The sequence below is a fragment of the Tasmannia lanceolata genome, unplaced genomic scaffold (genome assembly GCF_043159265.1).
Source record: "Tasmannia lanceolata isolate RefF3 unplaced genomic scaffold, GAP_Taslan_0.1 ptg000005l, whole genome shotgun sequence".
NCBI classification, from domain to species: Eukaryota; Viridiplantae; Streptophyta; class Magnoliopsida; order Canellales; family Winteraceae; genus Tasmannia; species Tasmannia lanceolata.
The window spans coordinates 13,452,523-13,594,330 of NW_027518682.1; the positions used below are offsets into that span (position 1 = coordinate 13,452,523).

Here is a 141,808-nt window from a genome sequence, read left to right on the forward strand (position 1 = left end):
TTACCTTTGCCAAATATGCACAAGGTCTCTTTTTCCTTGTTAGTATTTTCTCTATCCTACCTCTGTGTCTAAGAGACTTACCTAGTCTCATTTTCTTGCTAAACCTCCTCTTTGTGTATCATTTGGTTTTGGGAGAACACCCTACTCGGCTTGGCTTCATACCCCTATCCTATATGGGTATCTGGTTGCACATTTGTTGCACCCTAGGGCTAGGTAGCTGTCCGGCCCGGCTGGGTGTTTTACCTTTGCCAAATATGCACAAGGTCTCTTTTTCCTTGTTAGTATTTTCTCTATCCTACCTCTGTGTCTAAGAGACTTACCTAGTCTCATTTTCTTGCTAAACCTCCTCTTTGTGTATCATTTGGTTTTGGGAGAACACCCTACTCGGCTTGGCTTCATACCCCTATCCTATATGGGTATCTGGTTGCACATTTGTTGCACCCTAGGGCTAGGTAGCTGTCCGGCCCGGCTGGGTGTTTTACCTTTGCCAAATATGCACAAGGTCTCTTTTTCCTTGTTAGTATTTTCTCTATCCTACCTCTGTGTCTAAGAGACTTACCTAGTCTCATTTTTTTGCTAAACCTCCTCTTTGTGTATCATTTGGTTTTGGGAGAACACCCTACTCGGCTTGGCTTCATACCCCTATCCTATATGGGTATCTGGTTGCACATTTGTTGCACCCTAGGGCTAGGTAGCTGTCCGGCCCGGCTGGATGTTTTACCTTTGCTAAATATGCACAAGGTCTTCCCTTATTACTTGTGAGTTTTATCTCAGCTTGATAGTCTCACTAGCACCCTTCTTTATCTCTTTTTCTTTTAGGAGACAGGCTTTGTCTCATTAGCACCTCCTTCTTAAGAATCCTATTTTCAGAGTCAGTCTTTAGCCTAGGAGTCTGTCCTTAGCTAGAGAGTCTGTTTTTCTTTCAGGAGTCAGTCCTATCATCATAGGGGTTAGGATTTTATCCAACCTCTCATCAAATCTTGTGTTTTTTCTATCCGCTCTTGTAAGGTATAGGATGCTGTCCAACCCTTGCAGAGTTGTTATTCTGTTCATTTTCCCTCCGCAAAGCATAGGATGCTGTCCAACCTTTGCGGGATATCAGGAGTCTGTCTTCCCCTTATGATGATAGGATTTGTCTCCCTTGAGTCAAAAACACTTAAAAACAACAAAAACATCTGAAAAACCAAAAATCTCAAAAATCTTGAGTCATTAGGAGTAGTTAGGAAATCTGTTTCGAACTACATTGGCTTGATCCTCTTCCACGAGGTACGTAGTGCAGCTTGAGATTTCTTATCTCAGGTCCAGCCAAACCTTTGTAAATAAATCATTTACCCATTTTAAGAAAAAATACCAAAAATCTTTAAAACCTTGTTTTTCAACAAGATCTTCCTCTAGAGTTAGGAGTTTGTCCTAGATAAAGAGTTTTAGAGTTTTGAGTTTGTCTTTGATGTGTTGTGTGGTTTGTTTGTGTTTGTGTTAGAGTTAGGAGTTTGTCCTAGAGTTATAGGAGCGCCTCCGTCTAGTCAGTTGGCGATTCATATCGCCGACTGATGATTAAGTCTTGGATACGCTAGTGATCCCATTGTTTCCCTTAGGGCGTACGGCCTAGCTACACTTAGATTATAGGAATCACCTGCATTAGCTTAGGACTAACCTGCATTTAGTTAGGGCATATAGGGTGTCCTAAAATCTACAATCCATTGGAATTTAAATAATCACACAAGAAGCTTTAAGAACTAGTCCGGTCTTTTAGATCGAGTCTAGGATAGAGGTCTAGATGTCTTAGGCATCATAGCTTAGAATAGGTGCGAAGAACTACGTTGCCTTGATTCTCGTGGAGGCGGGGATACGTAGGCTTCTTTAGATGAACATCAGATCATCTAAAGACTCGGGCCTAGGTATAGATTAGAGTTTTAGGGTTGTATGGTATCGAGTCATTTTCTATGTTTTGCAGTGTTTTCTTACTTTATTGCGCAGACCTTATACTTTTTGGTGTGTCATGCATGTGTTTGTTCATCAGAACTTAGACACCCATTAGGCATGTCACTTATAACCTAGCTATGCTTAGGTGACACATGTTTCTTTTATTTTATCTTGTGTGCCTTTGATTTCATCTCCGAGACATGCATGATTAGATAGACGTCTTCTCGGAGATATTCATTCCCATTCCATATGATTTTCGCCCAAAGCTCTTCAAAATTATTAAGTAAATGGCATAAGAGACCAGGTGTTTGCACTTGGGCGGATGAGGTGCTCTTTAGACCTTCCGAATTCGTAACCAGGCACGAACCTTATTTTATATCTCTGGTTATCCGTTGCAACAGAGCATAGTATGGGGATCCAGGGCCCATTTGCCTTTTCCTTGGATGGCGACTCTTCTTTGTTTAAGGTACGCCTCGAATCTGGGCTAGTCCCCGAATCGAGAGGTATCTCACCTTTTATATCGCCACTCATGCTGTGAGAGGCACTTCTTTCGAGAGTTCCTTGGTAGAGCTCTCCATTCACGTGGATGATCCTGAGACTTAGTGTGGGGCCCGTTCCCCGCCTCTCTCTCGGATCGGGGTCCACAGTTACAGACTCTTCGGGTGGTTGAGACTCTTTCGAGTATAAAGGTTTCTGTGTGTGTTTGAAGCTCTCTGAGTGTTACAGACTCTTTGAGTGATCGATTTGATATTCTTCGAGTAATTGATTTACATTTGCATGGATAATGATTTACATTCTCTGAAGTAATTTCATTGTGCTCGTTTTCTTAAAAGCTCTGTTTTAAAAGAGTATGTTTGTGTTTTGTGTTTGCTTACTTTAATAAAGTTCTTGCGTGTGGATTTAGATAATCGAGTCATGAGTATTAGAGAGAGGCCATCTCATTGAGATGTACCAATTGCAGAGTTAAGGGTCAGAGAGAGGCTATCTCACCAGTGCTCGCAGTCTTTGAGTTTTGTTGAAAGTCATTGTACTGTTTTATCCTTGTGAACATCATTTAAAAAAAAAAATTGCTTTGTTTTCATATCGGGTCGGCCAAAACGAGTTGTCTTGTCAGCTTTGCCATTCGTGTGACAAGCACACTCTGCCAAAGAGGGGCATCTGTAGACACCCCATTTTGACCGTACCCTAATCCCTCCCTGTTTGAGCAACCACATCAAATCATTAAATTAGAACCCCAAATTCTACCTTAGAGCAGGTTAGGGTCCCACCAGGGTCCCTGTTAAATTTCGTCAGGATCCGAGCACGTTTACCTAGCGAACGAGCTAAGGCAGTGTCGTGGTGCAAGTTCAGGGGGTGAAATACGTCATTTTCCTTGTGAAGGAGGGCATTCTTGGCAATTTTATATTGCTCCCTTCGCAAGCAATCGTTATTGGCCATTAGATCAGATCAGAGGGTTAGGAATCATGTATAGCTGAATAAATTTTCGCCCTGTTTTCTCCTTTGGCCACCCCTGCTAACAAAAAATGAATAGTCGCAAATATACCAAAGGGGCTGTCTCGGAAGAAAAGAGGGGTGTAAATTTTTGGTATTTTTTTCATCTACAAAAACCCAAGCGAGTTAGGGCTTCAGGGGATCGGCATTTTCGGAGGAAATTGACAGAAAAGAGAAAGAGAGGAAGGGAGAGGAGAAGCAGAGGAAGAGGGAAGGATTCCTAGCTTCATTACCTCCAGCCATCAGCCGAGCCATCCACCTTCTTCTCCTTCTTCTTCTTCTTCACTTCATCTCCTCAATCTACATGGCCACCACCATCTCCAAGTCAAAACCCTTTCTTTCAAAACCAACCCACCAAACCCACCTCCATTAATTTCGGTGGCCTTGCCGGAATCCGACCGTTCCCTCTACAGAACCCATTATTACCCATTATCCCACCATCAAACCTCCCACCAAAATCAATCTCCATTAAACCCTTCTCCATTTCCACCATTTCTAACCCAAAACCCCCAATCGGGATCCGGAAAACCCACCGGAATCCAACCGGACACCATTAAATCCGGCCATCTCCATCAACCCCCTCTCTCAGCCACCTCTTATCTCCACGCTAAACCCATTTTCTTAACCTTCATTTCTAACCCCCAAACCCACTTCGTTCCTACCCCCATCTCTACCACCATCTCCAACCCTTCCCCTGTTTTATTCAAAACCCACCTCAAACCCATCAGCCACCACATCTATTTCTTTTGTCTCCGTTGCCGCTGCATCTTCCGGCAATTCGCTATTTGCCGGAATCCGGCAATTCGACGTTGATCTTGGTAACTCTCATCTCGGTCCTTCCAATCGCCATTTTGCTCACTAATGTAAGCATTTCTTCCAACCAAAGGATCATCGGATTGGACATTCCTTGCAAATCTCGATAATCCCTCCTAATCAAGGTAATCTTATGTTACTTGTTTTCACAGTAATTTGGCGTTGATCTTACTGTCTCAATAACGACATGCAATCTCTTTGCTTTTACTATCGATACAGCAATGTTAGTGTTGATACCAAATCTGTTTGTCTTATTTTCATCTTGATTAGCACTATCCAGTTTTGATAATACCTTCAAATTAGGTTATACCACTCTCTTTTGATATCTTCATAACCTGGTAAATGGCAATAAATTTGTTGGTAATCTGTTGTCTTATCGTTGGTACTTCCCCGAAATCGATGAGAGCATGAGAATCTCTGAGTATTAAATCAGCTTGGCTGTTAGGGAGGGGCCCCTTTTTATATGTAGTGTTTTCTTTTGATTATGAAGTATTCGCATGATTAGGGATTGTCATGTCTTGTCGTGGTTTGAGGAAATATCCTGGTGGAAGCAACTGAATTTTACTTGGAAATTACTCTGTCTTATCAGTTCACCATAGTGCAGGTTCTGTTAATTTTTTTTGTGTTGGTCACTGAATTTGCTCAAATTTTAAAGTTTACACCGGTCTATCTTTGGCGCATAGATTTTAGCCTATGCAACTTCTTAACAGATTTGGGCTCCTTTTATGTTCAGCATTTTGTCAGAACTTCCATTTATGTTATTTTGGTCTGTCAAGAAAATTCATATCTATTTAGTGACGTTACTAACTATCGTGCAACAGTGTTAGCATCGCTCTTTGAGTTCGCACTGGTGCGAATGATTTTATTTTCACTAGTGTTAGTGTAAGATGATCGTACCTTCACTAGTTATGATATGCTTCCTCATTATGCAAGTTATGTCATGCCATCCCTTTTGTTATTCAATTCAGCCCCCGATTTGGTCCCAAGTTTCAGCACATTTCAGCCCATAGATATGCCCCTTGTGTTACACAAAATCTGCCCCTTGTCTCGCACTAAATCATTCCCTGTTTTGGCACAAGATTTAGTCCAAGTTGATGCCCCCTGTTATGCACTAAAATTTTTACAAATTGGGAATATTATTGAATATATTGAGAATCTAATGCTCTTCTTATCTTAAGCATTTGAGTTAGGTTTTGAAGACGGTAATGAATGGATTGTTCAGGTGAGACTATCTTGAGGCTTATCATACTTGTATTTATTTAAATAAATTGTTTAAGTGGAGAAGGAAATCAGATGACTACTCTATTCGATGTTATCGACATGAGTACTGTCTGATTTCAAGGCGGTTTGTAGAAATATTATATGTGTATTGAAATCAGATGATTACTTTGGCATCATCTGATTTCGTTGGAGTCCCCGTATTGGGGTTTGTGGTTGGCTTTGAAGTGTTTAATATCATTTTTTTTTTTTACTTCATTAGGCTACCCAGCGGCTGGTCTGGGCTAATTAATGTTGTTTACCATTTTATGATTGATATTCTTACAGATTGTGCACTCTTTAGTTGTAAATCATAATTTGCGGATATTTGTTTTGTTTTTATAATAATTGATTGGAAATTTGAGATTATCTGGTATCCTTTTTCCTCTCTCTTTGGATAGACTAGCACAGTCTTTTAGATTTTTTATTAGATTTCTTTAGACACTATAACCTGTACTAGGAGACATACTCTGTCTCGTTAGGCAATCCTCCTTTGGAGGCAAGCCTCTTTTTTTAGTTTAACCTCAGGGAGGTTGCTTTGATTTTGATAAATGGTGTACCTATAGGAGGCATGCCTTGCCTCATTTAGAGAGCCTTTGAATCATTCGTTTGTGTGGTGATGTTATCGGGGGAGTCTTTGACTCATTTAATCTTTATTGATGTTATTAGGGAGTCACCTGTCTTGGCTTTGTAAGTAATTAGCCTTTAGAAGGCCTGCTTGGCCTTATTTGTAGAATCCTCCCAATTAGTTGTCTTAGCCTTGCTTACCCCTTTCAAGGGCAATGATAAGGTTACTTGGAGTCCATCTTTGTGTGTGTTTGGGAGACCCGCCCGGTCTCATTCTCTCGTTAGTCCTCTTTGTGCGCCGTTTGGTTTTGGGAGAACACCCTACTCGGCTTGGCTTCATACCCCTACCCTTATGGGTATTGGGTTGCACATTTGTTGCACCCTAGGGCTAGGTAGCTGTCCGGCCCGGCTGGGTGTTTTACCTCTGCCAAATGTTCAAATTCGTGTTTCCTTTTCTTTTAGAGTGTCTTTGACTCATTTATCTTTTAGTTGGTGTTTTTGGAGTCTTTGACTCGTGTTTCTTTCTCTTTTAGAGAGTCTTTGACTCGTCTATCCTTTAGTTGGTATTAGTGGAGTCTTTGACTCGTGTTTCCATTTCTTTTAGAGAGTCTTTGACTCATTTATCTTTTAGTTGGTGTTTTTGGAGTCTTTGACTCGTGTTTCTTTCTCTTTTAGAGAGTCTTTGACTCGTCTATCCTTTAGTTGGTATTAGTGGAGTCTTTGACTCGTGTTTCCATTTCTTTTAGAGAGTCTTTGACTCATTTATCTTTTAGTTGGTGTTTTTGGAGTCTTTGACTCGTGTTTCTTTCTCTTTTAGAGAGTCTTTGACTCGTCTATCCTTTAGTTGGTATTAGTGGAGTCTTTGACTCGTGTTTCCATTTCTTTTAGAGAGTCTTTGACTCATTTATTCTTTAGTTGGTGTTTTTTCGAGTCTTTGACTCGTGTTTCCATTTCTTTAAGAGAGTCTTTGGCTCATTTGTTTTTGTGATGTTGTTATCAGTGGAGTCTTTGACTTGTGTTGTTGTCAGTGGAGTCTTTGACTCGTGTTTCCATCTCTTTTGAAGAGTCTTTGACTCTTGTATCCCTCAGTTGCTCTTTTTGAAGAGTCTTTGACTCTTATATCCCTCAGTTGCTCTTTTTGAAGAGTCTTTGACTCTTATATCCCTCAGTTGCTCTCTTTGAAGAGTCTTTGACTCTTGTATCCCTCATTTGCTCTCTTTTGAGAGTCTTTGACTCTTGTATCCCTCAGTTGCTCTTTTTGGAGAGTCTTTAACTCTTTTATCCTTCAGTTGCTTTTATTAGAGAGTCTTTGACTCATTTATTCGTCAGTTACTGCTATTAGAGAGTCTTGGACTCATTTGCTCTTATAATGGTATTATTAGAGCCTAGTTTCCCATTTTAGCTCTAGGGTTCGTCCCTAGGTTGTTGTTTTGTATATTCCCTCCGGTCTTTGACCAAAAGGGTGAAAACATCAAAAATTTTAAAAAAATCTAAAGTGTTGAGTTTATAGCGTATTAGGAAAGTTCGTTTCGAACTACGTTGGCTTGATCCTCTTTTATGAGGTACGTAGTGCAGCTCGGGATTTACATCCCAAGTCCAGCCAAACTTTGTAAATAAAAAAATGCTTTAACCCTTCAACTTTAAAACCTTGTTTTTAACAAAAATCTTCCTCTAGAGTTAGGAGTTTGTCCTAGATAGAGAGTTTTAGAGTTAGGAGTTCGTCTTTGATTTGTTGTGTGCTTGTTTGTGTTTGTTTTAGAGTTAGGGGTTTGTCCTAGCTAGGAGTGCCTCCGTCCGGTTAGTTGGCGATTCACATCGCCGACTGATGACTAGGTCTTGGATACGTTAGCAATCCTATTGTTTTCCTTAGGGCATACAGCCTAGTTACACATAGGTTGTAGGAACCACCTGCATTAGCTTAGGGCTAACTTGCATTTAGTTAGGGCATATAGGGTGTCCTAAAATCTACAATTCACTGGAATTTAAATAATCGTTCAAGAAGCTTTAATAACTAGTCCGGTCTTTTAGATCGAGTCTAAGATAGAGGTCTAGGTGTCTTAGGCATCCTAGCTTAGAATAGATGCGAAGAACTACGTTGCCTTGATTCTCGTGGAGGCGGGGATACGTAGGCTTCTTTGGATGAACATCAGACCATCCGAGGACTCGGGCCAAATCGTTTAAAGTCTTAGGATTTGTTGTGTTGTTATATTGTGTATTTTGTTGTGTCTTCTTACTTTCTTGTGCAGACCCTATACCTTTAGCTGTAGCATGCATGCGTTCGTCCACCAGAACTTAGACACCTGTTAGGCATGTCACTCATAACCTAGTTGTCATTAGGTGACATTTATTTCGATTCTTTTGTGTGTGCTTATTTTCATCTCCGAGACATGCATGATTAGATAGACGTTTTCTCGGAGATGTGTGTTCCCATTTCATATGATTTTTGCCCAAAACTCTTCGAGGTTAATAATAAATGGCATAAGAGACCAAGTGTTCGCACTCGGGCGAATTGGGGGCGCTCTTCGGACCTTCTCCATTCGTCATCAGGCACGGACCTTCTATATCTCTGGTTATCCATTGCAAACAGAGCATTTGTTTTGGTTCCATGGCGTGTCCATGGATGGCGACTCTGAGTTATATTTTCAGATATATCTTGGTTTCGAGCTCTGGCTCCGGATCAGGATGTATCTTTCTTTTTATGTCGCCACTCATGCTATGCTGTGAGAGTGGCATCCGTTTCGAGAGTTCCCTGGCAGAGCTCTCCTTCACATTGTGGAGATCTTAGAGGATCGCAGGAGGGACCTCGCGTCCCTCGCCGCACTCGTCCTCGGATCGGGTTCCACAGTCACGTTTGAAACACTATAAATCTACAACTTTTAAAGCAATTAAAGTTTTAGTTCTAGCTCTAGCTATTAAAATTTGATTACACGCGAGTTATTATTTTATAATTATTGCTTAATTGTATAATTGTACTTACTCTATTCCACTACAAGAAACTCTACATTCACCGACGACCGACAAAAATACCGTCGCTGTTATAGACTAATTTCCGATGTTTATTTAATAAACATTAGTGCATCTAAATTTCGATCGTTCCCGCAATTAGAATTCGCAATATTAATCAGCGGTGTTTATGAAACGTTGGTAAATGTAAACATCACTGACGTTTATTTTTATGCACATCGGAAAACGTATGAGACCCAAAAACGAGCGTCGTTGTATACAAGACCCAAAAACGAAAATGAAAAAAAAGATCCCGCCCGAAAAATCATGAAAATATCCATCGGCGTTTTTTAAATGTCGGTGAATACATCATATAAAAGCCATGCCCCCTACCCCCTCCTTAGCGCGAAGCTATTTTCTTTGCCTCTTCCCTCGTCGAAACCCTAGCCCCAAGCGAGAGGTCTGCTATTGCGACTCTAACGCTAATATTCAGCGACTTCATCGCCGGCAACTCCATCACTTAATCCGATTAGGGTATGTCTCTCATAAGATTTTCACTTCTCTTCTCTCAACTAGGGTTTGTTTTTTTCCATTTCAACAACAGATTATTGTATTTTTTTAATTTGATTCGATTAGGGTTTTGGTTTATTTTTTAATTTTAGTTTATTTTCCTTTTTATCTTGCAGATCCTTCTACATAAATCTCTAGTGTTTTTCTTTGTGTTTTTCTCTTTCTACGGTTAGTTTTCTCCATCTCTTGACCAAATAATAATATTTCTCTTGCTATTATCTTGTTTTCGTTTGCTATAATATCTGTTTTGAATTCATTTTGGTCTTGGTTTATTTCTCTTGCTTTGCTATAATCCCTGTTTTGTTGAATCTTGGTCTTTTTGTTTTTTTTTTCTTCTTTTTTTTTTTTTTTTTGCAATTAGCTGTGGAATCTTTTACCTAATCTCTAAATGTCTGAGAGGGAATTTCTTCAAGGGTGGCCTCTGCTCCTTTTATGTGGATGTGGTGGTAGACATGAAAAGCTCAATAATTTACCGTCCTAACATCTGGTTGTATATCCTCATCATGTTATTGCACATGCATCATTTGAAAGTACTTATAGTCATGTCCTAAGTGCATATAATTTTAAACTAAACAACAATGTTTCAAACAAATTGTACATGGAAATAAATTTGGAGCATGTACACCAATATTTCCCATACTTTTTTCATTTTCTTGTGAATATATAAATCCAGCACATCTATTTGATGACATATAGTTGTAGCTTACCAAACTAAAAGAATATTGACACAACAAGAAAAACATCCTTCACCGACATTCAACTAGCTACGTTCAAGAAGAGTGCCACTAATATTATACATACACCGACGTTTGTTAAGTTAGACGTTGGTAATAAGTGGATGGGATTCACCCACGGTCATGAGCGTGGCAGATTAAAATAACCAGCAACGTTATTTTGGGACCGTGGGTGATACATATATGGGTCAAAAGACTTGAAATGTGAAAAACATCCACTTCCCGCTACCCTTTTCTGCTTCCCGCCTCTCTCTCTCTCTCTCTCTCCTCTCTCTTTTTTCTTTGATTTACTAATGTAGATCTCCCTTTTTTATATTACAGGTCATATCTTTATCATTCAGTCATGGCAAAGAGGAAGAATATCCCCACCTCCCCATGACTCACAGCCACCCTCTATGAGGAGACATATACACCCCCCCGCCCAGAGGATAGAGCCTCACGCACCTTGCATGGCAGTTGAGACGCTCCCATCTTACATGGAAGATGAGACACTCCCACCTTCAGAGTGGCAAGAGCCGATCACACATTCAGAGATACAGGAGACGAGCCCACATTTAGATGCACACGAGCTTATCCCACCTTCACAGGATCTCCATATGTCTTCCCATTTCATCCCCTCCTCATCGAAGAGGACTCGAGGGGCCACACATTGCAAAGATACATGGGGTTCTAAAGAGAAAAAAATTGTGGAATTTAATGAGCTTGGGCAGCCCGAGTGTCCAAAAGCTTGCAAATTGGCGAATTTCCTCGGGTCTATAGCGAGAATGGGTGATAAATTGCCGCTTACTTATCTTGACTAGAGGAAGATGCCGAAGCAAAATAAAGATGACGCATGGGATATTGTTATGGTATATTGAAATGACAGACATTTGTCTTTGTTTCTTCATCATCAAATTGCCAATTATATTATATTCCGGTCTTTTTTTTTACATGTAATGTAGGAAAAATGGGCTTTTGGTGATAGCCATAAGGGTTGGGTTATTGAAGACATTGGAAGGAAGTGGCGGGAATGGAGGTGTACCCTGAAGACAGACTATTTTGACGAGGATCTTCCGCCGCCACTAGATAGAATTACTGAGTTGCACTACCGATTTCTGTGTGACCACTGGAGTACACGAGCATCAAATGTAAGATTGAATGTTAAATAAATTTTGGGTTCTTCTACGTACAAAAGAATGAAATTGAATATTTTTTGGAAGTCATGATTTAGGACCTCTGCATTCAAAACAAAGCGAACTGCGCCTTGCAAATGATAAAACACACCGGTGGGACAAAAAGCAACGCAGTGTATTGGAAAGAGGAGGTAATTTCAATAATGACTTTAATTGATTTACTTGTCAGCTCTTCGATACTTACAAACAATGATATTTTTCTACGAGGACAGACCGTAAAGAATGGTAGGTCTCAAAGCCGTGGAGATATCTTCATACGTACCCACCAAAAGAAAGACAAAACGCCTTATGATGATACCTGCGAAGCTATTATAGTAAGTTTTGTAACATTCGTAGTTAATCTACTATATTACTCTTGATATTACAATTTATATAAAATTTGATTATTTCACCTTCTCTTTATTGCAGGCACAAATAAAGGACATCCAGACTCATCCTCTTCACAGAAGCAGTTAATAGGTGTGTATACAGGTTCTATTAATAAAATTTGTGGATGTAGTTACTTGTACTTGTCAACAGGTTATGCATAAGGTAATGGTTGTGTATCCAAACAAGTTGTGGATGTGGATATATTTATGTGGTTGTTTGTATTCAAATGTAAACAGATGTACACCAGATTAACACATGTGTTGTAGTGTAAATGTACCGAAATTTAGGGAGAATTAAACAATCAGTGATTTTTATTTTATTTTTATAAAAACCAAGATTCACCGATGGTCATGTGAACGTCGCTGTATAGTGACGGACTCACATTTAGCGACGGTTATGACCATCGGTAATATTAACGACGGTTACTAAACCGTCGGAGATTCAAACCATAAATCCACCCTTATGGTTCTATCACCGACGGTCGTGGCCGTCGGTAATTATACCGACGGTCAATAAAACATCGGTGAATGGATGATCTACACCGACGCTTTATAAAGTGTCGGTGTAGTTGCCATTTCCGGCATTAGGAAAAAACAATTTGCGACGTTAATAAACGTCGGTAGAAATATATACACCGACGTTTGTTAGAGAGCGTCGGTAAATACCTTTAGGCACGGTTGAATTGGCAACAGTCCATGAAACCGTCGCTGCATCATATACCAACATTTTTTGGTATATACACCGACGGTCACGACCGTCGGTGAAATTCATTTTTCTTGTAGTGTTCTTATATTTATCATGTTTAAAAGAAGGTAAAGGTCTCTCTCTAATCTATTCTTATATTATCAGGTTTAAAAGAAGGTAAAGGTCTCTCTCTCTCTCTCAATTCCCCACTAAATAAGGGGAAAGTACAGACATCTACATCATTCGTTTGCAGTCCATGTGAGAGAAAATATCCTCCATAAGCTGGAACAATTAGCCTTAGAAATATTTAGAGTTGTATTTTACCCAAATCAGCTCATGTCAAGTTGTCAACACACCTTAGTACCTTACACCAAGCTTTTAAATTTCGGTTTCGGAATGCGTCTCGGTCCTCACCGAAACCGAAATTTGACCAAATCCGTTAAACGGCTATTTTTCTCCTAAATTATTTCGATTGAAATTTCTGAAATTTCAGTAATTTCGGTTGAAATTTCGGGATAATATGAAATCATGGTTTAAAATTTCGGTTTCGGTACCGGTTTCGGACCCCGCCGAAATCAAAATTTCAAATTTTCGGCCGAAATCCAGCGAAACCAATAAAATACTATTTTATTTTATATAAAATTACGGAAATTTCGGTAATTTAGGTCGAAATTTCAGTAAAATATTAATTTAATTTAAAAAAACAGATTTTTGAGTGAAATTTCGGCTGAAATAAAATACCATTTCGGGTATCGCTGATTTCGGTGTAGGTCTCCACCAAAATTTTGGATTTTAGTCGAAATTTAAAACCATGTATGAAATCCCTTAAATTTGGTACCGAAATTTCAGGAAAACGAAAACTCTACCGAAATTTACGTTTCAACTTTCCCCAATTTCGATTTCGTTATCGACCGAAACTCAATCGGAGGCTTGAAGAAGCGCACCACCCCCCCTTCCCACGCCCCACGCGAAAAGCTTGAAGAAGCCTCTCTCTCTCTCTCTCTCTCTCTCTCTCTCTACTGATATTTGCACTACCATGTCTTCATAATAACATAAACACCCTCACCTAGTCTTTTATTTTTTAACCAGTTGTCAAAGACTATTACAATTGCCAAAGAGCTGTCAGCAGCCAATTGAAAAGGAAAAGACCAGGTGCGTTTATGTCATTATCAAAGCTGCTGTGCAAATATCATCTGTCTACAGACAGAGAGAGAGAGAGAGACAGATACAATGACAGAGAGAGATTTTATATGGCATGTGGCCGTAATATTACAGTATTTTTCAAAAAGGATTTTACAGCTTACTTCATTTTATATGGCGTGTGGCCGTAATATTACAGTATTTTTCAAAAAGGATTTTACAGCTTACTTCATTGGATGATCCAAACCATTCCTTTGTTGGGCCAAAACATAAATAGGTTGTGCCCCGAAAAATCATTTCCATAGCCTGATCCTAACCCTCCGATCTACAGAGGGCTATAGATCGGAGGGTTAGGATCACCCCATAGAAATGATTTTTTGGGGCACAACCTATTTTTGTTGTGGCCCAACAAATGAACGTTTTTTTATCATCCTATCAAGTATCAACTATGAAGTGTGTTGTACTATATTGGTCTATATGGCCAAACCATATATATATATATATGAGAAAACGGTTCCTACACATATGTGTAGATAAGTTATCTACACACTAGCTTAAAATACAGTGGGGGCCACATTATTTGGGTGATCCAAACCATTCATTTTTAAGGCCCTTACATAGATAGAGTGTCCACAAAAAACATATCCATAGGATCATCCTAACCATTCGAACTATGGAGGCAAAAAATGGACTAATTTGTGAAGGTCTAAAGACATCCATTTTACCTCCACAAATCGTAGGGTTGGGATGATCCTATGGATCTGATTTTTTGTAGACACCCTATCTATGTGAGGGCCTTTAAAATGGATGGCTTGGATCACCCAAACAATGTGGGCCCCCACTGTATTTTAAGCTAGTGTGTAGAGAACTCTCTACACATATGTGTAGGAACCGTTTTTTCTCTCTCTCTCTCTCTCTCTCTCTCTCTCTCTATATATATATATATATATATATATATATATATAGCTGTATTTATTTGGTCGAGTTAAGTACTTATCTGGTTCGTCGACCAGAAATACAATAGGCCCACATTGTGTGGGTGATCCAAACCATTCATTTGATGGGCCCTGACATAGATAGGTGCTGTCCAAAAAAAATCATCTCCATAAGATCATCCTAACCCCTTGATTTGTGGAGGCGCAAAATGGACAGATTTAATAGCCGCCTATTTTGCACCTCAGCAAATCAAGGGTTAAGATGATCTTATGGAGGCGATTTTTTTAGCACACCCTATCTATGTCATGGCCCATGAAGTGAATGGTCTGCATCACCCAAACACTTTTCTTATATATAGGGCGATGATAAATCCGCACCGCTTATAGGATATTTCGCACCACTTTAAACGTGAATTATGTGGCGGACTTTAACACTTTTTGACATTTAAACGGGTGCGAATTATTCTACAGAGGGTGTGAATTTATCATCACGACACACACATATTTATGTAAAAGTTAGGACCGTTGTTTTGCGAAGAATATGTGGGCGCTGATGCATAAAGAAGGTCGAAGAAGTAAAATCCCAACACTTCACATGATCTTTTTAATTAGTTAAATACCTTGATCTGTCAGCTTGCTGTATATAGCTAGTGGGTAAATCCTAAACAAAGTTCATATTTCCGCTTGAGACCATGTGGATATAGAATTTTTAATTTTCAACTAATGATAGAACGTTCATGGATGTATACTGCTATTTCCATGAAAAAACACACACACAATTTCATTGGAAGTTGGATCGATCTTGGTGGAAAGAGACGACAAGAAAGTGGTTACAGAGATAGCCATGTGCAGGTAGAACAACCTTTCATTTTCTTTAACCTCAGGCTCAGGAGGAGCCACGATTCTCCTTGTATTAAGTATATGGTTCTCCTTTGTACTATGCCAAGGAATAATATAAGCATCCAAAGTTACAAGTTGGACCACTTTGAGGCCCAAAATTCCAAAAATCTCCCCAGAACTATGCATTGTTACTAAAATAAAAGGCAATGGTCCACATTCAATGGACTAGTTTCCATTAAATCAGATAATCCGTTGGAACTGATTTTTTGTCACAAGACCCATTCTTAGTGGGGCCCTTATAGATCAATGGCTCTGATAGTCAAAAGAGTGGTCCCCACCTGTACCGTTTCCAATGAGAATGTGCCATGTGTGCAAAAAAAATCACCATTATAGTAATTTTCCTAAACCAAAGCTGCATCACTTGTAAACTGATGGCAACAGCACATTTGTTGGGTTTTATGCTCGGTTGTAAAAGCGAGTTTCAATTCCCTAGCATTACTCTTATTTAAATAGTAAGTCAGCAATGTTTAAGCCGACAAAGTTTTAAAGCAATGCGCAATGCTTATTACGCCATGTAAGCAAACTGAAATCTTACTCTAAAGGGCTGTTTGGATACACGGATTTTAGAATCCAGATTTTTAGTTTGAAAACAGTGTAAAAGAGGGTTCATGATCTGGTTGCTGCATGCCGTCCTTGCAGCGTTTCTTGGATTTTAAGTCGTAAGAAAACCAGGTTTTAGAAATCTCTCCTGCATCCTGAGATTTCTAAAATCTGATAAAATTGGAGGATCTGCTACTCTCTTGCTGTCGGAAAGAAGGTCGAGAAGTAAAAAAACGAGTCAAAACGATGGCTGGTCTGCTTCTTCTCTCGTCTCTTACCTACAATTTTGAAGAAATCCTGGATTCTAAAATCCGTGGATCCAAACGGCCCCTAAATGTAGGAATTCCATGATATTTTAATAAAAATGATACTCATCAAGTTGAAAAATAGGGTAATATGAGTAAATATGGTGCCTAGGGTTGTTGAGTAAAAAGGATAAAATGTAGCTGGGGAGTACCAACATAGGTAGGGATGTGAATGGACCATGAGATGTCCAATCGGATCCAAAGGATTCTGACAATAATAGACAGGAATTGGACAGAACGTTAATGAATACTTACTCAACAGCACGTTAATTAATAAAAGTGAATGAGCCTCTAGCTCAATGATCAAGTCCTTGGTCTTTCAACCCTGATGTCAAAGGGTTAGATCCTAGCTTACCTAAAAAAAACACCCTTAGGCCACGTTTGGATACCTCATGTTTTTGTATTTGGATTTGGATTTTAGTTTTGCATACAAAATACATCAATCATTATCATGCTCATGTTGTACGAGAGAGACGGAGAGAGGGACGGACGGACGGACATCTCGCTGTTGCTGCAGGAGCAAGGTCGAGGAGGAGCGAGGGTGAAGGTAATTGCCACAAATATTGATTTCCAAATAATGTCTTGCAGAACAGATTTGAAAATCATATTTTTTTTTTCAGTGTTGCAGCTGATTTGGAAATCTAAGAATCTGATCTAGTTTCAAATTTCAACTGCAAATGTAAGAAATCCAAATCTAAATCTTGTGGGTATCCAAACGTATCCGTAATGAATAAAGGTCACATATTTTATTGAGAGCTGCTAGGAAGACATGCCTAATGATCTAGAAATGAATAAAGGTCGCATATTTTACTCAGAGCTGGTAGGAGGACATGCCCAGTGAGCTAGAAATGAATAAAAGTCACATATTTTACTGAGAGCTGCTAGGAAGACATGCCTTATGAGATAGAAATGAATAAAGGTCGCATATCTTATTGAGAGCTGCTAGGAAGACATGCCTAATTAATGAGCTAGATATGAATAAAGGTCACATATTTTATTGGGAGCTGCTAGGAAGACATGCCTTATGAGGGGAATTCCTTACATCCCTCTATTATGCTTGCCTACCTAACAAAGCATTAATAGCCATTTTTATATGACAGAAACATCCTTATATCTTTGTTAAAATGACAAATATAACCCACTGAAGCACGAGATAATATTAGAAGGGCTGTTTTCTAGGCAATCCAGATACAGGTGTCTTCATATTACGTTCAACGTGCAGTATTTCACGGTGCCGGTCCTGACAGCTTATCATTTTTAATACATGAAGAACGATAAACTAAAGGGCTTACAGAAAACCAGTTACAATGGGCCTGGTCCATCTAAACAAAGTTCATCTATCGAGACTAAAATTAAAGAAACAATAAATGCACTTTGTCAAGAAGACCATAGAGATGGTTTTTTGCACATCTCAGAAGAATGATAAACTGAAGGGCGTCAGTGCTAAATCCAGCTACAAGTGCGTCCCTATTGGACCATCTCATCAAAGTTCATTTATAATGGCACAACCTACCTATGACGTGGACTAACAAATGAATGAATTATTACATCCAACTAAGTGGGCCCCACTATATTTTTTTTCGTGGCCATGAATTTCGGTGGAAATAAATACAAACTATTCCAAACATAGTGTTTTTTTAAAATCTAAGAACCATATTTAGTATAAATTTTAGACTTATATATGCCGGCAAAGATTAGCCTTATGAATGTTATATAATTTTCATGTTACTAGGAGAGTGATAAATCAACTCCCATATATCTTAAATCGACTCCCCATGTGTCTGTCTCTCTCCTCTGGGTTAGAGAGAGAGAGACAGAGGTGAGAGACAGACACATGGGGAGTCGATTTATCACTGCCCTAATTTTATTGGAATTAGAAATTGCAGTTACTGAGGTAGTAGATGAATTTCTCATCCGATTTAGATTATAAAAATTAAGTGTTTTTTTTTACAAATTTTCACATGTATTAATATTATTTAAATTTTAATTGTACATCTAAACAGAAACAAACTCCATATTTCGCGCTAATCAAGATGTGTGTATCGTGGGTCCTCACTATACAAAGGAACAAAAGTAAAAATAAGTAAGATGGTGATTGCTTAGTATAAGATAAATTATTTAAGGACTGATACAGATTTAAAAAGAGGGAAAAAAATACATAGACTAACACCACAAGCAAAGGAAAAGATAAAAAAAAATAAAGATGTAAAAAGAAAAGAGTAATTTACAAAGCCCAGAGCACGTGCTCTAAATAGAGTCAAGTTTCTGACATAGGCTGATGCGTTTAACGCCCGACTTTTCCTTTGGTTTTTAGCGCACGCGTTATCCGTGGATATTTTGTGTGGCGCCGGGCGCGGTAAGAGAAATAAAAAGCAGGGGGGTGTAAATAGTAAACACAAGGGGCAAATAATCAAGTATAAAATGAGGACCCCCCTTTGTGCAAAATTATTGTATCTCGATATGGAAGGAGAAGTTGCTTCTTTTTGTTGGTGGATACACCCTCTTCAGACATACTTCTTCTACTTCTTCCTCTTCTTCACTCTGATCTTCTCCTTATTCTCCTTCTTGCTCTTTTTACTTAGGCTTAAGCCATGGTGCAATTGTGATGTGTGCCATGGTTATCTAACTTCCAAATGGTCTCACCAATTTGACAATTTATGTGATTGGTATACCCACTTGCTCCGGCAATCGGCGACCGGAACAATTCACGTCCACATACTCGGAAACACGATCACGACAAACCCCGAGAACGTAGAGTACATGCTCAAGACGAAATTCGACAACTACCCGAAAGGGAAACCTTTCTCCGCGATCCTCGGAGATCTTCTCGGCCACGGTATCTTCAACGTGGATGGCGAATCATGGAGGTTTCAAAGAAAGATGGCGAGTCTCGAGCTCGGTAGCCTCTCCGTCCGCTCTTACGCCTTCCAAATTGTCACTAGTGAAATCCACAATAGGCTTTTGCCTCTCCTCGCTTCGGTCTCCGGCCCTAGTGCTGGAGTTTTGGACTTGCAAGATGTTTTCCGGCGATTCGCTTTTGACAACATATGTAAGATCTCATTTGGGTTGGACCCTGGTTGCCTCAAGCTCTCTCTACCCATGTCGGAATTCGCGATGGCCTTTGATCTTGCTGCGCAATTATCGGCTAAGCGGGGGACTACATCCTCGCCGTTGATTTGGAAGATCAAAAGGCTGTTGAATTTTGGGTCTGAGAAAAGGCTTAAAAAGGCAATCAAATTGGTGAACGTTTTGGCTGAGGAGGTGATAAGAGAAAGGAGAAAGATGGGAGTTTTAGGTCACCATGACCTTCTCTCTAGGTTTATGGATACGGTCAACGATGACACATATTTGAGGGATATTGTGATCAGCTTCCTATTGGCTGGGCGTGATACTGTTGCATCTGCTTTGACCAGCTTCTTTTGGCTACTGGCCAAACACCCAGGTGTGGAGGCCAAGATTCTCCAAGAAATAACACTAGCCATGGAAAGAGAAGAACTCTTTTTTAGCTTTGAGCAACTTAGAGGAATGCACTATTTACATGCAGCTATGTATGAGAGCATGAGATTGTATCCCCCTGTGCAATTCGACTCCAAATTCGCTCTAGAAGACGATGTTCTTCCCGATGGAACGTTTATCGCGAAGGGAACTAGGGTTACGTATCATCCCTACGCAATGGGGAGGATGGAGAATATTTGGGGGAAGGATTGTCTTGAATTCAAGCCAGAGAGGTGGTTGAAGGTCGACGGAATCTTCTCGCCGGAGAGCCCATTTAAGTACCCGGTCTTCCAAGGCGGCCTCAGAGTTTGTCTTGGAAAGGAGATGGCTCTCATGGAGGTGAAATGCGTTGTGGTCTCATTGCTTCGTAGTTTTAAAGTCGATGTGCTCGACGTGGATCACATCCCAAAATTCGCTCCTGGTCTCACCGCAACCCTAAACGGAGGTCTTCCCGTTAGGGTTTCTGAGAGGACATAGAAAGTTGCCCGAAATTTGCTCCTGTTTTGAAGTAGGACGGTATCCTTGTTTTGGGTCCCACTAGAATTAGAAGAGAGAGAGAGAGGTCTCTCTACTTCTTCCTAGGCGAGACGGTGATCTGCCTTTCCGCACGCTTCCACTGCATCATGTTTGCTAGTTTTTTCTTGTCATATAAAAGTATATATGATGAATGCTAAGAAGATAGTGGGGTTCATAGCAAACATGGTGTGGCATGTTAAACCAATGGGCTCACGTGGGATTGTCATTGGATCCACCAAACATGTCTAATATTTATTCCACTAGGGTTTTATCTTCTATTGTACATAGAAGTTATTAAGACTGTTTTTGTTGTTCTACTACCATGTATAGCAAAGTACTTCACCAGCTTTTTCAATCATGAAAGAGATGAATTCTTGTTTTCCTTCTCTTGCCAGTGTGTGGTTGAGGGAGTGCAAATTGCAAAAGTAAGTTGAAATACTTAAGTAGGCACTAAGCTTTGTGTACTTGCAATGGGATTATCAGGACTGTGATCAATCAATACACATAAATACTTCCCTCTATGAAAAGATCCATTGTCGTTTTAGGAACTTGGAGTCGAGGCAACAAATATTAATCAATTTTCACCATATCAGAGTGTCTAATTTTATATCAGGCTATTGATGTTGGCACTACCATGTTTTGATTATTGCACTAATTCATCTTGTATTTTATTATTTAAACATCTATCAAAGTTTGTTACAATTCCCATAAACTATCGGAAGCTAGTTTATAAGGAAAAGACTTGCTGAGCCTGTGCAATTATTAAAACATGGTAGTGCCAATATCAGTAGCCTTATTTTATTATAGTTTTTTTTACATGTAGGTTGTTGTTTTTACTGTGGCATATTTCGCAGGGAATTGGCAGACTTTGTTCCCTTTTTCTCTTTTTTGACTTCAAACAGGGAAAAACAATCATAGAACACAAGAACATTATCGGGTTTTCCACCTTGTGTGACTACATAAAGGCGATCCAATAGCTTCTATGCCCTGCTTGTTTTGGATTTTGAGAACCTACTGTGAGCCCAAAACTGATTATTGGACTTAAATTTACATTTACTTTAGAGTCCAAGACCAGTCGTTGGCTATGCTAGGCGGATAAAGCCAAGAGTCCCAGGATCCAAAACAAACACTCGAATATTACCAAGTACAAGACACACGTACGCTCTAGAAGCAAGCTAATGTAGGCTGCCAAACCCTAATTATAGAATAGGCTGCCAAAATGCCAACCCTAATGTATCATAGGAATGTACATTTAATACAATTAGAGACATAAACATAACATTTTCACTCTTATGTCGTGGTTCTACATCTATATATGTGCATTATGTGATAATCTTCTACGTGTATTCCTAATTTACCCCCAGCACACTTTATCAGGATAGACCCTTCAGACCGCCAATGTGATTGTATGGGGCGGGGTAGAGAAATGGGGTCAAACATAAAATTTTCTTTGTTATGTTAAATATTTTTGTGTTCTAAATATGCATATACATGTTTTAATCTTCTAGGAATAGTCACAAATTCTTAATTTTTCTTTGTAGTCTTTGAAGGTTGAACACTAGATTGATAGGGTTGATTTCATTTAGAGATCGACTAGATGATATTGTCTTGATGGCCAACAATATTCTGATAACACCGATGAGGGTGTGATCAATGGCGATAGGGCCAGACTTGTGATGGCCAACAATATTCAATGACAAACCAATTTTTGAACACTTGGTGGTGGGCCCATGCCACATACCATTGTTTTCCTAAATATGGGCAATTCTCAATCTCTTTTTTCAATAAAACATAATATGAATACTAAAGATAAAAGAAAATGAAAAGATAATTGCTACTATATATATATCTCAGTCAATAGCATTGTGTTGAACTATAAATGATTAAATAACACCAACTCTAACAACTTAAATACTTAATTAAGCTTTTTGAGTACGGCTTCAAACCTAAAAAGAGGCTAATGGGTGCACATCATACCTAACACTGAGGTGAGTAAAGGGTAGCTAGTAGTTCCTTTATCATGGGGTTTTTTGTTCTATGGTTGGAGAGACATCTGTATCTGGGTGCTCTCAAAACTCCTAATTATTACTTTTCTAGGTTTAGTCCCCTACTTCAACATGTGAACCATCCACCCATTTTTCGCACTTTCTATAAATCACATTAACTCTAAACAAGAGGTCTATCTCTTCATGGAAGGATGACAAGTATGACAGTGTGCTTATGGGGTTTCATGTTTAGCCCCATTGAGCACTACAAATCTTGATGTTGCTTGTGCGGAAAAATATCTCCATATGGGTTTTCTCATAACTTCCTTAGAAATTGATCAATACCTAATTGTCAGTCAAGACAGCAATGCCATTTAACAAGTGAGGTAGTGCTCTTCTCTCATTTCTCATCTCTTTAGCTCTTGTTTTTTTTGTTGTGGGCCATCCCCATGTAGGCCCCACCCACTCACGCAACTCTCCAAAAATAGAGAGTCGGTGAAGTGGGTCTTTCAACAAGTGAAAAAGGAAAATAACAAGGAGAGAGAGAGAGAGAGGGAGAAAAAGAGAAGAGACTAAAAGGGTTTCTCTTTGGTGCTCATCTAGCGTTTGCTTTGAGGTGTAAATTCTAAAGGGTTTTTTTTTTTTTTGAAGCCTAATCTCCATTGAAGCTTGAAGTCTTTGCAAAGGGGCAAAAAGAAGAGAGAAGAAGGAGCCAAAACCTAGGGTTTTGGAGTGGTTCTTGGAGAAGAAGAAGAAGATCTCTCACGCTTGGTCTTTGAGGTGGAAAAGCGTTCTCTTGCAAGGGTTTCATGAGGTAACCCGTATTTCCTCCAAGATTTGATTGTTAATCTTCTATTCTTGTGTATTCCTCAAGTTTTTGGGAAAACTTGAGAAGAAAGACTTTGTATTTCTCTTTTCATAGTGGATTTCTTTCGGAGTTTGTCCCGTTGTTTCTTCCCTTCACACCGGAGGGTTTTCCACGTTAAAATCGTGTGTTCTTGATTTGTGTGGTGAATTGCTATTTTCTGTGCTTTTTGGTTTCTTATTCTTGGCTAGTTTCTTGGAGATTTTATATGGTGTAAGGGCTTACAACAATACGGTAGGGGTACCGCCCTTGATATTTGATCCAACAACAGCTCACTTTTTGAGCTTTTTGAGGAGCTGTTGTTGGATCAAATGTCAAGGGTGGTACTTCCACTGTACAAAGGACTTATTCTTGTAAGCCCTTACACCATATAATTTATCAATTTCTTGATTCACAGATAGAAGGGGGAAATTTATCCGCCGCGGTTTATCCGTGTTTCCCAGCAAATTGGACTCAGAGCATTGGTTGTTGGTTACTATTTATCTGTGAATCAAAGGTGGAAGCAAGTACCTCATCAAGGATGATTAGCCTAAACGGAGGAAATTGGTTAATCTGGAAAGCCAAGATGGAAGATATGTTATATTCAAAAGACATCTATTTGCCGATTGAGGGTATAGAGAAGAAGCCAGAATCCGTAAAACCTGATGATTGGAAGAAGTTGGATAGGAAACCTATCGCTTGTATCCGACAATGGTTGGATGATGTTGTATTCCACCATGTGGCGACAAAAACTAGTGTAAGTTCCTTGTGGAAAAAGTTGCATGATTTATATGAGCGAAAGACGGCTGGTAATAAGGCGTTCTTGATCAGAAAGCTTGTGAAGTTGAAGTTTAGTGAGAATGAGTTAGTTGCAGAGCACCTGAATGAGATGTAAAGCATCGTGAATCAGCTTGCGGCTATCAAGATGGTGCTAGATGATGAGCTCCAAGCACTGTTATTGCTAAGCTCATTACCTGATAGTTGGGAGACTCTTATCGTTTCCCTTAGCAACTCGGCGCCGGATGGTATTGTCACCATGAGCCAAGTTACAAGCAGTTTGTTGAATGAAGAAGTAAGAAGAAAATCTTCAGATTCCTCCCACTCCCAGGCATTAGTCATTGAAGAACGGGGGAGATCAAATAACTGAAAAAATTACAGCTGAAGTAAATTAAGAGAAAGATCCAAGTCAAGAAGTGGAATAGTTTGTTTTCATTGCAGGATGCCTGGACATATAAAGAAGGATTGTAGAATATACAAAAGTGAGCAAAAGAAAGAAAAAAATGGACAAGGAAGTAGAGAAATTCAAGAAACCATCACAGTGGCATCGAGTGAAGTTGTGATCTTCTCGATATGTAGTGAAGATTGTGTTAGCATAACGTCTGATTGGTCGAATTGGGTAGTTGACTCAGGAGCCTCCTTCTATGCCACTCACACAGAGATTTCTTTACCACGTACAAGTCGGGCGACTTTGGTTCGGTAAAGATGGGAAATGATGGCGTATCAAAAATTGGTGGCATTGGTGATGTTGGCATTACCACCAATGTTGGTTGCAAGTTGGTACTTAAAGATGTGAGATATGTTCCTGATCTCAGATTGAATATCATCTCAACGGGAAAACTTGATGATGAAGGGTATGTATCACAGTTTAGCAATAGACTGTGGAAGTTGAGAAAAGGCTCTCTTATTGTGGCAAGAGGCAAGAAGTGTTGCTCCCTCTATAAGACAGAAGGTCTGCTAGCTAAGGGCAAGATAAATGGCCTTGAAGAATCTCAACCAGATTTATGGCATCGGCGACTTGGGCACTTAAGTGAGAAAGGTTTGGAGATTTTGGTGAAGAACAATTCCCTTCCAAAACTCAAAGGTTCGTCCTTAACCCCTTGTGATCATTGTTTAGTTGGAAAACAACACAAGGTTTCTTTCTCGCATTCTAAAGCTAACCAGAAAACTATCATCCTTGATTTAATTTATTCTTATGTATGTGGCCCTATGACTGTAAAAACTCTTGGTGGTGCATTTTATTTTATTTTTTATTGATGATGCATCCAGAAACGTTTGGTGCTATGCTATGAAGAGCAAAGATGAAGTGTTTGAAATCTTTCAGAGATTTCATGTTATGGATGAGAGGCAAACGTCCAAAGCATTGAAATGCCTCCACTCAGATAATGGCGAAGAGTACATCTCAAGAAAGTTCAAGGATTATTGTGCGAAGCATGGCATTAGACATGAGAAAATCGTCCCTTATACGTCATAGCACAATGATGTTGCAGAAAGAATGAATCGCACAATAGTGGAAAGAATTAGAAGCATGCTTTCATTGGCAAAGTTACCAAAAGAATTTTGGGGTGAAGCTATCTGCACAGCATGCTACCTGATAAATAGATCTCCTTCATCACCATTAGAAGGAGAGGTACCAGAAAAACTATGGACAGGCAAAGATGTGTCCTGCTCACACTTACGAGTGTTAAGATGCAGGGCCTTTATGCATGTACCTAAGAAAAATTGAAGCAAGCTCAATGACAAAGCAACCCAGTGTGTATTTTTGGGTTATGGTGATAATGAATTTGGGTACAGGTTATGGGATCCCAAGGCCAAGAAGTTGCATAGAAGTCGCGATGTGGTTTTTCGCGAAGATCAGACGATTTCTGATTTTGGTAAGGAAGAAACACCAAAAGAGGCCATAGTTGAGCTTCCAAAAGCTCAAGCCCCCTTACCTACATTTGATGATGATGAGCAACAAGCTGAAGATGATGAAGATCAGGCTTTGGGTAGTGAGGCCCCTCAAATAGATGAAGATGTGCATGAGGATGTGCATGGTGATATTGAGTAGGGGGAGCCGCCCTCTCAAGAAGAGCCATCTATGTTGAAAAGATCTGAAAGGGAAAGAAATGCCTCAACGAGATATCTATCATCAGAGTATGTGACTCTCACAGAAGAGGAACTAGAAAGTTTTAAAGAAGCTATGACACATGAGCATAAGAAACAGTAGCAAAAGACTATGCAACAAGAGCTCAATTTCTTGCATAAGAACAAGACCTATGAGTTAGTTGAATTGCCAAATGGTCGAAAAACTTTAAAGAACAAGACCTATCAGAATACCACCTCTTTCCAGACCCCCAAATTCTATTCCCACTGTGGCAGAATCAGAATACCACTTCTTGCAAGAACCCCCCCCCCCCCCCCCCCTTTCTTCTCTTCTAATTCTGGCCCGTGTCAATTCCACCCCCTTGATTTTCTTCTTCTTCTTCTTCGAACCAAACGAGGGTGTAATCAGGCAGAATTGCAATCTGATCCTAACTCCAATGCTTGAATCCGGCAATCCAAATGCACCCTTATATCTTCCTTTACTAAGGTATTAATACTAAATTGTGCTTCTTAATCAACATAATCGGGCATTGCTCTCTTTCTCTTTATCATACTTGCAACGGATCTCTTTAACTTTGTCTATGAAGAGATATTCTAGCCTAGGTAAGACAGATTGATCATAAGCACATGGTCTGGTCGTGGACGTGGGTCTTGAAGACTAGTTGCAGAGGCATGGACCACAACCTCCCCATATGTTTCAGCTCTAAGAAAGTCGCCATGAAGTAGTTGAGTCCAGCTACTTCACTTATTAAAGTTGTTATTTTTGTATTCTCCTTCAAGTTCAATACATCTCATTGGAAGCTTTCAATGTATTAAATGATCTTTTAAATGCCTTCTCAAACTTTGGTTAGGCTTAATTAATGCTATTGGTAAAATTGGGGAGATGCGAAAGGGGTACCATCTCAACCCTTATATGGCTATAAATTGATAAGAAAAGATGTATCCACCCCTTTTTAACATTTCTTGCAACTTAAGGAGAAGGCCTCTAGTTTGCTATGATCATTTAAATAGATCTAATAAAATTGGTGGTCTCTCTCTCTCTCTCTCTCTCTCTCTCTCTCTCTCTCTCTCATGTTAGAAGAAGTCCAACAGATCAAGATAGGACCCACACTCTAATCTATAAAATCTGATGAAGTCATTTATGCCAACCAAAATATCCGCTGACAAAGATACGCGTACAACTAAAACCAAATCTTTAGTCTTGAAGACATCCAAACTTGTTCCAGTGATCGTGGGGCCCATCCAACAGGGGAATCAAGGGATATCAAAGGACTGATGGAAGCCCCCAAATACAATCAAGGGCTAGATGATACTAAATAAATTGACACTGCTTAATGGGAAAACAATCAAGAGGGTCAAGAGAAGAAATTCACACCCATACATGCATGTAATATTAAAACATTTTAACCACGTTTGGAAAGGAATTTCCTTCTCACCCAGTAAGTAGCTTGCAAGAGATGCTGCATGAAATTCTGCTTCTTCCTAGGAACTAATCTAGTGGTTTCAAAAGAGAAGGAAAAAAATAGTAACAGAATAGGAGGGTGGCATAGGGCATAGCCAACACACTACTGAAACTAAGCCCTATGCATCCCATGAAAGGTCTAAGGATTAAATTGCCTTAGATTGGACTCAGAAGCCTCTCTACATATCTAAAACAATTTGCTCAGTTGGGAATCATTTGGCCCATTCCTAACAAACCCTTCTGGTAGACGTTGGATTTTTTGACATTTTAATGGTACTCTAATTATTGTCACATAAATGTGTCTGGTACGGCTCATGCTGATCCATGTAGCTCTATTGTGGTTGGTGTTATAACTCTATACTCTGCAGTGGCCTATCAGATCCACGATCCCAATCTCCAAGTACATATGTCATTTACGCTTCACCAAAACCAAAATCGGGTACACAATTAAAAAATAATATTTTATGTAATACCAAATTTCGGCCGAAATTTCAGTAATTTCGATTGCAATTTCAGGAAAATGGCTATATGATTAACAAAAATGAGTTTTTTGGGTTGAATTTCTGGAAATTTCAGACCGAATTATTAAAACACGAAATTTCGGCCGAAATCCAGTACCGTTTCGGTATTGGCAGGTTCAGTTTCGATGCTGACCGAAATCCAAAATTGTGGTCCGAAATTTAAAACCATGGTTCGATTGGCTTCGGCTTCGCTATTGTCTACATGACATGTGTTGCATCAAGTTCGAGCCTTACCGCTCGAAGCGGTCCAAGCAAAATAAAACTTCATCATTGGGAAGATGATCACAAATTCTAAGAAGAAAGTCACCTTTGCACTCCTCACAAACGACACTTATTGGGGTTCCACTTCTGCCTGGCTCATCTAAGTGATTGGATTTTGTTAATCCAAACGTCAACCACAAGGCTGGCCAAATGGCGTCGAGAACACCTTAATCAAATGATCTTAAGCCCTTGATTCATCAAACCCCATTTCGGTTTTGCTGGGAGGCTAAATGTTGATTTTTTCTACTTCTTTTTCTTGATCACGGGATGTCTATTTATCAACTACCGACAATTAATTATGCCATTGATCGGACAATCTGGTTCTTGGTGAGACATTTAGAACATGAGCAAAATGTGTCCAAGGCCCATCTATTTGTGTTGGGCTAGGACCTTGCTGATATTTATACTAAGAGGAAGACAAGGAGCATATCACTCTTGGATCAATGCTTAATTAGTGGTCAGCTTTTGGGTCCCACGTATGTGCCATCGAGACCGTTAATCTTGTAGACTGTCATGGGGATACCCACGTGTAAGATAAAGGAATACAAAAATCAAGAACCATAAACGAGACTTGATGGATCAAGAGGGTTATGTTCATTTGGTCAAGGTGTTCTTAATTACATTTGGCCGAAAATCAGATTTATGGTCCAATGGATTCTATCATCCAAATGCGGTGCAATAGGGGTCCACGGGTCTTAGAAAGGAGCGTAATAGCATCTGTCCATTATAATCTTTGATAAATGGTATAGTGGTCCCCTTTTTCTTACCCGGGCCACCCCCCTCGACTGTATTTGCCTGTCCGTTGTATCTTTGGGAAATGATGTCAGGCCATTGGGACACACCGGAGAATCACACCTAAACAAACCATAATTGGGGAACAAAACTTGGCTCAGGTCGGGGTCTAAGGAACTTTCCTTAGACCCCCTATAATAGCAAAGAGTGTGGGGGTGTGGCAATATCAATTCCATGCTTACTTCTTATTTTCAGAAGTAATTGATATTTCCACACCCCTTGCTATTAGACTATTAGCAATCCTCAGACCCCGACCTGAGCCAAGTTTCCTTCATAATTGAGCATGCCTGTTATCTGTGTAGAAATACAAATACACTTCACAACCATGCAGCAAAAAAAAATACAACCAAAAATATGTTTATTTCCAACCAAGTTTGAGCCGTAGGAGTTGCAAGGCTGTTTACAATAGCAGATCACCAGACATTCCCAAGCTACTTAGGAGTAAAATTCTGAAAATATCCCAAGGTCCTAATTTTAATTTAACCCATATCACATAACCATATGAGAGATAAAAAAAAGAAACAAACATTAGCAAAACTGGCACAAGGAATCAGAAACAAAATGGGACAAAAATCCAGAGCAGCTTACCATAAGCTTGGATGTAGAAGCCTATGGTGAGATGGTCAAAACCACATGCATATTTGCAAATATACCTGAATAAAAGAATGTAGAAGAAATAAGCTGGTCAAATCATGTAAGCAAATTAAATTAAAAATTTATGTCTGCCTTACCCATCAATAGCTAACCAAGTCAAATTTGATAACAATAGAGAAATAATAAAACTATTTCGGTATTCTTCACCCATTAGTTCAATATTTAAAGGGAAATGATATTTTCCCAGAGAAAAACGTTAAAGGGGTGAATTTATCCTCAAGCAGTTAACCATTCTCACAGAAACCGTTAAAAGGGGGATTTTATCCGTTTAGGCGGAGGGATTAATTCTTCCTATTTTGTTATTCGCTCTGGACGAACACAAAGCACAGAGTTTGTACCACTAAAAAGCGTAGACATCAGCTTAAATGGCCTCGACCTCAACCCTTCATACAACCACTCCTAACAAACAAGAACATCACATAAATAAAATTTAATTTACTTAAGTAACATAATTTACTGTCAAACTCCATTGATTGCCAGCTGTTAATGAAAGAATTATCTTAATTGACCTTCACCTTCTCTGTTTTAGAGCAGTTGGAAGAGGATGTTAAGACGTAGAAATCATAAGTTTTTCATGCATTTTTCTGTTAAGTCTAAAAAATTGGACCAATAAGAGATTTTATCGGACGTGACCGGGCACAGGTGATTCCGATCCACAGTGGATCATTCCGATCCAAAGTGGATCCATTTGCACCGTTAGGGAACGTTTGGATACGTGGATTTTAGAGTCTTGGATTTCCTCAAAATCCTGGATGGGGGACGAGAGAAGGAGATCGTCCATCGTTTTCTGATTCCTCGCTCTTCTTTCCATTGAGCAAGAGAGTAGCAGATCATCCCGTGTTTCCAGGTTTTAGTAATCTCGGAATGGGGGAGAGATTTCTAAAAGTGGATTTTTTTACTTCAAATCCAGGGTTTTTAAAATCAAGAATTTTACACTGCTTTCAAACTAAAACCTGGATTCTAAAATCTACATATCTAAACAGCCCCTAAGGAAAGAGGGGCATCTGAGGTAATTGAGGGACGTGAATTGTCCAAGGGTGTGGCAGAAGTAGTATCTCATAATCTTGGGGATGACTGACATTTCCTCCCAAATAAATCCATATTGGCATTTCTCAATTGATCAGAAGATTAGAATCATTCACATCTACTGTATTTTTACTATGGCCAACCTTGGTTGATCTAAATTGTCCATTTTATTGCTTTAGATCTCCTATGGCAAAAAAAAAATCACAAATCCCCCTCCCCTCCCACCCCATCCTAACATCCACCATTGTACACTTTTGTCATTGCAACAATGCTCCAAACACGGTATATTCAAGCAGCCACCTCATGAATAAGACAAAATAAGTTTCCCATATCTGGCTGCTCTCTCATGCAACAGCTAGCCCGCGAAATGCCTTCTGTGATGGTCCCTAGCAGATCCCATATTTATTTATTTATTTTTCTAGGTAAGTAGCTTTGAGCCCACATACACAACCAACCCAACTTAAAGTTTTGCCATGTCAATCATTGATTCCCACGAGTCGTTAGCCGAGTTTTGAAACACTATTTCCGCCTCTTTTAGGCCACTGATTTTGGCATTAACATGTTTTGATAATTGCACTAACTCATCTTGTCCTGCATCGTTTAAATAGCTGTAAAATGTTATTACATTTCCCAAAAAGCTCTAAGCCATCTAAAAAAGAAAACACAAGCCAAAGTTTGTGCAATTATTAAAACATGGTAGTGCCAATATCAGGACCCCTCATTTAATTGTCTTTTTCAGAAAAGAAAAATAAAGGAGGGTGGGAATACCACTTTCCTTTCTTTGTCACTGAAGTTACAAACCACGGTAGCGACACCCCAGCTTGCTAGTTGCTACGTAGCCTTCCCATCTACTCACTTAAACCTAGAACATCTCTCCCTCCCATCTGCACCCAAAAGGCAATCTAAACCGTTGATCAAGCAGAAACCGCAAGCGATTTATTCCCATGTTTGGTTGGGACTGAAAAAGAACGAACCTCTTCTTGCCTTGCAAACCAAGTGAGCGTCCACAAGAAAGCCAACTCCCAACCACCTCTCTCTCTCTCTCTCTCTCTCTCTCTCTCTCTCTCTCTCTCTCTCTCTTGTTTGTTGCTTATTTATTTACAGTGTTAGCCAAGAATTCATAAGCAAGAAAGCAGACATATCTCTCATTTTGCAGTTGCATTCATTTTGTTCTGTTTTTACTGAGACGAGTGAGTGAACAATGGAGGAGACTAAGAGATGGGTGGTGGCGATTTTTGTGTTATTTTCTGTAACAATTTTGTGGAATGTTGATGCGAAGGATAAGTTGAAGATATGTGATAAGGGTTGGGAATGCAAAGGAGTCTATTGCTGTAACCAAACCATATCTGATCTGTTCCAGGTTGATAATTTTGAGCAGTTATTTGCAAAGCGCAATGTTCCCGTTGCTCACGCGGTTGGATTCTGGGATTATCACTCTTTCATCAATGCGGCCGCACAGTTTGAGCCCGTTGGATTTGGAACGACCGGCGGGAAACATATGCAGATGAAGGAGGTTGCTGCATTCCTGGCCCATGTTGGAAGCAAGACCTCTTGTAAGCAAAACCAATATCATTTTCTCATCTCTTACCTTGTTTTTTTTCCTATATTTGAATATTATGTAGGATATAATGATATGAGGGTTTTTAAATTATACTTACTTGCCCCCACTTTTATTTCTTTTGGATTTGTTTATTCTTTCTCTTTTCGGACTTTACTGTTACTAACCCAAATCGGTTGGGAACGTGATTGATCTTCTTACAGGGAAAATTAGCTTCTCAATTTCGATGGAAGGGTTTGTTGAAGTATAAATGATTAAATAACACCAACTTTAACAGCTTAAGCTTTTGGAGTAATTAATTGTTTCTCATAGCTATTATCTCATGGCAGGTCGTGGTTTCAAAACCTAACAACTCCTTGATATTAAAAATCCAACTCAAAAGAGGGGTCACATGTGCCACGGGTATGGCTAACCCATAAAAAGAAGGGGCCACATGTAAGGGATGTTAAAGTATAAATGATTAAGTAGAACCAACTCTAAGAACTTAAACACCAACTCTTACCCATACCAAACAACTAGAGAAATCTTCACAAACTGCAGATGTCTAAACTAATTTATTAGTTCATCCCTAAGTGCGACCCATCTAGGCATATAAATTTTTTTTAAGCGAAATCAATTGAATTGGGTTCTGCATTTTCCCCTATTTCAAGCTTATATGTTGGCCTGGACATCTTTCTTCTTCTTATACTTTAATTTTTGGGTATGGTTATTATTTCTATTTTGCGAATTGTCTTGTACTACATTTTCACCAATTCAAGCTTCTTTCCTATCCTTGTTATGGGTTTGATTATTAGATCTAGGTTCTACATTTTGACCTATTTCAAGCTTCTCCCCTGCCCTAATTATCTTCTTTTTTTTCCTCCTTCCTCTTAACTTTTATGTTTGGGTTTGATTATTAGTTCTGTTTTGCGAGTTGCCTTCTTTGAGATTAATTGAATTGGGTTCTATATTTTCCTCCATTTCATGCTTCTCTCTTGTCCTCGTAATCTTCTTCTTTTAAATTTAGTTTTTGGGTTTCTTCATATCAGGCGATAGAGTGAATGCACAGAAAGAAAAAGTAACCAATGATTAAAAAAATCGTTCATCTAGATGCTTCTCGGTGCTATTGGATTTTCTGGTTTACGGGCTATTTGAAACAAGAAGCAAAACTGTCCAAACAGATCAAAAATACTAAAAGCAGCAATCTAACATTAGCAATTGAATAGAAGTGGTAAGAATGAAGAGAAAGAACTATTTCAAAACAGAAACAAATGTTCTTCATTCTTATCACTTCTATTCAGTTGCTAATGTTATGTAATTGCTTCTAGTATTTTTGATCCGTTTTGGCCAGTTTTGCTTCTCCTTTCTTCAGCTTTCCAAGCGGAGTCGTGTTGACATGCATTTCCAATTCTTGCTGTTAATCTTATGAAGATTCCAAAAACTGATCGATATATTTGCCATGTTCACCGTAGATGCCTGTGGAGTATTGTTATGATGTGCTGATTTTGACTGTAGTCATCCTTGAGTTCCACATCTCCAATTTTCGCCCAAAAAAAAAAGCAAAAAAAGGGTGTCATTAGGGTCAAGTTTGGGCAATGGACATGTAAAGCACTTGCATTTTGGGTGCATTTTTTTTTTGCGCGAAGTGCAAACTACAAGCTAAAAAGGGATTTCTAGATTGCAAGTTAGATACAAATTGCATCCGAAATGTAATTGGTCTGCACACCCAAACTGACCATTATACATTGATTGGTCATTGCCATGTATAGAATTTGTTCTGCTGCATATCTAGAGTATAAAGTTGTTCCATAGTTATATAAACTTGTTGGCTCTTAGATGATTTTGAACTCTTTCAGGTGGGTACGGTGTTGCAACCGGTGGTCCTCTTGCATGGGGGCTCTGCTATAACCATGAATTGAGCCCGAGCCATTCCTACTGCGATTCAACAAACTACCTCTACCCATGCACCCCTGGAGTCGAGTACTATGGTCGGGGTGCTATTCCCGTGTACTGGTATGCTGATAGCATCTATTTCTGACTTGTAAATTTATAATCACTCATTTTTTTGTCTCACAATTGGTTTAGAAGATTTGAAAAGGTTCCATGCTCTGCCGTTTAGAAGGAGGGCCCCTAAATGCGTGTATTGATGTGTTTTTTATCCAGGAACTACAACTACGGAGCTATTGGTGATGGACTGAAATTAGATTTGTTAAGCCATCCAGAGCATCTAGAACAGAACGCAACATTAGCTTTCCAAGCGGCTATGTATAGCTGGATGACTCCTATGAAGAAGAAACAACCTTCGGCCCACAGCGTGTTTGTGGGAAACTGGAAGCCCACGAAAAATGATACCTTGGCTAAAAGAGTGCCAGGTTTTGGGAGTACTATGAACGTTCTTTACGGGGATCAGGTGTGTGGCAAGGGAGACGATGATTCAATGAACAACATGATCTCACACTACCTTTATTACCTTGATTTAATGGGAGTTGGCCGAGAAAGTGCTGGATCTCATGAATTCCTGACTTGTGCAGAACAGGAAGCTTTCAACCCTTCCTCTTCATCTTCTACTTCATAAGCTAAGTTGGAGTACTCTCTCATCGTTACCAAGGAAATGGCAAGCAATAAAGAGTTATGTTGTTTATGTCTCTGGTATCAAAGTTTTCAGTTTGGTATGCTTAAAAGAGAATCAAATGCAAATTTGGAGATGTCTCTGCTCATAAACTGCTACGACAGTTCCGCTTCCTACTTCTCTTGATATCTTTTGTAATTACTCTTGTTTGTATTGATTGCTTGTATGTTCTGGAGATCTGTGTATGATATAAATACGATTTTTGTACCCTGTTTTTGGTCATGAGAGAAGAAATGCAATTTCACTTCCAACATTGTGAACATAAAAATTGTAGTGGCAGTTTATTTTCTGGGTTTTTGTTTCCTGCAAAAAAACAATCTCCAATTTCGTTTCATTAGTAGTGGTATAAGAGCATTGGCGGTCAGATTGTTTTCGAGTCTTTATGCAACAGTGTTTTCTCTGCGAACAAGCATTTCGAGAAGGTTTTGCTGAAGCTATCCTTCATATGGGTAATGAATTTTCATTTAGAAGCAATCTGACTATTGTTTGAATGTACTGTTAGAATTTTCTGTATATCTCACGGTTGTAAATTGTTAGATCATACTTTGGCTTCACCTCAGATTCTGTTCTTGATGAGAGTAATGATTTTGGAGCATTGAGATGGAACCAGTTCTTTCATATAATTTATAGGATTTAGGAAAAAGCGTACCGTGCTGCCGAGGAGTTCAGAAAGCCTAGGCCTGAGGGGCTTTTCAAGCTGTATTGTGGCATGACTCCCTTTGGACATCCCTTAAAATCCAAAAAAGGATGAGGGTTCAGATCCAACAGTTTGGTAAGTCCAAGTTGAAGAGAACTTTAACAAGATTACACACGTGATAGCTGATCAGACACAAGGAGCAATCTAATTTGATCATAGTGATAATAACTGAATCCTTATGATGTTTCTTAAACCTACCTTGTGCATATTCTCAGTGATGTGTGCTCGAAGTGTGTGATGTGAAGATTTTAACTAATGCAATAGATTAAACCAAAGATATGGCTCTTATGATTATGGAAATCTTAACCACAACAAGATCAGCAAAACATTAGAGACAGCAAACTGAACACACCCACAAACCATGTAACAATGAGATCAATCCACATAACCACTCATGTGAATGAAAACAGTGTAAAGCAGGTATGGTATGAGCATTTCATTCCACATGAGGAAGACAACAGAAGATTTTCAAGCAACTACTCATGATTTATTGGGAATTCAAGAACAGCTAGAGCATATGCAACTGATCAAAGTAGGAGTTTACTACATGTCATCACTAAACTCATATCCAAATCAAAAGAAAATTCAGGAGTAATGATATCAGAATTGCCATGGATACCAAAACAGAATTTCAAAACTTGCTGACAGCAGATATCATGTAAACTTTAACAAAACTAAAATCTAGTGCATGATATCATCCAAAGCTAAAATACAACTAAGAGAGCAAAAATTCAGTACGTGGTATATTCAGAACATGTTAACAGCCGCTCACATGTAAACTGACAACATCAGAAATCTGTGTTGTGAATTTGTGATGTTATCAAAACCAGCATACTGGCTAGAAGAGCAGAGGCTCAAGGTATGCCATCAACATGCACAAATAGACTAACAAAAAATGAACTAGGAATGGCGTAGTGAGATGAAACACCTTTAGATCAGAGATATGGAGCGTCAAGTAGAAGTGAAGAGACATGAAGAGAGTCACAAAGGCAAGCAATCTATGAGATGGACTCTGTATGCAAATCATAGAGATGAAGTTCGGATCATGCCAATGACAATAAGTTAAAAATCATGCCATCAAAAATATAATTTTGGGATTCCACTATCACTAAACCACAGGCATCTAACCAAATCAGGAATTTAAAACCTGCCAAGAACAAAATGAGAAACAAAGTAATCGAAATAGAAATCTCAAGTATTGAGTTACTCAGGAATTCATTATATGCATATGTCAAAAGCAACATACTTCCTTCAAGGATAATGATTCATTCATTGTCTCTTCTCCCAAAGTGCACTTGTAATCTTCTCTTATTTAATTTGTGATATCTTTTTCCAAAATTTTAGTTTTTACTCGTTGATTTATATATTTTTCATTAACTGATTATATCCATGCTTAATTATCTTTGATTTTTAAACTGTCTTTGATATAATTATCTATCCTGTTGTTTTCTGATGTATATGTTCCTTTATTTCTCTATTATTTTAGTTGTCCTAAATCACATCACTTGTTCTCCATTCTTATATCCTATATCTGTATATGTTGTTGCCCTTCAGAAATTCACTTAAATCCTCATGTCCATCTACCGATCGTACATCATCATAAATTTGATTAAATTTACCTTTTTTCAAAAGGTAACATAATTTTATTCCCAAAGAATAAGCAAGTCCATACAATGGCGGAGACAAGAGGTCCCCATTAGCCCAGATTACTTCTTGATAATACCACCACACCTAAAAACAGGACAAAGCAATGAGGTCAGGTCTCAGCCATAGTCGTAAACAAGAATGCTAGTTTTGGTCAAATCCACCCCAGCCTTCGCCAATTCGTCAGCTCTAGAGTTAGCTGATCTCCGTCTGTGATAAATCTGAGGGTGGATAAAACTGACTAGATCTCGAATCACATCCAGGATGTTAAATTTACCTTTTTTTTGCATTCAATAAATTATATACGCCAATATTTTAAATAATTTAAAGCTTATATCTTCTTGCTTTCACCTTGAAACCATCTCCATGGGCATTATTAGCATTACTCTTAGATTCATACAACAAGAGAAAGAACAGCTTTCTATTCAGCATAAGCAAACCACAACAATTCATTTTTATCCTTCTGGGCTGTTCTCACATCACCCACCAAATCAAAAGCCTTATTAAGATACACCACAGAATCTGTAATTCAAGCAGGAACAGGAAGGAACTATAGAATATCTGAAATCTCACAGAACTATATTCATTCTACACATCAATATCTCTCTACTTCTTGCAAACGATGCCTCGCCCGTCGATGCCGCTCCCACACTCCAAACTGGCATATTCTGTCACCTTGGCTAGTGCATGTCCTCCTTGGCCAAAGCGAGCAATGGCACAATCAGTAGAAAACAGATTCAAAGCTGCGAATTTTCGTTCACCACCCATAACTGGCATCGGGGCTGAAATTTTCACCTTACTAGTGTAGCCCTCCCTGCATGTCTGACCCAACGCACCATGCAAGTCCCCCGTTAGCGAGTAAAACTTAAACCCAAGCTCCAAATGTGCAAGGCAATCGTCCTCTGTGACACCATAGCCATGCACCTGAGATTCTTCCTCAGTGATAGGCACCACAGCACTGGTGATCTTGAATCTCCCATCTACTTCGACTACGACCCCATTTGTGTCACGTGATCGAGTGATGGTTAAATTTGGTTCTACACTCGATTGCCACTTGGCGCCTTCAACTAGTGGAAGAAAGATGGGCTCTCCGTCAGAGGCAACAGAAAGACGGTCTATGGAGTTGTCCCATGTTGCCATGTTTTGGGCACCAATGAAGAGTTTGTGGTCGTCAAAGAGGACCCCAATGGATTGGACCCAGGTGAAGTCTCGCTTCATGGCGGGGTTTCGCTTGCCGATGAAGTGGGCATTAATGTGGAGGTCGGAGTCAGAGAGGAGACAGAAATCCATGTTCTTACGGCCGTGGAAGTAAAAGGTTACGCCATCGCCGCCAATGAAGCAAGGGTCCTGGCAAACTGCACCCGGTTTGTCGCATGCTGCAAGCACACGCCCACATGAATTACTCCAAAAAGCTTAAACTGTTAGTGTTATTTAATCATTTATATTCCAACACTCCCCCTCACATGTGGCCCCTCTTTTTTGGGTTGGCCGTACACGTGGATTTTTAATATCAAGGGGTTGTTGGGTTTTGAACCGAGGACATGCCGTGAGGCAATAGCTCTATACCATGTGAAACAGTCCATTACTCCAAAAGCTTAACTTTGACTCCAATAATTAGTTTTGGACTCAAAAGTCAATTCCAAAGCCCATGTTTGTTTTGGATTTTAAGAATCGATTTTGAGTCTAAAACTGATTATTGGACTCAAAATCTAAAAAAAAATTCTCAGAATCCAAAACAGGCTTAAGGGAATTTCCAAGCTACCAGTTTTTGGGAATACCTTGCCTATGAGGTTAGATGGTTAAAATGATTTTGAGTGCTCTCCACAAAGGATTTTCTATCTTTAGTTAGTGACCTGATGGAGGGGAGTTTGGAAGTAGAAAGTGACTCTTCAAATACATTATTGTGGGCTAAAGAGATTCACGTCGGTCCGTGAAGACTCCCCAATCTATTGGAGATAAAAGATCTTTGTGTATATGGTTCTATTTCCTTTTCCCTTGTACCTAGAAGTGCCAGTGATTTGGTTGACCTTCTAGCGGATTTTTTATATTCGGCAATCTTTACCCTAGAAGTGCACTTGTAATCCATTCTTCTTGTGTTAATAAATTGTTACCTTGATCAAAAATAAAATGATTTTTGAGTGGCCAAAGTATACACACGCACACACATTATGTTAGCAACACTTACTGCAGTATAGGACTTGCAGGTTTCGCAGTCGACCTCGCAGTAGCCGGGACAGTTTTTGGGCCAATAAAGCTCCAAATTGTAGCAATGCTTGTATTCCTTCTCCTTGTACTTGGCTGTACTGTATTGTATTTAGGCGCACCCTCTACCATGACCATCAAAAGGAGAGCGCTTACAACAATACCCACCATGGTTCCACCCATTTTCAATCCCTGGCTCAGATGGGTAATCACTAGTTTTAGCTTCTTTTTGGTGTGTAGGGTAGTTATCCCTCTCCCCAATTTATCAGGGTGGTGGAGTGAGTTTGAGATACTGAGAATCACAACAAAAAAAACTAGGCTACGCAACGTTCCTGCGCATCGCATTAAAATACACTAAAAGCAGGGGGTGTGGCAATATCAATTTCATGGCCTGATATTTTTCACACCCCATTTTTTATATTTACACACCCCCTGTTTCCTCTTTATGTGGAAGAGTTGTATTGCAAAAGCCTATGCTCACGGAGGCTTCAATTAGTTGGCATTGCTTTCTTATAAAGTTGCCTCTTTGCGTGTATCAAGGAATGTTGGGTTCAAGTTGGGCATGTGAAAATTATGTCCCAAATTCTGCTCCGTCCGATTCGATTGGTAGTGGAAGCAGTGGGACTCATACTACTTTCACTAGCCTCATGGGTAGAGGACAAGTTTGTTTTTGACCCATATTTACAGCCCTGCCAAACACAGGATAAGACGCCTATCTGGGGATGAAACCAAACCCGGATGTCTTATCCTCGTACAAATAGGCCCACGAGATTCAAAATATAAAAATCGTTGTACAGCTATTTGGGCCAGTATTGCTTTGGATTTGGTTCATCCCAGACAGGCATGTCTCCAGGCCTGATCTTCAGATCCGTTTCGTAAACAGGGCACTTGGATCGGTGGGCTTAAGTCCAGACCAACAATTCTTATTGGATGTAAGTCCAGTTATGCAGATTGGGCCTGTGCTGGGCTAGGGCTGAATCAGAAGCCCATTTTGACAAGAAAATGGGCTTTGATAGATTCCAACAAGACAAGCTTATTTGAAGAGAAGTCACAATTAAGGTTTCCAACACTATGACTAATACAGTAACAAAGATACAGGCTGTGATAGTGCTTAAATGCAGGCCCATTTAGAGAACAGGTTTGCCTAATGTTGGAATGTGTAAATCAAAATCGACGTGACTTGGTAAATGAAGTGTACTTATGGTGTTTTAGGATGCTTATGTTGTATTGAAAAGTGAGGAATCTTTGCATGTTTTATATGTCTTTTATGTTATACCCAAAGTTTTAAAACTCCATCGCGTCATCGTGGACTCCCCCAAGTCGACTCCCTTTTCCCTTGGCCCCATTCCACGTTTTTCCTACAGAGTCAATAAAACTCCTTTGACTCTCCCAAGCTATGACCGTGTTAACCGAGTACTCACCCGCGTCAACTGCTTCTTAGCCGCGTCCACGCCGAGTCGACAAGGATTTTTCTTGGCCACATTTTGACCCACAACCGCATTTTTAAATACTTGTTATACTAGATTCTCCTGGTCAGTTTGGTTGCGGGCATTTGGATATTCCCGGGAATATGTCTGGAATTTTGAAATGCCGAACCCCGTTTGGTTGCCATTTGCATTTCATTGGCATGTTTGACCACCGGGTTTGTCGGGTGTTTGTCTGCCCACGTGGACGCCCAACCAAAGCCAAATGGCAATCCACATATTGGAGTTTTTTTGCTGGAATATCAAGATCCCTAGCATGTAGAAATGACGGAGATGTGCTACTCATCTTCCCGAGAGTTTTTTCTACACATGTTCCGAACAAATTCCGGCAACCAAACGTCCAAAGTGGATCATATGCCACCCAAATGCCAGACCAGAGCCTTGTAACCAAACAACCCTTGGACGAAGTTCCGGACATCTCCCCCTTGACTGCCGGGCTTTGGAAATGCTGTTTGACTTCTTGTCTTCTCCCATCACACCCAAGCTCCCGCAAGAGAGTGGGATTTCTATGAAGTTGCTTGTGTTACATAAAGGCATAGATCTACAACCACATGTTTAATGTGGTTTGCTATTTTATGAGTGGTTTGTACATTGTATGTTTGACGATGGGGAAAATTTTCTATGATTTTTTTCCTTTGAAGTTGTCAATATGTTTGGCTATAGTGAAGTTGTCTTTAAGTTATCTTCAAGTAAACTTTTCAAAGCGTTGTTTGATTTTTCTTGTAAAGGGTGAGTAGAATGCTAGAAAAGTAAAAGACCTTACAATTTTTAGTAGTTTGGTGAAGCCCTGGATTTTATCACAAAAAAATCCTCTTTTTCAAGTGTTTTGTGGTAGTTTGGTGAAGCCCAGGATTTTAAAAAGAAAAAAAAAAACTTTTTTAGGTGTTTTGTTAATGGTATATATTGGAGATCAAGATGGATCCCAACTGCCAACTGGGCCAAATAGGCAAGTAGTCCCTCTGTAGTTTCGCCTCCTGTTTGTCAACCGAACACCTCTTACTCCTTCGTTTAAGATTATGACAACCGATTGTTAGTGCCAAACCTATTACTAGACTCAAAATTACGTTTAGTCTCTGTTTGTTTAAGATTATGAAAACCATGAGTGGGAAACCGATTATTTGACTCAAATCTGAACGTAATTTTGAGTCCAATAATCGGTTTGGCACTCATAATCATAATCTTAAACGAACGCTCTTAGGCCCTGTTCGTTTAAGATTATGCCAACCCATATTAGGTTTGGCCCTTACAATCGGTTGTCATAATCGCTATGCTGAGAGATCAAAAGTCAAAGGTTTGTATTATATTGTATGTAATTAAGCTGCCACCTCACACGGAGCATAGCCTTAACCAATTAAGATAGAGACTCAAGCCTAAGTCTCTAAACGCTTATGACGAGGTAGTAAATTAGTGTCCAATTCAAGCTATAGGACAAGTTAAAACACTTTTTTCCATGGGAAAGTGATAAATTTGCCCCTATTTTTCCCCGGCAACCCACTTCTAGTGTATTTATGACTCTCTTCTTACACTAGAAGGGGGTGGCCCGGGGAAGAAAAGGGGGCGAATTTGTCATTCCTCATGTAAGCGGAATCCAATCAAATTACCATCACTGAGACATCAGAACACTTCCAAGTGCATAAACTGTAAAAAAGAAAGCTACTTGAAGCACATTTCCACTTTCATAACGGCAGAAAACAACATCAGTACATTTCTATATATGATTTAGACTATTAACTACTAAGTGGGGAAATACATATATAATAGTAGCATGCAGCCAAAACTTATTTAAGGGCCTAAGATAAACCACAAGACCCTGCTCATTGCATCATCATCAGCACTTTGTTTGGCTCTTAAGTATCTATCTATTTCTTGCAAACCAACCCACGTTCATTGATCCCACTGCTACATTTCAAGCTCGCATACTCTTTGCCACCACCTGACACTTCTACCGCATTTTTTGAAGGCGTGCCGTGGCCAAACCGAGTGGCGAGGCAATTAGTAGCGAAAAGATTAGAGGTCGAAAATTCTCGATCACCACCCAAAACAGGATTAGAGACCCCCAATTTCGCTCTACTCGTATAGTCTGGCCTATAAGTCTGCCCCAACACACCATGCACATTGTCTGTCAAAGAATAGAACTTAAACCCAAGCTCCAAATGAGCAAAGCAATCGTCCTTGCTTATATTGTATCGATGAATTTTCGATTCTTTCTTTGTAATTGGGACCGCGGATGCTGTGATCATGAAGTTCCCGGCGGCTTCGAGGATGACCCCATTGGTGTCATGAGTACGTGTAATGGTGACATGTGGAGCGCCAGATGGCTGCCACTTGGACCCTTCATTTGGAGGGAGGGAGACGGGCTCGCCATCGAAAGAGAGGGATAGGCGATCGATTGAATTGTCCCATGTCGCAGTTTTTTGGGCCCCGACGAAGATTTTGTGGTGATCGAAGAGTATTCCGATGGATTGGACCCATGTGAAGTCTCTAGTCATGGCGGGGTTTCGCTTGCCGATGAAGTGTGCATTGATGTGGAGGTTTTGGTCTGAGAGGATGCAGAAATCCTTGTCCTTCTTGCCATGGAAGTAGAAAGTGATACCGTCTCCACCAACGAACCGTGGGTCTTGGCAAACTGCACCAGGCATGTTGCAAGCTGTGCACCAAGGCAGAAAAAATGGTCAGTGATCCACATGCGACGGAGAAAAGATACCTTTATTGGATGGTTAGAATCATCTAGGGAAGTGTTTGGCAACCATGAAAAAGGCATTTCGCGGATGGCCTGTTGCATGTGGGAGCAGCCACACAGGCTGAATTCTCAGCAGATTTTGTCTTTATAGTGGATCAACTTTGGAAAAGCGTAAAGTTAGCAAAAAAAAACAAGTTTAACAGCTTTCCTGGGAAAAACAAGAGTTTTTTGTTGTAAAAGTTTTAAAGCAGGGGTAAAGCTGGAAAGTTAGCCAAACTTTTTAATAGTCCCTCCAACCTTGCTAATAGTCTAATAACAAGGGCTGGAGCCAAGTTTTGTTCATTAACGGCGAAACTGTAAAAACACGTTGTCTCGTCTCTCAAAATTTGCCCCACTAATTCTATGGAATATTTATCCATGGTTGCCAAACAATCCCTAAGCAATGCAGCATTCTTTTTTGTTCAAAATGACCCCATTTTCAAGGGAAAAGACAAATAAAGGAGGGTGCAAATATCATTTTTGCAATAGAAAAAGCTACGTAATTAAGCATGCATGGGTGTAATGCATGGCAAAGGCATCACTTACTACAGAGAGGTTTACATGAGACACAATCCACGAAACAATTTTGAGGGCACTGAGGAGGACAGGAAAGCCATATGAGGAAACATAAGGGATACTTGCGTAATGTACACCTCACTTTCCCATTTTTGCCCAATGGATCATTTGGGGCGTGCTCGGCCGAAACCGAGAACCAGAGCATGACAAGGAAGAGAACCGAAAGGCGTAAGCTCTTCATCTCCGCCGGACGACAGAAGCAGATCATTGTAATACATAAAATGCTACAAATGTGAGCCCTTTTATAGATTGAAAAAGATGAAGAGAGGGGGTTGTTTATGTTAAGAACACCCCATAAATAAAACTACAAAGAGTGAGCGTGAATTTTGTGAACGGTGGTTATTTGGGTCATTTTGACAGAAGTGGAGGTAATATCGTAATATCCAGTAAGGAGAAGGGTATTGTTTTGATGTATCCTTTGCAAAATCTCGTGAACTATTTCGATCCTCACATGTTGCTGCGCGTAGGAGACCCCCAAAACGAGTAGGGGACTACTATTTTCGAGTAACGGCTGACTTTTGTATTTAACGGCCGTAATTTAAAAGCCATTTTTTCGGGGTCCGGCATAGAAGGGGAGTAAGGGACATCTATGCGTGATCAAACCCACTGTTTTGGGTCGGTCATATAAGGGGCATTTATGCGAGATCAAAGCCATTTTTTGGGTCGTGCATATAAGGGGCATTATTGCGAGATCAAGACCGTTGATCAGAACACACAAATCTCTCTCTCTCTCTCTCTCTCTCTCTCTCTCTCTCTCTCTCTCTCTCTCTCTCAACCTAATATGCAGTTCCTCTATAGATTGGAGGGCTAGGATCATCATGTAGAGTAAGTTTTTGGACACGACCTATATACATCTTAGCCCATCAAATGGACAGTTTGGATCATCCTATCGTGTAAGCCGTACTTTGCTTTTTGAAAAATAATGGATTAATGGGTTTACACTATCCTTCTTCATGAAATTTTTCTAAAGGATTCATTTAGCCGACCCCAACTAGTCTGGGACAAAGGCTTTGTTGAGTTGAGTTGAATGGGTTTACACTTATATAAAATCTCCTACTTTATGGGTAGGGCTGGCAACGAGGCGGGTCGGGGCCGGATGTTGGTACCCTACTCCTTCCCCTTTGCGGGGAATTTTCCCCCTCCCCTTTCCCTCCCCACTGCGGGGATGGTGGGGAATCCCCCTCTCCTCCTCACAGGGAATACCTAATCCCCATCCCCTCCCCTTCCCCGCCCCGCATCCTTCGGGGACAATCACTTTACTTTGTTAAATGTTAGGTTTAAAACTAAAGATTTGCTAGGGACAATCACTTCAGGCATGTTGCGGCTTGGCTGTTGCATGTGAGAGTAGCCACACAACCCACATAGGCTAAGATTTTGTCTTATTCATTTTATTAACCTGGGGACAAAGGTGGTTGCTCTCAGATTCATTTAATTGATCACTACTCCCTAGCAAATCTCTAATTCCCAATCCCACTTGCCAAAAAGTACTATACATGCCACACCATAGGAAGATCCAAACCGTCCATTTGATGGGCACGCCATACTACCATAGACATAGGATGATCCAAACCTTCCACTTGATGGGCACATTGTAGGATGATCCAAACTGTCCATTTGATGGGCCACAACATAAATAGGCTGTGGCCCAAAAATCATTTCCATAGGATGATCCCAACCCTCTGATCTATAGAGGAATTGCATATTATGGTAACTTCTATAGATCGGAGGGTTGCAATCATCCTATGGAAATGATTTCTGGGCCGCAATCTATTTAAGTTGTGGCCCATCAAATGGACGGTTTGGATGATCTATGGTGTGGCTTGTAAAGTACTTTTAAATTGTAGCCTATCAAATGGACAGTTTGGATCATCCTATAGCGTAGCCCATACATTACTTTTTGAAAAATAATGGACTATACGAGCGCACACCATATAAAATCTCATCACTCATCAGAGAGATGTTGCCTTTATTTGGGGAAGGGAAATTTTCAAAGAATTTAATGTTGCCTTACGGTGATAGTTTGAGTGAGAGATTTTAGGGATTTTTAAGGGTAATATACTAATATAATGAGGGACAATGCCCAATGGATTATGGGTAAAAGAAAACATAAAAAGCTATGTCGAGGACAAAACTGTAATAATGAAAATTATGAAAATTTTGGGAGAATCTTGTAGATATGTTTTGATCCAAGGGATTTCTAGTAGTTTTCCCAAAAAAAAAAACTTAAAAAAATACAAGAAAAAAATGGCATTAATGCGGGGCGGGGCCAACTCCATCCCCTTCTCCTCCCCTTCCCCGCACCGGGGAATTTTTTAAATCCCCTTCCCCTTCCCCTTCCCCACTCAACTCGGGGAATCCTCTCCCCAAGAGGGGCGGGGCGGATCCCCGCTTTTCCGAATGAAATTGCCAACCGACAAGATTTTATATGGTGTGGGCATAGTAATTTTTTAAAAAGTAGTTGAGCCCACTTTATAGTACGATCCAAACCACTCCTTTTAATGGGCCACAATGTAATTAGGTTGTATCCCATAAATCATCTCCATAGGATATCCTAACCCTCCGATACATACACATACAGGTTTGCATAATATGCAGTCTTACACAGATCGGAGGTTTTGGATCATCCTATGGTGATGCTTTTCAGGGTACAGCCTATTTACGTCGTGGCCCAATCAATGAACGGCTTGGATCATCCTATGAAGTGTGCCTTACTGTATTTTTCACACAACATATAGAATCTCGTGTAGAGATTTTATACAATGTATGCCCATATTTTTTCGAGGAAAATAACTGACTAAGAAAAATGTACATGTGGGGATCACTTTTTCAATGATTCAAACGATTTATTTCCTAGGCCATGTTATTGTAGGGGCAAAAACCCACCACAAATAACACCTGTAAATCCACCGCCGGAAAAAGCACGGAAAAATCCAAGATCTTGCACAAACAAGATGGAAAAAATATATATTCCAAACAAACCACAACCACAAAGGTAGCAAAATAAGTAAATTCCAAGCAACCACAAGAAGATAAGAATAAACATGGTTCACCACGATGGGCTACATCCACGAACAAGGCAACACACAATCGACTATTTATAACCGATAGTACAATGATACCTCCACAGTAAAATGCACCGGAAAAGCCCTTCTCTCTAACCTTTTATGCAGCCACAAAATAGCCTCCGTGTCTCTACAACCTCCAAGTATCTACACCGGGTACAAGGAAACCCGTTCGAGAAGCTGTTGTAAAACCCCTCTAACACGTGCTACAATGAAGAGAATCATATGGATAATAAGGCTGCCAAGAAGAACAAGAAAATTTGGTTTTGTCTCACTACAAAACCCCTCCAGGAGCCCAAAGAGAAAACCTCCCTTTTGCCCTAATTTTACCCCCTCTCCCCCTCTTTTCAAACCAGCAAATAATATCAAGACTTGTTTTTTTTTACCCTCTATTTATCACATTTTACATAATAGTTGGTAGATTTCCCAAATCCCAATAAGCAATTAACAGCTGATCAAGTTTAACATAGGAGTGCCAATATCAGAACAAAAAAGTATAGTTCTCATTTGGGATTAATTGGTTGTATTTCAAACCCGCTGCATCCTGGTTTGTAATACGGTTCAACAAAATTAGCAAACCAAAGAAGCTACCCCATGCAGACTACGTTCCGCAGCGCCTTAGGGAGCAAGAAACTACGGGAACTGCAGCATGCAACCTGCCTCCAAAGATGTTGAAATAGAGTTTAAAAAGATTAGATGTAAGAAGATACAAACCTTCCCTGTTTTATCTCCTTGGCTCGAAACATATTCAAAATGAAAGCCAAGAAAAATGGCAATTTTTCTCCTTTATGCGATAATACAACCGAAACTTCGCACATTTCTCGGAACCCATTTGAATTTCGAAACTATGGTTCCATGAGTGAGAGTATCAGCATAATTGAATCTTCAGCCGTGAAAGCCTATAATTCAAGGATCCAGTATTGTACAAACTGGTGTTGAATGAAGCCACCGGTCGCTAGCCTTGTGGCTCATGTTTAAAGATGACTTTCATAAATCAAAACCTACCAAAACTTATTTTGTTGCTCAGCAAGGTAGTCGAAGTTGCCTACTATGGGGGCTTCTCAGCTTTGTTAGCTCTCTCCTCCTCTTTCTAGCTATGGCTGCAACAGCCGCATCCATCAATTTTTTATTTGTATACATAGTTTCTCTGAAATCAGAATCTGAATGTAAGACATTCTCACATTTGATTGGGAAAGGCGATGGTAATTCCCTAAGGGGAGTAGGCATAAGGGTCATGCCATTGAGGATCTGACCTCCCTTATCTGTAGGTAATCCATTAGAAATCTCTGGGCTGACATCCCCATTCTCTTGTTTCGCAGTGATGTCTGTTGAACTAAAAGCATCGATTTTGACTTCGGCTGGCAAAGCTGAGTTCTCCATGTTTCCCGTTTGGTTCATGGATAATCTTGTGTCATGTTGACTATTAATGGAATTCCTATCTGTTTCTCTCAATGCATGGTGATCCAAATGGCCAGGTACAGAGACATGGTTGGGTAGTGGGAAAAACCATGGATATGGCATCATATAATACGGCATTTGTAGCCCACTATCACTAAATCGTCCCGAACTTGTCAACTCATGTGATTGATTGGCCATGCAAAGGGCTGGAGAATCTTTCAACTCAGTGATGTTTTGTGGCAAATGTGGTGCTGTAGAAGGATAGATGGGAGGCCACATGAAAGGCGAAAATGGGGTTCTATTGTATAAAAGAGATGGAAAGTGCAAAGATGAAGATATTGGTGTTTCCACTAGGGTGGAAACAGTTTCTGATGGAGTTTCCTTCACCTCACCCTTAACTGTGTTATCAATCTGCACCATGTGGGATATGCTTTCAGAAAGTAAAAGTCAAGGGAAGCTATTTCATCTCTACATTTTTATTGCAAAGTTGTTTCATGGATAGTCAAAATTGTACCTGTGCTTTTAGATGTTTGTTTCTGTCCTTCAGTGATTGATACTCCTTCATGACCAACTCCTTTTCCTACTCGGTGCAAATGTCACAAAGAAGTAAATGAATTCCATAAGCTATCATAAGAGTAACCTCACGGGAAACGTTTGGAAATAAATGACACTTTAAAAGGTAAGCATCCAGAAAAGGGTAATTGATCTCGACAATCCCATTTTCAATAATGGTAATCTTCCCTTTATTTACACTTGTTTAATCAACTTCCAAAGGCTGTCATAATTCCCATAAAGGTACCATCAGCCAATCTGGAAAGTGCCAATGAAGTAGGGAGTACCATTATCAAAGCAGGGAGTGCGGATATCATTTCGAGAAGAAAGGTCCCAATTTAGAATCCCAGTCATTTGAAGCCAGGAACAAGAATAACGAAGCTGAAAAACAAGACCAGATATCTTGGCTACTTCATGTCTTGTGAACAGCTTCACATTATCAAAACAGAAATCTAGCAGAAATGTGAAAGCCAGTGACAAAAAAGAGAATTTAGATATTTTCCCTGAATTCTTTTCTTGAGCAATGAAAATAAAAATAATGGCTGTGATATAACTGTCATCAAACTCATGAAGAGAATGTACATACCCGCTTCATACTTTCATTGTCCCATGCTAGATCAGCAGCTTTTTTAGTCAACTCCTCACAGAGGGCCTTATAAAATATGGGAATATAAGAAACAGAAATAAATACGGGAAGAAATGCATGATGAAACAAAATCGTTGAATTCGGAAAACTAACCATTAGCAACGATGTAGTAGATTATAGGTAAAGCATCAGAACTTGAAACTTGCCGTAAATAAATTTGGACATATATGTAAAAGTTGTCCTTTTATTATATGAGAAGACTCTCTTAACTCTATAAGGTGGATGTAAGCAAGGAAACAATACCTATGGAGATAAGCGGATACGATAGAAGAATCTCTAGATATTGCAGCTTATTAACAGGTTGTCTTTTGGCATTGTTTCAGTTTGGAATAGATGCAACTTAGCTTATCATTCAGGAAAAAAAAAGAGGAAAAAGGTAGTGATAGAGCATATTCAAAATGTAAATAAGATATTGTTTTGATATTCCTGAGTATTGATATCCCCCCCTGTCCGATAATCTACCTCATATTCAACATAAAGGTGTTTCCCAAAAGCATGGCAAGACTGATTTTCAGTTGAACTAAGAAGTCAATCCAGTTTCTTCCATTTTGCTATCAAATTGGGAAGTATGTTATTTTCCTTCATTTTTTTTCCATATGTATAAGTACACACATGGCTGGAAATGGTATCCATCTAACCCGTTATCCAAGTCTGTGTTTCGAAATGCGGCCTAAGCAACTCCTAGCAGACTCAGTGCAGCGCAATAGAGTACTCGGTTAACCCTGCTAAGTACACACACTAAACGCGGCCATAACTTGGAAGAGTCAAAGGAGTTTGATTGACTTTCTAAGGAAAAATGCAGACTCGGACAAGAATGTGGTCAGGGTAAAGGGGAGTTCACTCAGGTAAGTCGACGATGACGCGGGGGAGTTTTGAAACTATGATCCAAATAGACTAGTACAAGCAGGAGAAAAGAAGATATATGGACACATGAACGATTGAAATTCCCATTTAACAATTCTCTTAGACTATCCTGGAAGTGTCTAAAGTAGGTTTTGGATAACTTTTTCTTGTTTGGCAGTGACAAGAAATTGTACGATGGAAAAACAGAGATACATCAAATGTGATGAGTTGTCCAAAACAAAATAAAAGTACATCCAGCCCAGCCCCACAAAGAGTATAAAAAAAACTTAAAGTACTACTCTCTGCATCAGAATCAACTAACCAATAACTAATTTGTACCTCTCCACTCTCTTTTTCTAATCCGTCTGCCATCTTGTTCGCTGATCGTGGTAGGTGCCCAAATAATGGAGTTTCCTGAATGATATCAAGAATTTGTACGATGAACTCGCTAATATCCATGATCTCGGCGAAAACAGCTTTGCCCATCCAATTATGTTCTGTGATTCCCTTTTGTTGAGAAATTCCACGGGGCAAATACAATCCAATTGTCCACAAATAAATGGAAAAGGAAAAGACAAGATTTACGTGGTTTGGCAGTGAGGGTTACAAACTCTCCTTCTAGGCCATGAAAAACACAAAGAAAACCTTGCAAACTGAAACTCTAAAATGTGGCTTATATATCAATGCCACTGCATCAACAAAATTAGCGAAATACCCTTTTGCTGAAAAAAAATTCCTTCCAGTGCCCTGTCCCGTCACCCCCATCAAGCTGACTCAACCCACATATGTGGTGCGCCCATTAGTCCGTCGAGTGCTGGATAATGCCAGAATGCAAGACATTTGCACAACACATTTCAATAATCACTGACCAATATAGGTGCTTCTTGATGATTCGCATGCCTACAAGGATGGCTCTCACTTCCGCTTCATTAGAATTCGTTCTTCCCAAAGGATCAAAATATGCATTGACGAGGTCATCTGTCATCCATTGCATTTCTAAATACCTCCACAATTCCTGCCGCATTGGATTAGCATGTAGGCTTCAATCAAGATTGAGTCATAAAATTAAGGGGTGTCTGGAACTCTAGATCTTGGAATGTCACTCATGGCTACCACCTCACAATTTCTAAGAATGTCTTCAACAAGAAAGCCCTAGCAGTCTCCTTCGATCATGCCATTTGGATAATAGAAATTTTGATGTTTATGATAATCTTACCAATGGGTTGGCACCAAACTTATATGCGTGCGTGCATGCGTGCGTGCTTTTGAATGGTAGGCACCAGACTAAATATTCTTATATTCTGTTCATCTCAATTATACTAAAGTAGCAGCATATGGAACCACTCTTCAAGGATTTTTTCCTTTCTTCCCAAAGAGAAAAGCCCTTCAGTTGAAAGATACATCCATCAGTGATCATAGTAAAACACATAGCACAACAACAAAAAATGAAAGGATTGCTCCCGAACTGCTACAAGCAACACCATAATGAAGAAAAAGATGATCTGGTACTCCACCTTTTCTTTCAACGAATGCATCTATTTGCTATGGAAAATATTTCTCTTCAGCATGTCGTGCATGTTTAAGCCTGTATGCTAGGAGGCACTAGAGCACCCCCAATCTAAAGCAAGGGATCTTCACCTACAATAAGAGTTAAAAATGATCTGATTTAGAAGACAGCTAGTGAATCCCACATCCAAATTCTCTTGATGAGTTGGAAAGGGGGAATGTAGACATCCTCTAGAGACCTAAGAAGAGAAATGGAGGACTCGACCTTTCTCGCTTAAGATTTCTCCGAAATACTAGAGAGTACACTACCTTAACCCCACCACTAAGAGAAATCTTTAATGCTCCCCTCTATACAAGCAACCAAATGGCAAAGGATCGGGAAGTATGGCACAAACAAGAATCTCCTAATCAAAGGTCTTCCCAACATCTAATCATTTCCCAGTTGGCCACCTTAAACTAATTTTTTATTTTAAGGACACTTGAAGAACAAATGGGCTGCCATACTCCTGAGTCTCTTCCTATTGGAGGGGGTTCCTATACTCAACCCAACTCGTTGCATTCATTTTTCAATGACTTTATGCCACAAGGCAACATTTTCTTCCCCAAATCTTCATAACCACATCCCATGACTTTTATGAGGGCAATCCTCCCTCTCAAAGATAAATGGCTTTCCTTTATGTAGCAAGATTCCTCTCATATATCTCCAACCCCCCTCCCCAGGCCCCAATAATTCCATAGAAGGTACACTAATACACAAAAGTAACACATATTTGATTAGGGGGATACCAATTTTGCATCTAAAATCAAAGCATGGCTCCTCAATCTTTCCTCCACGTAAATGCCCACCACTACCGATTCCAAGTTCATCGAAGACCCGAAACAATCTCAAACCACCTTAAAACCATCCATAATTGAGATGCTTCTTCAACTTTATCATTAATGATTTTATTTTTTAGCCAAAATTCAAATAAGAAACATTAGGAGGTCTTCTATTTGAAAATGAAGAAACGGATGCTCCGATTTAAGAGCTCTATTTTCCTCCGAATCCCATCCGTTTTTTAAAATACCAGTTCCAATCAAAATGATCATATGCTTTTCCCATATAGACTTTACAGAAAAATTTAGGGTTCCTTGATTCATTGGCAATAAGATAGGATTTGCTTTCCTTCCACAATGCACCTTGGAAAGGTGAAACCAATTTTGCTAAATCCACCTTCAATATTATACCCAACACCTTTGTGATGATTTTATACTCAACTATGGATCAAGTTTATGGGTAAAAAATCCTTTATCTTGATCGGCCTTCACTCTTTGAAAAAAGGGAAATAGAGGTAGAATTCATCTCCCAAAAATATTGATTAAGGGCAATGTTTTTTGTTTTTTGTTTTTTTAATGATGAAATTTTATTAATGAAATTGGCAAAGGCCCAATGACCAAGATGGTCGTACAAAAGCAAAACAATGCACTGAGGATAAGGGCAAGGGAAAATAAAACAGTAGGAAAAAAAAACAAAAGAATATGCTCTGTAAACCAACGGCCTCAAAAAGGGAGTTGATCAAGAAGACAGGAAGTATAGTTGAATCTCTGATGACCTCGGTAAATGCTAGCATATCTGCATCGAAGTTGGCTGATTGCTAAATATGTCGAAGTTTTATATTGTATCCCTTCAATATGTCTCAGATCTCATCTATAGAAGCTGTGAATCTCCACAGGCATCTGAAGTCATCTCTCACCCATATGGACATATTGAGAGAATCACCCTCAATAATAATCCGACTGAGGCTAAGACTGATCCAACAATCTAATACCATAAAGAAGCGTCTGATTCTCTCCATCAGCAGATCCTTTACCTTGATTGGTCTAAAAATTATCAAACAGTCTCTAAAAAATTACCTCTAGTCTCTCTATCTGCACTCCTCAGAAGACTACCAACCACTTAAGTAAATTATAATAAAAATAGGCCCATTATCAAACCCACGACATTTTAAGTGCGGAGGCTCTATTTTCGAGAAGGGGTTTTGGGTTTTTAGGGTGTTCACACTCTAGAGTTCTCCCATGAGAGAACTCTCTAGAAGATAGGGTTTTGTGTTTTGAGGGCCCAATTATGTTAGGTTAAGTGAGTAAAACCCTCTAGAAGCCTTCTGTGAGTCTAGATATTATAGGCCGAGGGCCATGGAATTTATGATCTTATGATATGACCAAAAGAGTATGTTTGTGCAAACTTTTGAAGAGACTCTCTTCTCCAAATCGATCTTGAAGTGATTTCTTGATCTCCCATTGGTGTGAAGCCATCAGATCCACTGATGTGATGCCCTAAAGTTCTATACATTCTCTTCTTTCACTCTACTGAGATAATATTTCCTGTTTCTTGTGATTTAAATACCTAAAGTTATCCTGGATTGTTGGGGTTATCAAAAATCATCCTGAGATCATATCATTGGTGTAATGCCCTACAGTTCTATTCCTTCTTTTCTTTCAATCTACTGATATAATATCTGCATCTTCTCTTCTACTGGTTTGAATTTGAAGAACTATACTGTTTCTTGTAATTTAAATATCTGAAGTTATCATGGATTGTTGGGGTTATAAAAAATCATCCTGAGGATCATATTTAATGAATCTGATCTTAAATCTAACAGCCAAAATGAATTAATCGGAACCACTAGATTTAGTGATTGGCTTGATTTCAAGATCCAACAGTCGGATTTGAATAATTTAATTGTGGATATTTGTGGTTAACCTAGATTTGGGATTTAAAGTTAGATTTGGTTTTTTGGGGAAGTATATTCTAACCCTACAATGGCTAGATCAAAATTAGTTTTACATAGCTGAAAGTTCGAGGGCATCTCTCTTCTAGTTAAGCATCACACGATAACTGAAACAATTTGCTTAGCATGCACCACTCAAAAGAACAAAAAATGTCCTCGGGCTAGCAATTAAAGTCGACTATGAGATGATGCCCATCTGTCGATCCATCACTTTTTTGTAGGAGTGTTCACTATCACATTTGTAGAAGGCAGAACATGACTTTGCCATGAAGTACGAAAACCTACATTGGATGAAGTCATTGTAACTACTTTTTTACACATCTTTTAATGTTACAATTTCTAAGTAAAAATTCATGGCTCATTCCAAAAAAAAAAAGTAAAAATTCATTGGTCAACTCTATTCAAGAATTGCTAACTACATTTTTGTTGTTTCTTGGTCATTTGCAAACTAGTTATTCACACCAAGTAGAGAAAAAGAAGAATACTGAGATTGGTTGTAGTTTTATTCAAAAGTGGAACAGTTTACACTAGCTTCTCCACATCTCCACATGTCTGCATATCCCTAGGATTAGACACCACTCCCTCACAATTGTCATCTCTTTGCCTGCAATCATTGGTTTGAGGGGTTTCTAAAGAGGTGTGTGTGTGTGTGTGTGTGTGTGTGTGTGTGAGAGATTGCGTGAGAGAGAGAGAGAGAGAGAGATTAGGCACTTCCATACCTTGCAGTTTTCACTGGACACTTTTGCATACCATATCTAATCCCTCATTTCCATCAAACACCTCACCCCTCATTTAGTCAGCATGGTGGTTTTAATATGCAAATGTCTTGGTAATATGCAAAAGCACCCGATGAAATTATTGGTTGCAAAATTCGCTAGACTCTCCACATACATATATGCACATATGTTTGCACACGCGCGCGTGTAGAAGAGTGCTAGCAGGACACCGAGGTGGGCCCTAGAGAGAGAGAGAGAGAGAGAGTATTGTTTCTGCGCTCGAGCGCAGATAAGTGCTCGGGTGCAAAAACAAGGGTGGGCCCATATTATTGCGGGATCCAAAGCATTCATTTGGAAGGCCCTTGCATGGATAGGGTGTCCACCAAAAATCAGCCCCATTGGATCATCCTAACCATTCCATTTGTGGAGGGAAAAAATGGGCAGATTTGTGGACAAACAGTATCTTTCCATTTTTCCCTCCACAAATGGACACCCTAAGATGATCCAATGGAGCTGATTTTTGGTGGACACCCTATCCATGAAAGGGCCTTCCAAATGAATGCTTTGGATCCCCCCAACAATGTGGGCCCACCCCGGTTTTTGCACTCAAGCGCAGATAAGCTTATCTGCGCTTGAGCGCAGAAACTTTTTACTCTCTCTCTCTCTCTCTCTCTCTCTCTCTCTCTCTCTCTCTCTCTCTCTCTATATATATATATATATATATATATATATATATATATATATATATGAGAAAACAGTTTCTACACACAAGTGTAGATAAGTTATCTACGCACTAGCTTAAAATACAGTGGGGGCCCACATTGTTTGGGTGATCCAAACCATTCATTTGATTGGCCCTCACATAGATAGGGTGTCCACAAAAAATCAGCTCCATAGGATCATCCCAACCCTACGATTTGTGGAGGTAAAATGGACGTGTATAAACCTTCACAAATATGTCCATTTTTTGCCTCAACGGTTCGAAGCGTTAGGATGATCCTATGAAGCTGATTTTTTGGGCACACCATATCTATGTGAGGGCCCATCAAATGAATGCCTTGGATCACCCAAACAATGTGGGCCCCCATTGTATTTTAAGCTAGTGTGTAGATAACTTATCTACACTTGTGTGTAGAAACCTCTCTCTCTCTCTCTCTCTCTCTCTCTCTCTCTCTCTCTATATATATATATATATATATATATATATATATATATATATAGAGAGAGAGAGAGAGAGAGAGAGAGAGAGAGTTAAGTGAAGCTACACGTATGTGTAGCTAACTTAGCTACACTGACGGCTTAAATACAGTGGGCCCACATTGTTTGGGCGATCCAAACCATTCATTTGATAGGCCCTCACATTGATAGGGTGTGCCCAAAAAATCAGCTCCATTGGATGATCCCAACCCTTCAAACTGTGGAGGCAAAAATGGACAGATTTGTGAAGGTTTTTACACGTCCATTTTTGCCTCCACAAATCGTAGGGTTGGGATGATAGGGAGCTGATTTTTTGGGCACACCCTATCTATGTGAGGGCCCATCAAATGAATGGTTTTCATCACCCAAACAATGTGGGGCCCACTGTATTTTAAGCCGTCGGTGTAGCTAAGTTAGCTACACGTATGTGTAGCTACACTTTTCTCATATATATATTCCCATTTCTTTACAATGCACTCTTCTATTTACAGCTAGGCACACCAAATCAAAATATATTTAATAAAATGTGGATTTCCATTGCCAAAACAAGGGAATGCGCATATAATTTCAACACAAGTATAGATACATATGTAGGTTGTTTACTCATTACTCCCGGCATGTTAATTTGTGTATTTTTTCCCAATGCCTGAAGAATGTCTTGGTCCTTTTACCGCTCCTATACACACCATAAATAGGAGTTTTCACCATCACATAATTATCACGATCACATTCTACTAGGTTTTGAGCTTGCACATGCGATCACAGAATTTCAAAAAGCTCATTGATAGGTGATAAGGCTCAAGCTTGTTCAAATTGATATTGCCAAGCATGTGAATCTAAAAGAAGATTTCTGACAGACTTCCATGGTCTTTGACAGGATTCAAGAATTTCATTTCCTAAGCTTGAATTGAATTAATGAATATAGATTACCTGTCTCCTACGAATCGTCTGCCTTGCTGACTCTCTATTGGCTAAAACCCTCCGTAATCTCCTTGCTTCCCTCTCAGCCTATGGTGAAAAAGCTTTAGCTGCAAGTAATGCCAATAAAAAGAGGAAATGAAATGTGAAAATTTGAGTACCTCGCTCAAGGTTTCCCTAGACTTGCCTCCACAAAATGAGACATGACTTGAAGAGATCTTGGGGCTTGATCTAGGCAATTCAGAATCTTGTTGGATGTTTATGGATTTTCTCGCTAGATATTTGAGGGCCTTTTTATGCCTTTGATGATCTCCTAGTGAATGGTTCTGTAAGAGAAATGATAAAATCAGCCTCAAAATACAAGGTAAGAAAATGCAGAATCTAAATATATCACTACAGATTATTACAAACATGAGCGCATAAAAAATGCTCTAAAACAATTGAAAAATTCCTTCAAAAGAAATACTCAAATGGTATCAATATTGCATGTTTGCTCAAATGTACTACTATATAATCATCCCAGAAGTTGAAGTTTTTTTTCCATTCTTAGATGACACCACTACTTGTCACTGTTGGCCCTGAAAACGAACACAAGAAAATCCATTTGTTTATTATGAGTAGTTTTCCGCTACCGTTAATCTGTTTTCACTGCCTCCAGTCATTTAGCAAGAGCACTGCTTAATATTCCACAACACCTAAATTAAGCAAGTCCACAATTCCTTTTTTTTTGGCTAATGTCATATTAGATGTGGAATAGCCTCAATTTGTTGGCTAAGGAATTCATTAATTTCTCAACTCTAATTTTTTAGAATCTTTAGATCTCTTTATTTTGTGATTAATCCAAATCCTACTAATTCATTTATTCATCATATTATCTTCCCTCGGTGTATTTGTAACTTAAATTTAAGGGTAAATAACCTTTGGAGTGATGTATAACTGAAAAATTTTACAGTATGGATTTTCTAATCCAGCAATGCAGCCAGGAAGGAGTAGAAGTGAAAACAAAGAGACATGGAATATTACTACTGATATCCGCACGACCATGTTTTGATACTGGGACAAACTCACCTTGTTTTACATTTTCGGCAAACTCACCTTGTTTTACACTTTTTAACTATAGTTCCCAAAAGCTCCCCATTATAAAAAATAATATCTTACGTTTGGAATTGCACATATGTAAACAATAAGATAAACATTAAAGGAATGATGAGCTATCAGGTCTCTCTTCTATTTTGTTGGAAAGATTTCTCTTAAGAAGGGAAGAGAGAATATCTCTAGGAGAAAATATCTCCAAGTAAACTTACTATTTTCAATAAGTCCGCAAAATACTATTTATAGTAAGTCCATGATTTACCATTTATAGTCAATATGCAATTTACTCTTCTAGTAAGCCTAAAACTTACTATTTATAGTAAGTATGGGATTGAAAGAAACTCCTATTATCATAAATAGGGGGCATGCATATCAAACAAGGATATGATCTCGGCGGCATTTGGTTCCTCGCCAGGGCGGATATGATCTCAGCGTAGAGAGAGTAATCGGTCTTGTACCAAGATTCAAGACGGGTGGCGGAGAATACGTGGAGGGCAAGATGGCACTGGTTTTGGCAGAGAAGCGGTTTTGGCAGAGAAGCTCTCGGAGGGAGGCGAGGAGGTCATGCTTGATGATGCGAGCTAGGGTTTTGGAGAGGGTGAGGTGGATGGTGGTGGAGTCTGCTGAGCGGGATGCGCGCTTTAGGGTTTGGACGGGGAGCATGGCTTTGGTGCTTAGGGGGGTTCATCCTCAGACCTGAGGGTCGTGGTTGTCTCTGGGGCCGCAAGATAATATCTCACACGTGTGAAATTGCACATATGTAAACAATAAGATAAACATCAAAGGAATGATGAGATGCCAGGTTGCTCTTCTATTTTGTTGGAAAGAGTTTCTCTTAAGGAGGGAAGCGAGAATATCTCTAGGAGAAAATATCTCCAAATAAACTTACTATTTTTAGTAAGTGTGCAGCTTGCTGTTTATAGTAAGTCCACGATTTATCATTTATAGTAAGTATGGGATTGAAGGAAACTCTTATTGTTATAAATAGGGGGCACGCATATCGATCAAAAAAGCAAAAGGAAAAAGAATTGAAGAGGCACTCGGAAACACACATCTCGAGGGTTTGAAGAAGAAGAAGAAGATCTCCTTCGTCTAGAAAGGAGAAACCATGCACTAAGATGTGGAACTGTGAGTCTCGAGAATCTCTCCCATGTTTTTTTATTGTTTCCTTTTCTCTTTTTCTCTTCTTCTTAGATCATTGTTCCTTCCCTATAGATGATAAATAGAAGAAGTGACTCTTTTATGTCATCTTTCTAGGAATTGAAAGATGGGTTTGTGAGTAGGGTTTGTTTCGCCCACTCCATTTATCTGTGGCGTGTTGATTCCTCTTTATTTAGAAAGGGTTTTGCTAACGACTGCCCTAAGGGCACCTATTAAGGTGCATTGGAAATTATATTTTCCAATCATTATCATAAAGAAATCTTTAAATAGATGGAAAAGTCTGAAAATACGTGTAAAATGATTCGAAAATATCATTTACAAGGCACCTTAACGGGTGCCCTTAGGGAACTCGTTAGCAAAACCCAGTTAGAAATTACATAAATGCATAGAAAGTGTGATTGAAAGCCTCGTCGGCCAGATCGGATTATTGGCCATATAAATTCTGCAAAACAAGTTTAAAACATCCAAAAATACAATTTTAGGTCAATCAAGTAGAAAACCATGACATCGAGAAGCACTAAACATATTTTTCTAACTGATGAATCATTTCCGCATCCTCTCTCTTTTTTCTTGCATACATATACGTGAGTAGGTAAAATAACCTAGATTTACATTATTTATTAGTTCACTTAGTATTGTTTCTTACTTTTTTCATATCCATCACTTGATTAAATTATCAAATACTTAGAATGCCCAACCAATCATATTTGTTGAAATAAATAGCCTGTCCATCACTCCATCTTTGTTGCTAAATCATTTCATTATAAACTCATGCACCAACATTTGAGTGCATACATGAGTACACAATTATTCTAATCCAAAACTCATTTCTTTATTCAATTCACTCACAAACATTTGATTTACACACAATTTTACACTAAATTTTTTTTTTTTTTACTTCTTAATGAATTCATATCGTATGCAGAAACTACCCTCTCATAAACCCACAGCTCAACAACAACTAGTAATTGAGGACAAAAGATTAAACAAAACTAAAAACCTAACCATCAATATACCTGAAGGAGATCCGACGGCCGAGGTTTTGAGCATGAGATCTCCGATTCAGGAAGTTCTTTCACCAAAGGATCGTTCTTGAGCCGTTTCCTGGACCGCCTTCCTTTGTTCCCCCATCTCTCGCCGCTAGGGTTTCCGATCTCGAGCAGCGCAATCTCTGCAAAATCAGCAAGCACTCGGGCCGCATCAAGCTCGGTCTTCACCATCAGATCCGATCCACATTGCCGATCACTGCCATAACCTTCGGAAATGGTCGAAGAAGAAGAGGCAGAACATCTCTGTCTGCAAAAGCTAGGGTTTTTTCTTCTCCTCGACCAAACCCTAATATTTTGGCTCTGCTCCATCGAGAGAGAAGAATAAGAACAAAAACGAGAGGGAAATGAAGAGGAGGAGGAGGAGGGGAGGAAGAGGAAGAGGAAGCAGAAGCTCCCCTTCTCAAAATCTCCCAAAGAAGAAAAAGCGCAGAGACTGGTATACGCATATATCCTCTTCTTTTGCCAGGTCAGTCCTCCCACCTTGCTATCTTTCCTCCAAGGGTATGTTACACCGCCACGTCGACAACAGTGGGTCCTATTATAGAGTCTGTAACACGTGGCAGTAAGGGTGAAGTGGCGAGTTTATATGGATCGAACTGCTCATCGACACGTGTCAATATGCTAAACAAATGTCTGGCCTTTAATTTCTCGCTTCTGGCAGGTAGACGCGTGCGGGGTTCCAACGAGATTACGTGGCGGAGTAAGGACCACAACGCGGAAGGTCAATGTTTGAGTCCCACGAGAGGACACGATGAGTCATCTAGACCGTTGAGACGAGACATAATTGTTTGGGAAGAGCTGATAGCCACTGTCTTTTTATTCCTAGCCAATGTCAAGTAAGTTTTTTTTTTTTTTTTTTTTTTTTAGAAAAGTACGGAATGTGCGCCCGTGTTAAGTGAAAATACTGATTGCGGACACCTTTTAAAACAAGAACATAAAAAAGGCTAAACTTTAAAATCGGGTGGTCAAAAGACCATGATACCCTTCTGACATCGACAGAGTCCTCATTTTTCATTACCGCCTCTTAAATTGGCCCAATTGACGAGGCTTCTTTTGGTTCATTTAAATGTGTATTAGAACTGAGGGAACCTTGGGTTCATTTCTATCTTGGCCGTCGGAAATAACTAGAGACGGATGGATCTTGACATGTGTTGGAAAACTTTTTGGGAACCCCGATGTTATTGTACTTTTTGGAACACTGACGTTATCTTTTATCACTCATCTTTTGACACTATCTTTTCTTACTTATCTTTTCAACACGAGTCAGGCATCCATCCGGCTCTAGATATTTCTGACGGCCAAGATAGAAATAATGGGTACGCTAGCGGAAAATAATGGGTACGCCGATGGAAATAATGGTTCCAGAGAGGGCAATAATGGGTACGCTGGCGGAAATAATGGTTACAGAGAGGAGAATAATGGATACGCCGGTGGAAATAATGGGTACGCCAATGGAAATAATGGTTACAGAGATGGGAATAAGAATAGTTCACCAATGGGAATAATGGTTATAGAGAGGAGCCGGCAGAAATAATGGGTACGCCGATGGAAATAATAGTTACAGAGAGGGGAATATAAATAATGGGTACATCGGTGGTAATTAAGGGTACGCTGATGTAAGTAATGGTTATAGAGAAAGGAATAATGGTTACAGAGATGAGTATTATTAGAAGACGCCTCCGTTTCATATTGATGTCCACGTGTCGTGGATTCGACCATCTATTTATATTGGCGACGACCAAGATTTAAACGAGCCCAAGGACTCTGGGTTCACATAAATATTTCAATCCAAACCAAACCGACTATGTATAGAGCCGCTAGCATTACAAAAAGTTTTTCAACACGTGTCAGGCATCCATCCGTCTCTAGGTATTTCCAACGGCCAAGATAGAAACGAACACAAGGTTCTGTGACTTTTGTTGGTTCAAATACCAGACGAACCAAAGAACCTCATAGAACATGCCAGTAATGAAAAAGGAGGCTGAATGTTAGAAGGTATCAGGGTCTTTTTCCAACCAGATTTTGAAGATTAGCCCATTTTTTGTTCTTGTTTTAAAAGGTGCCCACATTTCGTACTTTTCTTTCTTTTTTTAAAGTACTGTACGGCCCACTTTATGGGATGATCCTAACCATCCATTTGTTCGACTACAATGTCAAAAATAATTTCCATAGAATGATCCTAACCCTTTGATCTATAAAGAGATTGCACATTAAGGAAACCTCTGTAGATTCGGAGCATTAGGATCATCTCATGGAAATTATTTTTTGGGCACATCATATATCTGTGCTATAGCCGAACAAATGAACGGTTAGATCATCCCATAAAGTTGGCCGTACAGTACTTGTCTAAAAAATAATGGACTACCCATGCTTACTCCAAATAAAATCTCCAACAATCCTATTACTCATATGCCTTCATACGAATTAGATGTGGATCAATACCAATTAGGGGTATAGCCCCTCTACATACCGAACTGTTAGGATCATCCTACAAGATGATTGTTAAAGCCTATTTACATTGTGGCCCAACAAATTAACACTTCGGATCATCCTCGGAAGTGACTGCACTGTCCATCAGGAAAAACACCGGCATTTAGGAGCGCACGCTAAATGATCAGTCAATTTCACCATCTTCTTTATTTTTTGAGAAAAGTGTTCCTGCGCAGCTAATTAGATAGCTTATCTAAGCAGCTGCTTCAAAAACTCATGTGGCCCCACATTTTTTGGATGATCAAAAGCATTCATTTGGAAGTCTCTTCCATAAATAGGGTGTGTACCAAAAATGAGTCATTAAGGATCATCCTAACCCTACCATCAAATGAATGCTTTGGATCACCCAAAAAATACGAGCCACATGAGTTTTTGAAGCAGCTTAGATAAGCTATCTGTCTATGTATACGGGGAAACACTATTCTCTTCCTAAAAACGGAATCACGTTGTAAAAGTGTTTCCCATTTCCAGTAAATGACGAAAGTGGTGACGATTTTCGGTGTTAGATAGTAAACGGCGCATGATAGTTCCGTGCGCCGATGCTTGTCATATAAGCCTGTATAAATCCCCAAGCCAAAGCATTCGATTTTCAGTCGCGGTATTTTCTTCATTATCTTATTTTTGCTCCGCCATGGCTCAGGTATTCTTCTTCTGCTTTAGTCTCTATCTCTCCTAGGGCTTAGTAATCGATCTGATATCTGGAGAATAGGAGATAATCGTCCTCGATTTTCGTCTCATTTTGTAAATAAATCGAGATCAAATTCTCTCTCGTTGTTCGTTTTTGAAATTTCTGATTATTGTCTACGATTTCCAAGATCCAGATCGGAGTTCCTTTCTCGATGCGTTCGATTTGAAATTTCTTGATGTGATTTCCTATTTTTGCCTGCTGAGTTTCGTCGTTTATGTGTTAACATAGTGTTTCTGGATGGAAAACTTTTTGATAGATGTTTTGATTGTGAAAGATAATATATGAATGGTTAACAGAGGCTGGATTTGTACATCTTTGTGAATAGATATTCAAAAGGTTGTTTATGTTGAATGATTTGAATTGATTAACGGAGGTTTGATTCGTACAGCTATGTGAATAGATATTAAAAAGGTTGTTTATATGAGTAATGTGAATAGAGATTGAAATTTTTGTGTTTTCACCTTTTCTTAGATACTGTATCTAGGGATAGGTCTTGTCTTTGTTCCCTTGGTTTGTGTATCCGTATTCTTGTGATAAGGTTAGTGTTTAGCTCGCTTGATTGTAAAATCTTTCCCATTTTAATAATCGGTAGGGGTCCCCGCCAGACCCCAGCTTACTAATTAAAAAAAAAAGAAAGAAGAGAGAGAGAGAGAGAGAGAGAGAGAGAGAGAGAGAGATTGAAATTTTTTTCTTGGAATTGTATGTGAGAATCATCTCTGGAATTTCATTCACATCTCGTGTTATAGCAAGAGCCATCAAAATTCAATTTCCATAACCTATCAGCAGGTTTCCCTGCCCTTTTTAGTTTCTTTTTCCTCATAATTGCATACACCAAAGCAAGCAAATGCCGACATTTCTCATGGAATAGCTTTGGAAATGCCCCTCCAACAACAACAACATTTAGGGCATGTACTTTAACGTCTTTATCAGTTTTCACATGCTGATATACATCATTACATCCAAGGATCTTGTTGTCAATATGAGCTTACAACCCTTGTGGAATTCACTTCGTGCAATTTCCACAGCATCCAAATCAATTCTCACCCAAACATCTTCCATGATCAAGAGAATTCTCTTCTGTCTTCAATATCTTGAACAACCATATGGCCCTTCGCTTCATGCTGCCCCCTATCATTCTTTCTGAACTCAGTCTCTTGGCAATTTGGGACTGAAGCCTTTTCTAAGTCTAGTGTTTTGACATTGTGGCCTGTATGACAACATCAACAGGTTGCATTGATGATGTCGACTCGAGTTTGTTGTTCAAGTTCTTTACTAGAGCGGTCTCTTGCCCACTGCTCCCATACTCGTAATCCATATTCCATCCTTATGATGGCATCATCGTTCAGAAATTTGAAGATCAGTTAATTTTTCTGCTGCTTTCTGATCAGTGATTGATGACCCTGATATCTACTTGTCTACTTTCCTTAGATGATTTGCAACTGTTACTTATGTCAGAATTTTGTTAGAATTTGTGTATTGTTTCACCTCCTAGATCCTTACATTTGTCTCTTTGATCTCTCTATAATGTGTCCAATAATTTTGACAACACCCATGAACATTTTATTCACTGCCAGTCAACTCATACGTCACTATGTGTTTGATTTCTTTGAACTTTCCAGCCACAATTTCACTTGGGCTATCGGTAATTTGCCCTCTTAATCGCTTTGGGTTCATCTTGTATGTGTTTCATCAAAGTTATGAATTGACTCACGTCCTGTTAGTTCAGAATTTGAATAGGATGATGATATTTGAGTAGATGAAGCTGCATAAATCCATTCACTGCTTGGACGATGATTGAACCCATGGCTCCCATTGGCGTTCTCTCCAATACTCAATTGAGAAGGAAATACAAACACATGGGTAACGGTGGTGCCAACGGCAATGACAAGAAAAAGGGAGGCAGTGGTGCTTGGTTGTTGCAGAAGAAGAAGGAAAATCCATGTTGTGGGCACTGATGGAGAAGGGCTTCTTCGTCTCACGACTCTTGCCTAACAACATAGGAGAAGAAACAGATGAGAGAGAGAGAGAGAGAGAGAGAGAGAGAGAGAGAGAGAGAGAGAGAGTGAGAGCTTATCTACATTATTGGGGGGGGGGGTGAATGAGAGAGAGAGCTTATCTACATTATTGGGGGGGAGGGGGTGAATGAGAGAGAGAGCTTATCTACATTATTGGGGGGGGGGGGGGGGGAGGGGGTGAATAATTTATCACTTCCCTTTCCTCATAACAAAATCAAAAAAGTTATGATGGATTTTGTAAATGGACATAAGTTATATTTGTGGGCCATGCAGATGCTTCTATAAGTTTAATGTGTTTTGGGTTTGGAAAATAAACTATCTTTGTGGGTCATCTAAATGCTTTCATTTGTTAAATGGTAGGATATTTATTTATGATCAGTACATGTAATATCATTTCAAGGTGATATTCAATTAACTGGGCAGCTTGAGAAGAAGCCATTTGGGAGTTAATTTATAGTTACATTATTGAGTATTGAGATAAGAAATGAATATCAACTCTTTCGTACACAATACTTTTTACAGGGAAAAAAGTAGGTTTGTGTTTTCTTGTCTGAAAAAACACTAATATCTTGGTATCTAGTTTTTTACAGCTTTAATGGTTTCCAAACCCCAGAATATTCAAGTGCAAAACACATATCTTGGTATCTAGTTGTCTACAGCTTTAATGATTTCCAAACCCTAGAATATTCAAGTGGATTATTTCCCCTAACTAATGTTGTGCGCTCTCTTTAGGGAAGTGAAATCAGTAGTGTTATATCTCTCAAATCCTTACTTACAATGATCTCCAAAGCCTAAAAATATTCAAGTAGCTTAAGTGATCTCTTGACTGTAGCCCATATCGACAATTAAAAAGGTTCTGAAATTTTATTGGATGTTGCGGAAGACATGGGGTTCTCTTGACTGTAGAACATAGTGGATATCATAAGGATCAGAAGCACCATATGGCCTTTAATTTTGATTTGAATTATTTACTTTGAGCAACGTCTAAAAACCCAAAATTCAACTTGGAGCCCATTTGTTCTTGGGTTTGAGTCAACTTAAAATTTGCTCAAGTAATTGTCTGAGTCCATAGAGTTTTCTTGAGCTTTGTCTTTAAAAGGTGTGACCTGCAAATCATGCTTTGTTTTTGTTTTTTTTACTCTGATCTATAAATTAAACTGTCCATGCCAAAATATAGTTGAATGCCCTTTGTTTGAAGCAGCATTATCATGTCTATCTAGTTTGATGTTTTCTAGCCCTTTATTCTGAGATCTCTATCTCTTATCTTGTTGAGAAGTTTGTTATATCAATATTCTTTTTATCTCTGGCAATAAATTTTTATTCTGATCTGTAGCATAAACCATCTATGCCAAAATAAGGCAGAATGCACTTGTTTGAATCAGTGTCATCATGTCATCCATCTTCCAAGTAACACACATCTTATATGGATCCCAGTCCTCGTGAGACCATCACCAGACACTGTACAATGGGGTTTACTGCTGTAACTTTTATGTTGAAATTTCAATTTATTTAATAGTCAATAGAAAAGTATTACATTAGATTCATGGTTTCTGCCACAAATGAATTATCTTCGGTAACAGTCATAACTCACAAGTCACAACAGGAGTCAAAAGATTTCTCAAAAGGTTACAAGAAAGCACGAAGAAAAAACATACGTACTCCAGAAAAGTTGGTATATTAGCTGCTGGCTATGCAAAGCAGAGCAAAGGTTTCTACAGATTGAACATCAGACTTTGGGGAATGCTATTTATGCCCCACATACATTGCAATTATCCTTATGACCCAGTAGTACTGCTATGTGCCACAATGCAAGTGGTAGAATCAACAGCCATAAAACAACTAATGGATGTTGGCTGTTTGATTCACGGATCTCTGAAAAATGTAAATCTGGTGATGAAAAACCTGCACAAATCGACATTTTTTAAACATTATACTGGAATGAACCAACATAAATATTCATGGAGTACCTCCTTTAGGTGCTTGGCGAAAAAAAAGGTGATAAAAAAAGCTCCCTCCCTAGGGCGTCGGCCCGCCTCCCTCTCGTCTTGCTCTCTCTCTCTGACATCTTCCTCTCTCTCGTCTCCCTCTCTCACTTTCTCTCTCGCTCGTTCTCCCCCTCTTTCTCTCCCTCTCTCTCGCTTGTTTCTCTCTGTGTTCTTCTCTCTCCCCATTGCTAACCCTCTTTTTACCGTCTTTCCCATAGTTGGCAAAAGATGTGCCGCAGAGGCCGAATTGGGAACCGTTGAGGCCTGATCTGGAACATCGCTTTTCCGTGGTGGCTAGATCTAGGGCTGTGGAGATAGGATCTGGGGCTGTGGAGACTGGATTGGGAGCCGTGGAGGCTGGATATAAAGCCATGGAGGCCGTGAAGCTAGATCTGGAGCCGGGGAAAACCGTGAAGGTTGCCGGTGGCCGTGAAAGGCCGTGGGATGCTAGACCTGGAGCTGTGGAAGGCCAGCTATAGGCGGTGTGAGGCCGTAGAGGCCGTGGATTATTGGATCCGGGGGTCATGGAAAGCCAGGGGCCATATATAGGGCGGAATGGCCGGAGCGGGGCTCGAGGAGGCCGGATTTAATGGTGAAAGGGCCGGATCGAGTTAGGGTTGATAGAGAAAATGGATGGGGGAATTGTTGGAGGCTATGGAAGGGGCCGATGTAAGGACAAGGGTGTTCGGATTCAGGGGAAAAGGAGGGGGTTGGATATGGAGGTAATGGAGGTTGTGAATAGCGGCAATGAACCTTGTAGGGTTAAAGTTTGAAGGAGGAGGAAAATGAGGGGAGTTTCAGGGTTGATTGGGGAAGGAGGTGGGGGAGTAGTATAGTCTTTAGGGTTAGGGCTAGGTGTATACTTTTGGATGGGATGATTTTTGGGTTAGTGGAAGTAGGTTTTTGAGAAGATGGTGGAATAATTTGATATATTTTTAATGGGGAGCCGTCGGTGTTTGGTGGTGGTGGTTCGAGGTGGATGCGGCCGGAGATCGGATGATGATATTGGGTGGTTGGCTATCGTGCACGGTTAGGGGTGCACAATAGCTCTGGGCCTTTGAGCGGGATTTTTGAAAATGGAATTTGCCAGCGGATTGCAATGGAAAAATTGGTGTGACGTGGCATGTCACGATCTTGACTTGGGGGTACCACAATTGCAGGATTTGATTCAATAGAGGTTATTGGGTAATTAAAGGGGTAATGGGTTTTTCTTTTGGGCCAAGGAGAATGCTCATGGGCAATTCATACTATGTAAATCTTGTGGGACTACTGGTCTCCATTGTAATTTTGCTGGTATGAATATATTTGTCAATTTAAAAAAAAAAAAAAAACCCTGCACAAATCATTAGTCTTAGTCATCCTTGCCACTCTTCATAATCAATTAATTTGCATGGAGGATTCTGAAACAAAGGAATTGTAAGAGAGAAGATCCATATATCATGCCCAAAAACATGAATTAAACGGGCATGTGCACATTTTTCTCTTATATGTCCCATAACGTCAGTGTGCTTCACATATTCTTTGCTGTTCTTGTGGCCTTTTAATAAAGGCATGGGTTGTTTTAAGGTGATTCGTACTGCATAAACTTTAATCTGATGAACTGTGTCTAATTCCTGTTCAGACTTCAGACATCAGTGATCTCGATAATATGATGCAGATATGTGCAACCCTGTTAGGTCTTTTAACCTTTACTTTTCACTGATAATTGCAGAGTAACCCAGTAATAAAAAAGGAAAATATTTCTCAATAATGAGATAGATGTTACCGCCAATAGAGTTGGTGAAAATATGATTGAAAGATGAAAACGGTTACATATTGGAAGTTAGCACTGACATCTATAGCCTTTTGAATGTCCAATTAATGCTGATATTACCTAATATATCTTGAATGCCAACATCACATTGTACTATGAAATATAAAGAGGTTAGAACCTGAGATGCTAAAAAAAAGAGACGGTGTAACATCCAAATGCAATGACATAGTATGTTTTGAAGATTCCAATGAATAAAAAGTTTTTGGATGTCTCAGACCCGCATCCTTGTGGTTTCCTTGTCTAGTTGTCTAACCCAAACTTCATTGTTGTTCTATAAGCAGACAGTGGTTCTCAAGGTTGGTATGTCCTGTGAAGGCTGTGTTGGGGCCGTGAAGAGGGTGCTGAACAAGATGGAAGGTAAGTATTTTTTCCCCAGTCCATTTATTTGTATTGTAAACTCATTGACTTCCTAAAATAACATATTAATTTAAAAAGACATCCATCTAATGAGTTTGGCTCCAAAGATCAGTCTCTATAATCGGGGGCAGAGATCGCCGCTCCAGGAGCATCGGCCGACTACCTCCAGCTTTGGCCAATGAGTCATCAACCTCTTTGGCCTCTCTTAACAGTACGAGAAAATAATCAGCTTCTTCTCTAGCAATGCTAACAATCCTGTTAATAACAAGTCCCACTTGCCATGGTCCCCTAACTTTTTTGGAACCCTATCAAAAGCGTTTGGAGATCCTCCTTCCACCACAAGAAGACCCCCAAATCTCGATTTGGAAATCCTCCGTCCAGTGAGAAGCAACTTAGCTTCTGCTTCATCTGAGTTCGTAATACCAATGGGGTCGGAGAAATGTCATAAGATTGTGCCACTTCTGTCCCACAACACGCTGCAATTCCCAACTGGTCCAGGGTTGCTGAAATAGCATTCGTCAAAATTCAGCTTGATTGGAACTAGGAGGGGGTGGAATACATACATTTGATCTCTGGCTTTTAACCTTTTCAATATTCTTGACAATCTTTGGATGTCTTGGAAGTTAGAACACTGATTCCTCTCAGTCCAAGGGATGAACGGACTCTGGGCTGAAAGTTTAGGCCTCACCAACTTGAGAATGCACCTTAAGAGATCGAGGAAAGCCCAAGCAAGCCCAACCCACACAAGGGCTAATTAAATCAGTGATCTTAAAACCTAAAGGCTGCAAAACGTGTAATACAGGCTCCTCTTAAATATCCTTCAACACCAGATAAGGGGAGATTTATGGAACCCCCCGCCTCCCCCCCCAACCTGTGAGGTGAGATGGGATATTTGTCGAAACCTGGCTCCCTTGTTGATTACATGGATCTTATTCTTATTTTGGCATTTGTCTTCCTGATGCAATTCTTTTTCTGTTCATCTTCTCTTCTTTCGCTCGAATGCTATTTGGAAACTTTGCCAATTCCTTATGTAGTTTGAAGTGAAGAAATGGAATTTGATAACGAAAACATGCATTTTTCATGTTTGTAGGAAATCTAGTCAAAGTCTTCGTAATATTGTTATTTCCCTGCCAAAATTTAAAAACAAAAGAGGGAGATGCGTGATAGAAGCAAAGGGAATAAAAATAAAAATTGATTGAAGCACAGCTTACGTAGTAATTGAGGAGAAACTCAAAGCTTTTTTGTTATTTATTTCATCTTTTAACTTCGAAAGTAACTTGGTAAATGCAATTTACATGTTAATGTTTCTGTGATGGATAACAGTTTTGACTCCCATTCTGTTTGTCTGTTATCAAAATCTTTAGTATAATCCATTTCTTATGCTCACACAAGCTCAGTTTCATATGGAGAATATGTTTTCAAATATTATCACCATATAATTGTATAGTAAAGCAGTGTTAGATGTTTAACAGGGTGTTCTTTGTGAATGTCTCAGGGGTTGAGTCATTTGACGTCGACTTGAAGGAGCAGAAAGTGACGGTGAAAGGCAACGTACAGCCAGATGCAGTTCTCCAGACTGTGTCGAAGACAGGAAAGAAGACTTCGTTCTGGGAAGCCGAAGCAGAAGCTAAGGAGGCCGCTGTATGAGCCCTTCATTTTAGTGGCTTTGGTGAAGGAAGTTGTGGTAGTAATGGGTTAGTTGGTGAAATTTTTTAGTTGTTGCTTTACTATTTACGCTTTTGTATGTTCATGTGTTCCTAATGTACCTTGACGTGTACTACATATGAAGAGAAAAAACTAGGGTTCATTTGGAGGTATATTTGAAATTGGTAGCAGTTCTACTCAAATCATAAATTGATTTTATTCTGCATATTGCAATATTCATGTATCATGGTTGTTTAGATGACCTAGAGTTTGCAATTTTAGATTTCAAGTAGATCTCAATGGGATTTTGATAAGAGAGATTTACATGGGGGAGCTACTTGTTCAACGATCTACGCCATTTATCTGCTAGGCCATGATATTGATATGCCAGGCAATAGAATTTTCCCCATTTGTCGATCTTAAAGACCTGTTCATTTTGGATTTTAAGTTTTTTTTTAGGCTGTCTTCTTTTTTACTCGAAATCCCCGAGGAACCGGACCTACTGGCGTGTTCTTCAACGCTTCTCATTCCCGTATTTTCTAGAGCGGGCAGAGAAGAGGAGAATCAGCAGTCAGAATTTGTTGCACATCTTTCACTGGTTTTTTCATTCTCCGCAGTGGAAAAGAGCAATCATGAAAAAACGAGTAACCTTAAAGCCTCCAATTTGTGGCCTTTGAAAGGAGGTTTCTAAGTCCATGGGAAAGTAGTTTGAAGGTATGCCCCACCGTAGTAAGGCCTAGTGAATAAACCTCAATTGTATTTTGCCTGCTCATATTTTTCTATGCATATGCATCATATAGTAGTCGGTACTAAAAATCTCATTGGGGAGGGGGGTAGAAATCTTGGGATTTGTAATTTTTTTTTTGAGGCTGGCTTCTTTTCTCACGTATCTTGTTAAGAACAAAGGTTGATGTGAACAGAAGATAGATGATAACTACTCAATCCACGGATAAAATAAACCGTGCTTTGCTATCACAATGGAGAATAACCCATTGGAAGTCATAGCTCAGCATCGAAACAACAGAAAGTCATGTGTGAGCTTTGGAAAAAGACAGAAACATCCTCGGGAACATAGTTAGAAAAACGTAAGGCGGGAGGGAGATGACAGGTACAAAATGTTAAATTTTAAATTGCAGCTTTATTTTATTTTGAGTGATGTAGTGAGGACAAAATTGTAATTTGTGCACGGGCATCTTGGTCATTTTGCCTAGCTTGCACACGTGTGAGCCACACGTGTGTTTGCTCCATCTTTTCTCACTACCTACCTATTTCAAATTCAAACCCTTACTTAGAATTCCAAATCCACCACTTCCCTAAGCATTAAAGACTCCACTTTCCCACATCCACACCCACTTACCTAAGCCATTCACTCTCTATTTCCATTGACTAAGCCGATTCTAATTAACTCATTTTGTTAGAGATTCTCCACTACCTAAACCTCCATTGAAGCTCTCTTGTGTGCAAGCTTTCCTCTTGAAGCTTTTTTTTTTTTTTATTGTTGTTTATCTTGTATTGTTGTTCCTTCTATCATATATTGAAGCACATCTCTTTTGGGCATTGTTCTTCTTCTACTTGGTTGTTCATCTTGGGCTAGTGCAAACTTTGGTTTTACTATTTGAGAAGAGGATTTTTCGAGTCTAAATAAAAAATAGTGAAAATGTCCAAAAATGATAACAGTAAAAAAATGGTGTGTGACAAAACGAGTTTAAAATGTGATGGGTGAAAAACAAAAAGAGTTTAAAATGTTGTTACCATGCTAATCAAACATGATAAAAACTTGTTTATGCACACTCAAAATTCAAAAAAACTTGTTTATGCTCCCCCAAAACAAAAATCGTTAACTTTTAGGGCCCGTTTGGATACCTTCCATTTTGTATTTGGATTTGGAATTGAGTTTTGAATACAAATTGAATAGATCCGGCAGCTCATGTAGAGGGAGACACAGAGGGAAGGGGGTACTTCCTAGTGGAGGGGAGAGGTTGAGGAGCAAAGAGGGTGAAGGAAACTCTCCAATGTGAGAAATCCAAATCAAAATCTTCTTGGCGTCCAAACAGGCCCAAAATGCTTTTGGAGTTACGGGTTGCTCCTCCACCCCTTCATGTATCATAACGATATCTGTTAAAGGGGGGAAAATATCCATCAGGGGATGATGTTCTTTAAGATGCTTAAGATGTCTTTAAGCTGTCGATTTTGCATATCCCAATCTTTTGAATGAGTTCTTCGTCTAGCGTCGGACCTAGACCCACTTGGTCACCCTGCGGTGGCCCATTAGATCAACAGTCCCACATATACCATGTGCACCTAGTCATGTCATCTTGCTAGTCAAATCCGATCCCTACACTTATCCTACATGTGAAAAAAGAAAAATCAAGCTAAAAAGAGAATAGACGCGATGGAAAATACCTAAATTTACGGCTGTCAATATCAATTCCCCTTTGCAAATTGGTTGATTTTAGTTATATCTTTTGTGGAGAAAACATAACATATTCCCTTTCTGCTAAGTTTGGCACGCGCCTCCTCTCCTTTAACAAAGTCATTCCTCTATTATTACTTATATCCTTCATAAAGATCGAGCCAGAATTAGGTCATACATATCTCATGAGAATATTAGATGCAAAAAACCAATCAGAGAATCAACTTTTAGGGAGCATCTATCCAAAGAAAATGTAGTGATTCTAGTGAAACTTTATTATCCTGTCTTTTCCCTTCTTTTTTTTTCTACTTACAACAGTCATCCATCACATGAAAAACACTCAAACAAACCCATCTACTAAAAGGCTTGAAAAGCAAAGCTCTATATTCCCATATGTCTATCTGATCATAATAAAATCCTTGTTGTCCTCCAGGTAGGTTTGGGTTGATTCAACAATATACTAAAAAAGACACAGGCACTCTCCTAATCTTAATAGGGTGATGATAAATTCGCATCCTCTGTAGGATAATTCGCACCCCTTTTAATGTGATTTGATGTCAAAAAGCATTAAAGTCTGCCGCAATTCATGTTATAAGGGGTGTGAATTGGGTGCGAATTTATCATCTCCCTTTTAATAATGGTGATTCTATTTTTATTTATTATTATTTTTTTTTTGAGAAATTACAGGGTGAAGTGAACGTGTCAATGTCATCTAAGTTATACATTTTGGTCCCCGTCCTAGACACATCTTGACCCAAAAATTTTCTTCATAGGATGATCTTAAACCGTTCAATTTGTGGAGGTTTTCTTACCGCATTTAAAAAAAAAAAAAAAAAACTTTTTAAGCCGTCCATTTTACACCAAATCAAAGGATTAGGATTAATTACCCTATGGAGATGAATATATCCTATGCACGAGCTGCCACCTTTCTACAAATCAGAAAATTGTTCAATAATGTGAATAGTGCCATTAACAAAATGAGGAACTGTAGATTTGATTTCAATTCAAATAATAAGACAAGGCCAATTAAGTTACAATGTCTCTCTAGGCAGGTATTTGGAGTCGAATTTTACTTTAATTGAACTTAACCGACAACATTTGATATGATATGAAATTTTCAACAGTGTAACCTCAGTGGACTTTCATTTAAAATCGGTGTTGGTCATTGGATCCACAAATCATAGGGTTCGGATCATCTTATGGAGAAGATTTGAGTCACAACCAGCTTAATAAACGAATTGTATAGATCACTCAGTAGTGTGAGCCTACAATTTTTTTGTTACAATTGCATCCATAGTCGTTTACGTGTAAAAACTATCAATACCTGACAAAATCCCACTAAAATCTTACAAATCTTGTCAAAATCAGTCTACCCTATGCTTGTGGCTGTGATGTTAACCTCATCACTGCACGAAAAAAATCTAATAATATCTATAAACTCTGATAGATATAATCAAGGTTTAAAATTTTGGTTTCGGTACCGGTTTCAGACCTTGAAATTTCGACCAAAATCTGATACAAAACCCAAATCCAATATTTTATTCAATATTAAATTTCGGCCGAAATTTCGGTGAAATATTAAATTAATATTAAAAAAAAAACAGATTTTTTAGGTCAAATTTCAACCGAAATTTCGACTGAAATAAATGACCGTTTCGGTTTTGGGTGATTTCGGTGTTGGTCTCCACCCCAATTTTGGATTTAAGTGGAAATTTAAAACCATGATACAACTATGAGCACCTTCTGTCGGTTCTAGTACCCGGTTTTAAGGTAAAAGTTAAACCCGAATTCCCAAAAATTTGACCAGTGAGTTGCACAAGTAGATGTGACCACGCATGGGAATAGCATACTGTCCAATTGAAATCAAAGAGCATAGGGTTCATAGAATAAAATAAATTCAACTAATCACCGGCAAAATGACGTCCTTACCCGAAATAATTTCAAAAGAGCCACTACACTAATCATCACCCCATTTTTTTAATAGGATTTTTTTTTTGTACTTCTTTATCTTAAGCAATGGAGTGTAATTATACGGTGAATCGATAGTCACCGTTGATCTGAACGATACTGTCTAAGGTGGAGACTAGTTGTTCTAATTATCATTTGTTATTAGCAATCAGTGGCGCAATTGTTATTTGGAAATTAGACATAAGGGAGCCAAATAAAAGGCATAATATCAGAGGGGTCAAGGGTTTGTTGGAAATGACAGAAGGGGGTCAAAATTTGGATTTCGAAATTTTGAATGACGAGAATGCCCCTCTGGCAGAAACAGTGAAATGACTTAGAAAAAATAAAATAAAAAACATTTACGTTTTCCCTCCTCTCTCTTTCCTCTTCTCTCCTCTCGTCTCTGTTAAATTTATTTCGTCCTCTCCTCCCTCTTGCGATCTCTACGGCAATCACTCTGGCGATCTCGACGGCGATCTCGACCAAGGTGAAGTACGTATCAAACCTCGCATTTGAAGGAAACCCTACCTGGTACGTCGTTTCCTTCCCTTCCTTTATTCAATCTCATTTTTATTTATTTTTGAAGAGGAAAATCAGGTTGAGAGAGATGCAAAAGGGGGGGGGGAATCCTTTTTCATGCTATATGTTTTTGATTTTTTTCAGTTCATATACATGTCAGTTACTGCATTTCCTCCTACAGAGTAAAATAGTTGTAAATGCTTTTAAATGTTGTTTGTTGCTGCTAGGGTTTTATGTTTTACATTAATTTGTGAAATGGAGAAACGTTCTGCTGTTTATTTATTGTAGGGTTTTATTTTGTACATTAATTTGTGAAATGGAGAGATGGGATTTCATTTCATACATGCGTATCCACCTACAGAGTAAAATAGAGTTGCATGCTACGGTATTTGTTGATGCTAGGGTTTAATTTTTGACGTTAATTTGTGGAATGGAGAAATGCGATTTTGTTTCATTTACATATGTTAATGCTAGGCTTTTTAATTTTACAATTTGTGGAGTGGAGAAATGGGATTTCAAAATCACCTTCTTGAAAACCATGTAGAGCTCCCCTATATTGGCCTTGAAAACCCTCTTTTGGTACTAGTAGCTGGAAACCCTTTTCTGTGAACTTGGGGACCATGTTAGGCAGTTTATGGCCCCTCTATGGCGACTTCTTCTAGGTACTAATAACCCCTTTTTTGTAACTGAAAACCCATGACTTTCAACTTCAGGACTTTCTTCTGGATTTGATGGACCCTCCAAGGGTACTTCTTCTTCCCCATTTGAGTGCCCATAATCACTTCTCTAATACCATGCATAGCTCCCCTCGGTTGCCCTTGAGAAGCCCCCCTTAGGTACTAATAACCCATTCTTTGTAGCTGAAAACCCATGCCTTTCACCTTGAGGACCTTCTTCTGGATTTGATGGACCCTCTGAGGGTACTTCTCCTACCCCATTTGAGTGCCCATAATCCCTTCTCTAATACCATCCATAGGTCCCCTCTATTGCCCTTGAGAAGCCCCCCTTACGTACTAATAACCTCTTTTTTGTAGCTGAAAACCCATGACTTTCATGGACCCTCCAAGGGTACTTCTTCTACCCCATTTGAGGGCCCATAATCCCTTCTCTAATACCATGCATAGCTCCCCTCGGTTGCCCTTGAGAAGCTCCCCTTAGGTACTAATAACCCCATCTTTGTAGTTGAAAACCCATGACTTTGAACTTCAGGACCATCTTCTGGATTTGATGGACCCTCCAAGAGTACTTCTTCTACCCCATTTGAGGGCGCATAATCCCTTCTCTAATACCATCCATAGGTCCCCTCTATTGCCCTTGAGAAGCCCCCCTTAGGTACTAATAACCCCTTCTTTGTAGCTGAAAACCCATGCCTTTGAACTTCAGGACCTTCTTCTGGATTTGATGGACCCTCCGAGGGTACTTCTTCTACCCCATTTGAGGGCCCATAATCCCTTCTCTAATACCATGCATAGCTCCCCTCTATTGCCCTTGAGAAGCCCCCCTTACGTACTAATAACCCATTTTTTGTAGCTGAAAACCCATGACTTTCAACTTCAGGACTATCTTCTGGATTTGATGGACCCTCCAAGGGTACTTCTTCTACCCCATTTGAGTGCCCATAATCCCTTCTCTAATACCATGCATAGCTCCCCTCGGTTGCCCTTGAGAAGCCCCCCTTAGGTACTAATAACCCCTTCTTTGTAACTGAAAACCCATGCCTTTCAACTTGAGCACCATCTTTGGATTTGCTGCACCCTCCAAGGGTACTTCTCGTACCCCATTTGAGGGCCCATAATCCCTTCTCTAATACCATTCATAGGTCCCCTCTGTTGCCGTTGAGAAGCCCCCCTTAGGTACTAATAACCCCTTCTTTGTAGCTGAAAACCCATGCCTTTCAACTTGAGCACCATCTTTGGATTTGCTGCACCCTCCAAGGGTACTTCTCCTACCCCATTTGAGTGCCCATAATCCCTTCTCTAATACCATCCATAGGTCCCCTTTGTTGGCCTTGAGAAGCCCCCCTTAGGTACTAATAACCCCTTCTTTGTAGCTGAAAACCCATGCCTTTCACCTTGAGGACCTTCTTCTGGATTTGATGGACCCTCCGAGGGTACTTCTCCTACCCCATTTGAGGGCCCATAATCCCTTCTCTAATACCATCCATAGGTCCCCTCTATTGCCCTTCAGAAGCCCCCCTTAGGTACTAATAACCCCTTCTTTGTAGCTGAAAACCCATGCCTTTGAACTTCAGGACCTTCTTCTGGATTTGATGGACCCTCCGAGGGTACTTCTTCTACCCCATTTGAGGGCCCATAATCCCTTCTCTAATACCATCCATAGGTCCCCTCTATTTGCCTTGAGAAGCCCCCCTTAGGTACTAATAACCCCTTCTTTGTAGCTGAAAACCCATGCCTTTGAACTTCAGGACCTTCTTCTGGATTTGATGGATCTTCCGAGGGTACTTCTTCTATCCCATTTGAGGGCCCATAATCCCTTCTCTAATACCATGCATAGTGTAGACACCCCCATTTTGCTCTGCTTTGATCAACAAAGAAATTAGGGTTTCGCTGTCAATTTTTCAGTATTTTCCATTCCCGTGTTCGTCCCTTACGCTTTCTCAAATCTTTCTGGTCATTCCTGCAATGTTCTGATTTTTTTTTTCCGTTGAGTATTGAGAAGGGTTATTCATGAGAATCCGAGCAAAAGAGAATGTGGGACCCGCTGGTGTGGGACCCGTTTGTGTGGGACCCGCTGGTGTGGGACCTGCTAGTGTGGGACCTGCTAGTGTGGGACCCGTTTGTGTGGGACCCGCTGATGTGGGACCCGTTTGTGTGGGACCCGCTGATGTGGGACCCGCTTGTGTAGGGCCCGCTGATGTGGGGCCCGCTTGTGCGGAACCCACAAAGTGGGACTCACCATTAGCATGACTTAACTTTCTCTACCATTTCCACTAACTTCATTTTTCCCTTTAAAATAATACCATTATCTCCATTACCATTATATATTCCATTATCCCCACCACCATTATCTCCATTACCATTATATATTCCATTATCCCCACCACCATTCCCACCATTACCATTATATATTCCATTATCCCCACCACCATTCCCACCATTACCATTATATATTCCATTATTCCCACCACCATTCCCACCATTACCATTATATATTCCATTATTCTCCACCACACCCACCATTCTCATTTTTTATTTCCACCTCTCCACTAAGTTTTTCACTATATAAAGAGAGGTGATGAGAGGAAGAAAGGAGGAGAAAAACAACACATTGTTTTTGGATAGTTTTCTCTTTCTCTCCCTCAATATCTCCCTCCCTCAATATCTCTCACTCTCTCACTCTCACACTATCATTATCTACTTTCTCTCCTTATTTGTTTCTCCCCATCTCTCTCCCTTGTTCCATATAAAAAAAAATATAAAAGAAAATAAAACAAAGAAAAAGAGAAAGAAAGCGGAAGCGGATCAAGCGGCGGTGCGATTTTCGAATTTTTCGGCTCTCGGATTCGACGAGGATTTCGATCACAGGTAGGTACTTAATTTTTAGATTTTTCTAGAATTATTTGGTATATTTGCATGATTTTTAGTATTTAATTGGATTTAGTTGAAAATTAAATATGTATGCTCAAAATCATGATCTCCATGAGTGTTTCGAAAATAAAATATATACTAAATGAATTCCAAAATTAATGAAATTTCGTGGGAAACTAATATGATACCAGTACATTCTACCATGAAATTTTGAGAATTTGTAGAATTTGTTTGGTATATTATTTTATGCTTTCTTTGAAATTTATCAGCTTTTGAAGGAATTGTTACTGACATCAGATCACAACTAAAATTCTTAAAATTTTTACAGTAGTCTTCAATCTCACATTTCTAGTTACTGTAAAAGTTTCAAGTGATTTGGATCTGTTTTCATATGGGATGTAGGGTTAATTCATAATCTGGTCTGAAAATTAAAAAATCTGAAACTGATAGTAAATGGTTTCCAAAATTCATGAATATTTCTCAGTATGTTATTTTTACTTATATCTTATTACTGTAGAAATTTCATTTGAATTTAGATTCATATTTCTAGTGGTTTCTGTGTTATTTGTGCAATCTGGTCAATCAATTGTTAAATCGAAATTAAATATGAGCTTAATGTAAAAATCTGTAAAACTCTTCCCGTAAGCTACATTTCATCATATCTTGCTGCTGTAGAAATTTCAACTCATTTCGAATTTGTTTGCAATAATTTCACTTGTAAAATCACTCATATGCTTAAAATTGATAAAATCCATTGAAAATTCGAAATTAATTAAAAATCATTGTGAAAATTTCCAAAGAACCTTAAATTTTGTCACATGTTCACTCCTTAATCCATTGAAACAGAAATTTTAGGATCTTTAGATTTTCCTGGAAAAATGGCCAGTGCATCCATAATCGTATCCCAATTGCAACCGATCTTTGACAATTTGAATACTTAAGCTATAGCATGTTGTTGGCTCCGAGGTTACTGTCCACGGAAATCCTGAGATATGCCAGGCAATAAGATGTTATAACCTAAGTATTAAATTGCGCAAGGAAAGAACGCACGATTCCCTTCCTTGGATGCTATTCTGGGCCGAAATTGGTGAACCCTAGAACCATTGGTAATCCTCAAGTGTCCATAAATCGAAAATCCATGAAATCTGAAATTAATTAACTTCAAGAATTTGAATTGATTTGTCTCGAGTCTTTCGGAACCATTGGATTATGGTTTCCAATCTAAGAACCATTAGAGCCCAATTTAGGAACACTAGTGTTGTGTCGTGTCCTAAATTTTAGGGAGTCCTAGAGTTAGGAGTCCAGCCTCATCACGGACGCTTGCTATGTATAGCAACCGTACCATAGGTCTAGTTACACTAGTCACCCAATCTTTCCTTAAGACAAGCCTAGTAAACTAGGATGTAGGCAAACCTGCATTAGTCTAAGGGACAACTTGCATTCAGATAAGAATCATATAGCATCTTAGATGAAATCCTAAGATAATAAAATCCTCAACTTGAATTAAATAATTCCTCTTAAAACTGTTGAAACAGTCAAATCCGTCTAAGTCGGTGTCCTAGTTGAGTTAGGCATATGTAGCTTAGCTTAGGTGCACCGAACTACGTCGACTCTGATCCCAGTAAGGCTTGGGTACGTAGGCAGCTTGGATGTCTGATGGCATACCACCCGCGAGTCGGCACCACAAACAAATTGTGGTGTTTTGTATATTAATTTTCTTGTAAATACTTAATCAAATCAGTTAGGGTTTTCCATGAAATTAGAATTCTAGGAGAACTTTCACTTAGAATGAATCCAGACAAATTAATAAATCAAGATACACATCTAGGATTCACATTGAAATTAGATTCTAGGATGCATGTCACTTAGTTCGCACATTAACATAGAGTTGAATGAGCCATTTAAAATAAATTTAAAAGAGTTAGCTTTTGGAATCGAAGACCGATTATCGGACAAGAATGGTGCATGTGGTGGATAACTCCCCATACCTTCCATTCTCGTAACCAGGTAGCGAGTCTAGATTTCTGGTTAATTATGGGTCCTAGATCCCACATCTAGGTGGCGACTCTGTCAGTCTCTTTCGTGTGGAATTCGGATTGCCTTAGTGATCCCAAGTTCACAGGAAAGACGAATCAATAATAAAATGCACACGCCAATCGCGTGGGTACGAGAGACCAAGAGAGAGTGCATGGCGGCTCGCGCCCCACCCCTCTCGCGGGATCATGTCCCACAGTCTGGCGACTCTGCTGGGGACCACCTAACTTCATTACAATTCCAAAGGATAACTCATTTGAATCTATTTTAACTGGGTCATGAAAACTCTATCTCTTTTATGCTTGTTAGATTAGTTTGTATGCTTTATTTTCTCATCACATATACTCAAACTTAATCTAACAAAACCTGAAGGCATCATATATTGCGCGAACTTATTGCACACACTTACATCACTTTCATCTAAACCCCTGCATCTCACATGCACACACGTCCTATTTTAAGAACCCGGAGTGTTATCTAGCATGGTTGACTGGGATTTCATCACCTGGTGCCTCTGTGCTAGAGAAGCATTCCACCCTTAGCCTAGTACCTTTATGGTACGTAAACGGATCTCTTGTTCACGTACTGATACGCCGGACACTGGTACAGTATATCGAACAGGGATTCGCGCTAAGGGAACTCTTGGCCTTACCCCTAGATTAACCCACACATGCATGTAGTATACGAACACATGTGCATCACGTGTGTGAGCCTAGTTTAGGATATCCTACCTATTTGTGTCTAGATTAGGCCGTAGACCATCTTCTAATGGCTACGATCGGTCCTAGGTACACAAACAAAGTCATGAGTCGAGATCCTCTCTCCACTCCGCTAGATTAGGATTAGGGTTGATGCCTTCAGGTAACACTGATAAAATGTGCAAAGATTAAAAAACTTTCCCTTTGGGGTTAGGATTTAAATCCCATTCATTTCCAAAGATCTCATAGGATTAGTCATTCATGATCCATCCGTTGAAAGCAATCTTATGCTATCTCATCTCATCTCGATCGTACGATTTTTAATCTTATATTATCTGATTCGATCGAGTATCCATACTTCCTTTATATTGGTAGGAACTCATCCTAATCTCATGTTCATGTAATCCTGATTATCCCTGTATCCTTTCTCCTGGCTTACAGACACCATGTCTACTCGTACAATTCTTGATTGGATCCGTGGTACATTAAGAGAATCCCATATCTATGCCATAAGTGAGCAAGAGAAAAATCTCTTCGGTTACGTGGCCACCATCAAGCTCGATTGGGGATTACTCTATGCTGCATCAGAGTGTTGGGATCCCGATCATCATGTCTTCCGTTTTGGCAACCAAGAAATGTGTCCCACCTTTGAAGAATGGTGTGCCTTATTGGAATATCCTGTAGATGGCCCTCTGGTGAAGCCATCTTACGTGTCGGATTATCGTCCTTTGTTCCTTCGCTTGATGAATAATCCAGATGAATCCATGAACTCTTTCATCAAAGACCAGGAAGTGTCCATGCAACAACTGATTGACATTTACCCTCCTGTTGGGCATATTGGTGCTGTTGATATTCAAAAAGCCCGAGGTCGCGCTCTGAGATTCTGCTCCTTTGCTAGGTTCCTCACTGTCCAGCCTTCTCGCTGTGCGTCAGCTGTTCTCTTGGACCTCGTTGATCAGATGGATCGTGGCGCCAATCCAATTCCTACTATGCTTGCAGAAACCTTCAATGGATTGGATGAGATGGCTCGTCTTCGTGCCAGCTCAGGTCCAGGCTCTTATGTTCGATCTTTTGTTGGGTCCTTCTCAGGATGTCCTGCATTACTTCACGTGTGGTTATGCCACAAGCTAAAAATTGCAGCTCCTGTGCATTTTGATCATACGTTATACACCTTCAGTGAATGGCGTCATGATGTTTCTTTCAATCATAAAGGCGATTGGGCTGAGTGGTTGAGTTCTCGCCATGAAGATCAGATTTATTGGCAAATCCCTGGAATCCAAGAAGCTGTCTTCAATACTGGAGAAGCTAACTACGTTCGCCTTCTTGGCCTCAAAAAGACTTCCTTTTATATTCCTGCCAGGATTCAGCGTCAGTATGGAAGGGAGCAATCCATTGTGCCTCCCCTTCGTCATTTCTATCCGCCTGAGGATCTCAAGCCCAAGATTGTCAAAGCCATTTCATCTGCTTGGGATGTTCGAGTCATCAAATCTTTCAAGGAGTCAGTTGAGGAAGATAGTCGTCCAAAGAAGAAGTCTAGAAAGAGTGCTTAATGTCATGTTTTCTCTTATCAGTCTATCTTTGAAAGATCGAACCATGTACTCAAGCTTTAATGATCTATCAATAAAAGTTCACCTTTTTCTTTCAGTATCTTCGTCTATGCATACATCAGTGTCTACTTCTTTCTGATTTTAAATATGTCTTTCAAATATTACAGGGCCGTAGACACCATAGCTAACCCTAATACTCCTTGGGTTCGGGTCTCTTCTCGATTACAGAGGAAATCTGTATCCCCGCCACCTTCTCTGAGAACCCCAGCATCTCATTCTTTCCCGTCCTCATCCTCACCAATGGCAGAAAACCAGGACAGTCCTCCACTCGCTGCTATCACCGATACTCTTACCTTGATTCTCCGGCAGCTTCAAGAACTCAAGGAAGAGAACCAAGTTATCAAGGCTCAACTTTCTGAGAAGTTCGGACAATCGTTGTCCAAGGATAAAGGGCCTGTGCACCAAGCAGCTACTTCAGCAGCACCTGTCCAGCCAATGTTCATCAATATCCATGATAAAACCGAAGAAGATTTGGAAAAAGAGCAGTATAGCGAGAATCGCAGTAGACCTTCTCAGTCCATGGTTGATAAGTCTGTTATGGAGAAATTAGAGACTCTTACCAGAAAAGTTCAAGACATTCAGTTTCAAGACCAGGGTAGTTTCAATCCCAGTGATCTTACTCTATTTCCCGAAATCCGCCTTCCTGCTAATTTTCAAATGCCCGATTTCGACAAATATGATGGTGTGGGTTGTCCAATCACACATTTACAAATGTTCACCATCATGTGTCAGCCTCAAGGCTTATCTCCTGAGCAAATGGCTCAATTGTTCCCAGTTTCCCTAACCAAGGTTGCTAGGAGATGGTTCATGGTCTTGGACAAGACTCGTTACAGGACATGGAAGGATATCGGCGAGCAATTCATCAGGCAGTTCAAATATGATGATGGGACAGAAATCACCAGAAAGGATTTAGAGAGAACAAAACAAGACTCGAGAGAATCCTTTCTGATTTTTGTGAAAAGATGGAGGAGAATAGCAGCTCAGATGATGGAGCGCCCGTCTGAGGAGGAGCAAGTCCAGATAATCATGAAAAATATTTCCCCCCAGCTCCAGTATCACATGTCATTGCAATACTATCCAGACTTCAAACACTTCATTGTGGCTGGCACCCAGATAGAGGAGGCTATGGCTCAAGGTGTATTCAACCGTAGCAACCCAAATCCTAGAGATTTCAAAAAATCCCCACCAGCCCAAGTCAGTAGTATCTCCCATTCCAATGCTCAATCCTCTAAATCCCAGGAACCTCTAGTAATGGACTATGCTCAACCTGCGACCGCACCTCGGCAACAAGCCCGGGTAGAATTTACTCCTCTTCCCATTCCATCTTCGGAGGTGCTTAAGCAGTGTCTGGCTTCAGGTCGCATAACCCTACCTGCCACCCGGCCTCCCCCCAATCCTTTACCTGCCAATTGGCGAGCCGACCTACACTGTGAGTATCACAGGGGTCCTGGTCATCTTACAGACAATTGCATCGCCTTGAAATTCAGAATCCAGAAACTTATTGATGAGAAAGTCATTGCATTCCAACCAAGACCCAATGTTACCCAAAACCCGCTACCTGGTCATGCTAATCCTCCCGCTGCCGTTAATGCCATAACCATAGGAGATCCTGAGTTTGACCCTCTCACCCTCATATGTGCTTTAGAACCCATTTCTGAACCCGAAATCATCTTCTGTGATGAATCATACCTGAGGGAGTCTGTACCTCCCTTGGTAATCACCTATGAGCCACAAGTCCCTCAAATTATCACCTATGGTGAGCCAGAATTGGATGAAGTCAGACATGTGACAAGGGGTGGAAGAATTTTCAAACCTGCTGAATTAAGAGTCGAAAATCCAGGGGCATTGGCTCGAGGAGAGGACCCGCAATACGTGAAGGACCCAGATGATGAAGTTGTTCAGCAGTTGAAGAAAACTCAGGCTGTCATATCTGTTTGGGGGTTGTTGATAGCATCGAAGAAACACAGAGAGGCTGTGTTGAAAGAACTGAATACCACACAGGTGTCCTCAGAAATATCTCCAGAGCAACTAGCTGAAGTTGTCGCTCTGACACACGCCACCAGGGCCATTAGTTTCTCAGACCAGGAGCTGCCTCCTCAAGGTCGGAATCATGCTAGAGCTCTTCATGTCACTGTTGTTTGCGAATGCAAGAAAGTACCGTCTGTGCTGGTAGATAATGGATCCGCGTTGAATGTATGTCCATTAAGAACTGCCATTACCTTGGGTTTCGGTCCCACTGATTTTGCCGAATCAACCCTTGGTATCCTCGCATATGACAATACCCGCAGAAATGTGGTCGGAGTCCTTACCACCAGGATCGTTATAGGCGGTCAAGAATTTGAGGTGGAATTTCAAGTTATTGATATCAAAGCCTCGTTCAATATACTTCTGGGACGACCCTGGTTGCATAAGGAAGGTGTTGTTGCCTCAACCCTTCATCAAAAACTGAAGTTCATTAAAGAAGGAAAATTGATCACTGTCAGAGGCGACGAAGAGCCAGAAATAGGGCAGATAACAGGAGAAACTCGGATTCTTCCAGTTACAAAAGCAGATGATTACAACTTGAATGGTTTCGCATTCGATGTTACTGCTATTTCCTATGAAGATGCCTCTCGGGAGGAGTTGTATTTGCCTTTTGCCATCAGTCCTGTGGTTGCCAAGATGATGAGAAAAATGAACTACTTTCCGGGTATGAATTTAGGCCGTGATCCAAGCAAAGCGTCTCACTGGCGCCCAATCAAAGCAAACTCTGGAGCTTTCGGTCTTGGGTATATACCTACTGAGGAGGAGGAGGAATCCATGAAAGAATTGTTGAAATTGAAGGAAGAAATCCGCCGCACTGGAAGGATACTCCCGATGACTCCATATTCCTTATCAATGAATGGTCACTTTATCAAAGAAGGTGAGACTTCTCCATACTATGGGTTTTCTGAACCATGGTATGACTCAGTAACAGGGATCATGATACCGGGTTTTGAAATATTCAGTGGCCTTGCTCTCCCAGAAACAGAACCGCCGGTATATTGTGTTGAAAAAACTGTTGAGGATTGGATAGTCTGCCTTGAGCCAGATATGTTGGGGTCTTTGTTCGAAGAAGATGTGCCTGATGTTGTTTGTCAGGAGTTGCCCGTTTTAGATCATTCTAAAAAGCAAGAAGAGACTGACTGTGAAGATGTGCTGGTGGCAGTTATTCAGAGTAATGATACCTTTACTGAACCTCAGAGTCAGATTGCACCTGCAACAGAAAATCTTTCAAACTGGAGTTCTGATGTTTTTCCACCTTATTATATTGCTAAGTCAAGTCTAGTCAAGTCGAGTGAATCGGTGTCAGTGCCTAGTCCAGGCGAGTCATTTTCTGAGTTTATTTACTATGTGAATCCTGAGCCTGTTCAGGATGAGTCCAATGATAATGATGTAACTTCTTTCAATTCAATGAAATCTGATTCTCAGTATGTCTCTGTGTTTGCTTCTGACTTTAATAATAATGATAACACTCCCTCCTCAGACGAGGAAGAGGGGATCGACGAAACTCCCTTTGAATTACAGCATATGCTCAAACAAGAGGAGGAGCGCCGAGCCCAGCCTCTTAAAGATGAAATCGAAATTATAAACATCGGAACAGAAGATTTAATACAGGAAATACGAATTGGAAATACTCTATCATCTGAAGAGCGCGATGAATTAATAAACCTACTTAAGGAATATAAAGAAGTTTTTGCCTGGTCCTACAAAGATATGCCCGGGTTGAGCGAAGACATTGTTCAACACAAGCTACCTTTGTTGCCTGGGATTAAACCTAAAAAGCAGAAGCTAAGGAGAATGAAGCCTGAGTGGGTCCTGAAAGTAGAAGAAGAGGTTACTAAGCAGTTGAATGCTGGATTTCTGCAAGTGGTGGAATATCCAGAATGGCTCGCAAATATAGTACCTGTACCGAAGAAAGATGGAAAGGTGAGAATGTGTGTAGATTTTAGGGATTTGAACAAGGCAAGTCCAAAAGATGATTTCCCTCTACCACATATCGATATCTTGGTGGACAATACGGCCGGGCATGAATTACTATCTTTCATGGATGGTTTCTCGGGCTACAATCAAATTAAGATGGCACCCGAGGACATGGCTAAGACCTCGTTCATTACACAATGGGGGACATATTGCTATCGGGTAATGCCATTTGGTCTTAAGAATGCTGGTGCGACGTATCAAAGAGCAGCTACAGCCTTACTCCATGACATGATACATAGAGAAGTCGAAGTTTATGTCGATGATATGATTGTAAAAGCTAGGGAAAGGAGGGATCACATCCCGAACCTCAAGAAGTTCTTTGAAAGAATACTCAAATACCAGCTTCGCCTGAATCCTAGCAAGTGTGTATTCGGGGTTACCTCTGGTAAGTTGTTAGGATTCATGGTGAGTCAAAGGGGTATAGAGGTGGATCCTCAGAAGATTAAGGCTATCCAGGAGATGCCGCCGCCTAGAACCGAGAAGGAAATTCGGGGATTCCTAGGAAGGATACAGTTCCTAAGGCGATTCATCGCTCATCTGACATCAACTTGTGAACCTATCTTTAAGCTCTTAAAGAAGAACTCTTCCAAAGAATGGACAGAGGAATGTCAGCAGGCCTTTGAAAAGATAAAGCAAAGTTTGTCTGAACCACCGATAGTAGCACCAATGATACCGGGACATCCATTGCTGCTTTATTTGTCAGTAACAGAAACCACAATGGGTTGTATGTTAGCGCAGCAAGATCCAGAAACCAAGCATGAAAAGGCTGTGTATTATCTTAGCAAGAAGATGTTGGAGTATGAACAGAAGTATACTGTCCTAGAAAAAACCTGCTTAGCCTTGGTTTGGGCTACTCAGCGACTCAGGCATTACATTTTATCACATAAGGTCTTGCTCCTGTCAAGGATGGATCCTCTGAAATATCTCTTTGAAAAACCAGCCTTGACAGGCAGGACTGCCAGATGGTTATTGTTGTTGTCTGAGTTTGACATCACCCATGTAACCCAAAAATCAGTAAAGGGCCGAGTCATTGCTGAACAATTGGCAGAAGCACCCCGAGAAGAAAATCAGCCTTTCAAGACGATGTTCCCAGATGAAGAGATCATGATGGTAGAAGATGAATATCCAGAAACTGGTTGGACCCTCTATTTTGATGGAGCAGCAAACCAAACAGGGCAAGGAGTAGGGGCATTGCTTGTGTCACCCCGAAATGAGCATGTTCCCCTTGCAGTTAAGTTACAATTCAATTGCACCAACAATATGGCAGAGTATGAAGCATGCATTGTTGGGCTTGAGGCAGCATTGGCCTTAGGCATAGAGAATCTTGACGTATATGGAGATTCAATGTTAATCATTTGCCAAACCCAAGGAGAATGGAGAACCAAAGAAGAAAAGTTGCTGCCATATCATGAATACTTGGATATTCTCGCTAAGCAATTCCAGCACATCACTTTCAGTTATTTGCCAAGGTTGAAGAATAGATTCGCCGATGCCTTAGCGACGTTAGCTTCTATGATTGACATACCTCACAATATGAAAATGAGGCCCATCACGGTTCAAGAGCAATGGGCTCCTGCATATGTTGATGCTATAGAGATAGCTGCAAGATGTCCCGATGGTAAACCATGGTATACGGACATAAAGAACTACATCTCGGGCCAGGGGCATCCCAATGAGGCGTCGAATAAGGAGATAAGGACTTTGCAGAGATTGGCGGCTAACTTTGTCATTTGTGGAGGAGAGCTGTATCGACGGTCCTTCGACGGAATTCAACTCTTATGTGTCACTGAAGATCAGGCAGAAGAAATTCTCGCAGATGTTCATGAAGGGGTGTGTGGACCTCATATGAATGGGAAGATGTTGTCAAAGAAGATCCTACGTCTGGGGTACTATTGGCCAACATTGGAAGCAGATTGTCACACATTTGTGAAGAAATGCTATAAATGTCAGATACATGCGAATCTCATCCATGTACCACCTACCGAATTGCATTCTCTTACTTCTCCTTGGCCGTTTTCGGTTTGGGGAATTGACATTATTGGCAAAATTTCCCCTAAGTCATCCAGTGGTCACGAGTACATACTCGTTGCAATTGACTACTTCACTAAGTGGGTTGAGGCCGCTTCTTATGCAAAGCTTACATCCGCATCAGTTGCTAAATTCATACGAACCAACATCATATTGTAGACACCCCATTTTGACCAGACCCAAGTTTGCGTTGTCTGTGCGAGTCTCGTCAAATCAGTGAGTTGGGGTCCCAAATTGAACCCTGAAGCAACTTATGGTCCCACCGAGGTCCCCGCTAAATTTCGATAAAATCCAATTTGATTTGGCAGATAGGACGAGCTGAGAGTGGGTGCGCAGTATAAATCCGAAAGGGCATAGCGTATTTCGTCTGGCATGGGCCCATTATTATGAAAAATAAAAATCTTAAGATGGCAGCCCATCAATTGGACAAGGTGGATCATTCTACGGAGATAATTTCAAGGGTACAACTAATCACATCGCAGCCCACTATTTGAACGATCAAGATCATCAATTGTCGCCCATCAAATGAACGGTTCGGATCAGCCAATGGGAGAGACTTGAGGGGCCCACTTTATCATCTTTCTTAAACTTAAGTGAAGCAATGGAAAATGCATTTCGGTTTTAAAATGAGAAGGTGCCCATGTGCCATGGGATGGGGCCTACCATGTGCTCAACATGATGCGCACCCATCACCATGTTTAGACAAATTAGCATGGGGCTATGATGATATAATATAAGGTTTAAAGGAGGGACTCAATATTACCAATTTTGAAAGATTTGGACCTTTGTGCAAGGTAGGGGTCGGTTGCTTATTCTTGTCTAGTTTCCATCCACTATTGGTGGGTACTAGATTATAATAATAGAGAGGATGATGATGATGTCTAAAGATGTTTTGAGGGTGAATTTCATTTTGAGGGGTGGGCACAGCAGCTAAAGAGGGGGGGAGAAAACTCATTCTCGTGGGGAGAAACAGGGGAGAGGAGGGAGGAGAAAAAAAAACAAAAAAAAATCAAAACCATCATTTTCTCCTCCACCATTTCCACCTCTGCAACTTACGGCCACCACCCTCCACCCGAGCCACCACTGCACCTCCACCATCTCCCTAAACCCAAAACCTGCAAACCTCAACCACCTATCTCCATCTTCTCCGGTAAGCTTGCCGGAATCCGGCAAGCTCAACCCTACTCCTCCGCAGCCACCCGTCCTCGGCCATTTCCCCAAACCTCTCCCTCTCCATAGCCGCCCACTTCCATCGGCCATTTCCACCTCCTCCGGCCACCCCACCGCAAACCACCTTCGTCGCTACTCTCTCTGCATCCACCGTTTTCACTCCCACTACCCCACTCTCTTAGTCTCTCTCTCTGTTTTCCACCATCCTTAACAGTAGCCTTTCCCTCTCTCTATCTCTCATCTCTTTGCAGCCCATACCCATATCTCACCCCAACAGCAGCCCTCCATGACTCTTCTCTCTCTCCCTCTGTTTCCTTATCCCAACAGCAGCCTACCCCACTCTCTTACCCTCTCTCCATCCCTCTAATTCTTCTCTCTCACCCTCCAAACAGCCCTCTCTCACGTATCTCTCTATCTCATTCTCATCTCTCACATACCCACCTTAACAGTCCACTCTCACTCTCACTCTCAAACTCTCTCACCCTCCAAACAGCCCTCTCTCACGTATCTCTCTATCTCACTCTCATCTCTCACATACCCACCTTAACAGTCCACTCTCACTCTCATCTCTCATATTTCTCTCCAAACAACCCATCCTAGTTCTCATCTCTCTCAACAGCTCTCCAAACAGCCCTCTCTCTACACTCTCTCTACCACTCTTAAAAAAACAGAGCATCTCCTTTTCCCTGTTATCTCTCACTGTCACCTCTCCAACTCTCACTCTATATCTCTCTCTTTATGTTAGTTCAACTCACCCTCTTTCTCCCTCTCTCTCATTCTTATACTCCCACTCTATCTCTCTCTCCCTCTCATCTATCCCTCCCTATCTCTATCTTCCTATTCACAACAAAAATAACAAAGAAAAATAAAAAAAATAAAAAAAAGAGAAAGAAAGAAAGCGAGTGGATTGCCCGTTGGCATGATTTTCAGAATTTTCGGCATTTGGATGCGGCGAGGATCTCGATTACAGGTATGTACACGATTATCAGATTTTTCCAAGATCATTCAGTATTTTTTATGAATTTTGCATGGTTTTTTTTAGCAATTAATTGAATTTAATTGAATATTAAATGTGTGTGCTTAAAATCATGATCTGCATGAGTGTTTAAATTCCGTTTCGTCCCAAAATTTAATACGATGTTCTAATTGAATAGAGTAAACTGACTATCGGATCGGATCGGACAGTAGATCAAAGGTTTTCTAAAATTTGAGTGAAGAGTAGAATTTCATTTAAAATGTGGGTCGAGTAATTACGAAATTCGAAAAAATAGCCATCTCAGGATGATCTATTTTTTGGAATTTTAAATTTTTTTTGTGTTCATCACATCAGAACAAGGTTGGAGGACATTTTCCCGAGTCTTAATTTTCTCGAAAATTGTGTTTTAAAAATAGAAAACTCTTCAAAAATATCTTTTCGACAAAGAAAAATAAAATATATGCTAAACGAATTCCAAATTTAATGAAATTTTGTGGGAAAATAATATAATGCGGATAAATTCTACCATGAAGTTTTAAGAATATTTGGAATTGGTTTGGTATATTATTTTATGATTTCTTTGAAAATTATCAGATTTTGGGAGAATTGTTACTGACGTCAAATCACAGATAAAATTCTCCAAATTTTTACAGTGGTCTTAAATTCTATATTTCTTGCTTCTGTAAAATTTTTAATTGATTTGGATCTTATTTCATATGAGCTGTAGTGTTAATTCATAATCTGGTCTGAAAATTAAAAAATCTGAAACTGATAGTAAATAGTTTTCTTATTTCATGGAAATCTCACATCATGCTATTTTCACTTATATCTTACTACTGTAGAAATTTCATGGAATTTAGATTTCTATTTCTAGTAGTTTCTATGTTATTTTTGAAATCTGGTCAATTAATTGTTAAATCCAAATTAAATATGAGTTTAATGTAAAAATCTTCCAGTAAGTTACATCTCATCACATCTTGTTGCTGAAGAAGTTTCAACTCATTTCGAGTTCGTTTGCAACAGCTTCACTTGTAAAATTCCAATGATAATGTTACTTGGAGCCCATCTTTGTGTATGTTTGGGAGACCCGCCCGGTCTCGTTCTCTCACTAGTTCTAATCTTTATGCTTCATTTGGTTTTGGAAGAACACCCTACTCGGCTTGGCTTCATACCCCTACCCTTATGGGTATTGGGTTACACATTTGTTGCACCCTAGGGCTAGGTAGCTGTCTGGCCCGGCTGGGTGTTTTACCTTTGCCAAATGTGCACAAGGTCTCTTATTCCTTTTTACGTCATTTGTGTCTCGGAGACAAGCCTTGTCTCATGTAGAGAGTTTCCCCTTTAGGAGGCTTACCTAGCCTCATGTTAGAGTGGCCTCCTCTTTTAGAGTGAGTCTTTGACTCGGTAGTATTATTTGAGAGTCTCTGACTCATTTGTTCCCCTCTTTAGTGTTGTTAGTTCGGAGTTTCTCCTTTAGAGTTGTTGATTACTTCGCTTTGATTAGAGGCTAACTCAGTCTTATTAGAGCTTTGCTTGCTTGGGATCTTGGATCGTTTTCTCTCTTCTTGGGACGCTATCTTTCTTGTTGTGGTTTGTCTCTTTGAGACGCTAGTTGCTTATTCAGGGTTTCTCCTTTTGCTTTAGGGCTTTGCCCTAGTTTGTGGTTGTTCTTGCATGTTCCCTTTAAGAGTGAATTCATCTAAAGGTCCCGAGTATTGGAAAAGCTTTAAAAATCCAAAAACATTCGAAAACTTTAAAAATATCAAAAACATTTGAAAATATAAAAAACCTTAAAAAATCTGAAGTGTGAGTGTTTCTTTTAGAAGCGTAGTTTGAGAGTTCGTTTCGAACTACGTTGGCTTGATCCTCTTCCGAGGTACGTAGTGCAGCTTGGGATTTACATCCCAAGTCCAGCCAAACTTTTTTGTAAATAAATGTTTTAAACCTTCTTCAAAAACCTTTAAAATCTTGTTTTCAAAAGATCTTCCTCTAGAGTTAGGAGTTTCTCCTAGATAGAGAGTTTTAGAGTTAGGGTTTTTCTTTTGATAGGTTGTTTGATTGTTTGTTTGCTGTGTGCTTGTTTTAGAGTTAGGGGTCTGTCCTAGAGTTATAGGAGCGCCTCCGTCCGGTCAGTTGGCGATTCACATCGCCGACTGATGACTAGGTCTTGGATACGTTAGCGATCCCTTGGTTTTCCTTAGGACACACAGCCTAGCTACACATAGGTTGTAGGAACCACCTGCATTAGCTTAGGGCTAACCTGCATTTAGCTAGGACAATAGGGTGTCCTAAAATCTACAATTCACTGGAATTTAAATAATTTTTCAAGAAGCTTTAATAATTAGTCCGATCTTTTAGATCGAGTCTAGGATAGAGGTCTAGGTGTCTTAGGCATCCTAGCTTAGAATAGGTACGAAGAACTACGTTGCCTTGATTCTCGTGGAGGCGGGGATACGTAGGCTTCTTTGGATGAATACTAGACCATCCGAGGACTCGGGCTAATAATTTAGAGTCTTAGGATTTGTTGTATTGTTATTGTGTGTTTTGATGTGTTTTTCTTATTTTCTAGTACTGATCCTATACCTTTTAGCTATAGCTTGCAAGTGTTTGCACATCAGAACTTAGACACCCATTAGGCATGTCACTCATAACCTAGCTATGCTTAGGTGCCACATCTTTCATTTTATTTTATGTGTGCTTATTATTTTATCCTCAGGAAATGCATGCTTAGGTAGACGAATCCTGAGGATTGTTCCCATTTCACATGATTTTTACCCAAACTTCTTTGGACTTAATAATAAATGGCATAAGAGACCAGGTGCTTGCACTTGGGCGAATTGGGGGCGCCTAACCCCTTCCCCATTCGTCATCAGGCACGGACCTTTTGTATCTCTGGTTATCCATTGCAAACAGAGCATTTGTTTTGGTTCCATGGCATGTCCATGGATGGCGACTCTGAGTTATTTTTAGATATATCTCGGTTTCGAGCCTCGGTTCCGGATCAAGATATATCTCTTTCTTTTTGTATCGCCACTCATGCTATGCAGTGAGGGTGGCATCCGTTTCGAGAGTTCCTTGGCAGAGCTCTCCTACACGTTGTGGAGATCTTAGAGGATTGCAGGAGGGATCTCGCGTCCCTCGGCACCGTCCTCAGGATCGGGGTCCACAGGCTGGCGACTCTGCTGGGGAGTTCTTGAAACATTGCCTAACTCTATAAAAATGCCATTTTTACTAACTTTGGAGAAATTTGAGCTAAAATCATTTTAAATGGGAATTCTATCGTTAGAATCCAGGGGCACCAGATAGGTGCGTAATTAAAACAAGGGATTCACACACTGCACATCATATGTTATCATATTGTTTATTCTTTACTTATTTCATTGTTTTTCATTATTATTGGCTCCACGGGATAGATTGAATGCGTGCCCGACTGGGATGTCATTACACCCTGATGGTACTGTTGAATCTATTTCCAAGCTATGCGCCGGTGCTGCAGCCGTAAACACTGGGCGTACTTGTGTTTACAGCAGCCGATGAGCAATGAAGCATACTATGTATAACATTGGGCGTACTTTTGTTATACATATTAAGTATGTTTCATACGCATAGTACCCATTAGATTAAGTCCGGAGCCCTACTTTGTTTTATATATTATGTATATACGTATTGACTTAGTGAAATCCAACTAGGAAGTACCCGTGTTTATATAAGTATATTGCATTCATATGGGGTTGAACATGTGTTGCTCACACATGTGAAGCTTAGAGTTAGGAGCCTTGTCCCATTTGTAGACTAGGGTAGCTCACTTTATGTGGCTACAGCGCGGTCCTAGTACACTCACTGGTCTGTCGCGAGTCGAGACTTTCTCGACTCCGTTAGATAGATTAGGGCTGGTGCCCCTGGTTAGGGTGTATATATATGTATATATATGTATGTATATTGTATTATTCTTAGATTAGGGCTTATCCTTTCGAATAAGGTTTCTTTATCTATTTCAGTCATACCATTCTTTCAGACCCGGTCAATGACTCTTGCTCTTGCTTGGTCATCATCCAGATCGCGGTCTACCCTGTCATCTTTATCATATGATTATTCCTGTATCTCGGATTTATATCCGTTTTGTCGGCTGTCTGATCAGGGCCTACTTTCCACTGAGGTTTTCTGGTCTATTATCACCGATTAGAGTTTGTTCACTATTTCTTTCTTGGATCAGGCTGATGATTCTTGTTCACCACCTTTTATAGCCTGTGTTCATTTCTTGATTCTTTGTTATCCATTCTTCTTGCTAGCTGTTAGACCAGGGCCTGTCTATCAATGAAGTTTTCTGGTTTATCCATTAGCCACATTGTTTCATTCCCCAGCCTTCGGACCTAGTTAGTAATTTTCCTCTATCATTATTCTGACCATGGTCTGCCTTTTGTCTCTCGAGTGTATAGTTGTGTCGTTCCTTTGTACATAACTTATTTGCTGAGTCGATTTCTAGTTACCTTCTTGTACCTACACCATTTGTTGAGTTGATTGTCTAGATTAGGACCCATTTTCGGTGGGTATTCCTGGTCTAATTCATCATATCTATATTCTCTTGATTTGGTTGGTGTCATTTCCCTTGCCATTGTTGAAACCATAATCTGTCATCTCGTCCTCAGATTGTACATATCTCTTGTGTATATATGATTCTGTCGGTTGATTAGATTAGGACCCATTTCTAGTGGGGATTCCTGGTTTAATCAATTATATGTGCATTCTTTCGGATTCACCTGACGGGTGGCCCGTACTTGTCACTCTTATGGCCACAGTCTACTTGCTGCCCTTTTGATTGTATATCCATTCTTTGTTGTGTCTTAGATCTGGTCGATGGCTTGTTCGGTGTCTCTATAGCCATGATATATCTTTTGGTCGCAAATCCAACCCATGACCAAGCGTCGTCGTTCATGGTCAATCCTTCATGTGATTATATCTCCGTGGTGACCATATTCTGCTTGCTGATTGTGTGCTTATCTTGCCATCATTATTTGAGTGCAAGTATCCTTGCTGAGAGTCCTACATTACTGAGTTTCTATTCATTTACCCTTATGTTGAGTTGTGAGGATCACCCTGTATAGCCGTCATGCTGCCGAATTTTATATAAACACCTTGAGCGTGATCGCTATCTTTTCAGAGTTATCGATAAGCCATGAGTTTACTCTACCACGATCCTTTTAGGGCCGTCATGCTGCCGGATTTTACTCAACTCATTTCCAGTATGATTGTTATCCTTTGGGATTATTGATAAGTCATGTGCTTACCCTACCATGATCCTTCTTACAGTTCTGCTGTTGGTTTTATCCAAGGGAGAGATGTGTTTGTATTATCTCTTGTTTCAACTTGTGTATATCATTTTCATGTGGTTGCCTCATACTAAAATCAGTTTTTGTCAATTCCATGACAGGAGTCTGACCTAATTGATCTCACCCATTGGTTAAACCAGTTTCCTTTCATTTCACCTAATCAAGTCAACAGGACTTATATCAGGGTTGAACCCCAAGTCATCGACATCATGGAAGAAGGTGTACTACTCATATTTTCAGTGCCAGTTCATCTGTATCGAAAAAAAAATAAAAAATGTCATGTGTTGTTAAGATTTGTCTTTCATTAAGTTTGTACCAACTTTTGTCTCTCAGAGTTGGTAAGTCTTACTATGTTAATGTCAAAAAAAAAAAAATTGTGTCATGTTTGTCAGTCGTGTTCATTCATAGTCTGTTGTTTCCATCCTTTGTCAAGTTCAATGTAAAGCCCATTGAGGCGTGTCGAAAAAAAAGAGAGTTACTGATGTACTTAAGAGTCTTCAAGTCAATAAAGTTGTTGGTTTCGAATCTTTGATGTTTTATGATTGACTCTTTAGATCTAATGTTTAAATAACTAAAGACACCCTCTTGGATGAGATTGCAGATGAAATTCCCCTCGAGATCTGAAAAAGTCAAACGAGAGGAAGAGCGTCTAGCATAACCACTTGAAGAAGAAATCGAAGCTATCGATAGTGGTATCGAAATCCGAAACTCGAGAAAGATGGAGTGACAAAACTTTATCTCCCGAGGAGAGCAAAGAATTGATAAACCTGTTTAGGGGGGTTTAAGGTAGTCTTGCTTGATCCTATAAGGATAAACCAGGGGAATGCCCTGTCGTTGCTCAAAGCAAGATTTCATTGGCTTTAGACATCCAGTTGAAAAGTGAAGATTTTAAAAAGCGAAACATCAGACATCTTTTGGAGCTGATGAAATATTGAGAGAAGAGTTTCTGGCAAAGAAGTATGATAAATTTGAGTCCTAAAAAAAAAAAAGAAAAAAGAAAAAAAAAGAAAGAAAGAAAGACAAGGGGTTGTGAAACCTTAAGCATAAATTCAAGATCTTCGAGATGGGAGTGGAGCGCAGTAATTGAAGTTTTGCCAGAAAACCGCCAGACTCCTTGAAAAAAAAATAAAAAATAAAAAATTTTCAAAGGCTTTGAACCTTAAGCAAAAGAGCTTGTACATCAAATACATCAGGAGGCCATCATTGAACGTTTGAGCCTTAATAGCCAAAATCCTAACGTTTTAAAATCCTTTTGAGAACCCTTTGGGCCAACGATTTAAAGCTAATACTTCTTTTCAAACACATTATAAACCCGGGGCATTTATGCACCCGAACTACGTCGGACCTGATCCCCAACTCTTCAGGGGTACGTAGGCAACTTGATTTATTCAGGTTCGGTCAAACCTTGGGATAAAAATCCTTTTTAAAAAATTTTGAAGCTAAATGCTAAACCATTCTTTGAAAAATCCCAAAGCGAACTACGCGGATCCGATCCTCTATTTTTGGGGTACGTAGGTAGTCTGGCAAGACCAGATTCGGTCCAAATCGTTTGAACTTTAAATATCCCACCCCTTTTGAACCTAAGCCTTCCTAGAAAGTCCTTCTGGTAAAACAAGCAAAGGTTCAAGGCAAATGAAAGCAAAAACAGAAAAAAGAACGAGAGTCTGAAGACCCACTAGGTTGAAAACCCGAAAGGGCGGCCTAAATGAAATCATGTGCTTGCTAAGTCAATAACCAAAGAAGTTGGCTTATGCAAAGGCAAGGGTAGCGGTCCGCTAGATTGAAAATTTGAAGAGGCGAGTCAGAGGCAAAGAATTCCCATGAAGAGAGAAATCAAGGAGGCGGAGAAGCATTCTCAAACAGGGCAGAATCTCAGAATCCGAGCACTGTCGGCAAGACTTGCTTTGATACTTTTCTAAACTAGGGGCATTAAGACGGAACAATCCGAAGGGGGTAATAACCATGACGGAATCCTGATGGAGGAAATTAGATCCTCTTGACATGGTTTTCGAGATTACTCTAAGAGTGGCTGACCTTACCGTTTAAAAAATAACCCATTTTATCTAAAGGTGAATCAAAAGTGAGTTGAGTTCTTTGAATAATGTACATCTTCTTTGATAGAGTCCTTGGGAGTCTGTCCTTCATTTATATTTGTTTTCTTTCAAGGTCTAAGTTGTCCGGCACTGAAAGGAAGGGATGTATACCTTTCAAAATGAAAAACCCTGGTTTAGGTATCCTGTTAGGACAGGCTGAATATGTCAAGTTTCAAGCAGTTGGTGTCGGAAAGATCGAACCTCAAATAGTGGTCAATGAAAGGAGAAGTCTTTGAGCTGAGCCATTTTTTTCCATCTTTACTCCCAAGAAAGAACCTATGCAAATCCAAAAATTTCCTTATCTATCCTTGTTCTACTTTTCTTGAGACTCTTGTCATGGAAGTACAATACACTAGGGGCATCTTTTATGACTTGCGTCATAAAAGATATCAAGCACACAAAGGCAATCAGTGCCAATGTTTACAACAAGTTGAAGTAAGAGAGATGCGAGCACGTCTTGAGCCAAATCTTTGAACTCTTCAGATGAGCCCTCTTTCTTGAAAGAGTCAAGTTCTAAAGAAAATCAATTTCCCCAGCGGAATCTAGAATTTGCTCCCACAATCGTCAAACCTCAGCAGAATGCTTTTCACTTGTTAAAGAAGGGTAAACACCTGAAAGCCCCGTCAAGTACTTAAGTCTGATCCTCAGCAAGGAACTCATACTCCCAATTTTCTTGGCAAGAGAAAGCTAATTCCAGAAAAATCTAAAAAATCCAAAAATCAATTCTCCATTCAATAAATTAGTCCTCTATATTCATTCAAGGCTCTTCGTGGTCTACCATTTAGGAATAGCATGGACCCTTGCTTCCCGAGTGGCTCTTCGTGATCTGACTTTCGAGTTATATCACAGACCCACTATCCATACTCATTCTATTCATCTCCATTGCTTGTCATTATCCTTGTTCATCCTTGGCTCTTCATGGTCTACCAGTCAGGTACACCATGAACCCTTGCTCCCTGAGTGGCTCTTCGTGATGTGTCCTCTCAGATATATCATGGACCCACTATTCATAGTCATTCCATTCATATCTTTTACATGTCATTGATCCTTTCCTTAATCATTGCTTCCTTGGCTCTTCATGGCTTATTACCATGGACCCTTGATTCCTTCTTTCTTGGCTCTTCACGGCTTATCACCGTGGACCCTTGATCCTTGCTTCCTTGGCTCTTCATGGCTTATTACCATGGACCCTTGATTCTTTCTTTCTTGGCTCTTCACGGTTCATCACCGTGGACCCTTGATCCTTGCTTCCTTGGCTCTTCATGGCTTATTACCATGGACCCTTGATTCCTTCTTTCTTGGCTCTTCACGGCTTATTACCGTGGACCCTTGATTCCTTCTTTCTTGGCTCTTCGCGGTTTATCACCGTGGACCCTTGATTCCCGCTTTCAAGGCTCTTCGTGGCTTATCACCATGGACCCTTAATCAAAATTTTCATTCAACTGTTGTTCTTTCTTGTCTAGTTTGGTAAAAAGTTGGACCGCAACTCTATCTTGTTATTTTTGTTGTTCGTAATGAAAGCCTGGGTCATGTTTTACATGATTCGTTGTTCTGCAGTATACCGCCGCCACCCACGTGTGGATTTAGGTATGCCTGCGTTTGTTTCTTTGGTATGTTACTATGTTATGTCTGGTGAGAGTTTCTCTTATGTTTTGATTGCCGAGTTATGTGTCCCGCCTTTTACCAAATTACTCATAAGTCATGTTGAGTGTTGAATTTCAAAACCAAAATCCATTTTATCCTTGTAAGTATCGTTCTTAGAACCGAAAAATCCAGAAAAAGAAAGAAAAAATTTTTTTGTTTTCGGGTCGATCAAAATGCGTTGTCTGTTCAGCTTTGCCATTCACGTGTTACACACGCTTTGCCAAAGAGGGGCATCTGTAGACACCCCATTTTGACCAGACCCAAGTTTGCGTTGTCTGTGCGAGTCTCGTCAAATCAGTGAGTTGGGGTCCCAAATTGAACCCTGAAGCAACTTATGGTCCCACCGAGGTCCCCGCTAAATTTCGATAAAATCCAATTTGATTTGGCAGATAGGACGAGCTGAGAGTGGGTGCGCAGTATAAATCCGAAAGGGCATAGCGTATTTCGTCTGGCATGGGCCCATTATTATGAAAAATAAAAATCTTAAGATGGCAGCCCATCAATTGGACAAGGTGGATCATTCTACGGAGATAATTTCAAGGGTACAACTAATCACATCGCAGCCCACTATTTGAACGATCAAGATCATCAATTGTCGCCCATCAAATGAACAGTTCGGATCAGCCAATGGGAGAGACTTGAGGGGCCCACTTTATCATCTTTCTTAAACTTAAGTGAAGCAATGGAAAATGCATTTCGGTTTTAAAATGAGAAGGTGCCCATGTGCCATGGGATGGGGCCTACCATGTGCTCAACATGATGCGCACCCATCACCATGTTTAGACAAATTAGCATGGGGCTATGATGATATAATATAAGGTTTAAAGGAGGGACTCAATATTACCAATTTTGAAAGATTTGGACCTTTGTGCAAGGTAGGGGTCGGTTGCTTATTCTTGTCTAGTTTCCATCCACTATTGGTGGGTACTAGATTATAATAATAGAGAGGATGATGATGATGTCTAAAGATGTTTTGAGGGTGAATTTCATTTTGAGGGGTGGGCACAGCAGCTAAAGAGGGGGGGAGAAAACTCATTCTCGTGGGGAGAAACAGGGGAGAGGAGGGAGGAGAAAAAAAAACAAAAAAAAATCAAAACCATCATTTTCTCCTCCACCATTTCCACCTCTGCAACTTACGGCCACCACCCTCCACCCGAGCCACCACTGCACCTCCACCATCTCCCTAAACCCAAAACCTGCAAACCTCAACCACCTATCTCCATCTTCTCCGGTAAGCTTGCCGGAATCCGGCAAGCTCAACCCTACTCCTCCGCAGCCACCCGTCCTCGGCCATTTCCCCAAACCTCTCCCTCTCCATAGCCGCCCACTTCCATCGGCCATTTCCACCTCCTCCGGCCACCCCACCGCAAACCACCTTCGTCGCTACTCTCTCTGCATCCACCGTTTTCACTCCCACTACCCCACTCTCTTAGTCTCTCTCTCTGTTTTCCACCATCCTTAACAGTAGCCTTTCCCTCTCTCTATCTCTCATCTCTTTGCAGCCCATACCCATATCTCACCCCAACAGCAGCCCTCCATGACTCTTCTCTCTCTCCCTCTGTTTCCTTATCCCAACAGCAGCCTACCCCACTCTCTTACCCTCTCTCCATCCCTCTAATTCTTCTCTCTCACCCTCCAAACAGCCCTCTCTCACGTATCTCTCTATCTCATTCTCATCTCTCACATACCCACCTTAACAGTCCACTCTCACTCTCACTCTCAAACTCTCTCACCCTCCAAACAGCCCTCTCTCACGTATCTCTCTATCTCACTCTCATCTCTCACATACCCACCTTAACAGTCCACTCTCACTCTCATCTCTCATATTTCTCTCCAAACAACCCATCCTAGTTCTCATCTCTCTCAACAGCTCTCCAAACAGCCCTCTCTCTACACTCTCTCTACCACTCTTAAAAAAACAGAGCATCTCCTTTTCCCTGTTATCTCTCACTGTCACCTCTCCAACTCTCACTCTATATCTCTCTCTTTATGTTAGTTCAACTCACCCTCTTTCTCCCTCTCTCTCATTCTTATACTCCCACTCTATCTCTCTCTCCCTCTCATCTATCCCTCCCTATCTCTATCTTCCTATTCACAACAAAAATAACAAAGAAAAATAAAAAAAATAAAAAAAAGAGAAAGAAAGAAAGCGAGTGGATTGCCCGTTGGCATGATTTTCAGAATTTTCGGCATTTGGATGCGGCGAGGATCTCGATTACAGGTATGTACACGATTATCAGATTTTTCCAAGATCATTCAGTATTTTTTATGAATTTTGCATGGTTTTTTTTAGCAATTAATTGAATTTAATTGAATATTAAATGTGTGTGCTTAAAATCATGATCTGCATGAGTGTTTAAATTCCGTTTCGTCCCAAAATTTAATACGATGTTCTAATTGAATAGAGTAAACTGACTATCGGATCGGATCGGACAGTAGATCAAAGGTTTTCTAAAATTTGAGTGAAGAGTAGAATTTCATTTAAAATGTGGGTCGAGTAATTACGAAATTCGAAAAAATAGCCATCTCAGGATGATCTATTTTTTGGAATTTTAAATTTTTTTTGTGTTCATCACATCAGAACAAGGTTGGAGGACATTTTCCCGAGTCTTAATTTTCTCGAAAATTGTGTTTTAAAAATAGAAAACTCTTCAAAAATATCTTTTCGACAAAGAAAAATAAAATATATGCTAAACGAATTCCAAATTTAATGAAATTTTGTGGGAAAATAATATAATGCGGATAAATTCTACCATGAAGTTTTAAGAATATTTGGAATTGGTTTGGTATATTATTTTATGATTTCTTTGAAAATTATCAGATTTTGGGAGAATTGTTACTGACGTCAAATCACAGATAAAATTCTCCAAATTTTTACAGTGGTCTTAAATTCTATATTTCTTGCTTCTGTAAAATTTTTAATTGATTTGGATCTTATTTCATATGAGCTGTAGTGTTAATTCATAATCTGGTCTGAAAATTAAAAAATCTGAAACTGATAGTAAATAGTTTTCTTATTTCATGGAAATCTCACATCATGCTATTTTCACTTATATCTTACTACTGTAGAAATTTCATGGAATTTAGATTTCTATTTCTAGTAGTTTCTATGTTATTTTTGAAATCTGGTCAATTAATTGTTAAATCCAAATTAAATATGAGTTTAATGTAAAAATCTTCCAGTAAGTTACATCTCATCACATCTTGTTGCTGAAGAAGTTTCAACTCATTTCGAGTTCGTTTGCAACAGCTTCACTTGTAAAATTCCAATGATAATGTTACTTGGAGCCCATCTTTGTGTATGTTTGGGAGACCCGCCCGGTCTCGTTCTCTCACTAGTTCTAATCTTTATGCTTCATTTGGTTTTGGAAGAACACCCTACTCGGCTTGGCTTCATACCCCTACCCTTATGGGTATTGGGTTACACATTTGTTGCACCCTAGGGCTAGGTAGCTGTCTGGCCCGGCTGGGTGTTTTACCTTTGCCAAATGTGCACAAGGTCTCTTATTCCTTTTTACGTCATTTGTGTCTCGGAGACAAGCCTTGTCTCATGTAGAGAGTTTCCCCTTTAGGAGGCTTACCTAGCCTCATGTTAGAGTGGCCTCCTCTTTTAGAGTGAGTCTTTGACTCGGTAGTATTATTTGAGAGTCTCTGACTCATTTGTTCCCCTCTTTAGTGTTGTTAGTTCGGAGTTTCTCCTTTAGAGTTGTTGATTACTTCGCTTTGATTAGAGGCTAACTCAGTCTTATTAGAGCTTTGCTTGCTTGGGATCTTGGATCGTTTTCTCTCTTCTTGGGACGCTATCTTTCTTGTTGTGGTTTGTCTCTTTGAGACGCTAGTTGCTTATTCAGGGTTTCTCCTTTTGCTTTAGGGCTTTGCCCTAGTTTGTGGTTGTTCTTGCATGTTCCCTTTAAGAGTGAATTCATCTAAAGGTCCCGAGTATTGGAAAAGCTTTAAAAATCCAAAAACATTCGAAAACTTTAAAAATATCAAAAACATTTGAAAATATAAAAAACCTTAAAAAATCTGAAGTGTGAGTGTTTCTTTTAGAAGCGTAGTTTGAGAGTTCGTTTCGAACTACGTTGGCTTGATCCTCTTCCGAGGTACGTAGTGCAGCTTGGGATTTACATCCCAAGTCCAGCCAAACTTTTTTGTAAATAAATGTTTTAAACCTTCTTCAAAAACCTTTAAAATCTTGTTTTCAAAAGATCTTCCTCTAGAGTTAGGAGTTTCTCCTAGATAGAGAGTTTTAGAGTTAGGGTTTTTCTTTTGATAGGTTGTTTGATTGTTTGTTTGCTGTGTGCTTGTTTTAGAGTTAGGGGTCTGTCCTAGAGTTATAGGAGCGCCTCCGTCCGGTCAGTTGGCGATTCACATCGCCGACTGATGACTAGGTCTTGGATACGTTAGCGATCCCTTGGTTTTCCTTAGGACACACAGCCTAGCTACACATAGGTTGTAGGAACCACCTGCATTAGCTTAGGGCTAACCTGCATTTAGCTAGGACAATAGGGTGTCCTAAAATCTACAATTCACTGGAATTTAAATAATTTTTCAAGAAGCTTTAATAATTAGTCCGATCTTTTAGATCGAGTCTAGGATAGAGGTCTAGGTGTCTTAGGCATCCTAGCTTAGAATAGGTACGAAGAACTACGTTGCCTTGATTCTCGTGGAGGCGGGGATACGTAGGCTTCTTTGGATGAATACTAGACCATCCGAGGACTCGGGCTAATAATTTAGAGTCTTAGGATTTGTTGTATTGTTATTGTGTGTTTTGATGTGTTTTTCTTATTTTCTAGTACTGATCCTATACCTTTTAGCTATAGCTTGCAAGTGTTTGCACATCAGAACTTAGACACCCATTAGGCATGTCACTCATAACCTAGCTATGCTTAGGTGCCACATCTTTCATTTTATTTTATGTGTGCTTATTATTTTATCCTCAGGAAATGCATGCTTAGGTAGACGAATCCTGAGGATTGTTCCCATTTCACATGATTTTTACCCAAACTTCTTTGGACTTAATAATAAATGGCATAAGAGACCAGGTGCTTGCACTTGGGCGAATTGGGGGCGCCTAACCCCTTCCCCATTCGTCATCAGGCACGGACCTTTTGTATCTCTGGTTATCCATTGCAAACAGAGCATTTGTTTTGGTTCCATGGCATGTCCATGGATGGCGACTCTGAGTTATTTTTAGATATATCTCGGTTTCGAGCCTCGGTTCCGGATCAAGATATATCTCTTTCTTTTTGTATCGCCACTCATGCTATGCAGTGAGGGTGGCATCCGTTTCGAGAGTTCCTTGGCAGAGCTCTCCTACACGTTGTGGAGATCTTAGAGGATTGCAGGAGGGATCTCGCGTCCCTCGGCACCGTCCTCAGGATCGGGGTCCACAGGCTGGCGACTCTGCTGGGGAGTTCTTGAAACATTGCCTAACTCTATAAAAATGCCATTTTTACTAACTTTGGAGAAATTTGAGCTAAAATCATTTTAAATGGGAATTCTATCGTTAGAATCCAGGGGCACCAGATAGGTGCGTAATTAAAACAAGGGATTCACACACTGCACATCATATGTTATCATATTGTTTATTCTTTACTTATTTCATTGTTTTTCATTATTATTGGCTCCACGGGATAGATTGAATGCGTGCCCGACTGGGATGTCATTACACCCTGATGGTACTGTTGAATCTATTTCCAAGCTATGCGCCGGTGCTGCAGCCGTAAACACTGGGCGTACTTGTGTTTACAGCAGCCGATGAGCAATGAAGCATACTATGTATAACATTGGGCGTACTTTTGTTATACATATTAAGTATGTTTCATACGCATAGTACCCATTAGATTAAGTCCGGAGCCCTACTTTGTTTTATATATTATGTATATACGTATTGACTTAGTGAAATCCAACTAGGAAGTACCCGTGTTTATATAAGTATATTGCATTCATATGGGGTTGAACATGTGTTGCTCACACATGTGAAGCTTAGAGTTAGGAGCCTTGTCCCATTTGTAGACTAGGGTAGCTCACTTTATGTGGCTACAGCGCGGTCCTAGTACACTCACTGGTCTGTCGCGAGTCGAGACTTTCTCGACTCCGTTAGATAGATTAGGGCTGGTGCCCCTGGTTAGGGTGTATATATATGTATATATATGTATGTATATTGTATTATTCTTAGATTAGGGCTTATCCTTTCGAATAAGGTTTCTTTATCTATTTCAGTCATACCATTCTTTCAGACCCGGTCAATGACTCTTGCTCTTGCTTGGTCATCATCCAGATCGCGGTCTACCCTGTCATCTTTATCATATGATTATTCCTGTATCTCGGATTTATATCCGTTTTGTCGGCTGTCTGATCAGGGCCTACTTTCCACTGAGGTTTTCTGGTCTATTATCACCGATTAGAGTTTGTTCACTATTTCTTTCTTGGATCAGGCTGATGATTCTTGTTCACCACCTTTTATAGCCTGTGTTCATTTCTTGATTCTTTGTTATCCATTCTTCTTGCTAGCTGTTAGACCAGGGCCTGTCTATCAATGAAGTTTTCTGGTTTATCCATTAGCCACATTGTTTCATTCCCCAGCCTTCGGACCTAGTTAGTAATTTTCCTCTATCATTATTCTGACCATGGTCTGCCTTTTGTCTCTCGAGTGTATAGTTGTGTCGTTCCTTTGTACATAACTTATTTGCTGAGTCGATTTCTAGTTACCTTCTTGTACCTACACCATTTGTTGAGTTGATTGTCTAGATTAGGACCCATTTTCGGTGGGTATTCCTGGTCTAATTCATCATATCTATATTCTCTTGATTTGGTTGGTGTCATTTCCCTTGCCATTGTTGAAACCATAATCTGTCATCTCGTCCTCAGATTGTACATATCTCTTGTGTATATATGATTCTGTCGGTTGATTAGATTAGGACCCATTTCTAGTGGGGATTCCTGGTTTAATCAATTATATGTGCATTCTTTCGGATTCACCTGACGGGTGGCCCGTACTTGTCACTCTTATGGCCACAGTCTACTTGCTGCCCTTTTGATTGTATATCCATTCTTTGTTGTGTCTTAGATCTGGTCGATGGCTTGTTCGGTGTCTCTATAGCCATGATATATCTTTTGGTCGCAAATCCAACCCATGACCAAGCGTCGTCGTTCATGGTCAATCCTTCATGTGATTATATCTCCGTGGTGACCATATTCTGCTTGCTGATTGTGTGCTTATCTTGCCATCATTATTTGAGTGCAAGTATCCTTGCTGAGAGTCCTACATTACTGAGTTTCTATTCATTTACCCTTATGTTGAGTTGTGAGGATCACCCTGTATAGCCGTCATGCTGCCGAATTTTATATAAACACCTTGAGCGTGATCGCTATCTTTTCAGAGTTATCGATAAGCCATGAGTTTACTCTACCACGATCCTTTTAGGGCCGTCATGCTGCCGGATTTTACTCAACTCATTTCCAGTATGATTGTTATCCTTTGGGATTATTGATAAGTCATGTGCTTACCCTACCATGATCCTTCTTACAGTTCTGCTGTTGGTTTTATCCAAGGGAGAGATGTGTTTGTATTATCTCTTGTTTCAACTTGTGTATATCATTTTCATGTGGTTGCCTCATACTAAAATCAGTTTTTGTCAATTCCATGACAGGAGTCTGACCTAATTGATCTCACCCATTGGTTAAACCAGTTTCCTTTCATTTCACCTAATCAAGTCAACAGGACTTATATCAGGGTTGAACCCCAAGTCATCGACATCATGGAAGAAGGTGTACTACTCATATTTTCAGTGCCAGTTCATCTGTATCGAAAAAAAAATAAAAAATGTCATGTGTTGTTAAGATTTGTCTTTCATTAAGTTTGTACCAACTTTTGTCTCTCAGAGTTGGTAAGTCTTACTATGTTAATGTCAAAAAAAAAAAAAGTGTGTCATGTTTGTCAGTCGTGTTCATTCATAGTCTGTTGTTTCCATCCTTTGTCAAGTTCAATGTAAAGCCCATTGAGGCGTGTCGAAAAAAAAGAGAGTTACTGATGTACTTAAGAGTCTTCAAGTCAATAAAGTTGTTGGTTTCGAATCTTTGATGTTTTATGATTGACTCTTTAGATCTAATGTTTAAATAACTAAAGACACCCTCTTGGATGAGATTGCAGATGAAATTCCCCTCGAGATCTGAAAAAGTCAAACGAGAGGAAGAGCGTCTAGCATAACCACTTGAAGAAGAAATCGAAGCTATCGATAGTGGTATCGAAATCCGAAACTCGAGAAAGATGGAGTGACAAAACTTTATCTCCCGAGGAGAGCAAAGAATTGATAAACCTGTTTAGGGGGGTTTAAGGTAGTCTTGCTTGATCCTATAAGGATAAACCAGGGGAATGCCCTGTCGTTGCTCAAAGCAAGATTTCATTGGCTTTAGACATCCAGTTGAAAAGTGAAGATTTTAAAAAGCGAAACATCAGACATCTTTTGGAGCTGATGAAATATTGAGAGAAGAGTTTCTGGCAAAGAAGTATGATAAATTTGAGTCCTAAAAAAAAAAAAGAAAAAAGAAAAAAAAAGAAAGAAAGAAAGACAAGGGGTTGTGAAACCTTAAGCATAAATTCAAGATCTTCGAGATGGGAGTGGAGCGCAGTAATTGAAGTTTTGCCAGAAAACCGCCAGACTCCTTGAAAAAAAAATAAAAAATAAAAAATTTTCAAAGGCTTTGAACCTTAAGCAAAAGAGCTTGTACATCAAATACATCAGGAGGCCATCATTGAACGTTTGAGCCTTAATAGCCAAAATCCTAACGTTTTAAAATCCTTTTGAGAACCCTTTGGGCCAACGATTTAAAGCTAATACTTCTTTTCAAACACATTATAAACCCGGGGCATTTATGCACCCGAACTACGTCGGACCTGATCCCCAACTCTTCAGGGGTACGTAGGCAACTTGATTTATTCAGGTTCGGTCAAACCTTGGGATAAAAATCCTTTTTAAAAAATTTTGAAGCTAAATGCTAAACCATTCTTTGAAAAATCCCAAAGCGAACTACGCGGATCCGATCCTCTATTTTTGGGGTACGTAGGTAGTCTGGCAAGACCAGATTCGGTCCAAATCGTTTGAACTTTAAATATCCCACCCCTTTTGAACCTAAGCCTTCCTAGAAAGTCCTTCTGGTAAAACAAGCAAAGGTTCAAGGCAAATGAAAGCAAAAACAGAAAAAAGAACGAGAGTCTGAAGACCCACTAGGTTGAAAACCCGAAAGGGCGGCCTAAATGAAATCATGTGCTTGCTAAGTCAATAACCAAAGAAGTTGGCTTATGCAAAGGCAAGGGTAGCGGTCCGCTAGATTGAAAATTTGAAGAGGCGAGTCAGAGGCAAAGAATTCCCATGAAGAGAGAAATCAAGGAGGCGGAGAAGCATTCTCAAACAGGGCAGAATCTCAGAATCCGAGCACTGTCGGCAAGACTTGCTTTGATACTTTTCTAAACTAGGGGCATTAAGACGGAACAATCCGAAGGGGGTAATAACCATGACGGAATCCTGATGGAGGAAATTAGATCCTCTTGACATGGTTTTCGAGATTACTCTAAGAGTGGCTGACCTTACCGTTTAAAAAATAACCCATTTTATCTAAAGGTGAATCAAAAGTGAGTTGAGTTCTTTGAATAATGTACATCTTCTTTGATAGAGTCCTTGGGAGTCTGTCCTTCATTTATATTTGTTTTCTTTCAAGGTCTAAGTTGTCCGGCACTGAAAGGAAGGGATGTATACCTTTCAAAATGAAAAACCCTGGTTTAGGTATCCTGTTAGGACAGGCTGAATATGTCAAGTTTCAAGCAGTTGGTGTCGGAAAGATCGAACCTCAAATAGTGGTCAATGAAAGGAGAAGTCTTTGAGCTGAGCCATTTTTTTCCATCTTTACTCCCAAGAAAGAACCTATGCAAATCCAAAAATTTCCTTATCTATCCTTGTTCTACTTTTCTTGAGACTCTTGTCATGGAAGTACAATACACTAGGGGCATCTTTTATGACTTGCGTCATAAAAGATATCAAGCACACAAAGGCAATCAGTGCCAATGTTTACAACAAGTTGAAGTAAGAGAGATGCGAGCACGTCTTGAGCCAAATCTTTGAACTCTTCAGATGAGCCCTCTTTCTTGAAAGAGTCAAGTTCTAAAGAAAATCAATTTCCCCAGCGGAATCTAGAATTTGCTCCCACAATCGTCAAACCTCAGCAGAATGCTTTTCACTTGTTAAAGAAGGGTAAACACCTGAAAGCCCCGTCAAGTACTTAAGTCTGATCCTCAGCAAGGAACTCATACTCCCAATTTTCTTGGCAAGAGAAAGCTAATTCCAGAAAAATCTAAAAAATCCAAAAATCAATTCTCCATTCAATAAATTAGTCCTCTATATTCATTCAAGGCTCTTCGTGGTCTACCATTTAGGAATAGCATGGACCCTTGCTTCCCGAGTGGCTCTTCGTGATCTGACTTTCGAGTTATATCACAGACCCACTATCCATACTCATTCTATTCATCTCCATTGCTTGTCATTATCCTTGTTCATCCTTGGCTCTTCATGGTCTACCAGTCAGGTACACCATGAACCCTTGCTCCCTGAGTGGCTCTTCGTGATGTGTCCTCTCAGATATATCATGGACCCACTATTCATAGTCATTCCATTCATATCTTTTACATGTCATTGATCCTTTCCTTAATCATTGCTTCCTTGGCTCTTCATGGCTTATTACCATGGACCCTTGATTCCTTCTTTCTTGGCTCTTCACGGCTTATCACCGTGGACCCTTGATCCTTGCTTCCTTGGCTCTTCATGGCTTATTACCATGGACCCTTGATTCTTTCTTTCTTGGCTCTTCACGGTTCATCACCGTGGACCCTTGATCCTTGCTTCCTTGGCTCTTCATGGCTTATTACCATGGACCCTTGATTCCTTCTTTCTTGGCTCTTCACGGCTTATTACCGTGGACCCTTGATTCCTTCTTTCTTGGCTCTTCGCGGTTTATCACCGTGGACCCTTGATTCCCGCTTTCAAGGCTCTTCGTGGCTTATCACCATGGACCCTTAATCAAAATTTTCATTCAACTGTTGTTCTTTCTTGTCTAGTTTGGTAAAAAGTTGGACCGCAACTCTATCTTGTTATTTTTGTTGTTCGTAATGAAAGCCTGGGTCATGTTTTACATGATTCGTTGTTCTGCAGTATACCGCCGCCACCCACGTGTGGATTTAGGTATGCCTGCGTTTGTTTCTTTGGTATGTTACTATGTTATGTCTGGTGAGAGTTTCTCTTATGTTTTGATTGCCGAGTTATGTGTCCCGCCTTTTACCAAATTACTCATAAGTCATGTTGAGTGTTGAATTTCAAAACCAAAATCCATTTTATCCTTGTAAGTATCGTTCTTAGAACCGAAAAATCCAGAAAAAGAAAGAAAAAAAAATTTTGTTTTCGGGTCGATCAAAATGCGTTGTCTGTTCAGCTTTGCCATTCACGTGTTACACACGCTTTGCCAAAGAGGGGCATCTGTAGACACCCCATTTTGACCAGACCCAAGTTTGCGTTGTCTGTGCGAGTCTCGTCAAATCAGTGAGTTGGGGTCCCAAATTGAACCCTGAAGCAACTTATGGTCCCACCGAGGTCCCCGCTAAATTTCGATAAAATCCAATTTGATTTGGCAGATAGGACGAGCTGAGAGTGGGTGCGCAGTATAAATCCGAAAGGGCATAGCGTATTTCGTCTGGCATGGGCCCATTATTATGAAAAATAAAAATCTTAAGATGGCAGCCCATCAATTGGACAAGGTGGATCATTCTACGGAGATAATTTCAAGGGTACAACTAATCACATCGCAGCCCACTATTTGAACGATCAAGATCATCAATTGTCGCCCATCAAATGAACGGTTCGGATCAGCCAATGGGAGAGACTTGAGGGGCCCACTTTATCATCTTTCTTAAACTTAAGTGAAGCAATGGAAAATGCATTTCGGTTTTAAAATGAGAAGGTGCCCATGTGCCATGGGATGGGGCCTACCATGTGCTCAACATGATGCGCACCCATCACCATGTTTAGACAAATTAGCATGGGGCTATGATGATATAATATAAGGTTTAAAGGAGGGACTCAATATTACCAATTTTGAAAGATTTGGACCTTTGTGCAAGGTAGGGGTCGGTTGCTTATTCTTGTCTAGTTTCCATCCACTATTGGTGGGTACTAGATTATAATAATAGAGAGGATGATGATGATGTCTAAAGATGTTTTGAGGGTGAATTTCATTTTGAGGGGTGGGCACAGCAGCTAAAGAGGGGGGGAGAAAACTCATTCTCGTGGGGAGAAACAGGGGAGAGGAGGGAGGAGAAAAAAAAACAAAAAAAAATCAAAACCATCATTTTCTCCTCCACCATTTCCACCTCTGCAACTTACGGCCACCACCCTCCACCCGAGCCACCACTGCACCTCCACCATCTCCCTAAACCCAAAACCTGCAAACCTCAACCACCTATCTCCATCTTCTCCGGTAAGCTTGCCGGAATCCGGCAAGCTCAACCCTACTCCTCCGCAGCCACCCGTCCTCGGCCATTTCCCCAAACCTCTCCCTCTCCATAGCCGCCCACTTCCATCGGCCATTTCCACCTCCTCCGGCCACCCCACCGCAAACCACCTTCGTCGCTACTCTCTCTGCATCCACCGTTTTCACTCCCACTACCCCACTCTCTTAGTCTCTCTCTCTGTTTTCCACCATCCTTAACAGTAGCCTTTCCCTCTCTCTATCTCTCATCTCTTTGCAGCCCATACCCATATCTCACCCCAACAGCAGCCCTCCATGACTCTTCTCTCTCTCCCTCTGTTTCCTTATCCCAACAGCAGCCTACCCCACTCTCTTACCCTCTCTCCATCCCTCTAATTCTTCTCTCTCACCCTCCAAACAGCCCTCTCTCACGTATCTCTCTATCTCATTCTCATCTCTCACATACCCACCTTAACAGTCCACTCTCACTCTCACTCTCAAACTCTCTCACCCTCCAAACAGCCCTCTCTCACGTATCTCTCTATCTCACTCTCATCTCTCACATACCCACCTTAACAGTCCACTCTCACTCTCATCTCTCATATTTCTCTCCAAACAACCCATCCTAGTTCTCATCTCTCTCAACAGCTCTCCAAACAGCCCTCTCTCTACACTCTCTCTACCACTCTTAAAAAAACAGAGCATCTCCTTTTCCCTGTTATCTCTCACTGTCACCTCTCCAACTCTCACTCTATATCTCTCTCTTTATGTTAGTTCAACTCACCCTCTTTCTCCCTCTCTCTCATTCTTATACTCCCACTTTATCTCTCTCTCCCTCTCATCTATCCCTCCCTATCTCTATCTTCCTATTCACAACAAAAATAACAAAGAAAAATAAAAAAAATAAAAAAAAGAGAAAGAAAGAAAGCGAGTGGATTGCCCGTTGGCATGATTTTCAGAATTTTCGGCATTTGGATGCGGCGAGGATCTCGATTACAGGTATGTACACGATTATCAGATTTTTCCAAGATCATTCAGTATTTTTTATGAATTTTGCATGGTTTTTTTTAGCAATTAATTGAATTTAATTGAATATTAAATGTGTGTGCTTAAAATCATGATCTGCATGAGTGTTTAAATTCCGTTTCGTCCCAAAATTTAATACGATGTTCTAATTGAATAGAGTAAACTGACTATCGGATCGGATCGGACAGTAGATCAAAGGTTTTCTAAAATTTGAGTGAAGAGTAGAATTTCATTTAAAATGTGGGTCGAGTAATTACGAAATTCGAAAAAATAGCCATCTCAGGATGATCTATTTTTTGGAATTTTAAATTTTTTTTGTGTTCATCACATCAGAACAAGGTTGGAGGACATTTTCCCGAGTCTTAATTTTCTCGAAAATTGTGTTTTAAAAATAGAAAACTCTTCAAAAATATCTTTTCGACAAAGAAAAATAAAATATATGCTAAACGAATTCCAAATTTAATGAAATTTTGTGGGAAAATAATATAATGCGGATAAATTCTACCATGAAGTTTTAAGAATATTTGGAATTGGTTTGGTATATTATTTTATGATTTCTTTGAAAATTATCAGATTTTGGGAGAATTGTTACTGACGTCAAATCACAGATAAAATTCTCCAAATTTTTACAGTGGTCTTAAATTCTATATTTCTTGCTTCTGTAAAATTTTTAATTGATTTGGATCTTATTTCATATGAGCTGTAGTGTTAATTCATAATCTGGTCTGAAAATTAAAAAATCTGAAACTGATAGTAAATAGTTTTCTTATTTCATGGAAATCTCACATCATGCTATTTTCACTTATATCTTACTACTGTAGAAATTTCATGGAATTTAGATTTCTATTTCTAGTAGTTTCTATGTTATTTTTGAAATCTGGTCAATTAATTGTTAAATCCAAATTAAATATGAGTTTAATGTAAAAATCTTCCAGTAAGTTACATCTCATCACATCTTGTTGCTGAAGAAGTTTCAACTCATTTCGAGTTCGTTTGCAACAGCTTCACTTGTAAAATTCCAATGATAATGTTACTTGGAGCCCATCTTTGTGTATGTTTGGGAGACCCGCCCGGTCTCGTTCTCTCACTAGTTCTAATCTTTATGCTTCATTTGGTTTTGGAAGAACACCCTACTCGGCTTGGCTTCATACCCCTACCCTTATGGGTATTGGGTTACACATTTGTTGCACCCTAGGGCTAGGTAGCTGTCTGGCCCGGCTGGGTGTTTTACCTTTGCCAAATGTGCACAAGGTCTCTTATTCCTTTTTACGTCATTTGTGTCTCGGAGACAAGCCTTGTCTCATGTAGAGAGTTTCCCCTTTAGGAGGCTTACCTAGCCTCATGTTAGAGTGGCCTCCTCTTTTAGAGTGAGTCTTTGACTCGGTAGTATTATTTGAGAGTCTCTGACTCATTTGTTCCCCTCTTTAGTGTTGTTAGTTCGGAGTTTCTCCTTTAGAGTTGTTGATTACTTCGCTTTGATTAGAGGCTAACTCAGTCTTATTAGAGCTTTGCTTGCTTGGGATCTTGGATCGTTTTCTCTCTTCTTGGGACGCTATCTTTCTTGTTGTGGTTTGTCTCTTTGAGACGCTAGTTGCTTATTCAGGGTTTCTCCTTTTGCTTTAGGGCTTTGCCCTAGTTTGTGGTTGTTCTTGTATGTTCCCTTTAAGAGTGAATTCATCTAAAGGTCCCGAGTATTGGAAAAGCTTTAAAAATCCAAAAACATTCGAAAACTTTAAAAATATCAAAAACATTTGAAAATATAAAAAACCTTAAAAAATCTGAAGTGTGAGTGTTTCTTTTAGAAGCGTAGTTTGAGAGTTCGTTTCGAACTACGTTGGCTTGATCCTCTTCCGAGGTACGTAGTGCAGCTTGGGATTTACATCCCAAGTCCAGCCAAACTTTTTTGTAAATAAATGTTTTAAACCTTCTTCAAAAACCTTTAAAATCTTGTTTTCAAAAGATCTTCCTCTAGAGTTAGGAGTTTCTCCTAGATAGAGAGTTTTAGAGTTAGGGTTTTTCTTTTGATAGGTTGTTTGATTGTTTGTTTGCTGTGTGCTTGTTTTAGAGTTAGGGGTCTGTCCTAGAGTTATAGGAGCGCCTCCGTCCGGTCAGTTGGCGATTCACATCGCCGACTGATGACTAGGTCTTGGATACGTTAGCGATCCCTTGGTTTTCCTTAGGACACACAGCCTAGCTACACATAGGTTGTAGGAACCACCTGCATTAGCTTAGGGCTAACCTGCATTTAGCTAGGACATATAGGGTGTCCTAAAATCTACAATTCACTGGAATTTAAATAATTTTTCAAGAAGCTTTAATAATTAGTCCGATCTTTTAGATCGAGTCTAGGATAGAGGTCTAGGTGTCTTAGGCATCCTAGCTTAGAATAGGTACGAAGAACTACGTTGCCTTGATTCTCGTGGAGGCGGGGATACGTAGGCTTCTTTGGATGAATACTAGACCATCCGAGGACTCGGGCTAATAATTTAGAGTCTTAGGATTTGTTGTATTGTTATTGTGTGTTTTGATGTGTTTTTCTTATTTTCTAGTACTGATCCTATACCTTTTAGCTATAGCTTGCAAGTGTTTGCACATCAGAACTTAGACACCCATTAGGCATGTCACTCATAACCTAGCTATGCTTAGGTGCCACATCTTTCATTTTATTTTATGTGTGCTTATTATTTTATCCTCAGGAAATGCATGCTTAGGTAGACGAATCCTGAGGATTGTTCCCATTTCACATGATTTTTACCCAAACTTCTTTGGACTTAATAATAAATGGCATAAGAGACCAGGTGCTTGCACTTGGGCGAATTGGGGGCGCCTAACCCCTTCCCCATTCGTCATCAGGCACGGACCTTTTGTATCTCTGGTTATCCATTGCAAACAGAGCATTTGTTTTGGTTCCATGGCATGTCCATGGATGGCGACTCTGAGTTATTTTTAGATATATCTCGGTTTCGAGCCTCGGTTCCGGATCAAGATATATCTCTTTCTTTTTGTATCGCCACTCATGCTATGCAGTGAGGGTGGCATCCGTTTCGAGAGTTCCTTGGCAGAGCTCTCCTACACGTTGTGGAGATCTTAGAGGATTGCAGGAGGGATCTCGCGTCCCTCGGCACCGTCCTCAGGATCGGGGTCCACACATATGCAGATATGGGATTCCCCATGAACTTATCTCAGATAACGGATCTCATTTCAAGAAAGAAGTTATCATTCTTTGCGAAGAGTTCAAGATTAAGCATCACAAATCCTCACCTTATCGGCCGCAGACAAATGGAGCAGTGGAAGCTGCAAACAAAAATGTCAAGACTATCATTAGCAAGATGTCAGAAACTTATAAGGATTGGTCGAATAAGTTGCCGTACGCCTTGTGGGCTTACAGAACATCAATTAGAGCTTCAACTGGGGCAACCCCTTACTCTCTTGTTTATGGTATGGAAGCAGTGCTACCTGTAGAGATTCGTGTACCTTCGCTCCGAGTATTGGCTGAAGTCAAGTTGCCAGAAAATGAATGGGCAGACGCCAGATATAAAGAGCTGAATATGCTAGATGAAAAGAGGTTAAAAGCGCTTTACCATGTGCAGGGTTATCAGCGCAGAATAGCCCGGACTTTTAATAAAAAGGTTAAAATCAGAGATCTCGAAGAAGGCAACCTTGTTCTAAAAGAAAACCGAGCACCAGTGTTTGACCCAAGAGGCAAATTCAAGCCTAATTGGTCAGGGCCATACATCGTGGACCAAATCTTACCTGGAAAAGCCGTCAAGCTCCGTAATTTAAATGGAGAAATATTGCCGGAACCAACAAATCTTGATCAACTCAAGAGGTTCTATGCTTGAACACCAGAAGGCCGTCTTTTGGCCGAATAAAACCCAAATTCATAACCCAAAATCAAAAAATATATAACCTTTTGCAAACCCTTTTGAGCCTACATAAAATTTTCCTTCAAAACCCAATGTACTAGGGGCATTCCCCTGAACTACACACGACCTGATTCCTACCTTGGGATATGTAGGCAACCTGTTCACAGGTTCGGTCGAAATCTTTGTTGAACCTTAAGCCATTCTTTGAAAAGCCCTATCCTACCTATAAAGTCCTTCTGGTGTTCAGAACTAATGAGCTAGGTCCCGAGACACAATAAAAAAAAATGATGAATAAGAAAACGAACGGAGTTTGAAGATCTGCTAGACTGAAAACCTGAAAGGGCGGTCTAGGCAAAATTTAAGATCATTCCCCTGCTAAGTTGAAAACCCGAAAGGGCGGCTTAGGCAAAAGTTAAGGGGGTAGCCTGCTGAGTCAAAAACCTGAAAAGGCGATTCAGGCAAAAGTTAAGGTTGAACGGTCCGCCAAGTTGAAAATCTAAAAAGGAATACTTGGTCGTGGTAAGATGGGGTTCACGCCAGAAGAATTACATCGACCTCTGAACTCTCAGTAGGTCAGGCAAAAATAACAATGATTCCCGAAACTAAGGGCATTAATTTCAAAACAATCCGAAAGTTGATAGAAGGATATATGAAGTATCACTGTCTTAAAAAATAAGTTAAGATGTTTATCAGTGGAGAAACATTCTTTAAAAGAGGCTAACCTAACCCAAAAGAAAATACTGATAAGTCAGAAGCATCACGAGATCACTTGAGTAATCTTTCTTATTTTGTCTTTTTATTACCAATGTCTGTGGTTCTATTTTTAGAAAAATTTACAAATGCTATTTTAAAGAATTGTTGTAGGGTGCAATCACTCTGAAGGCAGGTTCATTAACAGATTCCGAGAAACTTGGAAAAGGTGCGACTGTCATGAATGGTGAAAAATCGTTGCAAGAATGATCTCTGGTCAATGAATAGAAGAAGGTTAGAAGGCCTTAAACTGGGGCAGGTTGCTAATGAAGTGGCATCTCATGTTCAAGCCTTGAAAGACCTTTGCTGCATGGTGGTATGGAATCATTTGCTTCCAAAGTTGTTAATTAGAGATTTCAGTTCCTTTTCTCTGATAATCTATGTCAAAGCTCAAATTATCTCTGAATTCATTTGAAAATGGTCTCTTCTCTTTAAGCATCATATAAATGTGATGTCTCATTTCTTGGAATTCGTATAAATACGATAGTCCATTGTCCTTGAGTTAACTTTGAGCATCATATAAATATGGTGTCTCATTTGTTTGAAATCCGTATAAATACGTTATTTCATTCATTCTGAGTCCATTCAAAAATGTCCTCTTATTCTCTTTGAGCATCATACAAATGTGATATCTCATTTCCTCGAGAACCGTAAAAATACGGTATTTCATTCTGAGTTCATTCCAAAATGTTCTCTTATTCTTTGAGCATCATACAAATATGATACCTCATTTCCTTGGAACTCCGTAAAATTACGGTATTCCATTCTCTTCTGAGTCCATTCAAAAATGTTCTCTTATTCTCTTTGAGCATCATACAAATAGGATACCTCATTTCCTTGGAACTCCGTAAAAATACGGTATTCCATTATCTTCTGAGTCCATTCAAAAATGTTCTCTTATTCTCTTTGAGCATCATACAAATATGATACCTCATTTCCTTGGAACTCCATAAAAATACGGTATTCCATTCCCTTCTGAGTCCATTCAAAAATGTTCTCTTTGAGCATCATACAAATATGATACCTCATTTCCTTGGAATTCCGTAATTCATCAAATCCAATTCTACGTTAAATTCAAATTCCCAAAATTCATCAAGTCCAATTCTACGTCAAATTCAAATTCCCAAAATTCATCAAGTCCAATTCTACGTCAAAATTCAAAATCCCGTAATTCATCAAATCCAATTCTACGTCAAATTCAAATTCCCCAAATTCATCAAATCCAATTCTACGTCAAATTCAAATTCATGAAAAAATCTCCAAATTCTTCATTGTCAAATTCATTAATTCATCTCAACCGAAGATTGAAGCCGTAAAAATACGGTATTTCATTCTGAGTCCATTCAAAAATGTTCTCTTATTCCCTTTGAGCATCATACAAATATGATACCTCATTTCCTTGGAACTCCGTAAAAATACGGTGTTCCATTCTCTTCGAGTCCATACAACTACGTTCTCTTATTCTCTTTGAGCATCATACAAATATGATACCTCATTTGCTTGGAACTCCGTAAAAATACGGTATTCCATTCTCTTCAAATCCATACAACTATGGTTTCTTACTCTCTTTGAGCATCATACAAATGTGATGTTTCATTTCCTTGGAAACCGTAAAAATATGGTATTTCATTCTGAGTCCATTCAAAAATGGTCTTTTCTCTTTGAACATCATATAAATGTGATGTCGAGCGGCACCGCAGCGGGATTTTGTTTTTTATTATTATTGCATTCCAATTCTAGGACTTCGTTTAGGGTCTTGCATTAGGTAGTAAATGTTTGCGTCTAAGTTCCGTTTTGTGTAGAGTCTTTTGTCGATTAAAGCTACGCAAAATGGTTCTGTCATTTTAACTTTGGTATTTGATGACTACGTCATCTTTACCAAAGAGGGGCATCTGTAGACACCCCCATTTTGCTCTGCTTTGATCAACAAAGAAATTAGGGTTTCGCTGTCAATTTTTCAGTATTTTCCATTCCCGTGTTCGTCCCTTACGCTTTCTCAAATCTTTCTGGTCATTCCTGCAATGTTCTGATTTTTTTTTTCCGTTGAGTATTGAGAAGGGTTATTCATGAGAATCCGAGCAAAAGAGAATGTGGGACCCGCTGGTGTGGGACCCGTTTGTGTGGGACCCGCTGGTGTGGGACCTGCTAGTGTGGGACCTGCTAGTGTGGGACCCGTTTGTGTGGGACCCGCTGATGTGGGACCCGTTTGTGTGGGACCCGCTGATGTGGGACCCGCTTGTGTAGGGCCCGCTGATGTGGGGCCCGCTTGTGCGGAACCCACAAAGTGGGACTCACCATTAGCATGACTTAACTTTCTCTACCATTTCCACTAACTTCATTTTTCCCTTTAAAATAATACCATTATCTCCATTACCATTATATATTCCATTATCCCCACCACCATTATCTCCATTACCATTATATATTCCATTATCCCCACCACCATTCCCACCATTACCATTATATATTCCATTATCCCCACCATCATTCCCACCATTACCATTATATATTCCATTATTCCCACCACCATTTCCACCATTACCATTATATATTCCATTATTCTCCACCACACCCACCATTCTCATTTTTTATTTCCACCTCTCCACTAAGTTTTTCACTATATAAAGAGAGGTGATGAGAGGAAGAAAGGAGGAGAAAAACAACACATTGTTTTTGGATAGTTTTCTCTTTCTCTCCCTCAATATCTCCCTCCCTCAATATCTCTCACTCTCTCACTCTCACACTATCATTATCTACTTTCTCTCCTTATTTGTTTCTCCCCATCTCTCTCCCTTGTTCCATATAAAAAAAAATATAAAAGAAAATAAAACAAAGAAAAAGAGAAAGAAAGCGGAAGCGGATCAAGCGGCGGTGCGATTTTCGAATTTTTCGGCTCTCGGATTCGACGAGGATTTCGATCACAGGTAGGTACTTAATTTTTAGATTTTTCTAGAATTATTTGGTATATTTGCATGATTTTTAGTATTTAATTGGATTTAGTTGAAAATTAAATATGTATGCTCAAAATCATGATCTCCATGAGTGTTTCGAAAATAAAATATATACTAAATGAATTCCAAAATTAATGAAATTTCGTGGGAAACTAATATGATACCAGTACATTCTACCATGAAATTTTGAGAATTTGTAGAATTTGTTTGGTATATTATTTTATGCTTTCTTTGAAATTTATCAGCTTTTGAAGGAATTGTTACTGACATCAGATCACAACTAAAATTCTTAAAATTTTTACAGTAGTCTTCAAACTCACATTTCTAGTTACTGTAAAAGTTTCAAGTGATTTGGATCTGTTTTCATATGGGATGTAGGGTTAATTCATAATCTGGTCTGAAAATTAAAAAATCTGAAACTGATAGTAAATGGTTTCCAAAATTCATGAATATTTCTCAGTATGTTATTTTTACTTATATCTTATTACTGTAGAAATTTCATTTGAATTTAGATTCATATTTCTAGTGGTTTCTGTGTTATTTGTGCAATCTGGTCAATCAATTGTTAAATCGAAATTAAATATGAGCTTAATGTAAAAATCTGTAAAACTCTTCCCGTAAGCTACATTTCATCATATCTTGCTGCTGTAGAAATTTCAACTCATTTCGAATTTGTTTGCAATAATTTCACTTGTAAAATCACTCATATGCTTAAAATTGATAAAATCCATTGAAAATTCGAAATTAATTAAAAATCATTGTGAAAATTTCCAAAGAACCTTAAATTTTGTCACATGTTCACTCCTTAATCCATTGAAACAGAAATTTTAGGATCTTTAGATTTTCCTGGAAAAATGGCCAGTGCATCCATAATCGTATCCCAATTGCAACCGATCTTTGACAATTTGAATACTTAAGCTATAGCATGTTGTTGGCTCCGAGGTTACTGTCCACGGAAATCCTGAGATATGCCAGGCAATAAGATGTTATAACCTAAGTATTAAATTGCGCAAGGAAAGAACGCACGATTCCCTTCCTTGGATGCTATTCTGGGCCGAAATTGGTGAACCCTAGAACCATTGGTAATCCTCAAGTGTCCATAAATCGAAAATCCATGAAATCTGAAATTAATTAACTTCAAGAATTTGAATTGATTTGTCTCGAGTCTTTCGGAACCATTGGATTATGGTTTCCAATCTAAGAACCATTAGAGCCCAATTTAGGAACACTAGTGTTGTGTCGTGTCCTAAATTTTAGGGAGTCCTAGAGTTAGGAGTCCAGCCTCATCACGGACGCTTGCTATGTATAGCAACCGTACCATAGGTCTAGTTACACTAGTCACCCAATCTTTCCTTAAGACAAGCCTAGTAAACTAGGATGTAGGCAAACCTGCATTAGTCTAAGGGACAACTTGCATTCAGATAAGAATCATATAGCATCTTAGATGAAATCCTAAGATAATAAAATCCTCAACTTGAATTAAATAATTCCTCTTAAAACTGTTGAAACAGTCAAATCCGTCTAAGTCGGTGTCCTAGTTGAGTTAGGCATATGTAGCTTAGCTTAGGTGCACCGAACTACGTCGACTCTGATCCCAGTAAGGCTTGGGTACGTAGGCAGCTTGGATGTCTGATGGCATACCACCCGCGAGTCGGCACCACAAACAAATTGTGGTGTTTTGTATATTAATTTTCTTGTAAATACTTAATCAAATCAGTTAGGGTTTTCCATGAAATTAGAATTCTAGGAGAACTTTCACTTAGAATGAATCCAGACAAATTAATAAATCAAGATACACATCTAGGATTCACATTGAAATTAGATTCTAGGATGCATGTCACTTAGTTCGCACATTAACATAGAGTTGAATGAGCCATTTAAAATAAATTTAAAAGAGTTAGCTTTTGGAATCGAAGACCGATTATCGGACAAGAATGGTGCATGTGGTGGATAACTCCCCATACCTTCCATTCTCGTAACCAGGTAGCGAGTCTAGATTTCTGGTTAATTATGGGTCCTAGATCCCACATCTAGGTGGCGACTCTGTCAGTCTCTTTCGTGTGGAATTCGGATTGCCTTAGTGATCCCAAGTTCACAGGAAAGACGAATCAATAATAAAATGCACACGCCAATCGCGTGGGTACGAGAGACCAAGAGAGAGTGCATGGCGGCTCGCGCCCCACCCCTCTCGCGGGATCATGTCCCACACATAGCTCCCCTCTATTGCCCTTGAGAAGCCCCCCTTACGTACTAATAACCCCTTTTTTGTAGCTGAAAACCCATGACTTTCAACTTCAGGACTATCTTCTGGATTTGATGGACCCTCCAAGGGTACTTCTTCTACCCCATTTGAGTGCCCATAATCCCTTCTCTAATACCATGCATAGCTCCCCTCGGTTGCCCTTGAGAAGCCCCCCTTAGGTACTAATAACCCCTTCTTTGTAACTGAAAACCCATGCCTTTCAACTTGAGCACCATCTTTGGATTTGCTGCACCCTCCAAGGGTACTTCTCGTACCCCATTTGAGGGCCCATAATCCCTTCTCTAATACCATCCATAGGTCCCCTCTGTTGCCGTTGAGAAGCCCCCCTTAGGTACTAATAACCCCTTCTTTGTAGCTGAAAACCCATGCCTTTCAACTTGAGCACCATCTTTGGATTTGCTGCTGTGGACCCCGATCCGGAGAGGACGAGTGCGGCGAGGGACGCGAGGTCCCCACAGCAATCCTCTAAGATCTCCACAATGTGAAGGAGAGCTCTGCCAAGGAACTCTCGAAACGGATGCCACCCTCACAGCATAGCACGAGTGGCGATACAAAACGAAAGAGATATGTCTTGATCCGGAACCGGGGTTCGAAACCGAGACATACCTATAATAACTCAGAGTCGCCATCCATGGATAGGCCATGGAACCCTAAAATCAAATCCTCTGTGCAATGGATAACCAGAAATATATATGGGTTCGTGCCTGGTTACGAATGGGGAAGGTCTGAGAGCACCCCCAATTCGCCCGAGTGCAAGCACTTGGTCTCTTATGCCATTTTCATTAATTCCAAAGAAGTTTGAGTAAAAATCATGTGAAATAGGAACAATCCTCAGGAATCGTCTACCTAAGCATGCATTTCCTGAGAATGGAGAAATAAACACGTAAAATGAAATGAAAAATGTGTCACCTAAGCAAAGCTAGGTTATGAGTGACATGCCTAATGGGTGTCTAAGTTTCTGGTGGACACGCACATGCAAGCTACAACCAAAGGTATAGTATCAGTACAAGAAAGTAAGAAAACATATCAAAACATGAGACACAAATCTATGCTATGTATGACGGGACAAGACAAGTCCTAACTCTAATGCAGGACTGGACTCGGACCAGAATGGCCATCCATCCTAGCTGCACTACGTATCCCGGCCTCGGGAAGAATCGGAGCCCACGTAGTTCGATGCCCTATTCTAAATTATGATGCCTAAGACATCTAGCCCTCTATCCTAGACTCGATCTAAAAGACCGAACCAGTTATTAAAGCTTCTTGTATGATTATTAAAATTCCAGTGAATTGTGGATTTTAGGACACCCTATATGCCCTAACTAATGCAAGTTGATTAGCCTTAGGCTAATGCAGGTGGTTCCTACAATCCTATGTGTAACTAGGCTGTGCAACCTAATGAAAACCACGGGCTGACTATATGCCTAGTCTAGCCATCGGTTCGACTAAATGTCTAACCGATCGACTCGAGGCCTCCTAACTCTAGGGACACTCACACGACAGGACATACCATATCAATACAAATCAAGACAAACTCCTAACTCTAGAACACAACCTAAACAGCTAGGACATACTCCTAACTCTAGAGGAAGATCTTTTTGAAAATGGTTTGAATATTTTTGTAACTTTGAAAGATTTAAAATTTTTATTTTTAAAGGTTTGGCTGGACTTGGGATGTGGATCCCAAGCTGCACTACGTACCTCGTGGAAGAGGATCAAGCCAACGTAGTTCGAAACGAACTCTCTACCTATCAAACACTTACGGCAAATCAACTATGCTCTAATAATACTATTATAAGAGCAAATGAGTCAAAGACTCTCTAATGACAGTAACTGGAGAATAAATGAGTCAAAGACTCTCTAATAAAAGCGACTAAAGGATAAACGAGTCAAAGACTCTCTAATAAGAGCAACTGATAACACTGAAATGAGATAACGAAGTCAAAGATTCTCTAATAATACTGCAAATAAAACAGATGAGTCAAAGACTCTCTAAAAACGGAAACACGAGTCAAAGACTCCAATGACACCAACTAAAAGATAAATGAGTCAAAGACTCTCTAAAGGAAAAGAAACACGAGTCAAAGACTCCACTAACATTAACTAAAGGATTAATGAGTAAAGACTCTCTAAAAGAGATGAAAAACACGAGTCAAAGACTCCACTAACACCAACTAAAGGATATATGAGTCAAAGACTCTCTAAAGGAAAAGAAATACGAGTCAAAGACTCCACTAACACCAACTAAAGGATAAATGAGTCAAAGACTCTCTAAAAGAGATGAAAATACGAGTCAAAGACTCCACTAACACCAACTAAAGGATATATGAGTCAAAGACTCTCTAAAGGAAAAGAAATACGAGTCAAAGACTCCACTAACACCAACTAAAGGATAAATGAGTCAAAGACTCTCTAAAAGAGATGAAAATACGAGTCAAAGACTCCACTAACACCAACTAAAGGATATATGAGTCAAAGACTCTCTAAAGGAAAAGAAACACGAGTCAAAGACTCTACTAACACCAACTAAAGGCTAAATGAGTCAAAGACTCTCTAAAGGAAAAGAAACATGAGTCAAAGACTCTACTAACACCAACTAAAGGATAAATGAGTCAAAGACTCTCTAAAAGAGATGAAAACACGAGTCAAAGACTCTACTAACACCAACTAAAGGATATATGAGTCAAAGACTCTCTAAAGGAAAAGAAACACGAGTCAAAGACTCCACTAACACCAACTAAAGGATAAATGAGTCAAAGACTCTCTAAAGGAAATGAAAACACGAGTCAAATCAGATAATATAAGATTGAAAATCTGTGATCAAGATGAAATGAGATAGCATAAGATTGCTTTCAACGGATGGATCATGAATGACTAATCCTATGAGATCTTTGGAAATGAATGGGATTTACATCCTAACCCCAAAGGAAAAGTTTTTTAATCTTCGCACATTTTATCAGTGTTACCTGAAGGCATCAACCCTAACCATAATCTAGTGGAGTGGAGAGAGGATCTCGACTCATGACTTTGTTTGTGTACCTAGGACCGATCGTAGCCATTGGAAGATGGACTACGGCCTAATCTAGACACAAATGGGTAGGATATCCTAAACTAGGCTCACACACGTGATGCACATGTGTTCGTATACTACATGCATGTGTGGGTTAATCTAGGGGTAAGGCCAAGAGTTCCCTTAGCGCGAATCCATGTTCGATATACTGTACCAGTGTCCGGCGTATCAGTACGTGAACAAGAGATCCGTTTACGTACCATAAAGGTACTAGGCTAAGGGTGGAATGCTTCTCTAGCACAGAGGCACCAGGTGATGAAATCCCAGTCAACCATGCTAGATAACACTCCGGGTTCCTAAAATAGGACGTGTGTGCATGTGAGATGCAGGGGTTTAGATGCAAGTGATGTAAGTGTGTGCAATAAGTTCGCGCAATCTATGATGCCTTCAGGTTTTGTTAGATTAAGTTTGAGTAAATGTGATGAGAAAATAAAACATACAAACTAATCACAGCATCAGGATTTTACAAAGGAAATCAGTGATTCCTAAGGTTTCTATTTTGATAATTTAATGATTGAATATGTGATGGAATATTATGATCTGGAAATTTTTAAAACAATTTGATTTTAATTCAATTTACTCAAGGATTTTAAAAGGTTTCAATTCAGATTGTAGATTTACACATCAACATATAACAAATCTTTTCAGAACAAGATGAAATTTTTACAGTAACTTCTCCTTAATTATATAAGATTATAATAAAAATTTCATAGATTTTAAATGTGGTTTGCTATTAGTTTTTCAATGTTGAAAGTTTCTGTCCAGATTGTGAATTAACACAGTAACGTATAGCAAATCAATTCAAAACAATATGAAATTTCTATAGTATGTGTATTACAATAAGAAAGGATTACTGTAAAAGTGTCATAAATTTTAAAAATGATTTACTATTAATGTACGATTTTACAAATATCCATCCAGATTATGAATTAACAAAGAAACACATAGTAAATCAAATCCAAATCAGTTTAAACTTTATGAAAACATGTAATTCCAGTAGTAATTATCAAACAAATATTTTCAGAAGTTTTCATTGCAATTTACTATTTTTATCATATTTAATACAGCATGCATGATTTTACGTAAAAAATCATAAACAAATATCCAACAGCAACCAAAAATCTTGAAACATTCACGGGATATTAGATTAGATTTAATTTGCATCTCATCCAAATTTCACTTTTTAAAACATTATAGAGTTTTTGAAAATTGGTTTTTTCCAAAAATACCCCTAGAGTTAAATGAATTTTTAAACCCTTTAAATCAAATCAAGAATTCATAAAGAAATTCGTACTAATTCAAAATCTTACAATTATGTTATGTTTAAATTTTCATTGATTTTGGATCTATGTTGACATCTTCTTAAATTCAATCTTTAGAATTTTACCCCTTTGAGGGTAAAGTTCAAAAGGTCAAATTACGGTCAAAACGAAGTCAAAATTCTTCGAAATTCCAGATTTCTACACTTCTTAATGTGCAAAACACTCAGAGATTGAAAAAAACATATTTTGAATAACAATAAGAAAAAATAAAAATAAATCACAAATTCTATCCTAGCATGCTTCTAGTTTAAGATATATGAAAGAGGGTTTTGGAATACCAACCTTGCTAGCTCTCCTTGTCTCTAGGGTAAGTAATCCTCGGATATACGCTTTGTCTTACCCTTTCAATTAGCAAAGAAAACCCCAAAAAAAAAAAAATGTTGCCGCCGATCCGTTCCGCCGTCTTTCACTTTCTCTTAGAGGGAAGGATTGGGAGGTGATTGGGAGAGATAATGGAAGAAGCATATAGGGAAAGGGATTGGAGGGAGTGATTGGAAGAGATAATGGAAGAGAAAAAGATAATGGAAGATAAATCTCTCCTTTTTCCCCTCTTTTTTATGGATGGGAAGGAAGATATATATAGGGAGAGAAAGAGAGAGAGAGAGATGTGTTGGTGGAGAGCTCATCATGTTGTCCCTCTTAGTGGAGAATCCATCATCATTCTTCTTAGTGGAGGGCCCATCATGTTTCTTAGTGGAGAATCCATCATCATTCTTCTTAGTGGAGGGCCCATCATGTTTCTTAGTGGAGAATCCATCATCATTCTTCTTAGTGGAGGGCCCATCATGTTTCTTAGTGGAGAATCCATCATCATTCTTCTTAGTGGAGGGCCCATCATGTTTCTTAGTGGAGAATCCATCATCATTCTTCTTAATGGAGGGCCCATCATGTTTCTTAGTGGAGAATCCATCATTATTGTTCTTAGTGGAGGGCCCATCATGTTTCTTTAGTGGAGAATCCATCATTATTGTTCTTCATAAGAGGCCTCACAAGAGGCCCTACTGAGGCCCCACAATGTGGGCCCCACAACGCGGGCCCCACAACGTGGGCCCCACAATGTGGGCCCTCGGTTGATTCGAATTTTAAACAAATGTTCAATGCGGGCCCACCAAACGGGTCCAAATTCTCCCTCGCTTGGATTCTTATGAATAATCTCTCTCAACCTCTCACGGAAAAATGCAAAACATGGCGGAAATGATCGGATGGGGTTTCTCCCAAGCATAGCGAACTTGGGTCCGGTCAAAATGGGGTGTCTACAGATGCCCCTCTTTGGCAGAGCGTGTGTAACACGCGAATGGCAAAGCTGAACAGACGACACATTTTGACTGACCCGAAACCAAAACAAAGCAAATTTTTGGGTTTTCAGTTTTAAAACGATATTCACAAAGATAAAACTCTACTAACAATAGGGAGATAGTCTCTCACCGACTCTTAACTCGGCAACTAAGACATCTCAAAGAGATAGTCTCTCCCTAATACTCATGACTCGACTAATTAATAAAAAACGAACGAACGATTACAAAAACACAAACATTTTTTCTTTTTCTTTTTTTTTTATATATCAGGCTAAGCCAAAGTACACATAACAATTGCTCAAAGAGCACAAACCAAACAAACAAACCAATCACTTCAATTACTCAAAGAGCTTTCATTTTTTTTTTCTTAGAAACCACGTTGCAATTTGTCTAAGACAAGCACAAACTCAAACACTTAAAGAGTTTTTCCTTTTTAGAAACCTGCAAAAATAGGCCAAAGACCAATGTATTGAAACTCGTCCAAAACAAGTTCAAAACCAAACACTCAAAGAGTTTTTCCTTTTTAGAAACCTGCAAAAATAGGCCAAAGACCAATGTATTGAAACTCGTCCAAAACAAGTTCAAAACCAAACACTCAAAGAGTTTTTCCTTTTTAGAAACCTGCAAAAATAGGCCAAAGACCAATGTATTGAAACTCGTCCAAAACAAGTTCAAAACCAAACACTCAAAGAGTTTTTTTTCTTTTTAGAAACCTACAAAAATAGGCCAAAGACCAATGTATTGAAACTCGTCCAAAACAAGTTCAAAACCAAACACTCAAAGAGTTTTTTTTTTTTTTTTTTTTTTTAAATCATGCCGATCAGTCAAAGACTCGACCAATTATTAGGGTAATCGAATATTCAAGCTAAACTCAAACTTCTAATACCCGAGGCGAGACTAAGTCTCAAGCCCAGCGATAGTTATACAGATCATTGCTGAAAATAAATCTGTGTAACTATCCGAGTAACTCTGACTCCTCTCTTTCAAGGTAGCGAATCACTCCGGATCATGCGGTTCTGCTAAACAGTTCCACGTAAATCCAAATTCGTAGGTCCTGCTAAACAGTCCCCTACAAACCTCTTCGCAGATACACATGACTCCTAACACGTTAGGAAGCTGCACATTGCGGGACGATGATTAGGTAAGTCACCACTTGACATTACACTACTAATCATCTGGGTACTAAGTACCAGAGGCGAGACTAAGTCTCAAGCCTAGCGATAGTTATACAGATCATTACTGAAAATAAATCTGTTTAACTATCCGAGTAACTCTGACTCCTCTCTTTCAAGGTAGCGAATCACTCCGGATCACGCGGTTCTGCTAAACAGTTCCACATAAACCCAAATTCGTAGGTCCTGCTAAACAGTCCCCTACAAACCTCTTCGCAGATACACATGACTCCTAACTCGTTAAGAAGCTGCACATTGCGGAACGATGATTAGGTAAGTCACTACTTGACATTACACTACTAATCATCGGGGTACTAAATACCCGGGAGAAGGAAGAAAAGACCAATCCGTGTAACACAGGATCGGAAATATTTTCCTTATTAAAACATTTCAAAAAGACCAAACCGTGTAACACAGGTTCGATAATTTCCATCTCTATTAAAATCTTTCAAAAGGACCAAACCGTGTAACACAGGTTCGGTAATTCCTATCTCTGTTAAAAACTTTCAAAACGACCAAACTGTGTAACACAGGTTCGGTAATTTCAAACTCTGTTAAAATCTTTCAAAAAGACCAAACCGCGTAACGCAAGTTCGGTAATTTCAAACTCTGTTAAAATCTTTCAAAAGGAATGAAGAATTTACCATCTTTGATCGATTTCACTAATGGGCCAGTCATCTGTTACCAAGAATAACTAGGAGCGCATGATCTTTGCTGAAAGCAAAACTCAAATAGATTGATGAGATTTTCAGGTGCTGACTCTCTTTAACAGGTGAGAAGCATTTTGATGAGGTTTGAAGGATGCAGGAGTAGATTTTATACTCCGCTGGGAATTAAAGTTTCTGAAACTGACTCCAAAAGAAACAATTGGATCAAGGAATTCAACTCAAAGAGCATGTTCAAGCTTCTCTGCTTTCTATTTGCTAAGAATAGATATCCCAGTTATCATTGTGTAATATCTTTTATGACGTAAGTCATAAAAGATGCCCCTAGTATGATGTGCTTCCATGACAAAGTCTTAAGAAGGCAAAAGCAAGGTAAGTAGAAAAAATTTGAGTTTGCATGGGTTCTTTCTTTGGTATAGTGGTAAAACCATCTCCACAAAGGCTGAATGTAAGAATTCTTCATTTTGCTCAGTGCTTGAGGCTTTGATGTTTCAGGCAGGTCTGAATAACAAATCTCTTGCCCTTCTTTGATTCTTAAACCAGGATCTACTTTGAATTTTCTTTTCACTTTGGAAGGTATACACCCATTCTCTCCAGTGCCAAACACTTTTGATTCTAAAAGAAAAACAATGATAAACCAGAAACAGACTTCTGATGACTCTTTCAAAGAAGACTTACAATATTCAAGGGACTTGACTAAATTTTGATTCACCCTTAGATAAAATGTGTTATTTTGTTATGGTAAGGTTAGCCACTCTTAGAGCACTCTCAAAAACTATGTCAAGATGACCTAATTTCCTCCATCGGGATCTCCGTCATGGTTGTTACCCCTTTCGGATTGCTCGGTCTTAATGCCCCTAGTTTAAAAAGGTGTCAAAATAAGTCTCGCTGACACTACTCGGATTCCAGGATTCTGCCCTGTGCAGAGGTGGCTTCTCCGTCTCCCTGATTTCTCTCTTCAAAAGAAGTCGTAACTTTTGCTTTCTAAGCTTTCAGTCTGAAAGACCACTTATCTCAACTTTTGCTTGTACTCAAACTTGGGAATTCTACGTAACTGAGGAACTCCTTCTGCTTCTATTCAACTCAACTGTTCATGGGAAGTCTTTGCCCTTGACTGGATTACCTCTTCAAGTTTTCAATCCAGCAGACCACTACCCTGACTTTTTGCATAAGCTAACTCTTTTGGCTGTTAACTTAGCAAATGTATATCTCTAGGCCGCCCTTTCGGGTTTTCAACCTAGTGGGTCTTCAGACTCTCATTCTTTTCTTTCTGTTTTTCTTTTCATTCGCCTCGAACCTTTGCTTGTTTCACCAGAAGGACTTTCTAGGTGGGCTTGGGTTCGAAAGGGTTGAATACCTAAGGTTCTAAAGATTTGAACCGAATCTGGTCTAGCCAGACTACCTACGTACCCCAAAGATGGAGGATCAGATCCGCGTAGTTCGCTTTGGGATTTTTCAAAGAATGGTTTAGCATTTAGCTTCAAAATTTTCAAAGGGGATTTTATCCCAAGGTTTGACCGAACTTGAATTAATCAAGTTGCCTACGTACCCCTGAAGAGGTGGGGATCAGGTCCGACGTAGTTCGGGTGCATAAATGCCCCGGGTTTATAATGTGTTTGAAAAGAAGTTGTTTTAATTTTGCTTTTGGCCCAAAGGGTTTACAAATGGATTTTAAAACATTAGGATTTTGGCTATAAAAGCTCAAACGATCAATGATGGCCTCCTGATGTATTTGATGTACAAGCCCTTTTGTTTAAGGTTCAAAGCCTTTGAATTTTTTTTTTTTTTGAGGAGTCTGGTGGTTTTCTGGCAAAACTTCAACCACTGTGCTCCACTCCCGTCTCAAAGATCTTGAATTTATGCTCAAGATTCCACAACTCTGTCTGAAAATCTTCTCTCAATATCTCATCAGCTCCACAGGATGCCTGACGCTTATCTCTTTAAAATTTTATTCCTCAACTGGATGTCTAAAGCAGATGAAGTCTTGCTTTGATCAACGACAGGGCATTCCCCTGGTTTATCCTTTATAGGATCAAGCAAAACTACCTCAAACCCCTCTAAACAGGTTTATCAATTCTTTGCGCTCCTTAGGAGATAAAGTTTTTCCAATCCATCCATCCCGAGTTTCGGATTTCGATACCACTATCAATGGATTTGATTTCTTCTTTAAGTGGCTATGCTCGACGCTCTTCCTCTCGTTCGACCATCTTTCAGATCTCGAGGTGAATTTCGTTTGCATTCTCATCTGAGAAGGGGGTCTTTAGTTGTTTAAACATTAGATCTAAGAGTGAATCATAGAGTATCAAAGATATGAAATCAACAATTTTATTGAATTGAAGACTGTAAGTACATTGATGATTTTTGACACACCTCATTGGGCTCTTCATCAGTTCTGATAGAAAACAGAATACTGACTCCATATAAGAAAGATTGACAGACATGACTTCTTTTTTTTTCTTTTAACATCCACATGACTGAACTTTTTCAACTTAGAGAGAAGAAAGTTGATGTACGCTCAAAGACAAATCTAAAGATACAGGACACTTCTTCAAAGGTAGTGAACTGACACTGAAAGCTTATAGGTGATACACCTTTCCTCATGATAATGATAACTATAAAGTTCAATCCCGGAGTAGAAATCCCAGAAAAAGCAACTCCACAAGGTCTTGGTTAAATGGGGCAACAAAAGGCTTATGTTGACAATGTGGGTAAAATAATAGACTGCCTAGATCAAGTATGATTGGAAATTGTCAGTCTTTAGAAAGAATGGCCTTTCGCTAAACACAGACTCTTGACTTGGAAGCACACACACTAGATCAATAGTCATGGGATAAAGATTCTGAACAAATAGAGAAAAGAGTAATCTTGAAATACACCAAAGGGTATTTTATTCTGAAAATCAAAGAAATATTGTCTATGAAGGTCAAGGAAAAATAGACAGTGATAATATGACCTACATCAACAGGGTTTCAATGAATTCTCAATCCACACCTTGAAGTCTCATTTGAGTATAACTGCTCTTCTTTTTGGGAATGAAAGAGTCAGGAACGATAAACATCCCTAATCAAAATAAATTTCGATCTCAGCAATGATCATGCACTCAAAGAATACAGGTAAGATCAAACTTTCCCATTAATGCTTTCGATATGATCCAAGGGTAAAAGGATACATGATAGATGAACATGGATCAAATGGAAAATCAATGGTTCAGATAATAGACCATGGCCATAAGAATGACAAAAGTAGGGTCAAAGACCAGATCTAAAATCTGAATGATGGATATCAACAACTGTACGATCAATATGATCAGAAATGATAGACCATGGTCATAAGGACAGCAAAAGAGCCATCGGCCAGGTCTCAAGATAAAACAGGTAGACAAAGACAAGGATCTAATCCCACTGAGTGATGTATATATGAGAATCAAGATAAGGCAGACTGACTCCAAAGGATAGCAATCATGCTTAACATGCTTTTGGATAAAATCCAGCAGCATAACGGCTATACGAGGAGGTCAAGGTCCAGACTAAGTAAACTGACTCTAAAGAGTAGCCGTCATGCTCAAAATGTTTTGGATAAAATCCGGCAGCATAACGACTATACAAGGGATCACCCTAGCTCAATCGAAAGGTATGAATAACGGTTACTAGAGAAGGGTGATCAACAGATGGACTAACCAAAGGTGAGAATATACAACAATGGGTCAAACCCTATAATCAACAGATCAAGGGCTAAACCCGGCCAAGGTAATGACGGTCAAAATCCACTGACTAGATCTAGATCTAAATTCGGAATGGATATAACCGACTGAAAGGAATAAGGAATCTCTGACTAAGAGGAGAACCATAATATACATAATCAGTATATATAAGTAAATACACATACACACAAATCCTAACCAGGGGCACCAGCCCTAATTCTAATCTAGCGGAGTCGAGAAAATCTCGACTCAAGACAGACTAATGAGTGTACTAGGACCGTACTGTAGTCATGTAAAATGAACTACCCTAGTCTACAAATGGGGCAAAGCTCCTAACTCTAGGCTTCACATGTGTAAGCAACACATGTTCGACCCTATATGAATGCAATATACACACGGGTACTCCCTAGTTGGGCTTCACTAGGTCAGTAAGTATATATATATAAAACAAAGTAGGGCTCCGGACTCAATCTAATGGGTGCTATGCATATGAAACATACTTAATATGTAGCGCTGGCGCATAGCTTGGAAATAGATTCAACAGTACCATCAGGATGTAATAACATCCCAGTCAGGCACGCATTGAATCTATCCCATGGAGCCAATAATGAAAAACAATGAAAAACAATAAAAGAAATAAAAAAATATGACAATGCATGATGTGCAGTGTGTGAATCCTTTGTTTTAATTACGCACCTACCTGGTGCCCCTGGATTCTAACGATAGAGTTCCCATTTAAAATGATTTTAGCTCAAATTTCTCCAAAGTTAATAAAAATGGCATTTTTAAAGAGTTAGGCAATGTTTCAAGAACTCCCCAGCAGAGTCGCCAGCCTGTGGACCCCGATCCGGAGAGGACGAGTGCGGCGAGGGACGCGAGGTCCCCACAGCAATCCTCTAAGATCTCCACAATGTGAAGGAGAGCTCTGCCAAGGAACTCTCGAAACGGATGCCACCCTCACAGCATAGCACGAGTGGCGATACAAAACGAAAGAGATATGTCTTGATCCGGAACCGGGGTTCGAAACCGAGACATACCTATAATAACTCAGAGTCGCCATCCATGGATAGGCCATGGAACCCTAAAATCAAATCCTCTGTGCAATGGATAACCAGAAATATATATGGGTTCGTGCCTGGTTACGAATGGGGAAGGTCTGAGAGCACCCCCAATTCGCCCGAGTGCAAGCACTTGGTCTCTTATGCCATTTTCATTAATTCCAAAGAAGTTTGAGTAAAAATCATGTGAAATAGGAACAATCCTCAGGAATCGTCTACCTAAGCATGCATTTCCTGAGAATGGAGAAATAAACACGTAAAATGAAATGAAAAATGTGTCACCTAAGCAAAGCTAGGTTATGAGTGACATGCCTAATGGGTGTCTAAGTTTCTGGTGGACACGCACATGCAAGCTACAACCAAAGGTATAGTATCAGTACAAGAAAGTAAGAAAACATATCAAAACATGAGACACAAATCTATGCTATGTATGACGGGACAAGACAAGTCCTAACTCTAATGCAGGACTGGACTCGGACCAGAATGGCCATCCATCCTAGCTGCACTACGTATCCCGGCCTCGGGAAGAATCGGAGCCCACGTAGTTCGATGCCCTATTCTAAATTATGATGCCTAAGACATCTAGCCCTCTATCCTAGACTCGATCTAAAAGACCGAACCAGTTATTAAAGCTTCTTGTATGATTATTAAAATTCCAGTGAATTGTGGATTTTAGGACACCCTATATGCCCTAACTAATGCAAGTTGATTAGCCTTAGGCTAATGCAGGTGGTTCCTACAATCCTATGTGTAACTAGGCTGTGCAACCTAATGAAAACCACGGGCTGACTATATGCCTAGTCTAGCCATCGGTTCGACTAAATGTCTAACCGATCGACTCGAGGCCTCCTAACTCTAGGGACACTCACACGACAGGACATACCATATCAATACAAATCAAGACAAACTCCTAACTCTAGAACACAACCTAAACAGCTAGGACATACTCCTAACTCTAGAGGAAGATCTTTTTGAAAATGGTTTGAATATTTTTGTAACTTTGAAAGATTTAAAATTTTTATTTTTAAAGGTTTGGCTGGACTTGGGATGTGGATCCCAAGCTGCACTACGTACCTCGTGGAAGAGGATCAAGCCAACGTAGTTCGAAACGAACTCTCTACCTATCAAACACTTACGGCAAATCAACTATGCTCTAATAATACTATTATAAGAGCAAATGAGTCAAAGACTCTCTAATGACAGTAACTGGAGAATAAATGAGTCAAAGACTCTCTAATAAAAGCGACTAAAGGATAAACGAGTCAAAGACTCTCTAATAAGAGCAACTGATAACACTGAAATGAGATAACGAAGTCAAAGATTCTCTAATAATACTGCAAATAAAACAGATGAGTCAAAGACTCTCTAAAAACGGAAACACGAGTCAAAGACTCCAATGACACCAACTAAAAGATAAATGAGTCAAAGACTCTCTAAAGGAAAAGAAACACGAGTCAAAGACTCCACTAACATTAACTAAAGGATTAATGAGTAAAGACTCTCTAAAAGAGATGAAAAACACGAGTCAAAGACTCCACTAACACCAACTAAAGGATATATGAGTCAAAGACTCTCTAAAGGAAAAGAAATACGAGTCAAAGACTCCACTAACACCAACTAAAGGATAAATGAGTCAAAGACTCTCTAAAAGAGATGAAAATACGAGTCAAAGACTCCACTAACACCAACTAAAGGATATATGAGTCAAAGACTCTCTAAAGGAAAAGAAATACGAGTCAAAGACTCCACTAACACCAACTAAAGGATAAATGAGTCAAAGACTCTCTAAAAGAGATGAAAATACGAGTCAAAGACTCCACTAACACCAACTAAAGGATATATGAGTCAAAGACTCTCTAAAGGAAAAGAAACACGAGTCAAAGACTCTACTAACACCAACTAAAGGCTAAATGAGTCAAAGACTCTCTAAAGGAAAAGAAACATGAGTCAAAGACTCTACTAACACCAACTAAAGGATAAATGAGTCAAAGACTCTCTAAAAGAGATGAAAACACGAGTCAAAGACTCTACTAACACCAACTAAAGGATATATGAGTCAAAGACTCTCTAAAGGAAAAGAAACACGAGTCAAAGACTCCACTAACACCAACTAAAGGATAAATGAGTCAAAGACTCTCTAAAGGAAATGAAAACACGAGTCAAATCAGATAATATAAGATTGAAAATCTGTGATCAAGATGAAATGAGATAGCATAAGATTGCTTTCAACGGATGGATCATGAATGACTAATCCTATGAGATCTTTGGAAATGAATGGGATTTACATCCTAACCCCAAAGGAAAAGTTTTTTAATCTTCGCACATTTTATCAGTGTTACCTGAAGGCATCAACCCTAACCATAATCTAGTGGAGTGGAGAGAGGATCTCGACTCATGACTTTGTTTGTGTACCTAGGACCGATCGTAGCCATTGGAAGATGGACTACGGCCTAATCTAGACACAAATGGGTAGGATATCCTAAACTAGGCTCACACACGTGATGCACATGTGTTCGTATACTACATGCATGTGTGGGTTAATCTAGGGGTAAGGCCAAGAGTTCCCTTAGCGCGAATCCATGTTCGATATACTGTACCAGTGTCCGGCGTATCAGTACGTGAACAAGAGATCCGTTTACGTACCATAAAGGTACTAGGCTAAGGGTGGAATGCTTCTCTAGCACAGAGGCACCAGGTGATGAAATCCCAGTCAACCATGCTAGATAACACTCCGGGTTCCTAAAATAGGACGTGTGTGCATGTGAGATGCAGGGGTTTAGATGCAAGTGATGTAAGTGTGTGCAATAAGTTCGCGCAATCTATGATGCCTTCAGGTTTTGTTAGATTAAGTTTGAGTAAATGTGATGAGAAAATAAAACATACAAACTAATCACAGCATCAGGATTTTACAAAGGAAATCAGTGATTCCTAAGGTTTCTATTTTGATAATTTAATGATTGAATATGTGATGGAATATTATGATCTGGAAATTTTTAAAACAATTTGATTTTAATTCAATTTACTCAAGGATTTTAAAAGGTTTCAATTCAGATTGTAGATTTACACATCAACATATAACAAATCTTTTCAGAACAAGATGAAATTTTTACAGTAACTTCTCCTTAATTATATAAGATTATAATAAAAATTTCATAGATTTTAAATGTGGTTTGCTATTAGTTTTTCAATGTTGAAAGTTTCTGTCCAGATTGTGAATTAACACAGTAACGTATAGCAAATCAATTCAAAACAATATGAAATTTCTATAGTATGTGTATTACAATAAGAAAGGATTACTGTAAAAGTGTCATAAATTTTAAAAATGATTTACTATTAATGTACGATTTTACAAATATCCATCCAGATTATGAATTAACAAAGAAACACATAGTAAATCAAATCCAAATCAGTTTAAACTTTATGAAAACATGTAATTCCAGTAGTAATTATCAAACAAATATTTTCAGAAGTTTTCATTGCAATTTACTATTTTTATCATATTTAATACAGCATGCATGATTTTACGTAAAAAATCATAAACAAATATCCAACAGCAACCAAAAATCTTGAAACATTCACGGGATATTAGATTAGATTTAATTTGCATCTCATCCAAATTTCACTTTTTAAAACATTATAGAGTTTTTGAAAATTGGTTTTTTCCAAAAATACCCCTAGAGTTAAATGAATTTTTAAACCCTTTAAATCAAATCAAGAATTCATAAAGAAATTCGTACTAATTCAAAATCTTACAATTATGTTATGTTTAAATTTTCATTGATTTTGGATCTATGTTGACATCTTCTTAAATTCAATCTTTAGAATTTTACCCCTTTGAGGGTAAAGTTCAAAAGGTCAAATTACGGTCAAAACGAAGTCAAAATTCTTCGAAATTCCAGATTTCTACACTTCTTAATGTGCAAAACACTCAGAGATTGAAAAAAACATATTTTGAATAACAATAAGAAAAAATAAAAATAAATCACAAATTCTATCCTAGCA

At 39.6% G+C, this 141,808-nt stretch overlaps 6 protein-coding genes across 6 annotated transcripts; 3 read left to right on the forward strand and 3 right to left on the reverse strand.

Moving 5' to 3' along the window:
* Positions 1-18,781: 18,781 nt before the first annotated feature.
* CYP94C1 (cytochrome P450, family 94, subfamily C, polypeptide 1) lies at positions 18,782-20,740 on the forward strand. Its single transcript, XM_077379716.1, has one exon. The coding sequence runs from the start codon at positions 18,804-18,806 to the stop codon at positions 20,313-20,315; it is 1,512 nt and encodes a 503-aa protein (XP_077235831.1). The 5' UTR covers positions 18,782-18,803; the 3' UTR covers positions 20,316-20,740.
* Positions 20,741-31,868: 11,128 nt separating this feature from the next.
* LOC143877574 (chitinase-like protein 1) lies at positions 31,869-35,134 on the forward strand. The gene is made up of 3 exons (XM_077379717.1): positions 31,869-32,314; positions 34,155-34,311; positions 34,462-35,134. The coding sequence occupies exons 1-3, from the start codon at positions 31,963-31,965 to the stop codon at positions 34,871-34,873; spliced, it is 921 nt and encodes a 306-aa protein (XP_077235832.1). The 5' UTR covers positions 31,869-31,962; the 3' UTR covers positions 34,874-35,134.
* A 2,740-nt stretch (positions 35,135-37,874) lies between these two features.
* Positions 37,875-38,558, reverse strand: LOC143876368 (uncharacterized). The gene has a single exon (XM_077378078.1). It carries the CDS (start codon positions 38,556-38,558, stop codon positions 37,875-37,877), a length of 684 nt encoding a protein of 227 aa, XP_077234193.1.
* Positions 38,559-42,608: 4,050 nt separating this feature from the next.
* LOC143876676 (uncharacterized) lies at positions 42,609-44,481 on the reverse strand. The gene is made up of 2 exons (XM_077378364.1): positions 44,220-44,481; positions 42,609-43,601 (listed from the first exon to the last, which is right to left on the reverse strand). Exons 1-2 carry the CDS (start codon positions 44,455-44,457, stop codon positions 42,814-42,816), a joined length of 1,026 nt encoding a protein of 341 aa, XP_077234479.1. The 5' UTR covers positions 44,458-44,481; the 3' UTR covers positions 42,609-42,813.
* A 2,761-nt stretch (positions 44,482-47,242) lies between these two features.
* LOC143877576 (Basic-leucine zipper (bZIP) transcription factor family protein) lies at positions 47,243-61,598 on the reverse strand. The gene is made up of 6 exons (XM_077379718.1): positions 61,125-61,598; positions 58,017-58,181; positions 57,868-57,945; positions 49,848-49,913; positions 49,224-49,289; positions 47,243-49,120 (listed from the first exon to the last, which is right to left on the reverse strand). The coding sequence occupies exons 1-6, from the start codon at positions 61,464-61,466 to the stop codon at positions 48,335-48,337; spliced, it is 1,503 nt and encodes a 500-aa protein (XP_077235833.1). The 5' UTR covers positions 61,467-61,598; the 3' UTR covers positions 47,243-48,334.
* Positions 61,599-64,137: 2,539 nt separating this feature from the next.
* On the forward strand, positions 64,138-72,375 carry LOC143877577 (copper transport protein ATX1-like). Its single transcript, XM_077379719.1, has 3 exons — positions 64,138-64,287; positions 70,430-70,505; positions 72,001-72,375. Exons 1-3 carry the CDS (start codon positions 64,168-64,170, stop codon positions 72,150-72,152), a joined length of 348 nt encoding a protein of 115 aa, XP_077235834.1. The 5' UTR covers positions 64,138-64,167; the 3' UTR covers positions 72,153-72,375.
* Positions 72,376-141,808: the final 69,433 nt, after the last annotated feature.

Bases quoted from the DNA above. Each gene is read 5' to 3' on its own strand.
- CYP94C1 (XM_077379716.1), top strand. From the start codon at position 18,804: ATGGAAGGAGAAGTTGCTTCTTTTTGTTGGTGGATACACCCTCTTCAG.
- LOC143877574 (XM_077379717.1), top strand. From the start codon at position 31,963: ATGGAGGAGACTAAGAGATGGGTGGTGGCGATTTTTGTGTTATTTTCT. The intron at 32,315-34,154 runs GTAAGCAAAACC...GAACTCTTTCAG, and splicing joins TGTTGGAAGCAAGACCTCTT to GTGGGTACGGTGTTGCAACC. The intron at 34,312-34,461 runs GTATGCTGATAG...TTTTTTATCCAG, and splicing joins GGTGCTATTCCCGTGTACTG to GAACTACAACTACGGAGCTA.
- LOC143876368 (XM_077378078.1), bottom strand. From the start codon at position 38,558: ATGGATTTCTGTCTCCTCTCTGACTCCGACCTCCACATTAATGCCCAC.
- LOC143876676 (XM_077378364.1), bottom strand. From the start codon at position 44,457: ATGATCTGCTTCTGTCGTCCGGCGGAGATGAAGAGCTTACGCCTTTCG. The intron at 43,602-44,219 runs GTAAGTGATGCC...CTTGGTGCACAG, and splicing joins CTCATGTAAACCTCTCTGTA to CTTGCAACATGCCTGGTGCA.
- LOC143877576 (XM_077379718.1), bottom strand. From the start codon at position 61,466: ATGGAGCAGAGCCAAAATATTAGGGTTTGGTCGAGGAGAAGAAAAAAC. The intron at 57,946-58,016 runs GTACTCAAATTT...TTTTCACCATAG, and splicing joins CTAGGGAAACCTTGAGCGAG to GCTGAGAGGGAAGCAAGGAG. The intron at 49,914-57,867 runs GTAATCTATATT...ATATTTTATAAG, and splicing joins AGACGATTCGTAGGAGACAG to GCCCTCTGTGAGGAGTTGAC.
- LOC143877577 (XM_077379719.1), top strand. From the start codon at position 64,168: ATGATAGTTCCGTGCGCCGATGCTTGTCATATAAGCCTGTATAAATCC. The intron at 64,288-70,429 runs GTATTCTTCTTC...TTCTATAAGCAG, and splicing joins TTTGCTCCGCCATGGCTCAG to ACAGTGGTTCTCAAGGTTGG. The intron at 70,506-72,000 runs GTAAGTATTTTT...TGAATGTCTCAG, and splicing joins GGTGCTGAACAAGATGGAAG to GGGTTGAGTCATTTGACGTC.